Genomic DNA, 144,179 nt, shown 5'->3' with positions numbered 1-144,179 from the left:
ATAGTGATCATTTTATCTTGTCATTTCCAAGCTTTTTCCCTCCACATTCCTTCTCTTGCTTAATTGTACTAGCCAATATTTCTAGTACAATATTAAATAATAGTTAAGTAATAGTAGTGATAGGTATTTTTGCTATGTTTTTCTATATCAGGATGCCTCTGGTATTGTTCATCCACAAAGTATAATGCATATTGATATTTTAGGCTGTTACTCCACTTCATCCCTAGATAAAATAATATTAATAATTTTTAAATTACAGAACCATCCATGAATTCCTGGAGTAAACTCCAGTACTGACAAATATAAGAAGCATTATACCTGATAAAGTCATGGTATCATTTCTCAAGTAAGTGAACTAAGGAAGAAAGAATTTAATTCCATTTGCTTTTGAGATCTCAAAATAGAGAATTCATCACAGGAAACACTCATTATCCATCTCTGTATTCATTGCCCAAATGCACACCATAAGAAACATTTCCAAATGTCTGCCCATCTTTGTAACTAAGTCTTCTAGTAATAAAGCCAGATTAAACTAGAGTTCACCACCTCCTCAGACACTCTCCTTTACACTGGCATAGTACACTAGCTACCAGGACTCGTGGTAGTCAGTAGGTTTATAAACTCAGTGCTATTATTGTCTTTTTCCCTCAGTCAGATATCTCTGCCCATTTGTAATAAATCTCTTTCCAAACTAGTGACTTCCACAATAGAAATAGCAACATATATTCTTATTAAATGGCTTCGGAAGCTGGAAAGTGTCTATAAGCTGAGGATTATAGATAGAATGAGATACTTGAGACCCCTGAAGCAGGACTTCCTGACTCACCTCAATGTATGTAGGTTGGTAAGTGTTGGGGAATGGAAAAGGGAGATGAACTAAGAAGGAAGAAATGGCAGCAGGAAACGATACTCCCAAGGAGGTTTGCCAGTGAGGGCAAACGAAGATGTCAGTTCACCAGGTAATTCCATTATATTCTCTGACTTGGTTGTCTCAACATGTTAAAAGACATGTGAAGGTATTTTGAAGTGCATAAATACTAACACCTATTATTTAATGGTAAGATTAAGATTCCTGATTTTGTAATCTGACAGTTCATTGTGTGAGTCCTTGCTCTGTCGATTACTGGTTGTGTGATCCTGGACAAGTGTCTTCATTAAGCCTTCATGCCCTCATATGTAAAACAGGCATAATACACCAACATATTTTTTAAGCTTATGTGGATGAAATGAGATGATGTGTGTAGAGTACCTAACAGGGCCTGACATGTTGGAGGCTCAATAAGTTGTTACTGTTGTTCAGACGCTAAATCATGTCCAACTCTTTGTGACCCCATGAACTGCTGCACGCCAGCCTTCCCTGTCCTTTGCTATCTCCCTAAGTTTGCTCAAACTTGTGTCCATTGAGTCAGTGATGCCATAGTTACCGTGATTTCTTTTAGGTTTCCATAAACAATACAATGCTTTTATATTTCAAGCACTAAGGACTAAAAACAAAGCTATTAAGGCAAAGAGAGTGGGCTATTTTTTTTCCCCTCTATTTCTTAATGACATTCAGTACTATAATACAACTTCCCGTGAAATTTATTTTATCTCATAGCCAAAAGAAGTATGATTCAAAATGTTGAAAACCATGTGAGTGGCTCAGACTTGAATAAAGTCTAAGAGATCACAATTTCAGAGGAGCCATGAGTCCTTGAAATAGGTTACAAATACTGAGTTTACATATATATGAGATATATATATATATATAAACCAGCTATAACAAGGTCATATAAAACATTTGCTATGGGTAGACATAATATGCACATACTAATATGGACATTTAGGCTATCTTGGCCAGTCTTATATTCTATTTTAGACACATTAGTCAAAACGCAGAAGAGGGAATTCCTGTACGTAAAACATTTATTGTAATAGCAAGTGTAATATTTAGCGCACCATCTGACTCATCAAATACAGAGGTCAGCAAATTTTTTTCTATAAAGGGACAGACAGTAAATATTTTTGGTTTTGCAGGCCGTAGGGTCTCTGCTCCAACTACTCAACTCTGAAGGAAAGCAGCCACAGACACTGAAAATGAATGGACACGATTGGGTCCCAATAAGATTTTATTAACAAAAATATGTGGCAAGTCAGATGTGCTCTGAACTAAGCCATGTATCATATTCTAAATAACTTGACTTAACTAATCAGAAGCAAGCTTAAATTAACCTGATCTCTATACTAGTTAACAATCTGTGCACTGTTCACATATGAAAAAATAAAATTACACATTATATATATCTATATGTGTAAATATAAACATAACCAAGTTTTAAATGTCTTATAAAATTGTGAAAAAGCTTAAAACTGTATTTTATTTATTTTTATGTTCATATTTCAGTTGTTGACAGTTTTATTTTTTTAATTGAAGTATAGTTAATTTATAATGTGTGAGTTTCAGGTATATAGCAAAGTGATTCAGTTATATATATATATATATATAATTTCTTTTTCAGATTCTTTTCCACTGTAGTTATTATTAATACAAGATATTGAATATAGTTCCCTGGGCTTTACAGTAGGTCCTTGTTGTTTATGTTATACATAGTAGTGTGTCTATGTTAGTCGTTGACAGTTTTATATCGTGTACTTCTACAATGAAAAAATGCAAGTAATCTCGTCTGAATTGTGAAGTTCAGGAAATAGTAATATTTGTAATGTGGTTTGATGGCTTTAAAACACTCATCCCTCTCCCAATATTTCTTCTTTCCTTTTTGTACATTCTGTTTTTTTAATATGTAACTCAGTCCTGGACTTTTTCACCATTATACAAAATATTTATTGCCACCTTGAATCTAACTGAAAGTTTAAAATTTACATATATCAAAGCCCAAGTGCTGAATGGTAAACTATTAACATTTTAAAATCTAAGTAACGAGCTATAACTAAACCATGTGATTCAGAAACAGGCCTCTGTGCATCTTCTTTGTACAATCCAGATAACTGTCACTGGTAAAAACTTCAATCCTGAAATAAAAATATATAAATATATTTGCTAGCCTTTGACTATTACAGAAAATATTAGAAAGAAGCTGTCTACATTTGGAATACAAAAGCTTATGTTTATTAACAGGACAACTGTTAAGTCTTGTCATCCCTTTTCATAACTTTGTAATTTATACCAGTAGAGGTTTTTTATTTTTTTAACCATTGTAGTCAGAAATTCAGTTCTATAAATAAGCGCTTAGTTGCACTCAAGAAGTGAAACTGCTTCTTACTGAGTGTATCTATCAGCTTGACAACTGTACTTTATTGAAGGTAGATTGAGTCCATTTTACAGGAGCAAAAAAAAAAAAAAAAAATCAATGAAACTTTACAATTTAAACATCAGTGTGTTCTATTTATGTTTCAAAACACAAAATATACTGAAGCTTGTACTGCTCAGAAGTCACTCAGAGACTAATCAGTTCAGTTCAGTTCAGTCCCTCAGTCGTGTCTGACTCTTTGCGACCCCATGAATCGCAGCACGCCAGGCCTCCCTGTCCATCACAAACGCCTGGAGTTCACTCAGACTCACATCCATCAAGTCAGTGATGCCATCCAGCCATCTCATCCTCTGTCATCCCCTTCTCCTCCTGCCCCCAATCCCTCCCAGCACCAGAGTCTTTTCCAATGAGTCAGCTCTTCGCATGAGATGGCCAAAGTACTGGAGTTTCAGCTTTAGCATCATTCCTTCCAAAGAAATCCCAGGGCTGATCTCCTTCAGAATGGACTGGTTGGATCTCCTTGCAGTCCAAGGGACTCTCAACAGTCTTCTCCAACACCACAGTTCAAAAGCATGAATTCTTCGACACTCAGCCTTCACAGTCCAACTCTCACATCCATACATGATCACAGGAAAAACCATTGCCTTGACTAGACGGACATTTGTTGGCAAAGTAATGTCTCTGCTTTTGAATATGCTATCTAGATTGGTCATAACTTTCTTTCCAAGGAGTAAGCGTCTTTTAATTTCATGGCTGCAGTCACCATCTGCAGTGATTTTGGAGCCCAGAAAAATAAAGTCTGACACTGTTTCCACTGTTTCCCCTTCTATTTCCCATGAAGTGATGGGACCCGATGCCATGATCTTTGTTTTCTGAATGTTGAGCTTTAAGCCAACTTTTTCACTCTCCACTTTCACTTTCATCAAGAGGCTTTTGAGCTCCTCTTCACTTTCTGCCATAAGGGTGGTGTCATCTGCATATCTGAGGTTATTGATCTTTCTCCCGGCAATCTTGATTCCAGTTTGTGCTTCCTCCAGCCCAGCGTTTCTCATGATGTACTCTGCATAGAAGTTAAATAAGCAGGGTGACAATATACAGCTTTGACGTACTCCTTTTCCTATTTGGAACCAGTCTGTTGTTCCATGTCCAGTTCTGTTGCTTCCTGACCTGCATACAGATTTCTCAAGAGGCAGGTCAGGTGGTCTGGTATTCCCATCTCTTTCAGAATTTTCCAGTTTATTGTGATCCACACAGTTACAGGCTTTAGCATAGTCAATAAAGCAGAAATAGATGTTTTTCTGGAACTCTCTTACTTTTTCCATGATCCAGCAGATGTTGGCAATTTGATCTCTGGTTCCCCTGCCTTTTCTAAAACCAGCTTGAACATCAGGAAGTTCATGGTTCATGTATTGCTGAAGCCTGGCTTGGAGAATTTTGAGCATTACTTTAATAGTGTGAGATGAATGCAATTGTGTGGTAGTTTGAGCATTCTTTGGCATTGCCTTTCTTTGGGATTGGAATGAAAACTGACCTTTTCCAGTCCTGTGGCCACTGCTGAGTTTTCCAAATTTGCTGGCATATTGAGTGCAGCACTTTCACAGCATCATCTTTCAGGATTTGAAATAGCTCAACTGGAATTCCATTACCTCCACTAGCTTTGTTCATAGTGATGCTTTCTAAGGCCTACTTGACTTCACATTCCAGGATGTCTGGCTCTAGGTCAGTGATCACACCATCGTGATTATCTGGGTCGTGAAGATCTTTTTTGTACAGTTCTTCTGTGTATTCTTGCCACCTCTTCTTAATATCTTCTGCTTCTGTTAGGTCCATACCATTTCTGTCCTTTATCGAGCCCATCTTTGCATGAAATGTCCCCTTGGTATCTCTAATTTTCTTGAAGAGATCTCTAGTCTTTCCCATTCTGTTGTTTTCCTCTATTTCTTTGCATTGATCACTGAGGAAGGTTTTCTTATCTCTCCTTGCTATTCTTTGGAACTCTGCATTCAGATGCTTATATCTTTCCTTTTCTCCTTTGCTTTTCACTTCTCTTCTTTTCACAGCTATTTGTAAGGCCTCCCCAGACAGCCATTTTGCTTTTTTGCATTTCTTTACCATGGGGATGGTCTTGATCCCTGTCTCCCGTACAATGTCACGAACCTCATTCCATAGTTCATCAGGTACTCTGTCTATCAGATCTAGGCCTATTTCAGATCTATTTCTCACTTCCACTGTATAATCATAAGGGATTTGATTTAGGTCATACCTGAATGGTCTAGTGGTTTTCCCTACTTTCTTCAATTTCAGTCTGAATTTGCCAATAAGGAGTTCATGATCTGAGCCACAGTCAGCTCTTGGTCTTGTTTTTGTTGACCGTATAGAGCTTCTCCATCTTTGGCTGCAAAGAATATAATCAATCTGATTTCCGTGTTGACCATCTAGGGATGTCCATGTGTAGAGTCTTCTCTTGTGTTGTTGGAAGAGGGTGTTTGTTATGACCAGTGCATTCTCTTGGCAAAACTCTATTAGTCTTTGCCCTGCTTCATTCCGTATTCCAAGGCCAAATTTGCCTGTTACTCCAGGTGTTTTTTGACTTCCTACTTTTGCATTCCAGTCCCCTATAATGAAAAGGACATTTTTGGGGGGTGTTAGTTCTAAAAGGTCTTGTAGGTCTTCATAGAACTGTTCAACTTCAGCTTCTTCAGTGTTACTGGTTGGGGCATAGACTTGGATTACTGTGATATTGAATGGTTTGCCTTGGAAACGAACAGAGATCATTCTGTTGTTTTTGAGATTTGCATCCAAGTACTGCATTTCGGACTCTTTTGTTGACCATGATGGCTACTCCATTTCTTCTGAGGGATTCCTAGAACATCATTAGCATATTTGGGCTGCAATGTTCTCAGTGCCCTGAAAGTAGCTCAAGAATTTAAAGCTGAGCAAGATCTAGATACTTACTGATTTTTTAAAAAAGAGTATCTTGTTTCAAGGCCAAAAACCTAATTTAAAAAAAAAATGGAATGGCAATTAATTTTTTACAAGCAAATTTGAAGGGCATTTAATTAGTAGCTAAGTTTGACTGAGTTCATAGATGTATAACCTTATAAATCAATAGAGAACTCGCTAAAGTTTGTTGAGAGATAGATGCAAAGTGCTTAGAACAGTACCTGATCTAACAAATTCTCAGTACAATTAGCTATTTTATCACGATCAACGTTTCTTGGAATGAACTCTATATCATGAGGTAACAGAATGACCACAGGCTTGGAAGCCCACCAGCCTTGGTTCATATCCAGCAAAACTAAATTGCTTAACTTCTCTTGGATAGTTTCACCATGATGGACAAGATGGTCATATTCCAGATTCTACAGAAGAACACTTGCAAAACTTGTCTTTACATTTCCTATTTCTGTCTTTCTCTCATTAGAAGAACTTAGAAGAAGTCTGTGTATAGGCAGAGTTACAAGTATAGTCAGATTTTAAAGGAATTTGATTAGAGATTTTTCATTTTAGAGAGGAATGATGTTTTGAGCACTTCAAGTAGGTATATGATTTCATCTTTTGAAAAAAATTTTATTGGAGTATCAGATCAGATCAGATCAGTCGCTCAGTCGTGTCCGTCTCTTTGCGACCCCATGAATTGCAGCACACCAGGCCTCCCTGTCCATCACCAACTCCTGGAGTTCACTCAGACTCACATCCATCGAGTCAGTGATACCATCCAGCCATCTCATCCTCTGTCGTCCCCTTCTCCTCCTGCCTCCAATCCCTCCCAGCCTCAGAGTCTTTTCCAATGAGTCAACTCTTCACATGAGATGGCCAAAGTACTGGAGTTTCAGCTTTAGCATCATTCCTTCCAAAGAAATCCCAGGGCTGATCTCCTTCAGAATGGACTGGTTGGATCTCCTTGCAGTCCAAGGGACTCTCAAGAGTCTTCTCCAACACCACAGTTCAAAAGCATCAATTCTTCGGCACTCAGCCTTCTTCACAGTCCAACTCTCATATCCATACATGACCACAGGAAAAACCATTGGAGTATAGTTGCTTTATAATATTGTGTTGGTTTCTGTTATTCAGCAAAGTGAATCAGTGATCAGTTCAGTTCAGTCACTCCGATGTGTCCAACTCTTTGTGACCCCATGGACTGCAGCATGCCAGGGCCTCTCTGTCCATCACCAATGCCTGGAGTTTACTCAAACTTTAGTCCATTGAGTTGGTGATGCCATCCAACCATCTCATCCTCTGTCATCCCCTTCGCCTCTCACCTTCAGTCTTTCCCAGTATCAGGGTCTTTTCAAATGAGTCAGTTCTTCGCATCAGGTGGCCAAAGTATTGGAACCAGTTTCATATTCAGCATCAGTCCTTTCAATGAATATTCAGAACTGATCTCCTTTAGGATGGATTGGTTGGATATCCTTGCAGTCCAAGGGACTTTCAAGAGTCTTCTCCAGCACCACAGTTTAAAAGCATCAATTCTTCGGTGATCAGTTTTCTTTATAGTCCAACTCTCACATCCATACATGACTACTGGAAAAACCATAGCTTTGACTAGATGGACCTTTGTTGGCAAAATAATGTCTCTGCTTTTTAATATGCGTCTGCTGCTGCTGCTAAGTTGCTTCAGTTGTGTCCGACTCTGTGCAACCCCATAGACGGCAGCCCACCAGGCTCCTCTGTCCCTGGGACTCTCCAGGCAAGAACACTGGAGTGGCTTGCCATTTCCTTCTCCAATGCATGAAAGTGAAGTTGCTCAGTAGTGTCCAACTCTTCATGACCCCATGGACTGCAGCCCACCAGGGTCCTCCATCCATGAGATTTTCCAGGCAAGAGTACTGGAGTGGGATGCCATGTGTCTAGGTTGGTCATAACTTTTCTTCCAAGGAGCAAGTGTCTTTTAATTTCATGTCTGCAGTCACCATCTGCGATGATTTTGAACCCCCCAAAATAAAGTCTCTCACTGTTTCCATTGTTTTCCCATCTATTTTCCATGAAGTGATGGGACCAGATGCCATGATCTGAGTTCTCTGAATGTTGAGTTTTAAGCCAGCTTTTTCACTCTCCTTTCACTTTCATCAAGAGGCTGTTTAGTTCTTCTTCGCTTTCTGCCATAAGGGTGGTATCATCTGCATATCTGAGGTTATTGATATTTCTCCCAGCAATCTTGATTCCAGCTTGTGCTTCATCCAGTCCAGCATTTCTCATGATGTACTCTGCATAGAAGTTAAATAAGCAGGGTGACAATATACAGCCTTGACGTACTCCTTTCCCGATTTGGTACCAGTCTGTTGTTCCATGTCCTATTCTAACTGTTGCTTCTTGACCTGCATACAGATTTCTCAGGTGGCAGATAAGGTGGTCTGGTATTCCTATCTCTTGAATAATTTTCCACAGGTTGTTGCAGTTCACACAGTCAAAGGCTTTGGCATAGTCAATAAAGTAGACGTAGATGTTTTTCTGGAACTCTCTTGCTTTTTCCATGATCCAGCAGATGTTGGCAATTTGATCTCTGGTTCCTCTGCCTTTTCTAAAATCAGCTTAAACATCTGGAAGCTCACGGTTCATGTATTGTTGAATCCTGGCTTGGAGAATTTTAAGCATTACTTTGCTAGCCTGTGAGATGAGTACAATTGTGCGATCAGCTATACTTATACATATATCCCCTATTTTTCGGACTTCCTTCTCATTTAGGTTGCCACAGAGCACTGAGTGGAGTTCCTTCTGCTATACAATAGGTTCTCATTAGTTATCTATTCCCTACATGAAAATGAAAGTCACTCACTTGTATTGGACTCTGTGACCCCATGGACTATACAGTCCATGGAATTTCAGGAATTCCAATACACAGTCCTGGAACTCCAGGCCAAAATACTGGAGTGGGTAGCCTTTCCCTTTTCCAGAGGATCTTCCCAACCCAGGGATTGAACCTAGGTCTCCCACAATGCAGGTGGAGTCTTTACCAGCTGAGCCTCAAGGGAAGCCCATTCTATACCTAGTAGTGTATTATGTCAGTCTCAGGCTCCCAATTTATCTCACACACTTCCTTCTCTTAGTATCTGTAAGTTTATTCTCTACCTCTGGGTCTCTATTTCTGCTTTGCAAATAAGTTCATCTGACAAGAAGAAAAAAAAAGGATCATCATTTTATGTATCAAAATCAAATGTGAAGCTTAATAAAAAATGTGGACTGACAGATGGACTCATTCACAGAACAATGGAGAGATAATTTATTAAAACAAACTGTTCTCAGTTTTAAAAGTACATAGGAATTAGTGAATATTTCTTTCTACTAAGTAGACAGAAACTGTTTCCTACTCAATAGGAATACCTATCCCTAAAGATATATTAAAGGATTAAAAGTACACTTTGAATGAAATTGTAAAATTATGTATGTGTGTGTGGGTATTTAAATTAATGTAACAAACTACAAAACATGCTTTAAAAAAAAAGAAAAAAAAAACTCTCCTTCTGAGAAGTTCTATTTATAAAAATTTCAGTAAGAATTTCCACAAGACAATTTCACAGAAGTAAACTTGTTCCAAAGAGTTGTAATGATTTTAATAGGCAGATATTGGTAATTAACCTCAGAAAAGTTACACCAACCAAACACAGGTGCCCTGAATCCCAAGGCTTTTGTCAACTCACTTAACCCACTTTTCAGATACATCAAATCCATAGCACAGTGAGAGCTATCATATTAAATGCTTTACATGCCCCTCTTAATCTGATCAACTAATACATGGACTGTAACATTCATCCTGTCTGATTAAAACTGAATAGCTTTTTTTAAATTTATTTTTTAATTGAAGGATAATTGCCTTACAGAATTTTGTTGTTTTCTGTCAAACCTCAACATGAATCAGTGAATAGTTTTATTTTAGGTAAAAATTGCCATTCTTCTCATTTACAGTTTACTCCCAGACTTAACCCACAGTCCATGTGTTTTCAAACTAGTTCCCTGAGCTTCTTCAAACCCTGACCCTTTTTGCTAAGTCTTCCCTGAAAAATTCCCAGCTGGAAAATTCCAGCTCTTTGCTCACACTCCTTTTTATTGCTGAAAAACATCAAACAACTCTGGCTTTGAACTTCAGCTTCAGAACCCTGAGCACAGCATGCTCTGTTGCCAGGTCCTTCTTCCACATTTTGGGGACAGCAATCTGCAGACAGGAGCCCATCAGAATGACTTAACAGTTACCACCTCATCTGATCTTCCTTCTTACCTGAGACTATGGAGCTTCCCTGGGCTTCCAGTGCAGTGCTCTCTTATTTTGATTTCCCAGGTCCTTTTCCATGTGTATAGAATACCTTAAGGGACCTGATGCATTTCAGTTGACTATTGTTCAGTTGCTAAGTCATGGCCAGCTCTTTGTGATCCCATGTACTGCAGCACACCAGTCTTCCTTGTTCTTCACTATTTCCCAGAGTTTGCTCAAACTCATGTCCATTGTGTCAATGATGCCCTTAGGCACCAAAGTGCTTTCTTTAGTTCTAAGGGAAAAAAACTACAGAGTAATGGATAAGAGAGGGCTTCCCTGGTGGCTCAGTTGGTAAAGAATCTGCCCACAATGTGGGAGACCTGGATTCGATTCCTGGCTTGGAAGAGCCCCTGGAGTGGGGCATGGCAACCCACTCCTATATTCTTGCCTGGAGAATCCCCATGGACAGAGAAGCCTGGTGGGCTATATAGTCCATGGGGTTGCAAGGAGTCAGACATGACTAAGCAACTAAGCACACCACAGCACAATGGATAAGAGTGCAGTCTCTGAAGCCCAGTGTTTGGGTTTAGCTCAGTTCTGCCCCTTTGCAGAGGGCAAGGTGATCTAGCTGTCCCTCAGTGTCTTCATCTGTCAAAAGGAATCATAACTGTGTCTATGGCAATGTGTGGCCTAAATGATCTAATCATGAAAAGTGCTTAGAATTATCTAGTATATTGTAAGTACTTAGAAAGTGACATTTTTCTTTCCTTCATGTGAGGGTATATCAAGAAAACGGCATTATGGAAACCAGGAAGAAGGTTCTCTGCTGCTGCTGCTGCTGCTAAGTCCCTTCCGTCATGTCCGACTCTGTGTAACCCCATAGACGGCAGCCCAACAGCCTCCCCCGTCCCTGGGATTCTCCAGGCAAGAATATGGAGTGGGTTGCCATTTCCTTCTCCAATGCATGAAAGTGAAAAGTGAAAGTGAAGTCGCTCAGTCATGTCCAACTCTTAGCGATCCCATGGACTGCAGCCTACCAGGCTCCTCTATCCATGGGATTTTCCAGGCAAGAGTAATGGAGTGGGGTGCCATTGCCTTCTCCAAAGAAGGTTCTCACCAGACATCAAATCTGCCAACATTCTCATATTGGACTTCCCAGCTTCAACAATCATGAGATAGAAATGTCTGCCTTTTAAACTGGAAAAAAAAAAAAAAAAGGCATTTACTATTATTCATAATTGGGAACCCTAGGTAATGGAATAGTGAAATAAACACATATATAAGAATCAGACTGGGTTTTCACATTCTGATTGAACAATTTAGTAGGGGCATGATATAGGGGATCTTATGAAACTGTTCTTGGCCTGCTGGACTATGAGTTTACTGGGGTTAATTCTACCGTTTTTTTAATATTTCAGAGTTGTTATATGAAATAAAATCAATGGAATTAAGCACCTAGCACAATATGGAGAATAGAGCAAGTAGGAAATTGCTGTTTTTTTTGTCACCATCCTTTTGGACACCGTGATTATTGATACTATTTTATCATTGATGCTAGCTTTTATTATTGATGCTAGATTGTAGATCAATATAAAATAGAATTTAGTTCTACTAGTAACCCACTCCAGTACTCTTGCCTGGAAAATCCCATGGACAAAGGAGCCTGGTAGGCTGCAGTCCATGGGGTCGCTAAGAGTCAGACACGATTGAGTGACTTCACTTTCACTTTTCACTTTCATGCACTGGAGAAGGAAATGGCAACCCACTCCAGTGTTCTTGAGAGGAGAATCCCAGGGACGGGGGAGCCTGGTGGACTGCTGTCTATGGGGTTGCACAGACTATGCGGACACAACTGAAGCGACTTAGCAGCAGTAGCAGTGTATAAAACTGCAGTTAACAGTGGAGACATTTCTATCAGCATGTATGAACTCTGAAACTAAATAAATTATAAGGAAAAACAGTGAATAAATTGGTATAATGAAATAAAAATATACATTCAGTTCAGTTCAGTTGCTCAGTCGTGTCCGACTCTTTGCGACACCATGAATTGCAGCACGCCAGGCCTCCCTGTCCATCACCAGCTACCGGAGTTCACCCAGACTCATGTCCATTGAGTCAGTGATGCCATCTCATCCTCTGCCGTCCCCTTCTCCTCCTGCCCCCAATCTCTCCCAGCATCAGAGTCTTTTCCAATGAGTCAACTCTTCACATGAGGTGGCCAAAGTACTGGAGTTTCAGCTTTAGCATCATTCCCTCCAAAGAAATCCCAGGGCTGGTCTCCTTCAGAATGGACTGGTTGGATCTCCTTGCAGTCCAAGGGACTCTCAAGAGTCTTCTCCAACACCTCAGTTCAAAAGCATCAATTCTTCAGCACTCAGCCTTCTTCACAGTCCAACTCTCACATCCATACATGACCACAGGAAAAACCATAGCCTTGACTAGACGGACCTTTGTTGGCAAAGTAATGTCTCTGCTTTTGAATATGCTATCTAGGTGGGTCATAACTTTCCTTTCAAGGAGTAAGCGTCTTTTAATTTCATGGCTGCAGTCACCATCTGCAGTGATTTTGGAGCCCGAAAAATAAAGTCTGACGCTGTTTCCACTGTTTCCCCATCTATTTCCCATGAAGTGATGGGACCGGATGCCATGATCTTCGTTTTCTGAACGTTGAGCTTTAAGCCAACTCTTTCACTCTCCACTTTCATTTTCATCAAGAGGCTTTTTAGTTCTTCACTTTCTGCCACAAGGGTGGTGTCATCTGCATATCTGAGGTTATTGTTATTTCTCCCGGCAATCTTGATTCCAGCTTGTGTTTCTTCCTGTCCAGCATTTCTCATGATGTACTCTGCATAGAAGTTAAATAAGCAGGGTGACAATATACAGCCTTGACGTACTTCTTTTCCTATTTGGAACCAGTCTGTTGTTCCATGTCCAGTTCTAACTGTTGCTTCCTGACCTGCATACAGATTTCTCAAGAGGCAGGTCAGGTGGTCTGGTATTCCCATCTCTTTCAGAATTTTCCACAGTTTATTGTGATCCACACAGTCAAAGGCTTTGGCAGAGTCAATAAAGCAGAAATAGATGTTTTTCTGGAACTCTCTTGCTTTTTCCATGATCCAGCAGATGTTGGCAATTTGATCTCTGGTGCCTCTGCCTTTTCTAAAACCACCTTGAACATCAGGAAGTTCACGGTTCACATATTGCTGAAGCCTGGCTTGGAGAATTTTGAGCATTACTTTACTAGCTTGTGAGATGAGTGCAATTGTGCGGTAGTTTGAGCATTCTTTGGCATTGCCTTTCTTTGGGATTGGAATGAAAACTGACCTTTTCCAGTCCTGTGGCCACTGCTGAGTTTTCCAAATTTGCTGGCATATTGAGTGCAGCACTTTCACAGCATCATCTTTCAGGATTTGGAATAGCTCAACTGGAATTCCATCACCTCCACTAGCTTTGTTCGTAGTGATGCTTTCTAAGGACCATTTGACTTCACATTCCAGGATGTCTGGCTCTAGGTCAGTGATCACACCATCGTGATTATCTGGGTCATGAAGATCTTTTTTGTACAGTTCTTCTGTGTATTCTTGCCATCTCTTCTTAATATCTTCTGCTTCTGTTAGGTCCATACCATTTCTGTCCTTTATCGAGCCCATCTTTGCATGAAATGTTCCCTTGGTATCTCTAATTTTCTTGAAGAGATCTCTAGTGTTTCCCATTCTGTTGTTTTCCTCTATTTTCTTTGCATTGATTGCTGAAGAAGGCTTTCTTATCTCTTCTTGCTATTCTTTGGAACTCTGCATTCAGATACTTATATCTTTCCTTTTCTCCTTTGCTTTTCACTTCTCTTCTTTTCACAGCTATTTGTAAGGCCTCCCCAGACAGCCATTTTGCTTTTTTGCATTTCTTTTCCATGGGGATGGTCTTGATCCCTGTCTCCCGTACAATGTCACGAACCTCATTCCATAGTTCATCAGGCACTCTATCTATCAAATCTAGGCCCTTAAATCTATTTCTCAGTTCCACTGTATAATCATAAGGGATTTGATTTAGGTCATACCTGAATGGTCTAATGGTTTTCCCTACTTTCTTCAATTTAAGTCTGAATTTGCCAATAAGGAGTTCATGATCTGAGCCACAGTCAGCTCTTGGTCTTGTTTTTGTTGACCGTATAGAGCTTCTCCATCTTTGGCTGCAAAGAATATAATCAATCTGATTTCCGTGTTGACCATCTGGTGATGTCCATGTATAGAGTCTTCTCTTGTGTTGCTGGAAGAGGGTGTTTGCTATGACCAGTGCATTCTCTTGGCAAAACTCTATTAGTCTTTGCCCTGCTGCATTCCATATTCCAAGGCCAAATTTGCCCATTACTCCAGGTATTTTTTGACTTCCTACTTTTGCATTCCAGTCCCCCATAATGAAAAGGACATCTTTTTTGGGTGTTAGTTCTAAAAGGTCTTGTAGGTCTTCATAGAACCATTCAACTTCAGCTTCTTCATCGTTAACTGGTTGGGGCATAGACTTGGATTATTGTGATATTGAATGGTTTGCCTTGGAAACGAACAGAGATCATTCTGTCATTTTTGAGATTGCATCCAAGTACTGCATTTCGGACTCTTTTGTTGACCATGATGGCTACTCCATTTCTTCTGAGGGATTCCGGCCCGCAGTAGTAGATATAATGGTCATCTGAGTTAAATTCACCCATTCCAGTCCATTTGAGTTCGCTGATTCCTAGAATGTCTACGTTCAATCTTGCCATCTCCTGTTTGACCACTTCCAATTTGCCTTGATTCATGGACCTGACATTCCAGGTTCCTATGCAATATTGCTCTTTACAGCATTGGACCTTGCTTCTGTCACCAGTCACATCCACAGCTGGGTATTGTTTTTGCTTTGGCTCCATCCCTTCATTCTTTCTGGAGTTATTTCTCCACTGATCTCCAGTAGCATATTGGACACCTATTGACCTGGGGAGTTCCTCTTTCAGTATCCTATCATTTTGCCTTTTCATACTGTTCATGGGGTTCTCAAGGCAAGAATACTGAAGTGGTTTGCCATTCCCTTCTCCAGTGGACCACGTCCGGGAGGACCAAAATATACATATATGTGCATAATGAGCATAAATCAGACCACAGGCAAATGCATATTAAAAAATAACATCTAGTGATTTCATAAGTCTAATTTGGCCCTTTTTTTTTTGGAGCAGTTAGACCAATATACCTAACTATGAAACTGGATAGGTCCTGGATAATTCTCACTTTACACAACACATCCCTTACTTGGTATTGATTCATGGCAGAATTTCCCATCTGTTATAAAACATATTAGATAAATTAGTTTACTGGTATCCTTGTAGTTGAATTTGTAATATTTGATTAATACATTATCAATGCATATTTGTACAAACCATCAAGATATATTTTACATATACAGAATAAAGTGGTTTTCCAAATTATCTGTTTTCCTAATATCATGTATTGCTGCTGATTCAAGTCATTTAGTGGAAACTAAACTACTTTAGGAGAAGGCGATGGCACCCCACTCCAGTACTTTTGCCTAGAAAATCCCATGGACAGAGGAGCCTGGTAGGGTGCAGTCCATGGGGTCGCTAGGAGTCGGACACGACTGAGCGACTTCACTTTCACTTTTCACTTTCATGCATTGGAGAAGGAAATGGCAACCCACTCCAATGTTCTTGCCTGGAGAATCCCAGGGACGGGGGAGGCTGGTGGGCTGCCGTCTATGGGGTCGCACAGAGTCGGACACGACTGAAGTGACTTAGCAGCAGTAGCAGCAGCAAACTAATGACATTCTCTATTGATAGTATGCTAAAGTCTTTATCATAAATAAGTATTAAAGTTATCAAATGCTTTTGTGCTTTTAAACATCTTCAAATCCAGCTTCTAAATATAATGGTTCTTTAGGTCAACACCAATAGAACTTTCTGCCATAATAGAAATGTACAAAATCTTCATGGTCAAATATGGTAACCACCAGACACATGTGGCTATTAAGCACTTGAAATGTGGCTATTATAACTGAGGAACTAAAATTTTAATTTTATATAATTTTAATGAATTTCATTTTAAGTAGCCATATGTGGCTTCTGGTTACTGTATTGACAACTCAGATCTAGATGGGCAGCAGAAGACATTTCCAGTTAGAGCTCATGATTGTTTTCAACAAGTTTCCTAAAATTGTGGACATGACTCTCCTAATTATTCACTGCAGAATTTTAGATATGGGTAATAAAACGAAGATCACGGCATCCGGTCCCATCACTTCACGGGAAATAGATGGGGAAACAGTGGAAACAGTGTCACACTTTATTTTTCTGGGCTCCAAAATCACTGCAGATGGTGACTGCAGCCATGAAATTAAAAGACACTTACTCCTTGGAAGGAAAGTTATGACCAACCTAGATAGCATATTCAAAAGCAGAGACATTACTTTGCCAACAAAGGTCCGTCTAGTCAAGGCTATGGTTTTTCCAGTGGTCATGTATGGATGTGAGAGTTGGACTCTGAAGAAAGCTGAGCGCCAAAGAATTGATGCTTTTGAACTGTGGTGTTGGAGAAGACTCTTGAGAGTCCCTTGGACTGCAAGGAGATCCAACCAGTCCATCCTGAAGGAGATCAGCCCTGGGATTTCTTTGGAGGGAATGATGCTAAAGCTGAAACTCCAGTACTTTGGCCACCTCATGCAAAGAGTTGACTCATTGGAAAAGACTCTGATGCTGGGAGGGATTGGGGGCAAGAGGAGAAGGGGATGACAGAGGATGAGATGGCAGGATGGCATCACTGACTCGATGGACGTGAGTCTGAGTGAACTCCAGGGGTTTGTGATGGACAGGGAGGCCTGGTGTGCTGCTATTCATGGGGTCAAAAAGCGTCGGACACGACTGAGCGACTGATCTGATCTGATCTGAATAACAGTATTTTAGGAACAAGTCATACTATGTTAGTTTCAATATATAATGTTCTTTCTATTCTCAGACTGTATACAGAGAAATTCCCTATTCATTCCTTAAAAAAGCCATATTTAACAATTCTGGCTTTTCCAAATGTGAAAAAAAGAACCGAGAGCCAATTTCTAATAATATTAGGTGGTAAGATCTGCAAGGACAGGAAGTGTTTTTTAGTTTCTGTTTTGTTTCTATGATCTGGTTTAGTGGATAGATGATTCATGGTAAGTTGTCATTAAATGCTTGTTGAATTAAGTGACAAAGAAATACAATGTACCCTAAAGCTTTCTATAATAAAATATACAAAAATCTACAAACATAGAAATACAACAGCACCATCACATTTATGTTGCCAGTAGGCCAGGAACCTGGGAACCAGGAACAATGATCCTGTCCTATGACAGCTCACAGGACATGAGCTGTCAGGCAAGGTCTCTGCCAGTTGTCTCAAAGCATGTTCGGAAGCAGCCCGGCCAGGTAATGAGGTTTATTTGCTCCTTGCTGATCCTGCAAACAGGGCTGTGTCTAAGTAGAAGATTAGACTTAACTCAAGGCCTTAACAATCTTTAGTTCAGTGTTAGAACGTGCTTTGCTGCTGCTGCTGCTGCTGCATCGCTTCAGTCGTGTCCGACTCTAGCGACCCCATGGACTGCAGCCTACCAGGCTCCTTCGTCCATGGGATTTTCCAGGCAACAGTATTGGAGTGGGGTTTTACTAATTATTTAAACCACATCCTCTGTCCCAAGAGATTATTTCCCCATTCAAACTATGCTTAAAAGGTGGTCATCTAGTTTTTGTATTGGATGTGTCCCCCACATCTTCATTTTAGATCTATTCCAGCTGTATTACTTCTTTGTAATACTTCCTTGTATTACTTGTATTACTTCCTTGTATTACTGAGCAGACACCTGTCACCTATAAATCCCAGCCATGGTCACATGTCTCCCTACAGGAGCAAACAAGCATTCTGATTGTCATCTCTTTCCTCTTCCACTGTCTGAGCATAACTGTCATGTTCCCAGCTCTCCTCTTTTCCAGGCTATGTGCCTCCCGGTCTTCAACCATTTATCATGTGACCAGTTTCTAGATTCTGACTATTCTCTACCTTATCCAACTCCGGTCTCACCTTTTCCAACTCCACATTCCTAATAGGTCACTAAAATCAATTACAGTTCCTCAGTTCCTTGAACAAGTCTTTAGTGTTCCCTCTCCGCTGCCAACAGGTATGTCGGTGGTTTTATACATTTATACATTGAATTATGACACATTATACTTCAAATATTATCTGACTGGCGAGGACTTCAGAGTGAGTCCAAGGAAGTCAGATAACAATGAGGAAACCCTGCGAAGCTCTGGTCACATTCTTTTATGGGGAGCCTTCTGTCAGATAATAGCTTAGCCCAAGCAAGATTACCGGCTTTAAACATTTCTCTTTGATGAACTTCCCTGGTGGTCCGGCACGTAAGACTCCATCTGCCAATGCAGGGGACGTGGATTTGATTCCTATTTGGGGAAGAGTCCACATGCTGCAGGGCAACTGAACCCATGCGCCTCCACTACCTGAGCCCACGTGCTGCAACCACTGAGCCTGCGCACCTAAAGCCCGTGCTCTGCAACAAGAGGAGCCACTGCAGTGAGAAGCCTGCACACCGCAACTAGAGAGTGGCTCTCCTTGCTACAACCAGAGAAAGCTGGAGCACAGCAACAAAGACCCAACATGGCCAAAAACAAATACATTTTAAAAACTTCCTTTTGAAATTAAACTTAGCTTAAGGAGAGCGACATAGTAAGGAAACAAAAGGCTTATTCAATGAATAACCAAAAGAAGATGCGATTAACACCACTCACTCAACTCTCACATGCTAGGAAAATTTTTGTCTTTATTATGAAAAATCTTTACAGGATCCCAAATAATTTAAGGCTTGCTCTAGATTGGGTCTTAATTTCTGGGGGTAGCTAGAACTTTGTTTTTACAAAGATAGTTAAAACAACATTCAGTTAAATATTTAGGCTCACATCTCCAGAATGTCCCTGAACAGCGACTCAAAGTATTTGTTGACAATCTGCCTGTAAACCCCAGTGCTGCATGGAAGTCATTTCTGACTTTAAATTCAAAGACTTTATTTATAAGAGTAAAATTTCTATAATATGTAGAACTCACGTGGTTCAATGGTAAAGAATCCGCCTGCCAATGCAGGAGATGTAAGACATATGGATTCAATTCCTGGGTCAGGAAGATCCCCTGGAGAAGGAAATGGCAACTCACTCCATTATTCTTGCCTGGAAAATCCGATAGATAGAGGAGCTGGCATACTGTAGCCTGGCTACAGTCAATGGGGTCACAAAGAGTCAGATATGACTAAGCACACATTCTTTCAGCTTTCCACATGTTATTCAATACATCAGTTCAATTCAGTTCAGTTGCTCAGTCGTGTCCGACTCTTCGAGACCCCATGAATCGCAGCACGCCAGGCCTCCCTGTCCATCACCAACTCCCAGAGTTCACTCAGACGCATGTCCATCGAGTCAGTGATGCCATCCTGCCATCTCATCCTCTCTTGTCCCCTTCTCCTCTTGGCCCCAATCCCTCCCAGCATCAGAGTCTTTTCCAATGAGTCAACTCTTTGCATGAGGTGGCCAAAGTACTGGAGTTTCAGCTTGAGCATCATTCCTTCCAAAGAAATCCCAGGGCTGATCTCCTTCAGAATGGACTGCTTGGATCTCCTTGCAGTCCAAGGGACTCTCAAGAGTCTTCTCCAACACCTCAGTTCAAAAGCATCAATTCTTCCCCATTCAGCCTTCTTCACAGTCCAACTCTCACATCCATACATGACCACAGGAAAAACTGTAGCCTTGACTAGATGAACCTTTGTTGGCAAAATAATGTCTCTGCTTTTGAATATGCTATCTAGGTTGGTCATAACTTTCCTTCCAAGGAGTAAGCATCTTTTAATTTCATGGCTGCATTCACCATCTGCAGTGATTTTGGAGCCCAGAAAAATAAAGACAGCCACTGTTTCCACTGTTTCCCCATCTATTTCCCATGAAGTGATGGGACCTGATGCCATGATCTTCGTTTTCTGAATGTTGAGCTTTAAGCCAACTTTTTCACTCTCCACTTTCACCTTCATCAAGAGGCTTTTGAGTTCCTCTTCACTTTCTGCCATAAGGGTGGTGTCATCTGCATATCTGAGGTTATTGATATTTCTCCCAGCAATCTTGATTCCAGCTTGTGCTTCCTCCAGCCCAGCATTTCTCATGATGTACTCTGCATAGAAGTTAAATAAACTGGGTGACAATATACAGCCTTGACGTACTCCTTTTCCTATTTGGAACCAGTCTGTTGTTCCATGTCCAGTTCTAACTGTTGCTTCCTGACCTGCATACAGATTTCTCAAGAGGCAGATCAGGTGGTCTGGTATTCCCATCTCTTTCAGAATTTTCCACAGTTTATTGTGATCCACACAGTCAAAGGCTTTGGCAGAGTCAATAAAGCAGAAATAGATGTTTTTCTGGAACTCTCTTGCTTTTTCTATGATCCAGCGGATGTTGGCAATTTGATCTCTGGTGCCTCTGCCTTTTCTAAAACCAGCTTGAACATCAGGAAGTTCACGGTTCACATATTGCTGAAGCCTGGCTTGGAGAATTTTGAGCATTACTTTACTAGCGTGTGAGATGAGTGCAATTGTGCGGCAGTTTGAGCATTCTTTGGCATTCCCTTCCTTTGGGATTAGAATGAAAACTGACCTTTTCCAGTCCTTGTGGCCACTGCTGAGTTTTCCAAATTTGCTGGCATATTGAGTGCAGCACTTTCACAGCATCATTTTTCAGGATTTGGAATAGCTCAACTGGAATTCCATCACCTCCACTAGCTGTGTTCGTAGTGATGCTTTCTAAGGCCCACTTGACTTCACATTCCAGGATGTCTGGCTCTAGGTCAGTGATCACACCATCGTGATTATCTGGGTCGTGAAGATCTTTTTTGTACAGTTCTTCTGTGTATTCTTGCCATCTCTTCTTAATATCTTCTGCTTCTGTTACTGCTACTGCTAAGTCACTTCAGTCGTGTCCGATTCTGGTGACCCCATAAACAGCAGCCCACCAGGCTCCCCCGTCCCTGGGATTCTCCAGGCAAAATTCTGGAGTGGGTTGCCATTTCCTTCTCCAGTGCATGAAAATGAGAAGTGAAAGTGAAGTCGTTCAGTCGTGTCCGACTCTTCGAGACCCCATGGACTGCAGCCCACCAGGCTCCTCTGTCCATGGGATTTTCCAGGCAAGAGTACTGGAGTGGAGTGCCATTGCCTTCTCCATCCTGCTTCTGTTAGGTCCATACCATTTCTGTCCTTTATCGAGCCCATCTTTGCATGAAATGTTCTTTTGGTATCTCTGATTTTCTTGAAGAGATCTCTAGTCTTTCCCATTCTGTTGTTTTCCTCTATTTCTTTGCATTGATCGCTGAAGAAGGCTTTCTTATCTCTTCTTGCTATTCTTTGGAACTCTGCATTCAGATGTTTATATCTTTCCTTTCTCCTTTGCTTTTCGCTTCTCTTCTTTTCACAGCTATTTGTAAGGCCTCCCCAGACAGCCATTTTGCTTTTTGCATTTCTTTTCCATGGGGATGGTCTTGATCCCTGTCTCCTGTGCAATGTCACGAACCTCATTCCATAGTTCATCAGGCACTCTATCTATCAAATCTAGGCCCTTAAACCTATTTCTCAGTTCCACTGTATAATCATAAAGGATTTGATTTAGGTCATACCTGAATGGTCTAGTGGTTTTCCCTTCTTTCTTCAATTTAAGTCTGAATTTGGTAATAAGGAGTTCATGATCTGAGCCACAGTCAGCTCCTGGTCTTGTTTTTGCTGACTGTATAGAGCTTCTCCATCTTTGGCTGCAAAGAATATAATCAATCTGATTTCCGTGTTGACCATCTGGTGATGTCCATGTGTAGAGTCTTCTCTTGTGTTGTTGGAAGAGGGTGTTTGCTATGACCAGTGCATTCTCTTGGCAAAACTCTATTAGTCTTTGCCCTGCTTCATTCCATATTCCAAGGTCAAGTTTGCCTGTTACTCCAGGTGTTTCTTGACTTCCAACTTTTGCATTCCAATCCCCTATAATGTAAAGGACATCTTTTTTGGGTGTTAGTTCTAAAAGGTCTTGTAGGTCTTCATAGAACCGTTCAACTTCAGCTTCTTCAGTGTTACTGGTTGGGGCATAGACTTGGATTACTGTGATATTGAATGGTTTGCCTTGGAAATGAACAGAGATCATTCTGTCATTTTTGAGATTGCATCCAAGTACTGCATTTCAGACTCTTTTGTTGACCATGATGGCTACTCCATTTCTTCTGAGGGATTCCTGCCCACAGTAGTAGATATAATGATCATCTGAGTTAAATTCACCCATTCCAGTCCATTTGAGTTCGCTGATTCCTAGAATGTCGACATTCACTCTTGCCATCTCTTGTTTGACCACTTCAATACATAGAACACTAAAAAAAAAAAAAAAAACGCCTGGGATTTTGAGGCAGGTTAAATCCTATAGCATGTCTCTGGTAGTGTCAAGATTCTAGGAGGAAGCAGCATAACCAGGAAGAATAGGACTGGAGCAGTCTTTGGTGGAAGAGTAGAGGAGAAAAAAAAAAATGTCCCAGTAAGAATCCCACGGGTTCATGTACCACCTCTTCTCTGCTAGCTGTATATTCCATGGCAAGTTATCCCCTCTGAAGACACTAAGGGCAGGTTCAAAACACCTGCTCTGCTTCTCTGGGAATCATGACACTATCTTAAGTATCTTAAGGCATATTTGTCAAAAATTAACACAAATAAAGAAGACTGGGTTGGATGTACAGACTAGTTGGGTGAGAACTCCAAATGAAGAACTCCAGTCTTCATAATATTGAATTTTCCAGTTCATGAAAATGGCATATCCCCCTGTTTAGTTCTTCTTTAAATTGTATCAAATATATTTGTGTATGTATATATATCAATGTTTATGTATATGTATATACCTATACATACAAATGTATATGTATCAATTATTTCAATGTATAAGCATCTCTACATATCCCATGGTAGATTTCCTAGCTCATTGATGTTTTGACTTTAAATTCCATTTTCTATTTGGTGTTTATATATGAATATTAATGACTTTTGAGTACTGACCTGATAAGAAGGTTGTTAAATTGACTTACTAATTCTAATAGTTGGTAAATTCCTTTGGATTTTCCGTGTACGTAATTAGATATCATCTGTAAACAAATGGTTATTTTATTTCTTCCTTTTCTATCTTTATGCCCTTCGTTTCTCTTTTCCCCCTTTATTTCACGGCTAGAATCTCTAGAACAATGTTGAATAGAAGTAGTAATGGCAGGTAGTCTATCTCAGGGGTAAAACTTTCAGTGTTTTACCACTAAATAGATCTGTATTTCTATCAGTTTAGGGAATTTTTATGCATAGTTTAGGGCTTCACAGGTGGCTCAGTGAAAAGAATCTGCCTGCAATGCAGGAGACATGGGTTTGATCCCTGGGTCGGAAAGATCCCCTGGAGAAGGAAATGGCTAACACTCAGTATTTTTACCTGGGAAATCCCATGGACAAAGTAGCCTGGTGGGCTAGTCCATGGAGTCACAAGAGTTGGACACGACTTAGTGACTCAACAACAATTCATAGTTTGCTATTAATTTTTATCATAAATGTTGAAATTCATCAAATCCTTTTTTCAATTTGCATCTGAGATAACTGTGTTTTTCTCCCTTTAAGAAATCAAGGTGGAAAATTACATTGATGTTTCAAATGTAAATTACATTTGCATACAGGGAGAGTTAACCTCACTTGCTTATCCTCTTTATGTACAGCAAGTTCTTTTTCTGTGTATTTGATGTCCTTGACAGATTGTGATATCATGGTTAGATGGACTTAGAAAGTTTGGAAATGTTCCCTTTTTCTATTCACTGGAAGAATGTATATAAAATTGGAATAATTTCTTCCTTAAATGTTTGAAAGAAATCACTAGTAAGGCTTTTAATAAAGCCTCATTCAATTCCCATTAAGAGAGGAAACTCTCCAGATTTTTCTGTCAGTTTAATTTTTTTGAGAAATTTGTCCTTATTCAAATTTTGTTGTTCACTATAAGTTGTTCATTATGGCATTACAGCTTTTAGTGTTTGCAGTGTCTTTAATGATATTCTTGATTTCATTCCTAATGTTACTTTGCTTTCTCTTTTACTGATGTCTTACTGGGAATATATCAAACTTTTCAAAGAACCAGCTTTTTACTTTACTTTGTTTTCTATTTCACTTATTTCTAATCATTTTTCCTTTTTCTACACTCTTTAGATTTATTTTTGTCTCTTGAGATGAAGTTTAATTGATTTTAACCTCTCAACCTTCATAGTAAATGTAGTTAAAGGCCATGAATTTCTAAGCTTTGCTTCAGTTGTAGCCTACAATTTTTGATATGGTACATCTTCCTTATCATTTGGCTTAAAATATTTCTTAATGTCTGCTCCTTCTTTGATCCATGGGTTATTTAGAAATGTGTTCTATTTCATTTCCAGGCACTTGAGGATCTTCTAGCTTTTATTACTGATTTCTGGCATAATTTCCCTGAGGTCAGAGAGCATAGTTTGAATTATTTCAATGCTCTGAAATATTTTGGAGCTTTCTTATATGGACCGCTTATTATCAGTCTGGATAAATTTTAAATATGGGCCTAACCAAAATATGAATTCTGTCATTGTTGGCAGCGTTCCCTGCATGTCAATTAGGTCAAGGTTGTTAACTGTTCTTCAGATCTACCTTTTTACTGCTCTTTTTGTCTGTTCAGAAGTGTGTTAAAGTAACCCTATGGTTGTGAATTTCTCCGCTTTTCCTTTTACTTGTCTATTTTTGCCTTACATATTTGAAGCAATGTTCTTAAAATTTTTAAATTTTCTTGGTAGATTGACTTCTTTATCATTACAGAATACCCTCTTTATCTCTAGTAATGCTTCTTGATTTAAATCTGTTTTATCTCACATTAGTATAGCTTTATCTGTTTTTTCATTAGTAGTTGCATGGTTTATCATTTTCCATCCTTGTACTTTCTGTGCATCTTAAGGTTATGTCTCTTGTAAACAGGATATATTAATGCATTGGTTTTATTTTCTTCTGTAGTCTGATAACATTAGCTTATTACTTGGGATATTTAGTCTATTTTCATTTGACATAACCACTGATTTAAGTGCTTTCATATCTACCATCAATTTGTTTTCCATTTGAGGCACTCTTTCATTTGCTTTCTTCTGTCTTCTTTTGGATTACTCAAATACTAATACTTCACTTTTCTCTCCCTTTATTTTACCATTCTTTTTAATGTTACAACACACATCTGAATTGCATTTATTACAAATTAGTACATTTGCCCCTGATAATGCTGGAAATTTATACTTCCATTTTTTTACTTTTCCATTATTGTTGCCATATATTTTAACTCTATATAAATTTTATACTCTATATTACTATCATTTTTATTAAGTCAATATTCATTTATATTCAACCTTTCTAGAGGTCCTCATTCTTTCCTGCATTTCTGTATTTCCATATGGGATCAGCTTCCTTCTGACTAAAGACCTCTCTATAGAATTTTGATTAACACAGGCATGCTGGTGACCAGCTCTCCTTTTTGTTCGCCAAAAACATCTATATTTCATCTTTGTATCTGAAAGGTATTTTAAACTCTATATAGAACTTTTAGTTAACATTTTTTCCCCTAGCACTTTAAGGATGTCCTGTAGGTCAGTCAGTTCAGTTCAGTCGTGTCCGACTCTTTGTGACCCCATGGACTGCAGCACACCAGGCGTCTCTGTCCATCACCAACTCCCGGAGTTTCCTCAAACTCATGACCATTGAGTTGGTGATGCCATCCAATCATCTCATCCTCTGTCATCCCCTTCTCCTGCCTTCAATCTTTCCCAGCATCAGGGTCTTTTCAAATGAATCATCTCTTTGCATCAGGTGGCCAAAGTATTGGGTTTTCAAGTTCAACATCAGTCCTTCCAATGAATACTCAGGAATGATCTCCTTGCTGTCCAAGGGACTCTCAAGAGTATTCTCCAACATCACAGTTCAAAAGCATCAATTCTTCAGCACTCAGCTTTCTTTATAAAACCACAGCCTTGATTAGATGGACCTTTGTTGGCAAAATGATGCCTCTGCTTTTTAATACACTGTCTAGGTTGGTCATAGCTTTTCTTCCAAGGAGCAAATGTCTTTTAATTTCATGGCTGCAGTGATTTTGGAGCCCCTCAAAATAAAGTCTGCCACTGTTTCCCCATCTATTTGTCATGAAGTGATGGGACCAGATGCCATGATCTTAATTTTCTGAATGTTGAGCTTTAAGCCAACTTTTTAACTCTCCTCTTCCACTTTCATCAAGAGGCTCTTTAGTTCTTCACTTTCTGTCCTGTAGGTAATGAGGTTTAAATGCTTGCTTGCTGACATCAAAAACAGTGGCATACTGAAAACACTGAAATCGCTTAATACAGTGATTTTAGGATTTGCAGCACCAATAAACATCTCCTTCAGTTTAAATTCAAGGTCACAAAATCATGATCAGAGTTTGAAAAGACTACAGATCATCTAGCCCAATTTCCTCCCTAGTAACAAAGGAGGCTATATTGTTTTTGCCTTGAACTTTTCCAGTTTGGGCAAGCTCAGCAAATCACAAGTTAACACATTCCATTCAAAAACTGGAGCCTATTATACAGAGTGAAGTAAGACAGAAAGAAAAACACCAATACAGTATACTAACACATATATATGGAATTTAGAAAGATGGTAACGATAACCCTGTATGCGAGACAGTAAAAGAGACACAGATGTATAGAATAGTCTTTTGGACTCTGTGGGAGAGGGCAAGGGCAGGATGATGTGGGAAAATGGCATTGAAACATGTAAATTATCATATGTGAAATGGATCGCCAGTCCAGGTTTAATGCATCCCAGAGGGATGGGATGGGGAAGGTGGTGGGAGAGGGATTCAGGATGGGGAACACATGTACACCCATGGCGGATTCATGTCAATGTATGACAAAACCAATACAATATTGTAAAGTAAAAAATAATAATAATAAAATTAAATTAAAAAAAAAAAAACAAAAAATTCTAATGATAAATGACTTCCTTGGAGTGTACTGAAATGAAATTTGCCTCTGTTTAACTCCCAGTGATGGAAACTTATCCTTCTAAAGGAGCAAGCAAGATATTTAACTTAAATTGTTTTCACTTAGGATAATGAAGAGAGGTATTATGTTCTGGCTTCCAGGTTAAGTACGTCTTTCTCCACCCAGCCCAAGTCCATCCTCAACCTTTACCAACTCCACATTCATGATGGGTCCCTAATCCCTGTCAGTTATGTTCCTAAAAATAAATTGGAATTTAGGTCATCATCCCCATAGCCAGTGGCTTAATTTAGGACCCATTTCTCACCTGTACTGCTGACACCTTCCCCCATTACAAGCAGATGGTAAGAGATCTCAGGCAAACCCTATTCTCTCTATGTAAAGAATCCTCAGCAGCTCTCCATTACAGAATTGTTTTCCAAACTACTTTTTTGAGAGAGAGTGTGGAGGGGTAAAACTGTTTATTTATTGTTATCTGCTCTTTTGTTCTCTCATTATCAGCAAAATTTACCTACAAAACTCACTATAACCCAGGAAAATTTCAGCAATTTTAGACCCGTTTTAATCAAATAAATAAAATACACACATACACATACACACACAAAAGACCTTGACGTTGGATGGATAACCCTAACTTCAATATCCTAGCAATTATAAAGAAAAAGATAAAAGCCTGAAAGTACACAATATGTCACAGCTTTTGGCTGAAAAAATGAAGATGAAATAATTTAGAAATGACAGAATTTGTAATCTGAGCCACCAGGTAAGTTCAAGAATACTGGGGTGGGTAGCCTACCCCTTCTCCAGGGGAACCTCCCAACCCAGGAATTGAACTGGGGTCTCCTGCATTGCAGGCAGATTCTTTACCAGCTGAGCTACCCGGGAAGCCTGAAATAAAGACACCTGGGCTCAAGTCTTATTACCCTTTCTTATTAGGTGTATGACCAGTAATAAGTTTTTTAATCTCTTTGAAGTCTATTTGTTCATCTGAAAAAAGGCAGTTAAGAATACCTGCTATGGTAATGGTTAAATGATATAATGACAAAACAGATTTTTTTTTAAGTGAAATAAAAAAAAAGTAAAGACTAAGTTTTCAATGCAGCATTGTTCATAGTGATGAAAAATCAGAAGCAAATGAAATATCTATCGGTGGTTAGATGAATACTAAATCGTATGTATTTTCCACAGGAACACTTCAGTTTTTAAAAAAAACAGGAAAAATGTTTGCAGCTACAAACATCTACATGAATTAATCCCCAAAACATGTTGAATGTAAGCAAGCCAGCCACAAAAGAATCAATGATGATTCTACTTGTAAAAGCTTCAAAAACAGGCAAAATTAAATAATACACAGATTAGTAATTTTTTTAAAAAGTCAGATAATGATTAACAATTCAAGATGGCGGTTACACCTGGGCGGGGAGAGGCAGTGACTGTCACATGATCAGGGAGTGGGCTCTGGTGGCTTCTTAACATTCTATTAAAGGGGATTGAGGGTTAACAGGAGTTCATTCTACAATTATTCTTTATATGTGACATACACCTATATACATACTTATGCATTTGAGTCAAAACAAAAAATCATTTAAAATTCTGATTCTGAATTATTAAGTATGTATCTAAACTTGTAGATGGAAGATTCACTGCTTTCTCCTGTGTTTAATCACTACATGTTTTGACTGGCAATTGACTAGTCACTACTTGGAAGAAAATAGTTGGATATTAAAAAATTTTATTTTCTTGGATCTCAAAAAGCAAACTTCTGATGTGAAATGAAGTAAGATATAGAAAATTGGTTTAGAAGACAGCAACTATTATACTCCAGGCTCTGTGCCTACTAGAGTAAATAAGATCTTACCACACTTAGTCTCTTAAATTTTTAAATTTTAGAGCCATATTCACTTATTAATCAGCACTCCTTAGACAATGAAAAGCTCACTGATCTATTCACAGTGCTATACCATCCCTTCAATTCTTTCAACACTATAAGGAAGGCTTGATATTGCGTAGTGAGTGGGCAGGACCATTAAGCCAGGTTTCCATGTGATGTGTGAATATTATTTATTTGGTGTTTACCTAAAAGCTGACAAAGAATCCAAATAAAACATATAACAGAAACATGGACAATTAGTTGCTTTTACTCTATCTTCTGAAAAGTATGCTAATTTAATGTATGCAGAGTAATTAAACTGATTTTAAGAAATAGCATAATATATGATATGGTTTAGTTATACAGGAAATACTAAAACTTTAAAATTATTTCCAACTATTTTGTGACAAAATTCTGAAGGAGATCAGCCCTGGGATTTCTTTGGAAGGAATGATGCTTAAGCTGAAACTCCAGTACTTTGGCCACCTCATGCGAAGAGCTGACTCACTGGAAAAGACTGATGCTGGGAGGGATTGGGGGCAGGAGGAGAAGGGGACTACAGAGGATGAGATGGCTGGATGGCATCACTGACTCTATGGACGTGAGTCTGAGTGAACTCCGGGAGTTGGTGATGGACAGGGAGGCCTGGTGTGCTGTGATTAATGGGGTCGCAAAGAGTCGGACACGACTGAGCGACTGATGTGATTTTGAGACAAAAAGCAAAATCATAATTTAAAACTTTATATGTAGTTCATAAATCCATGTTTAGATGTTTCTGATAAGTATGTATAACAACTCATTTTTAAACTTTTCCTAGTAAATTCAATAAACAAATATTTAATAGCTATTGTTCAGCTGCTAAGTTGTGTCTGACTTTGAGATCCCATAGACTATAGCATGCCAGGCTCCCCTATTCTCCACTATCTCCCAGAGTTTGCTCAAATTCCTGTCCATTGAGTTGGTGATGCCATCTAACCATCTCATCCTCTGCCACTCTCTTCTCCTTTTGCCCTCAATTTTTCCTAGCATTGGGGTCCTTTCCACCTTTCCAGTGAGTCAGCTCTTTGCATCAGGTGGCCAAAGTATTGGAACTTCACCTTCAGCATCAGTCCTTCCAATCCTGACTATTCAAGATTGATTCCCTTTAGGAATGACTGATTTGATCTCCTTGTAGTCCAAAGGACTCTCAAGAGTCTTCTCCAGCACAATTCAAAAGCACCAATTCTTCAGCGCTCAGCCTTTTTTATGGTCCAGCTTTTACATCCATACATGACTACTGGCTATCTTTGACTATACAGATCTTTGTCAGCAGAGTGATGTCTCTGCTTTTTAATATGCTGTCTAGGTTTGTCATAGCTTTCCTTCCGAGAAGCAAGTGTCTTTTAATTTCATATCTGCAGTCACTGTACGCAGCGATTTTGGAGGCCAAGAAAATAAAATCTGGCACTGTTTCCACTTTTTTCCCATCTATTTGCCATAAAGTGATGGGACTGGATGGCATGATTTTTAGTTTTTTGAATGTTGAATTTCAAGCCAGCTTTTCACTCTTTTTCACCCTTATCAAGAGGTTCTTTAGTTCCTCTTCACTTTCTGCCATTAGAGTGATATCATTGCATATCTGAGGTTGTTGGTGTTTCTCCTAGCAATCTTGATTCCAGCTTGATATTTATGCAGCCCAGTATTTTGCATGATGTACTCTGCATATAAATAAGCAGAGTGATAGTATACAGCCTTTAATAGCTGCTCTTTATCAAAAGATCATCAATTTGTCCCTTCCTTCCTTTCAGGTTGGGGTCAATTCAGCCAGATGACCAAGATCTGGAATTAAAATGTCATGGTTAGGGTTGACATCACTGGAGTCAAGGATTCAGCTGGCCTGGTCTTCCTTGTAGTTGAAGCTAGGGCTCTGAGTGGCATGTTAGTGAGCAGTGTGGTCAGGATCAGTGCAGCAGTGGCTGAGGACTTACTTGACGTATCTGGGGCTAGTGAATCAATGCTGCAGCTGGTGCTGGCAGGAGGTTGGAACATGAAGAGTAAGCAAATGATGTATTCAGGACTATGGGAGTCAGGTTTTTCACTATGAGAGAAAGAGTTACAAGTATAGAAAGGAAAAGACTAGATTAAACCCTGACATACTGAATTAGAAATGAGGGTATCAATGTGAAGTCAAGGATTTCAATTTATGTGATAGAAATATATAGTGTATACATGCATGTATCTTTTTAATCTGTCCATCAATTACGCTTAAAACCAATGACTTGTGAGTAGCAATAAGTACTTCTCAGCTCTTGGTTTCCATATACTACTCTCTAAAGGAATCAGAGGTCCTTGGAAGTTATGATTAAAGGCAGGAGGAAAAAAAAGTACTTTTAAGCTTGGGACACCTTGATGCGCCAAAAATAAAAGCTCAAAAAGTCAAAAGGACAGAGATGTGAACTTGAATTTCAATAGACCAAGTCTAGGGAAAGTTCAGTATCAAAATAAATGGCAGTAATGTATTGTAACTTACTGTATAAAGCAGGAATCTGAGTCCGCTAATAGAGATGGATAAACAAATGAGCAAACATCAGTCAAAACATAAGAAAGAATGAACTCAACATTTGACAACCAGAATAGTAATAACTGATTCAGGCAAGAAGTGTTATTGGACTCAAACTAATTGGGTGACAATCTGATGAGAAAAAGGACACTTACACAGTCTCAAACAATCTTCTCACAAAGTTCTTTTAACTTTTACAATGGAGAAACCTGATAGACACTATCCTAACCAAGTGATCAAAGTTAGTATTATTAGCAATGGGACAACTTGACGTGGTACACTACCTGACATGATATAGTGAAAAGAATACAATACCATTTCTGTGGTATTTCTGGGGGGGAAAATGCATATATCCTGAGTTTAATCATGAGGAAACATCAGATAAACTCAAACTGAGAGACATTTATACAAAGTACTTGGCCTATATTTTTCCAAATTGTCAAGGTCATGAAAGAAAAGACTGAAAAATTGCTTCATATTGAAGAGGAAAAAAGGACAACTAAAATGTACCATGAAATTCTGGACTGGGTGGGACGCTAGAGCAGAGAGGAACATTATTGGGGCAATCAGCAAAATCTGAGTGTGGTTTGTGGGTTAGAAGTCATGGTGATTTAGTTGCTAAGTCATGTCCATTATTGTGACCCCATGGACTGTAGCTTGCCAGGCTCCTCTGCCCATGGGATTTTCCAGGCAAGAATATTAGAGCTGTTTACCATTTCCATACATCAATGTTAATCTGATTTTGATGGTCATACTATGGTTAGTTATGCAGGAGTATTCTTGTTTTAAAAAAGTATCACTCAAGTAGTATTAATGGGGCATCATTATACAACTTTCAGATGGTTCAAAAATTATATTGGATGGGATCACAATGAATCTATAAATAAGGTAAATGAATATCTTTACAATATTGTGACTTCCAATCCATATATGTTATAAAATGTTATAATATTTAAGATCTCCTTCAATGCCTCTTGATGTAGTCTAAAATTTTTTCCCACAAACATCTTCTGTGTATTTTGTTACTTCTTCAAATTTTTAAAATCAAGAATGTATGATTCGATTTGCTTTTGAGACCTCTAGGCAACAAGTCCCTTTCAAGGATCATATCTTTATCTCTGTTGCCAAAAGTAATTTTAAATGTGCACTCAAAGGAATTTTAAATACACATAAATTCTAATTAAGTTCTCAGCATGTTCAGTTCAGTTTCTCAGTCATCTCTGCCTCTTTGTGACCCCATGGACTGCAGCACGCCAGGCCTCCCTGGCCATCACCAACTCCTGGAGTTTACTCAAAATCATGTCCATAGAGCCGGTGATGCCATCCAACCATCTCATCCTCTGTCATCCCCTTCTCCTCCTGCCTTCAATCTTTCCCAGCATCAGGGTCTTTTCCAATGAGTGTTTTTCGCATCAGGTGGCCAAAGTATTGGAGTTTCAGCTTCAGCATCAGTCCTTCCAATGAATATTCAGGATTAATTTCCTTTAGGAATGACTGCTTGGATCTCCTTGCAGTCGAAGGGACTCTCAAGAGTCTTCTCCAACACCACAGTTCAAAAGCATCAATTCTCTGGTGCTCAGCTTTCTTTATAGTCCAATTCTCACATCCATACATGACTACTGGAAAAACCACAGCCTTAACTAGATGGACCTTTGTTGGCAAAGTAATGTCCCTGCTTTTTAATATGCATCTAGGTTGGTCATAGCTTTTCTTCCAAGGAGCAAGTGTCTTCTAATTTCACGGCTGCAGTCACCACCTGCAGTGATTTTGGAGCTCAGAAAAATAAAGTCTCTCACTTTCCATTGTTTCCCCATCTATTTGCCACGAAATGATGGGACTAGATGCCATGATCTTAGTTCTCTGAATGTTAAGGTTTAAGCCAACTTTTTCACTCCCCACTTTCACCAAGAGGCTTTTGAGTTCCTCTTCACTTTCTGCCATAAGGGTGGTGTCATCTGCATATCTGAGGTTATTGATATTTCTCCCAGCAATCTTGATTTCAGCTTGTGCTTCATCCAGTCTGGCCTTTCTCATGATGTACTCTGCATATAAGTTAAATAGGCAGGGTGACAATATACAGCCTTGTTGTACTCCTTTCACAATTTTGAACCAGTCTGTTGTTCCATATCCAGTTCTAACTGTTGCTTCTTGACCTTACAGATTTCTCAGAAGGCAGGTAAGGTGGTCTGGTATTCCCATCTCTTGAAGAATTTTCCACAGTTTGTTGTAATCCACAGTCAATGGCTTTGGCATAGTCAATAAAGCAGATGTTTTTTCTGGAACTCTCTTGCTTTTTCTATGATCTAACAGATGTTGGCAATTTGATCTCTGGTTCCTCTTTGCCTTTACTAAATCCAGCTTGAACATCTGGAAGTTCATGGTTCATGTACTGTTGAAGCCTAGCTTGGAGAATTTTGAGCATTATTTTGCTAGTGTGTGAGATGAGTGCAATTGTGTGGTCGTTTGAACATTCTTTGGCATTGCCTTTCTTTGGGATTGGAATGAAAACTGACCTTTTCCAGTCCTGTGGCCACTGCTGAGTTTTCCAGATTTGCTGGCATATTGAGTGCAGCACTTTCACAGCGTCATCTTTTAGGATTTGAAATAGCTCGGCTGAAATTTCCGTTACCTCCACTAGCTTTGTTTGTAGTGATGCTTCCTGAGGCCCACCTGACTTTGCATTCCAGGATGTCTGGCTCTATGTGAGTGATCACACTATCGTAAAACAAGTCTATCTAGGGAAGTTATGATCAACCCTTCACAAATGACTTCTTGGAATCTTGAACAGTATGCTTTCCACAAGCTTTCTGGTGGTCTGGCAGCTCTTAAAGGACTCCCAACTCTTCCCTTTTCCCTAGGCTCACATTCTTCCCATGTGACATAAAACAACTTCTAATGAATGACTGCCACCACATTACTGGGTAGCAGAGCATAGTGGATGTTGTAGGTACTCTGGAAACAGCAACATCCCAAGAGATACTTGCTTAATGTCGTAGGAAACCACGAAACATCTACAGGCTGATAGCTTTAGCTGAACAAGATGCCAGAGAGCTCTCAAGGCAGACAGGAGCCAGAAGTGGAACTCGAACTTGTGAGGTTTAAAAATTGAGGGGAAACAGAGAGGCCACTTGTTGATGAAATACTCTTTGGCTTGTCTCAGTAGATTAAAAGAAAATTATGAGTTTATGCCAACAAAGGTCCATCTAGTCAAGGCTATGGTTTTTCCATTGGTCATGTATGGATGTGAGAGTTGGACTGTGAAGAAGGCTGAGTGCCGAAGAATTGATGCTTTTGAACTGTGGTGTTGGAGAAGACTCTTGAGAGTTCCTTGGACTGCAAGGAGATCCAAGCAGTCCGTTCTGAAGGAGATCAGCCCTGGGATTTCTTTGGAAGGAATGATGCTAAAGCTGAAACTCCAGTACTCTGGCTACCTCATGTGAAGAGCTGACTCATTGGAAAAGACTTTGATGCTGGGAGGGATGGGGGGCAGGAGAAGGGGACGACAGAGGATGAGATAGCTGGATAGCATCACTGACTCGATGGATGTTAGTGTGAGTGAACTCCGGGAGTTGGTGATGGACAGGGAGGCCTGGCATACTGCGATTCATGGAATCGCAGAGAGTCGGACACGACTGAGCAAATGAAATGAATGAATGAGTTTATGCAGTAATAAGGAATAAGCCTGCCAATGCAGGAGACGCAACAGACCGGGGTTCGATCCCTGGGCCAGGAAGTTCCCCTTGGAGGAGGAGATGGCAACCCACTCCAGTATTCTTGCCTGGAAAATCCAAGAACAGAGGAGCCGGGTGGACTACAGTCCACGGGGTCTCAAAGGGTCGGACACAACTGAGCAAGAATTTAAAAGTACATTTTCTACTGAGTGAAAGGTCACCAGCTGGTATTCCTTAAACAAATGTGGTGGAAGGCACAGGTTACTCATGATATTCCATTTCCAGAATTGGTATGCTGTATCTGCTTTGTGCTCCTTAGGAAAAAAGATAAAAGAGTTGAAAACCTGGATGCAATTTTCCTAGTAGTTTCTAGTAGGATTAGCCTAAGGGAGATCCCACCTGAGAACTTTATCCCGTGGTAGTGGTGTTGCCTAGGCACTAAGCTGTGTCTGACTCTTTTGTGATCCCATGGACTGTATCCCACCAGGCTCCTTTGCCAGTGGGCTTTTCCAGGAAAGAATACTGGAGCGGGTTGCCATTTCCTTTTCCAGGGCATCCTCCCAACCCAGGGATTGAACCTGCATCTCTTACACTGGCAGGTGGATTCTTTACCACTGAGCCACCAGGGAAGCAACCTGTGGTGTACACTACTCTTCTTTTTATCTGGTCCACAAAGGGAAAATAAAGAAGATAACTTAGTGTTGAGATGTGAATTAGGGGGGGTTATAGGCTAAAGGGAAAATTTTAAAAATAAACATAAAACTCTATGAACATTATGAAAAAATTATGAATAAAAAGTCTAAAAATTTTAAAAGCACATTTTCTAAGTCACAAAATGAAATGATGAGAAAATTCTAGACATGGACAGTGGTTATGGTTGCAGAACAACATGAGTGTACTTAATGCCACTGAACTGTACACTTAACACTTGGTAAAATGGTAAATTCTATGTTACGTAGGCTACTACTGCTGCTGCTAAGCTGTTTCAATCATGTCCGACTCTGTGCGACCCCATAGACGGCAGCCCATCAGGATCCCCCATCCCTGGGATTCTCCAGGCAAGAGTACTGGAGTGGGGTGCCATTGCCTTCTCTGAATATGTTGTACATATTCTACCACAATTCAAATTTTTCAAAGGTGCATTTTCTATTGTTAAACGCTACCTGATATTACTAAGTAATTATGCAGTTAAGAATGCCAATGTTACATCATGATCTGATTGCCCTGTGTTTGAGACCTGACTCCAACTTTTATGTCTGTAGAACCCAGAGTATATTTAAACATCAGTTTCATATCTGTAACATGGGAATAATAAAGTACTTACCTACCCATTATAAGCTGCTGTAAACTTGAAATAATTTACATGGAACTCAGCAGAGTTCATAGCACGCAGAAAGAACTCAACAAATATTGGCTCTTATGTTTTTTTAGGTTTTCATACCAACACAATTCTACATTTTTAAAACAATTAGGACTACAAACAAGGCTCCAGTACAAAAGGGTGGGTAATTCTTTATCCCTGGTCCTTAATGTTATATAAAACTATAAAACAACTTCCCATAAAATGCACTCCATGCTGCAGTCAAAGGACATATGAGTTCCAAGTGTTTACCACTAAGCCAATGGTTAATAAACCTCAAAGTCTCACACCCTAAGTGGGAACAATTTCACAGAAACCACAAGAACTTGAAATAACTTAACAGGTTAATATATATATTTTTATCAAGTATAACATGGTCATATAAAAGCATTTGTTACAAATATAATTCACACATACAAAAAGAGGCTATTTTATTTTTTATCCCTTTTATATCCTATTTTATGCAAAATGACAAAACCAAGAAACTAACAGAACTGAGCTAGTTCTAAAAAACTGGGAAATATAAATGAAATATATCCAATCATCTACACTCCCTCTCAAATTCCAAACAATGAGGCCTATTGAACTATACTCTTAGAATCAACTTTAAATCTCTGTATGATTCACCTGAATCATACATGGTCAATAGTTATAAATCCAGGTAGAAAAAGCACATAAAATTATTCACAAGTGAAAACACTTCAAACAAAAGAAATGTTTTAAAAAAAAATCCAGATAATATTAAAAGGAAATACACTGAATTTTAAAACATTGTTTTGGACTATTATATAAAATACCAAAAGGTTCAGAACTGTTGAACAAAAGTTTATGCAGAACAAAGTCAAAAAGTGAAAAATTATTAAATGTGTACTATCTAAAACCAAATAAGACATGACTGAACTATACAATTTAGAAACATGTTTAAATGCAGTTTCTTTGTACAGTTAAACTGGCTACCACATGCAAAATTTGGCAATTAATTAAAATGGAATTAAATACAGATTTGCAAGCCTTTTGGCCATGATGTAAATATGAAAAAGTTAAGTGAATCACCAATTGGAAAATAAAAGGTTACACACTTACCATAAAAGCATAAATGGTCAAAGATACACTATAAAATTGTGTGAAAAAAATAATCATACCAAATAAAGATCTTTCAAGCACTTGCACTCAGAAACATTCCTTTTATAAATAAGCACACAGTTTCAACTTCAAAAAAATAAAGCTGATTTCCCTCAATTGCACCTATTAGTTGAGAGCTATAGCATATATTAGGGATGCACTTAAATGGACCATTTTATGGGGAATCAACTGAACTTTAAAAAAATTTTAGAGTATATTTATTCACAACTTCAAAAATACATATAATTCCAGTGAGGCACAGGTGGGCCCTATCAAAACATTCTGCCATTCAACAAAATTGACACAGGATAACACAATACAATGACAAAAAGCTAACTCCACAATTTGGCAATCCTATACAAGAGAGGCCCTGGCAAAAATTTCTTTCAGAAGACAAATACGATACCACAAAACAAAACAACAAAAAGAGAAAAAACTGAACTCTGACAATCCTACACAAACTGTGGGATTTCATCTTCAAGGTCTTCAAACTGCTGCATTCGTTTCAGCCTTGGTCTCTGACACGCCGTGGGTACGTCAGGCTGGTCTCGTTCTTCAGCCTTCTCTTCAGGCCTACTAACTGGGTGCACAGGCCCAGCCGAGGCATTTTCAGACCCTGGAACTGATTTCAGCACGTGCTCCTGGGGAGCATGCGTTGTGCCAGGGGGCACGGCTACGGAGGGTGTCACCGGTTTCTCCTCATCCCCTCTCCCACTAGCAGCAGGAGCAGGTGGTTTATAAAATGTTGTCCAGTGCTGGGGCTGCAGTGTCCTGGGTGTTCTGACAGAAGCAGGAGGGCAGGAGTCAGAGGACCGTCTCTCCGACACCTGTCTTGTTGACCTGACAGGTTCTGTGTATGGCTTACTGGGCTGGGTGATGCTGACAGGGTGGTCCCCGCTGCTCCTGATGTTCAGTGCCACACCTCTTTCCTGGAATGCACTGGGCACAATCATTCCAGTCTTTGCAGTGTGGTCATTTTGTTCATACTGTTTCTCCCTAGTTTTTTGTAGAGTCTGCTGATCAAAGCCATCAAATTTAGAACAAACAACAGTTGGGGAGTCTTTTCTATTAACTCCTTCAAAGACAGGATTCTTGCAAAGCTTGTCTGAATTTACATTTCCCATATTTCTGCCATTTCTCTCAGTAGGAGAGCTAGCAAGAAGTAGTAGTCTGTCTATAGGCAAACTTACAGGCCTAATCCTGGTCCTTGGAAGATGCCTCTCAACACCATTTATTTCCCTATCGGACTTCAGAGTAGGCAGCTTGGAGGTTTTACAAGCATCTTCTGTCTTTCTTGATGCTGACTCAAGTTCTTGGTCTACAAGCAAACGCCCTTTGTTGTCTGTAAAAGAAGAGATTCATTTAAAAATCAAACTTTATGGTACACAGTTAACAAGAGTATCAAAACGAGTTAGAGATGAACACCCTCTCAAAACACGAGTCTTCATGTATTTTCTCCATGTTATTTTTTAGTTTTCTAGGCAGAGGAGTAAAATACTCATAAAATATTAAATGTACACTTTGATTTTAAAATGTTAGAAGTCTATATTTATTTAAATAAATATAATAAATAGCTACAAAATTCATTGCAGGTTGTGGGAAAAAACACCCTTGCTGATGTATAATAGCTTATGTGCTATGTATGAACAAGTAAGTGAAGTGAAATGAAAGTCACTCAGTTGTGTGTCTGACTCTTTGTGACTGCCAGAATACTGGAGTGGGGAGCCTTTCCCTTCTCCAGGGGATCTTTCCAACCCAGGGATTGAACCCAGGTCGTCTGCATTGCCAGGTGAATACTTTACCAGCTGAGCCACAAGGGAAGCCCATGATTAAGTAAGTGCTGGCTAAAAGGGTTGTCATGATTTCAACAGGCTGATATTGGTGTGTTACCCTCAGAAAAGTTACACCAATTTACATGCCAACCAAATATAAGTATACTCTGAATCCCAAGGCTTTTGCCAACTCCATCTGCTTTTCACAGTTATGCTCAACCCACAGTGAGAACGTATTATATTAAATGCCTTAGAGGCCCTTGTATGATCAATTAATAAATGGACTATAATATTCATCCTGATTAAAATTGAATAGTTTTAAGTGGAAAATGCCATTCTCCCTACTTACTGTTCACTTCCAGATGTACTTCTCTCTCTCTTTCTATCAAGTCTGGACCCATGGTCCATGTTTTCTCAAACTAGAATCCTGAACTTTTTCAAATCCTGTCGTTTTTTTGCAGCATCTCCCTTAAAACATCCCGGTTTCTGGTAAATTCCAGCCCTCTGTTCATGCTCCTCTTCTGAGGAGTGGTTTGTAGACAGGAGCCCATCAGAATGACTTAACAATTATCACCTCATCTGACCTTCCTCCATAGCTCCTTACTGTGAACCTCTCTTCCCTGGGCTTCCAGGGCAATGGTCTCTCATTTTGATTTCCCAGGTCCTCCCCCCAGGTATATAGAACATCCTAAAGGACATTTTGCAAACCACCGCAGGCACCAAAGTGTATTCTTAAGTTCTAAGGGAAAAAACTACAGTGTAATGGATAAGAGTGCAGACTCTGAAGCCCAGCATCTGGATTTAGCTCAGCTCTCCCCCTTTTGCACTGGGCAAGGCAATCTTGCTGTCCCTCAGTGTCTTCACCTGTCAAAAGGAATCATACTTGTATCTTTGATGGTATGTGGCCTAAATGATCTAATCATGAAAAGTGTTCATTTATCTAGTATATAAATGAAGTGGTACAGGCACTAAAAACAATGACATTCCTAACTGGGAGCCCTAGATAATGGAATAGTGAAATTATCATGAACATAGGTTCAAATACTGAACAATCAATTAGGGGCATGACCTCTGGCACTATTTAACCTCTCTCAGATTATTAGGTTATGGGTTGAAAGGGGTTAATACTATCTATATTATAACACAGAACTGTTTCTGAGATCAAATTGGATAAACAGAATCAAACAATAAGAACAGTGCCTAGCACAGAGCAGGCTCCCTTGCTTTTCAGATCTTGTCAGGCTATGATCATTAATATTTAATTACAGATCAAATTTAACATATATGACTACATTTAAAAACCCTGCAAGTTCGCTTTAGTGATGTACAGAATTACAGTAATAAATGAAAGCCTTTCCACAAATGGATGCCACCAATCACTACAACTAAAATTATATACAGTGAATGACTACAGACAAGGAAATAAAAAAAATATCATGTGTGCTCAATGTGTTAATGACAGGTGATATGAAAAGGCATTTGAAAAAATTTTTTCTGAGTTTTTTGAGTCTAAAATTTTTGAATTTGAGGAGTCTAAGTGATTCCTTACAAGTCGTAAGATCAATACAATGATCTATGGTTACAAAAGATGCTAATGAATCATCATACTACTCAAAACATTTCTGCGTTCTTGACATACATTAATGGCAAAAAAAAAAAAAAAATTTTTCAGAAAGAGCACAAAACACACCTGTGAACTCTAAGATGTCTTTTTATAAGGATTACTGAAAAGAATGGCATTCATATAGACACAAGGTACACTAAAAGGCATTCTTAATGTCTGGGAAAGATGCACTACTAAAGAACTTTCTCCCTCTGACTTCTTTCAACTTCACTCACCTTGGCTTTTAATCATGGTTTACTGGGACAGTTTTAAGTCAGTAAGCATGCATTTTACATGGCCACTCACCAATGAGATATGCATCACATTTTTCTAATGCATTTTGCTTTCGCTCTGATTCCTCAAATGATGGAGTGGATTCAAAACTTTTGCATTCACTATCCGTAGTTTGGATATCCTGTTGATAGAAGAAAGTTTTTAAACTTGAAGAAGCAAAACACACTTCAAAATAAACAGTTCAAAGATTTTCAACTTATAACGTTACACTTTACAAAGTTCCAACATAATTCCATATAAGCAAAACTCACTTCTTTTGAAGAGAAAAACAATGACTTCATAGAACGTTCTGGATCTCTTTCTTCTGGTGATAACAGAGACTTTGGAAGATAGCCTGGGTCAACCTGAGGTGCGATGCCACCTGCACTACCTACAGCCGAATCCTGTGGCTGCAGGGACCCATCAAAGATCTTCTGTGAGTAGGTAATGAGGAACTCTACCAACCGTGCTTGATTTGAATAGTCAGCAAGAGAGGAGATGGTGATCGGAGCCGTTGTGGGCCTCGGCCTAAGGAGACTTGGTCCGAATATCACACCCAAGTTTCTGGAGTTCATTTTGTTTTCTTCTGAATGATCTACAACTCTGCGACGCAGAACACATAAGGCTGTATTAGATTTCCTTGATGGCAGTGTATTATGGGATGGGAAAGGTGGAGGAAAAATGGGTTGAAATCTAGGAAAAGGATCTATTTATTTGCTTAAATATTGACCACACAGCAAGTTGGGTTTCACGGTATTAGGGTTAAATATAAATAAGTAGAAGGAATCAGTATAGTTTTACCAGCAGAAAAAAAAAAAAATACCCCTAAATGTTGCTCCTATCTTAGTAAATATGTATGACATCCTCCCAGGTACCTATGGTGGAAACTCTACCTCACTGCCCACAGCTAGTCCTCAAGCCTAGCTGATCCTAAAGATCTCTCTGCTGCTCCACTGCCATTCCCACTGCTCTGGCCTTACTTCAAGTTCTCATCACCTTTTATTTCTCTGACTATTCAAGGAGATCTGAATTGAAGTAATTAAGTACCTCCCCTCCAAGCCATTCTCGATACAGCTGCTAGGAAGACCTAACAGGCAAACTTGACCATGTTAAATTCCTGGCCCCAAATCCTTCAGTGAGTACAGAAAGAAGACAGTCAATTAATCTGCCAGGCATGTATGACTTTACCAGGACTCCACCTTGCTCACTTTGTGCTACTGCTTGCTAGACTGCGGCCGAACTGAACTTCTTTTATGTCCCCTAAAGCAAAGCGTTCTCCTGTGTCTCTGCCTGGACTGCCCTTTTGCACATCAGCAAACCGTTCTTCAAGTCTGGCTCAGGGTTACCGTCTCTGATTCACGACCCCCTCCCCCATGCTCCTCTGCATGCTAAGCGAAGTACCCTCCGAATGAGAATGACACTGCAGTGCACTTCTGTGCAGGTCTGCCACTCAAGCTCACAGCAGGACACATGAAAGAAACCTGACATCTGCATCCTTATTTCCCCAGCCAGAGCCTGGCACAGAACAGGCATCTGACAGAAAGATGTTGGCTCCAAGAACATATATTAAGTGTCTCCCTTTCCCTCATACATATTAGAAATGAAATATTCAGTCAAAAAACAATACCACAAGAATGTGAAATGTACTTACTACTGAGCTGTACACTTAAAAATGGCTAAAAGGGTAAATTTTTGTTATGTGTATTTTACCACAATTAAAAAAATAAACCATAAAAGCAAAACCAAAAAAACTGACCCATTATCCACCCATTAACGCCTGTCTTATTCAAAGTTCTTACCGCTTAAGATGAACTATGAGGTAATGAAGGCTGTTAAAATTTGATGCTGGCAATTGTCTTAGAAGGTCCTTGCTTTTTAGGAGGATTCGGCTTATTTCTATAGATGAACTTGGCCATTTTTTGTCCTCAGGGTTATCCTTTTTCATCTCCTGTTCTTCATTTACATGTTGGATTTCTATTGCAAGGTCTATAAATTCCTTGTACAATCGAAATAAAATAAATGGTTCTGGCAGCTAAAGAGATAAAATTATATTAGAAATATCATTCTTTTCATGTTTTTCACTGTTAATAATTTACTGAATAGCTACTGAGTGGTTTAGCACATCCTTTTTAGGTAACAGGACTTAAGGTCAATCCACAGTTAGAAATGTACGTAATGTCTCATCACAAGGAAAAATACTTTTTTCTATTTCTTTAACCTTGTATCTATATATGATGGATTTCACTAAACTTATTGTGATAATCGTCTCATGATGTATGTCAGTCAAACTGTTATGCTGTACAGCTTAAACTTATACAGTGCTGTATGTCAGTTATATCTCAATACAACCAGAAGAAAAAAAATTAAACTCTAGAACAAGAAAAAAAGAAATGTATGTATGTTTGCTAGGTGTGATCTATAAAGTGAATCTGACATCACCGTAAGTATATCCATATTAAAAATGAGTTAACTAGTAATCAAGTAAAACTCTAAACCTAAAGCTGCATTATGGGATTTTAAAACTGATACTCTATACCAATTACATTCAAGACTGCCCCAAAGTCAGCATGATCTTCAGCTATCTTATTGAAAAAAATCCAGGATAATGTACAATATATATCAAATTAAATAGAAAAAACTTATTTTCTGTTTGTATGGGAGACAGAACAAAATGCTATAAGGCCCTTGTGTTTTACCTGGACCTGACTGAAGATTAGCAAAAGACAATATGACTTAACAAGAAGACACTGCCAACATTTTATCTAATTTTTAAATACCACTTTAATTGCCAATAAGCAGATCAAAAGAAGTTCCTCTCTCAAACTGTCCATAGGCATACCACCTTTATCCGTCTACTGGCATAACTGATTTCAAGGATTGCACTGCGTGGTGATAAAATATACAACATCTCTCTTGCTAGGTGATGTCTTACACTATCTGTGGTGAGGTTGGCACCTACTTCTCCAGCTTCCCCTGCTGGTCCCAAAGAGGGCATCAAGATCAATTTCTACCTCTACCATTTTGGGATCTGAAGAAGGTCATTCTTGGAGCTTCAGATTTCCCACATAGTACTGAGTAAAATAAAGGCTATTCTCTTAATACTGTAAGAACTGACCATGGCTTTCCACACTAAAGCTCTGGTCCCATAGTATTCCTAGCACAGAACTAGAGCTGGTATGTTGTTGCTGTTTAGCTGCCAAGTCACGTCCAACTCTTTACAACCCCCATGGACTGTAGCCTGCCAGGCTCTTCTGTCCATGGGGTTTCCCAGGCAAGAATATTGCAGTGGGTTGCCATTTCCTTCTCTAGGGGATCTTTTTGACTCAGGGATTGAATCCTTATCTCTGGCATCTTCTGCACTGGCAAATGGATTCTTTACCACTGAGCCACCCAGGAAGACCAAAAGCTGGTAGTATTTGACCCCATTTATTTCCTCTCCCTGACTGACTAGAAGAAATAAAGGATGATTCATTGTGAGATTAAGTTATTTGAAAATACTGTCTCCATTTCTCAGTTGAGAATCATATAAAATGTGGTTAAAGATATATCAATAGTTTCCTGGGCTAACATGGTACATTCAACATTTGTACCTAATTTCTTTCCTTTCTACAATCCCACTGACATACAGTTAAGCCCACAGGACTGGGAGAACAGGGATGGAGACAAAAAACATTTCGCAAGCTGAAGAGGACATAAACATGTGCTGACTTAGCACTCCTAAGAAAGCTAAAATTCTAAACGGAGAATCAACATGATTTACCGGATCCTAAGGAGACTCTGCCTCTTGAGAAATCTGTATGCAGGTCAGGAAGCAACAGTTAGAACTGGACATGGAACAACAGACTGGTTCCAAATCAGGAAAGGAATATATCAAGGCTGTATATTGTCACCCTGCTTATTTGACTTATATACAGAGTACATCATGAGAAACGCTGGGCTGGATGAAGCACAAGATGGAATCAAGATTGTTGGGAGAAATATCAATAACCTCAGATGTGCAGATGACACCACCCTTATGGCAGAAAGCGAAGAACTAAAGAGCCTCTTGATGAAAGTGAAAGTGGAGAGTGAAAAAGTTGGCCTAAAATTCAGAAAACTAAGATCATGGCATCTGATCTCATCACTTCATTGCAAATAGTTGGGAAAACAGTGGAAACATTGTCAGACTATTTTTTTGGGCTCCAAAATCACTGCAGATGGTGACTGCAGCCATGAAATTAAAAGACACTTGCTCCTTGGAAGAAAAGCTATGACCAACCTAGACAGTGTATTAAAAAGCAGGGACATTACTTTGCCAACAAAGGTCCGTCTAGTTGAAGCTTTGGTTTTTCCAGTAGTCATGTATGGATGTGAAAGTTGGACTATAAAGAAAGCTGAATGCCAAAGAATTGATGCTTTTGAACTGTGGTGTTGGAGAAGACTCTTGAGAGTCCCTTGGACTGCAAGGAGATTCAACCAGTACATCCTAAAAGAAATCAGTCCTGACTATTCCTTGGAAGGACTGATGCTGAAGTTGACACTCCAATACTTTGGCCACCTGATGTGAAGAGCTGACTCATGTGAAAAGACCCTGATGCTGGGAAAGATTGAAGACGGGAGAAGAAGGGGATGACAGAGGATGAGACGGTTGGATGGCATCACCGACCCTGTGGACATGATTCTGAGTAAACTTCGGGAGTTGGTGATGGACAGGGAGGCCTGGCGTGCTGCAGTCATTGGGGTCGCAAAGAGTCAGAGATGACTGAGCTGAACTGAAGGAGATTCAGGGATTGTTAGACTAGGTCCTCTAATTTGGGGGAAGTGTGAGCTATCCAAAAAGCATTAGAATTCTAGATCTTTATCCCTAGTCCATGCTCCTGAGCAACCTCAGAAGTCTGGAAATTTCTTCTCTGGGCAGTGTAAAACAGAGGGTCTCTGGAAGGGTAATGCCAAGCATAAGGAACAGGTGGGTAACTATCTTAAATAAGGATTTAGTGACTGTATGCCTGCTGAACCCTTCTTACCTAACTAGGATCCCAGAGTTATGGAATCATACCTGTAGGCAGGGAAAGACTCTTCTCTGTGCTATTAGATTAGCCCACAAGCAGAGACCTAGACATACGAATGTCAGGTGTTTCCCAAACAGTCCTCTTAGATAACGCTACACTCACTACAGTAAAGTTCAAAATCTTCAAGTCTTCATGTATTCAAGAGTTTCCAGACAGTAGCACAGGGAACCATATCCAATATTCTGGGATAAACCATAATGGAAAAAAATATTAAAAGAATATATATATATATATATAAAAAAAATATATATGTAAAAAATATGTAAAAAAGGAATCACTTTGCAGAAATTAATACAACACTGTACATCAATGATAGTTCAATAAAATCTTAAAAATAGTTTACAATTAAAAAAGCTTCCAGAGAGATTTCAGTTCCCAAAGCTTTCATTTTAAGGAGAAAACTACAGAAGACAGAAATGAAAATAGGAAAAAACCAACTCGAAGGCCTACAACTCTGCCGTCAATATTGTGGCTGCTAGTCATATATGGCTACTGAGCAGTGGACATGTGGCTGTTCCAAACTGACATGTGCTCTAAGTGAAAAATACACACCAGATTTCAAAGACCCAGTAAACCCCAGAAAAGGTAAATATTTCATTAATTATTTAAAATTACTGATTAGATGCTCAGATGCTTTCCATTTGTTAAATGAAATATTAAAATTTAACTTCACTGTTTCTTTTTATGTGGCTACTAGGAAATTAAATATTATATACAAAGCTCACATTATATTTCTATAGGACAGGGCTAGAAGCTGAGACAAGAAAAAATTCTTTAAAAAAATATGAATATTTCAGGTAGAAGAAATACAGCATTCAATAAAATAAAAAGAATGTTATAAAAGGGACAGAAAACTAGAATTCTTGGAAATTAAAACATGATCTCAGAAATGAAATAGTTTACAGTAAGAATGGAAGATAAAGCTGAGGGAATTTTTTAGACAGAATTAAAAGAAAACAAAAACGAAAGAACAGGGAAAAGGGAAGGAAGCTAGAGAACCAATACAAGTTGCATCCAAATGTAAGTTCCAGAAAAAAACACAGAGAAAACAGAGGGGAGCAACAGAGCAAGGAAATTAAAGTTCCACGAACTAAAGGACAAGTAAGCAGAATGACAGAAACTGTGGAGTGCCTGAAAGAGTGGATGAAAATACACCCACATCAAGGCTGTGGAATTTGAAGATAGTAGATAGCAAAAGATTCTACAAGTTTTCAGAGAGAAAACAACAGGCTACATATAAATAAATAGTCAGGAATGAGAAGGATTTTAGGCTTCAAAGAAAACAATAAAAAAAAAATGCCTTCAAATTTCCAAAGAAAAATAATTTCCAGCCTAGAATATTATAACCTTCCTTACCTCCCACTCTTCCATTCTTATTCAAGGAAGCAAAGTAAAGACATTTACAGATAAAACAGTTTCAAATGTTTAGTTAGTCCACCTTGCTCCAGATGGCCCTGACCAAAACAGGAGAATAAAAAACAAGAAGACATGACACAGAAGACAGGTGTTCTCACAGAAGAGAGTGGAGAAGAGAGACCCCAGGATGACAGCTCTTCCCATATGAAAAAGGACCCAGAAGAACAGAGCTCCTGAGATGGACACGTAGAGGACCAACATTACTATGCTCTCTGCAATTGTCTTCATTTTCACTCAAGGACAGAGCTTTACCCAAGGACAGAATGCAGCTGGCCCTGGCCCAGATCTTTTGAACTTGGCTTATCATGACAAAGTGCTGATTGTTCCCGCAACCCTTCCATGAGCTGCTGCCTGAGACATTATGGCCACTTAATCCACCCACAGCAGCATTTTCTTCAGACCTACTCCTAAAACATGCGAGTACAAGAGTGAGCACAGAAAAAGAAAATATAAAGCACTTCACTGCTGACCACATTCCTGCTGAACTTGCAGTACTAAGCTTATAGGAGAGCCCTGACTGATGCCCCAACCATAGTGAACTTCATCTTCCCTGAATGCATTCACACCTTGATCACTAACCTCCCCCAACAGCTATTCTAAAATACCAATGAAACTAAAGCCAAACCACTACTGAATCCTTCATATAACAGTGTGAATAGTAAACTTTCCTTAAACAGCTAGATTTATGCTTTCTACTCAGTTTTCAAGAACTTGATACATTCTGTTGTATGTATATTGTGAGGCTTCCCTTGTGGCTCAGTTGGTAAAGAATCTGCCTTCAATGCAGGAGACCTGGGTTTGATCCCTGGATTGGGAAGATGCCCCTTGGAGAAGGAAATGGCAACCCACTCCAGTATTCTTGCTTGGGAAATTCCACGGGCAGAGCAGCCTGGAGGGCTACAGTCCATGGGGTTGCAAGAGTTGGACACAACTTAGTGGCTAAACCACTATTCTTAAATATATGAACAATATTTAGGAATACACAACAGGTACTAAAACAATTAAGAAAAGACAGGGAGGTATTAACACTGTTATGAAACATCACTGGGTAGAGCTGTGGGCTGCAACTGTGGAGTGGCATATAGGGGCCTTCAACAAAGTATAAGAATGTTCTATTATAAGGACCTAAGTGATAGAAAATGAAGATTTTTATTATTATGGGTCTTTAAACTGTACATACATTTTATACACTCTTTGATCTGTACTTTAATAATTGGAAAAATATTGATATGGTTTATATCAATGAAAAATGTGTGCAGCAAACATTATCAGCAAATTGCAAATTATATTTTTGCTCTATTTAATGGTAAGTTTCAATGGTAAAAACTTTACCTGTCGAAGGTATAATTTTAAGACATCACAGATATCATGTGAGCTAAATTCTGAAATGTCTACCAAGTGCATTCCATTTTCCAAGGCTTGACACAGTTTTTCAGTTTTGATTTTGTTCCCACATACACGATAAATTCCCTTGAGAAAAGAGAAAAAATTTTGCAAAAAATTCTGCTTCAGTACAAATGGTTAAATGCATATAGCTAAATATACTTTGATTCTTACTAATATTTTAGGAAAAAAACTAGGACCAAATGAGGTAATATTTTTCAAATAAATCTGAATAAATTCAGTTACTTAGTAAAAACTGAGAGCATTGTTCTCCTTTAGTGTATCCTTATGATTAGAACAAATCACATTTATGCTTTAAAAGTATTAACTTTAAAAATTATAATGTACCTGTAGACTCAAGGCTCTATTTTCGATCTCTGAGGCACACATTTTGAGTACAAAAGGGATGCCATCTGGTTCCTTTTTTGCAACTTGTGTGAACTCTGCTCCAAATAAGTGGATTTTCCCCATAAGTTTCTGATGACCACAAATGATGACTAAATTTTCCAAACACTTTCGGTGACAAACAAGGAGACACTACAAGAAAATGACAGTTTAAAATGGTGAACTCACCTTAAATCTGTTCACAAAAGGACAAACTACAGGTAGAGTGATAAATAACAAAAATGAGTTTAAAAGGTATTACTTGGGTTTGAAATACATTTGATAGCAAAATAAAATATAAAATTATAGAAGGAACACTGTGGTTCAATTTTTTTAAAATACATTTGCAAAAGATCTTAATTGCAAAATTAATAACAAAAAAGTATAAAGCAAAAAGGATAAAAGGGCTAATATAATTCCAGAAAGATCTTACCTCTTCACATTCAACACCATGGAATACCACAATGCCTTCACAATCCCTGCACTTGGTGGGGGATCTCAGTTTGCGAAATTTGTGAGTGAGAGCTGCCTTTGACATCAACGTTTTCTTAAATGTTCCAAGAGAATTGGGTCCTTCCAACAGAAGCAGGGTTGTATACAAGAATGGTTAGCAGGACAGAAAAAATTATACCACATGATACTACACTTTAAAAGATTTTTAAATAAGATTACAAAAAGTTATGACTTTTAGTCTGTAACATCAAAATAAGCATCCAATGTACAGATCCCTTATCAGGTACACATTCATCAAACATTTAAGCTATGAGTAAAAATCATCATCAAACCAATAACATACTTCTAAAATATCATGGCACAAGGTTTCCAGAATTATAAAATTTACAGTTTAACATGATCTTCATTTCACAGGAGCCATTACATTCTTGGAGAAGGACCTTATAAAGTTTGGAAGAAAACTAGCTCTACGAGTTTAGTGTGTCAGGATTATTTGCATTAAAGATAACGCTATTCTTGATTTATTACAAAATTACAGGTGACGGAATTCCAGTTGAGCTATTCCAAATCCTGAAAGATGATGCTGTGAAAGTGCTGCACTCAATGTGCCAGCAAATTTGGAAAACTCAGCAGTGGCCACAGGACTGGAAAAGGTCAGTTTTCATTCCAATCCCAAAGAAAGGCAATGCCAAAGAATGCTCAAACTGCCGCACAATTGCACTCATCTCACATGCTAGTAAAGTAATGCTCAAAATTCTCCAAGCCAGGCTTCAGCAGTATGTGAACCATGAACTTCCTGATGTTCAAGCTGGTTTTAGAAAATGCAGAGGCACCAGAGATCAAATTGCCAACATCCGCTGGATCATGGAAAAAGCAAGAGAGTTCCAGAAAAACATCTATTTCTGCTTTATTGACTATGCCAAAGCCTTTGACTGTGTGGATCACAATAAACTGTGGAAAATTCTGAAAGAGATGGGAATACCAGACCACCTGATCTGCCTCTTGAGAAATCTGTATGCAGGTCAGGAAGCAACAGTTAGAACTGGACATGGAACAATAGACTGGTTCCAAATAGGAAAAGGAGTTTGTCAAGGCTGTATATTGTCACCCAGTTTATTTAACTTATATGCAGAGTACATCATGAGAAACGCTGGACTGTAAGAAACACAAACTGGAATCAAGATTGCCGGGAGAAATATCAATAACCTCAGATATGCAGATGACACCACCCTTACGGCAGAAAAGTGAAGAGGAACTCAAAAGCCTCTTGATGAAAGTGAAAGAGGAGAGTGAAAAAGTTGGCTTAAAGCTCAACATTCAGAAAACGAAGGTCATGGCATCCGGTCCCATCACTTCATGGGAAATAGATGGGGAAACAGTGGAAACAGTGTCAGACTTTATTTTTCTGGGCTCCAAAATCACTGCAGATGGTGACTGCAGCCATGAAATTAAAAGACGCTTACTCCTTGGAAGGAAAGTTATGACCAATCTAGATAGCATATTCAAAAGCAGAAACATTACTTTGCCAACAAAGGTTCGTCTAGTCAAGGCTATGGTTTTTCCTGTGGTCATGTATGGATGTGAGAGTTGGACTGTGAAGAAGGGTGAGCGCTGAAGAATTGATGCTTTTGAACTGTGGTGTTGGAGAAGACTCTTGAGAGTCCCTTGGACTGCAAGGAGATCCAACCAGTCCATTCTGAAGGAGATCAGCCCTGGGATTTCTTTGGAAGGAATGATGCTAAAGCTGAAACTCCAGTACTTTGGCCACCTCATGGGAAGAGTTGACTCACTGGAAAAGACTCTGATGCTGGGAGGGACTGGGGGCAGGAGGAGAAGGGGACGACAGAGGATGAGATGGCTGGATGGCATCACTGACTCGATGGATGTGAGTCTGAGTGAACTCCGGGAGTTGGTGCTGGACAGGGAGGCCTGGCGTGCTGCGATTCATGGGGTCGCAAAGAGTTGGACATGACTGAGTGACTGATCTGATCCGATAAATATCCTACCAGAGGTCAGATATTCTATATTGCTTTAGAAAATGATGCCAAAACAAGTATCTGGAGGTCTCAAGTGAAGCCATTAATGTAACTGACTGATCTTTTATGTCCTTCAGTATCCATAGTCTTCCCTGCCCTCAAGAAGTACATGTATTTTATTTACTTTTCCTGCCTAGCTTCTTACACTTTCTTTTGAAGAGGATTTTCTCACATAGAAATTCTCAGAAACAGAATTTCTTCTGTACACTCTGAACAATTAAGTCACTATAAAGTTTCTGAAAGATAAAAATATCTAGCCTATTGGACTTCTCTGGTGGTCCAATGATTAAGAATCTGTGTTCCAATGCAGGGGACGCAGGTTTGATCCTTGGTTGGGAGAACTAAGATCCCACATGCTGTGGGGCAACTACCAAGCCCACGTACCACAACTAAGACCCAATGCAGCCAAAAATAAATAAATATATATTTAAAAAAATATCTAGCCTATTTGAGCATCACAACAATACATTTTAGCTCTAGTAGTTTTCCTTATTCTTATATTTTTATTTGTAACATTTGATTAATACACTATGAACCCATACTTATAAATAATTGGTTGGGATATATCTAGTCAATATAATGCCTTTTGTTTAATACACAGTAAAGTAATTCTTTAAACCATACTATTTCTTCCTAATATCATGCAGTGTTACTGATTCAGCTAGTTTAGTGGAAATGTGATTCAGGTGAGAGTAATACCAGCTTCTGAAGGGGAGGGTGGCTCTCTTTCATCCAGATCGTCTGCAGAAGACATGGTGCCACTGGATGGAGTTCGTGGAAGTTTTCGATGAAAGTCTCCTAAAAGAAAATTCATTGAGAGTTTAAGAAATGGGTAATGACAGCATTTTTTGAATAACACAAGTCATGCTATTTTATTAGTTACAATATCAACATTGCTTCCATTCAGACTGTGGATACACAGGATCCTAATACTTACTACTGGGAACAAAAGAGAATGAGCCAAATCTGACTTTTCCAAATAAATCTAAAATAAACTGAGGATCACACATTCCAATGAGACCTCAACTGTCAACTTCTGATAGTGTTAGAGATTATGAACTCTACAAGAATAAAGAGTATTTTCTACTCAAGCCTTATATCTAATATCTGATGGAATAGCTGGCAGAACAGTAAAGCTGTCATTACTTGCTTGTTGAATTAAGTGATAAAGAAATAAGTGTACCCTAAAGCTTTCTATAATAAAATATACAAAAATCTACAAACACAGCAATGTAACAGTACCATCACATTTATGTTGCTAGTAAGACAGGAGCCTGGGAACCAGGAGCAACGATCCTGGCCAGGAGCTAAGAGTTCATGACATAAGTTGTCAGCCAAGGACTCTGTCAGTTGTCTCAAAGCATGTGTGGAAGCAGCCCAACCAGGTAATGAGGTTTATTTGCTCTGTGCTGATCCTACAAACAGGGCTGTCTCTAAGTGGAAGTTTACATTTAACTCAAGGCTTTAAGAGAGTCTTCAGTTCAGAGTTAGAAAGTACTTCACTAATTATTTAAACCACTTCCTCTCTCTCAAAAGATTCCTTCCCCTCTTCAAACTATGCTTAAAAGGTGGTCATCTAGTTTTTGTTTTGAATGTGTCCCCAAATGACTAAGAGATCATGAAGCCGTATGTTCATTTAAAAACTATTATAACTGTAAAACAAGGGCTTCCAAGGTGGCTCAGTGGTAAAGAATCCCCCTGCCAAGCAGGAGATAGAGTTTTGATGCCTGGATCGGGAAGATACCCTGAAGTAGGGAATGGCAACCCACTTCAGTATTCTTGCCTGATAAATCCCATGGACAGAGGAACCTGGTGGGAAACACACAATTCATGGGATGGCAAAGACTCCGACATGACTTAGTAACTAAGCAGCAGCAGCAACAATTGTAAAATGACTTCCTTTCATTACTGAGCAGAAACCTACCACTTATAAATCCCAGCCCCAGTCACATGTCTTCTTACAAAGCACTCTGACTCTCATCCCTTTCCACTACCAGTGTCTGAGGATGGCTGTCACAAGGCTATGCATCCTTGGGTCTTTACCCATTTATCATGTGACCAGGTTCTAAGTTTTCATCTTTATCACATGAAGTCTTACAGGATTCCAAATAATTTAGGAATAATTTTGCTCTAGACTGAGTCTAAATTTATGGGAATTGCTAGAACCTGTTTTTATAAAGCTAATTATAAATATTCAGTTAAATAGGCTCACATCTCCAAAGTGTTCCTGAACAGCAATAACTTTAAAGTAGGCCTCAAGCTAGTTGGCAACAACCTGCCTGTAAACCTCAGTGCTGCATGGAAGTCATTTCTAACTTTAAAGTCAAAGATATATTTACAGGAATAAAATTTCTGAATTGTGTAGAACACGAAAAGAAAAGTCATTAGTCTTTGATTTTGAGGAAGGTTAAATCCTATAACATATCTCCTGGAATGCCAAGATCCTAGGAGAAAGAAACTTAGCCAGGAAGAACAGGATTGGAGCAGTCTTTGGTAGAAGAGTGAAGGAGAAAGAACATGGAAAGAAATAATCTCAAGGGTTCAAATGACCCATTCTTCTCTTGCTAGCTGTATTACAAGTCATTCTCTTTGAAGCCATTAAGGGAGAATTCAAAACATCTACTCTGCCTCTCTAAAGAGGATGAGATTCTCTTTATCAAAGTACCTTACAGCACATTTATAAAAAATGAGTAAGTTATCACAGGCACAAGAATTGGTATTCATTTTATGGCTCGTTACCCAGTGAATAACTACAAAACAACCCAAAAGATATATAATAAATTATGTCCACAGAATGGAAAACTATACAGCATATAGCATAAAGTAAAAGACAGTTTCTCACACATCAATAGGAATCTCAAAATTCATAAAAGAGGTCACAAAAGAACAATATGATTTCGTCTGCCTAAGATTCCAAAGAGGGCAAAGCTCAACTACATGAGTACTAAAATATTTAAAGTAGCCAGGGAAAGATAAACAAAATTCAGGATGATGGTTCATCTGGTGAGTGACAAGGCAAGGTTATCAAGGAAGTACACACAGGGGCCTTCTAATATAATGTTTTGTTAGGCTAGGTGTTGAATATATATGGGTTTGTTCTATGATTTTTATTTAAACTGTACATATACATGTACATACTTCTCTCTATGAGACAATTCATTATAAAAATAAGATAGTTATAAATAAGAGTTTACTGTATAGCACAATGAACTATATTCAGTATCTTGTAATAAACTATAATGGAAAGGAATCCAAAAAGTATATAGATATACACCTAAATATATGTATAACCTATTAACTTTGCTGGACATTTAAAACTAATACAATATTGCAAATTAACTATACTTCAATTAAAAAAAAGAAAAAGGAAAATAAAGTAGCTAAGATATCCCCCAAAAGGAATATTTTCATCTTTCATTGAATTTTCACTCTAGACTTAATACTTATATACCTGGACTTATAGATTCAGAATCCAGAGATCTGGATTCACTGCTTCCTCCAGTGCTCTCAGAATCACTAAACATTCCAAATGTCCATGACCTTAGAAAAGATGGACCTTTAAGAAAAGAATATTTACAGTCAAACTTGGCTACAGATGAATTTCATAAGGCAAAATACTGACATTATTTAAAATGAGACAAGTCAAACTTCTCTAACAGTGTGACAGCTGACAGGCGCAGTGCTCACAACTATGAATAAAGCTTCATAAGGTTATATCTCAAGGCCTGATTTTTAACTTCCAGACCTGCAACTCATTTAATGATCACATTTAAACAATTTTAGCTGTCATGAATTAGTTCTCTTTTTAGTGTGAAAAACTACCTGTTATGTCTGCACTGTTAGAGCATCTGTCCTCTTCAATCTTGTTAGAGCTGTCAGGAAGGCGTACAACGTCTTCTAAAGAGTCAGAAGGTCCGTATCCAGAAATGGGAGGACTGCTTAATTGTTTATTTACATTCCTAAGAAAACCCAAATACAACTCTTCATACAGAAAAATGACAAATAATCAGCCCACTTTATTTTCAGAAATATTTGTTAATTTAATGAACAGAGTAATTAAACTAAATATTAAGAAACATATAGTTGAACTTCTTAAAAGATATGTGAATAAAACTTATTAATCATTTTTATTTATTACAGTTGAAACTTGAAAAAGAGGAGCAAAAATATAGTGAATTATTCATAGCATGGTTAAACTTTTCAAGTATAGTGGATTTCTAAATCTCAAATAACTGAGCTCTGTGTCAAAATGGAAAGCTTTACTCTAAGTCAATTACATCTTAAATATTTTAAAAATTCAGAAAGTTTTACAGTCAATGCTGTCAGTGTTAGAAACGACACCACCTGACACAAGATAGAAAACTCGGCAATAAAGATTTTATATCTAGAAATAATTTCTTCTATATGTTCTCACCCATCAACTTTCTCCTCTTCAGCTGAATTTGTGGCCCTGACAAACTCACTGTACTCTTGGCCTGGGTCATAGAGTTTGGCACTATCACAGAGAGATTGTAAGTTGCTTGAGAGGGAGGCAGCCTGCAGCTGCTGCATCTGGAAGAGGTTAACTGTTACCTATGGTCACAAACAAAACAAAACAAAAAGGTAAAAGAGTCATGCTACAGAGAATGCTATGTACATACACATTTATTTCAAGTAACAGTACCAAGAAAAAGGCCACACAGTGAAGAATTCGACAGTGAATATCATCGTGAGCACACTATGTCACCTGACTTTGTACAAGGACTAAATTGGGGGAGGGGCATGGAAAGTAGTTTTAATGAAGTATCTAGGAGCAATCACTTCCAGCAAAGCTGGCTTTAATCTGAAAGGTTTAAAAACACAACCCATGTCCCTACAGGTTCACAATTTTAGGAGATGGATGTGTTTCTGATGATCCCAGCTCTGTACTCTGATGGTCTGACCGTAACTGTCTACACTGAAAAACATGGAGGAAAAATTCCAATCAGAGCACTATTATTTTCAGTTTCACTTCTTCAATCCTATAAAAATAGAAATACTTTATACTTATAATGTGTCCTACAGCACTCAGTTTTTATAATTAGGTACTATCTTGAATCTATTCAAAATAATTATTCCATTGAATTTCTACAAATGCCTAACATGCCTACTGTCACTACTGCCACTTACAGGAACAACAACAAAAATAAGCAGACAGAGTGTTTACAATATGCCAGGTCCATCCCGAGAACTGTACATGAATTAACTACTCTCAAGTTCATAAAAATCCAAGTTTTGGGTATATTACAGCAAATAAATAGATGAAATCCCAGTCCTCATATGAGTTTGCATTTTCCTGAGGGTGGGGGTTGAAGACAGAGGACAAATTAAGTAGGATAATTTCTGGTACTGAAAACTGCTACAAACATGATATAACATTGTCAGGTTATAGAATATGACCAGGTATGTGTTTGCAAAAGGGTACTTTTGATATGACAGTTTGGTGAAGGGACTCTCTGAGGAGGTAATGTCTGAACTGAGACCTGATATAACAAAGAACCAGTGAGAAGTTCCAGGGAGAAAACCAATACAAACAGAAGAGATAGTGCAAAGACCCTAGGGCAAAAGTGAGTAAGAAAGAACCTGTCATGCGCAAGAAACAGATGAAAGGTCAGTGTGGCGTTTCAGTTTGAGATAAAGCCAAACAGGGAAGACGCCATCTAAACCAAGGTAAGGTACAACAGGAAGCGAGTGGAGGGTTCCCTGGTGACTCGGTCAGTAAAGAATCTATGCAGTGTGGGAGACCTGGGTTTGATCCCTGGGTTGGGAAGATCCCCTGGAGGAGGGTATGGCAAGCCACTCCAGTATTCTTGCCTGGAGAATCCCCAAGGTCAGAGGAGCCTGGAAGGCTGCAGTCCATGGGGTTGCAAAGAGTCAGACACGACTGAGCGACTAAGTACAACATACAGCACAGCACAGGATTTGTAACATGATCTGACTTTTCTAAATGCCACTCCCACTTCTGTGTGGGAAATGTGAATGAATGCCAAATTTTGATCAGCTTAATGTTATTTCAAAGACTGCCATGTTTCCTCTTCATCTCTTTTGATTACCAGATGATATGTTGAACTTTTGATTAGCCTAAGTCCTTTCCAAGGTAGATAGGCATTCTCCAAGGATAACTAAGAGTCAGCATAAATAGTATTTGAAAAGTGCACATAATAGAATCACTTGTTCCTCCTTCAAGTAACACAGGAAATTCAAATTGTGGATGGTAAAGTTTAAGTCCAACAATTAGCTATAATTGGGAATTCTCTGGTTAATGGTAAACTGAACTGAACTCTCTTGATCCTAAAGGTAATTGTATGTCCACTTTTAATACTTTTTAATAAACTTTATGAATCTAGTTAGAAACACTAATTAAAAAGTCAAATGAATACACAGGCATAATCAATCAACTCATCCGCTTAATGTTTGTCTATGCTGCTGCTGCTGCTGCTAAGTCGCTTCAGTCATGTCCGACTCTGTGCGACCCCATAGACGGCAGCCCACCAGGCTCCGCCATCCCTGGGATTCTCTAGGCAAGAACACTGGGGTGGGTTGCCATTTCCTTCTCCAATGCATCAAAGTGAAAAGTGAAAGTGAAGTCGCTCAGTCATGTCGGACTCTTAGCGACCCCATGGACTATACAGCCTACCAGGCTCCTCCATCCATGGGATTTTCCAGGCAAGAGTACTGGAATGGGTTGCCATTGCCTTCTCCAATGTTTGTCTACAGGTACTTATAAATAAAGCCTTATATGTACTGGAAGTCCAATCTTAAAATATCTTTCCCCTAAATTATTCAGTCTTCTCCCTCACCTAACAGAAATGCTGAAGATTGAGGTCCCCATGGGGTAGATCCTGCAGGACTTGCTGGGAATCTTTACTGGGGTGGCTCATAGGTACTTCAAAAATCATCATGTCCCTAAGATCTTTTTGTCCCCCAATCCCGTCCTGGGTCTGGGACTTCATCCTTTTCTTCTAGGTCCCTAATGAATAATAGCACAGTGGCCTAAGTGCTTCATAAAGGGTAAATGACCAAATGAATAGTAGTAGCAAGTGTTATCAGTCAAGGTCATATTGAAATCCTGCATGTTTTCTGTTACTGCTCACTCAAGAACAGAGGATTTTCAACTCTATGCCCAGCTTTCATCATCTATATTTAATCTTTACTTACTCCACTGGCACACAGATTAGCACAAATTTTTCTGACAGTTGCTGAAATAGAGTATTTCATAATTTCCAATCAATGGGAAAAGTTTCTCTCATATACATTAGCAATAATCTAAAAATTTTTGTTCAATATTTCTGTCCTACATTTTTTAAAAAGATAAATTTTTCATGAATGTCCTTTCAAAGGAAAGGAAAACCTCTTGTGCTAATGTTTCCCATCCTTCAAAGTCTGTTAATTTAATTAGGCCTTTGGTAATTGGTTTGGTCATTTCTCCTTGTTCTCACTCAGTAATGCAATTTTTTTGGGCCGAGATACATGCATTCCAGGATCTTAGTTCCTAGACCAGGGATTGAACTCACTTCCCTCCTTGGTGAAAGCACGAAGTCCTAGCCACTCGACCTCCTGGAAATGCCCTAGTAATGTAATTATGATCTTCATCCCATATCCTTCAATACTTCCTAATTCAATACAGAATAATTCTTGATGTTTATGATGTAACTTATAATTTTGCTGGGACTGATTTATGTATCTTCCTTAAGATAGTGAGTGAATATAACCGAGTGTCCAGCATCTTTATATTTCAGATGACTTTGTTTTCTTTTCAATGATAGACGTAATAATAACAGATCCTAGAGTGAGAACAAAATTCTTTTGAAAACAATTTGCGAGATGGTGATACAAAATAGTCACCAAAAATCCCCCAATTCTTCTTTGATAGAGAAGAAAACAAAGAAATCTGAGAAAATTATGGCTCTTACCTTGGGGGAAAAGCACCTACATTCAAGAACTGAATGCTGGATTTGCTATCTGCTTAGATCTGCATGTGAATAATGTCACTTCCTCAAAGTGAAGGAGTAAAACTGATTAAACTGGTTCAAAAGAACTCCAGCTAATAAGAAATTCTGCTCACAAATATCTATAGGGAGAAACTTCCCATAAACAGACTATACATTATACGCTGTAGTGATTTTCAAGAGTTGTGTATTTGTTCAAGTTTGGGGAACTTGTACCTCAAAGTCTACTTCATACGCAGATAAGTACTGCTCTATAATTTTTCAGATGTATTAATTCTCTCTCCCTAGATAAATGCTAAAACTCCTTGAGAGAGGGTATCTGTTGTATATTTCTTTTAAATAAACAGTAGGCAATAACAGTAGTGGTATCATCATGCATATGATAGGACTCTAATGGCACAAAGTGAAGAGGAACTAAAGAGCTTCTTGATGAGGGTGAAAGAGGAAAGTGAAAAAGCTGGCTTGAAAGTCAACATTTAGAAAACTAAGAGCATGGCATTTGGTCCCAACACTTGATGGCAAATAGAAGGGAAAAAAAGTGGAAACAGTGACAGATTTTACTTTTCTTAGGCTCCAAAATCACTGCAGATGGTGACTGCAGGCATGAAATTAAAAGACGCTTGCTCCTTGGAAGAAAAGCTATGAGAAACCTAGACAGCATATTAAAAAGCAGAGACATCACTATGCTGACAAAGGTCCATATAGTCAAAGCTATGGTTTTTCCAGTAGTCAAGTATGGATGTTGAGAGTAGGACAATAAAGAAAAAAGGCTGAGTGCTGAAGAACTGATACTTTCCAAGTGTGGTGCTGGAGAAGAGACCCTACTGAGTGAGTCCCTTGGACTCCAAGGAGATCAAACCAGTCAATCCTAAAGGAAATCAACTCTGAATATTCATTGGAAGGACTGATGCTGAAGCTGAAGCTCCAAAATTCTGGCCACCTAACGCAAAGAGGTGGCTCACTGGAAAAGACCCTGATGCTGAGAAAGATTAAAGGTGAAAGAGAAGGGTGCAACAGAGGATGAGATGGTTAGACAGCATCACCGATTCAATGGACATGAATTTGAGCAAACTCCAAGAGATACTGGAGGACAGAAGAGGCTGGCATTTACAGTCAATGGGGTCACAAAGAGCTGGGCATAACTTAGCAACTGAACAACAGGCATTAACAAATACAAATGTTATATACAAAATTGTGTGCTTAGTTGCTCAGTCATGTCCAACTCTCACAACCCCATGGATTGCAGCCTGCCAGGCTCCATGGGATTCTCCAGGCAAGAACACTGGAATGGGTTGCCATTTCCTTCTCCAACAAAATTAGGTAACTTCTTGTTTATATCACATCAAATTAAAAGAAATAATAATTGTTGGATCACCAAACAGCATCACTTTTTTAGATGGAGGCAGACAAACAAGATTAAGCTCATGAGAGAACTCTGTTATATGAAGTAGTCAGATTTCAGCAGTCTGAAAAAAAATCCAGGGAGAGATATTTAAAGTACTATCTTGTGGAAGAGGGATTATATCAATATAGCACAACTTGAAAGGTCTACAATAAAACAGATTTTTTTAAAAGCTCAATATACACGTCATACTAATTCTGGAGTTGTTCAAATCCAGGCTGGGTAATCATTCACAGCAAGATAGCACAGTATTTAGAAGCACCAGCTCTGAAGTCATTCTTCAAGTCTGGCTTTCCAACGTATAGCTGGGTGACTTTGATATTAAGTTGTTTATAACTACATTAAACATTTGTTTCCAAAAAAGTTAATGTGCAATAAATCTTGTAGGGGATCCTGTTCAAAATACAGATTCTGATATCAAAAGTTTAGGCTGAAACCCAAAATTCTGCATTCCTTATAGACTTCCAAAGTAACAAGAATGTGACTGGTATAAGGAATACACTTGGAGAAGAAAGATTTTCTAAACTTTACTCCATCAGTAAAATGGAGCTTAAAACAATTATAGTTACCCAACATGATTTTGTGAAAATTAAATGAGTTAATGAAGACAAACAGCTTCATTCACAATACACTGGCAAACACACAATCTTAATTATCATTAGCTATTGTTTGAGGTAAAAGGACTTGTAAAAGGTAAAAAGTTGGCTTAAATAACTTACACAGGAATTTTGAATCTTGGGATTTTGTAATTCTTTTCAATATTTTTATTAAAATTGACTGTAAATTAACCACATATTAATTAATCAGAATTTGATAAATAAATGAGATACAATTTTAAACACCCAGAAATATTTTAAGGAAGGTTTGTGATTCAAATGGAATAAGCTCACTTCCAAAGTCTCTCACTCAATTTCCCTAAAAACCCTGGACAGAATGCACGGATTAGCTATCTGAAGGCTCTGAAAAGTAAATGGTAGCAAGTAGATTGTGGAAATAAACTACAAATTAAGTTATGACCAATCCGTGGCATGCTTCCTGTTATTTTTTTCCTGCTCATATTTCCCAGTCAGTACACTACTCCTACTCAAATATATGTGACTGAAAGAGTTGGGGAAATTCTCTTGTTTCTTTTGTATGTTTGTTTTCTCTCTTGCCCCAAGCCCTAAGATGAAGTCCTCTGGCAGTGTGAGTGATGGCAGTAGCAGCAGAACACACGTCTAAAACTGAGGGGAATTCTTTTCTATAACTGTAGTCTGAGGAATGAGGAGTCTGAAATTCCTGTTGTTTCTTTCTCTTTATCCTTCCCCAACTCAGCTCTCAAAGCAGCAGACTAGGTTAACTTCAGTTTCCCAGCCAGAAGGCCTAGAAGGGAGTCCTTAGTTGAAGAGTGAACCTAGCTGGATCAAAAGCCTGCTAAATTTTTAAAGAATCAACATCCAATACAGGTTATAAAGAAAACCCAGAGTCATATAAGGTAATACTGAAAATGCCTAAGATATCATCCAAAATTACTTGTCACACAAAGAACTGGGACAATCTCAACAACTCATAAGAAAAAAGACAAACAGATACCAACACCGAGATGACTCAGCTATTTGAATTATCATAGACTTTAAAGCAGATATTATTAGATTTCAAGAAATAAGGGCCAACAATATTAAAATGTGGAAAGACTGAAGTCTCAGCAGAGAATTTGAAGATATAAAAAAGAAACAAAAGGAGATTTTACTACTAAAAAAATATCCAAAACAAAAAAATCAGTGGATTGACTGTACGGAAAATGGAGATAACAACAAAAAAAGTCAGTGAGCTTGAAAAAAGATCAGTAGAACAACATAAACAATCAGGAGAAAAAAAGATTGGGGGAAAAAAAGTCCTACATTCTTGTGGAATAATAACAAAAGATCTGTCATTTGAGTCTTTAGGGTCTTAGAGGAAGATGAGGGACTGTTACAAAAAAAAAAATCTGAAGGAAAAATAGCCAAATACTTCTTACACATTGAAAGAGTTAAATCTGTAGATCCAAGAACAGGAGAAACTCAACAAAAGTTACATCCAAATACACTGTAATCAAACTGCTGAAGCCCAAAGACCAAGAAAAATTTTTGCAAGCAGCCAAAGAAAAACAACACGCTTCATATTAGGGAAACAATGATTCAAATGACTATGCATAGAAACTCTGGATGCCAGAGGCAGTGGAATAACATTTTTATAAATAAAGTGTTAAAAGAACTGAATTCTAAATTCAGTGAAAATATCCTTCATGCATGAAGATGAAATAGACATTCTAAGATGAAAGACAACCAAGAGAATTCATCACCAGTAGACCAACTATAAAAGAAATGGTAAAAGAAGTTCTTTGGACAAAAGAAATTATATGGGAGAGAAGATGGAAACTCAGAGTGAAAGAATAATAACAGAAATGGTAAATATCTGGGTACATTTAAAGACTAGTTTTATTCTCTTAAACTCTCTAAAATATGAGACTTTCGAAAACCAAAATTGTAAGTTTGTCTGGTGAAGTTTTCAATGTATGCAGATGTAAGATACATATCAACTACAACTAAAAATGAATAAAGGAACTTATATGGTGGTATAGTTCTCACATTCCATTTGAACTTGGTAAAATATTAGTTCAAAGTAAACTGAAAAATGCAGCCATTATAGTCTTAGTGCAGCCATTTAAAGAAAAAACACTATACAAATGAACAGACATAATCAAAGACCCAATAGATATATTAAAATATATATAATAAATTAAACTTTAGACAAATCATTTTAGATAAACTAAAATATAATTCTAATATATAAATAAAACATTAAGTCTTTAATAAATTAAATAGATCAATTAAAATGTAATTCTAAAAAATTATCGATTTATACAAAAAAGGCATCAAAAGAGAAACAGATGAAGGGAAACATAAGGTACAAACAGAAAACAAAAAGTAGTAGGCCTAAATTTGCACATATATTTACATTAAATATAAATGGTCTAACCATTCCACTCAAAAGATGGAGATTATCAAAATAGATTTTAAAAAAATCAACACTGAACACTATGCTATATAATAACTTCACTTAAAATACATGATTAAGTTAAAAGTAAAAGAATGGAAAAAGATATACCATGCTAAAAATGCTCAAAAGAAACCTTAACTACTTCTATCAATATTAAATAATGTAGAGTAAAAGGCAAGGAAAATTACCAGGATAAAAAGACACATTTCATAAAGATAAAAGGATCAATTCACCAAGAATATATAATAATCATTAATGTATATAAGCAATTGAGACATTCAAAATATATAAAGGAAAAACTGACAGAATTAAAAATATATAGTATGCTAAAAACGTCAAAATTGCTTTCTCAGTAATTGACAGAAACAAAAAGTAAATCGTCAAGGATATGGAAGAAATAAATATCATAAACCAAGAGGAACTAGTCTACATTTATAGGTTACTCCAGCCAACCACAGCAGAATATACATTCTTTCAAGTGAACACATGAACAGTACCAAGATAAACCATATCCTGAGTCATAAAGCAAATCATAACAAATATAGGAAAATTAAAATCATATAAAGTATTTGTTTCACTATAACAGAATTAAACTAGAAATCAGTATCAGGAAAATGTCCAGAAAATCCTCAAATAATTAGAAATTAAACAAGCTTCTACAATATCCACAGGTAAAATCAAAGTGTTGAGGAAAATTAGAAAATATTTTGAATTGTATAAAAATGAAAATCCAAATTCAAAATTTGTGGGATGTAGATAAGCAGTGCTTAGAGAGAAATTAAAATCATCAACTATTCATATTAAAAAAGTAGAGAGGTCTTGATGAACAATCTAAGTTTCTACCTTTAAGAAACTAAAAGGAAAAGCAAAATAAACCTAAAGTAAGCAGAAAGGAACAATAAAAAGCAGAAAAAAAATTTAAAAAGAAAAGTAGAGAAAAACCAATGAAATCAAAAGCTGTCTCTCAGAAAAGATCAACAAAATTTATAAACCTCTAGCCAGACTAACCAAAGAGAAAGGAAGTGAAAGAGAAGGCACAAATTACCAACATCAGGGAGGAAAGAGAGGATATCACTACAGCTCAATGAGACACTGAGAGGTTAAGAGTTATAAACAACACTATGCACATAAACACAATAACTTAGATGAAAGGGTGGAACTAATTCCGCAAACTACCAAAGTTCACATGAAAAGAACTAATTCAAACAGGCCTATATCAAAAGAAACTGAATACACAGGGAAAGATTTTCCAAAAAAATGAAAACTCCAAGCCAACTGCTTTCACCAGGAAATGCCACAAAACATTTAAAGAAACAATACCAATTCTATACAATCTCTTCCAGAAAATAAAATAGGAAGCAACACTTCCCAACTTATTTTACAAGGTCAGAATTACCCTGATTCCAAAATCAGATAAAGGCAGTATAAGAACATGAAAAGTAAACAAAAACATAATACCAATATCTTTCATAAACAGAGAAGAAAAAAATATTCAACAAAATATCAGCAAATTGAATCCAGCAATTTATAAAAGGAACAATGTGTCACAAACAAGAGTGGCTTATCCCAAGAATGCAAGGGTGGATCAACACTTAAATATCAATGTTAGTATTATGAAGCAACTCATCATATTAACAGACTGAAGAAGAAAAACTCTATTATCACATCTAGTGATGCAAAAAAACAAAAATCATATGACAAAAACCCAATATTTTTATGACAAAATTCTCAACAATTAGAAAAAACTAGAAATTCTTTAACATGATAAAATGTATCTTCAAAAAATAACAAACCTTACAGGGACTTCTCTGGTGGCCCAGTGGCTAAGACTCTGCATTGCCAATGCAGGGGGCCTGGGTCTGCTCCCTGGTCGGGGAACCATTTCCCACCTGCCGCAACTAAGAGTTCACATGCCACAGCTAAAGATACCTCATGACTGAAGGCATAAGGAGAAGAGGGCGGCAGAAGATGAGATGGTTAGACAGCCTCACTGACTTAATGGACATGAATTTGAACAAACTGTGGGAGACAGTGAAAGACAGGGAAGCCTGGCGTGCTGCAGTCCATGGGGTCACAGTCAGACATGACTTAGCAACTGAACAACACCACACCACAACAAAGACTGAGGATCCCTCATGCTGCAACTAGGACCCTGCGCAGCCAAATAAATTAATTAAAAACAAATATTTTTAAAAACCCTACAGCTATCATGTTTAATGGTGAGAGACTAAGTGCTTTCTTCCTAAGATTAAGACAAAGATGTCTTATCTCACCACTTCTATTCAACAATCAATTTTAATATCTAGCCAGTGTAATAAGAAAAAAAAAAAAGGAACAGAGTTTGGAAAGAAAGAAAACTGTCCCTATTTGCAGAAAATGTGATTTTTTATGTAAGAAAACCCTATGATTCTGCTAAAAAAAAAAGCTCCTAAAAGTAATAAGTGAGTTTAGCATGGTTGCAAAATACAAGATCAAGATATGAAAATAACTCGTATTTTTCAACATTAACAATGAACTTAATTTGAAATTAAATAAGCATGTGTGTATGCATAGATACATATACACATGTACACAAATATCGTGTATGTATTTATTTGTATCAGATTCACAATGAACCCCCCAAATAAATACATACATACATACAGAGGTTTAAATTTAACAAAACATGGGAAAGAAATGTTAAAAACTACAAAGTGCTGATTAAAAGTAACATAGCCCTAAATAAATGAAGACACATACTGTGTTCATGGATTGGAGAACTCTATTTATAGTTAGGATGATACCTACATAGTCAATTCTCCCTAAGCTGAATTTAATGTAATTCCAATTCAAATGTTAGCAAGATTTTTTTTTTGTAGACACAGACACACTGATTCTAACATTTTTATAAATGTTAAAGGATCTTAAATACTCAAAACAATTCTGAAAAGAATAAAATTGGAAGACTTATAGTACCTGATTTTAAGACTTTGCTAGACAATACCAGTAATCAATATAGTAGTGTTCTGACAAAAGGATAGATACATATGTATTATATATCCACAGAACAAGATAAAAAATCTAGAAATAGAACTATAAAAATATGGTCAATTGAGTTTTGACAAAGATGCAAAGGCAATTCAATGGTGATGATTCAATGGTGATGCTACAATGTCTTCAACAAATGGTATCAGAACAAGCAAACAAGTATTAATCACCCTTTTTTATTTTCTGTATTTTATGATGATTTAATATCTTTAAAAACTTGCTGACTGGGGACTTCTATTCCTCTGAATGCTAGCCAATTCTTAGCTGGGGGACACACATGTCTTTTACATGCAACTCCAACCATCTCTAACTCTCACACATCAAGCCAGTATTTTCCCCTGCCCTAAAATCATCCCAGGTCAGGTACCAATTCCTATTCCCTGTTTCAGGCCATCCTTATTCCCCAAAGCCCAAACTAGACAATCCTATATTGCTTATCCTGTCCTACCTAGATTTTCCCTCAGAAACCCCAATAAAGGTTTCATATTTGCCTCTCCTCTCCCTCGTGCTTCTGCTTCACCAATCCTGGTACCTTCTCTCAGGAAATCTAGGTAATTCATTTTTCAATGACACTGACCTCTCCATGCCAACATTCAGTCACCACTATAACATAAAGTTCCATGAGTATAATTTTCACGTAACATCCATATGCAAAAAATGAACTTCAAGTTATACTTCACTTTATAAAAAATTAACTCAAAATCGATCATTTCTCAATATCAAACTATAAATTTTTTATAGAAAACCAAAGAAGTCTTTGAGATCTTGGGTTAGATGAAGCACTCTTAGGTATCATCCAAGAGCATGACTCATAAAGCAGAAATTGTTAAGTAAGATTCCATCAAAATTAAAACTTTTGTTCCCTGACTCTGCTAAAAGAATAAAGAGAAGCTTCAAACTGGTAAACAATATATGCAAGCTCAACAATAAGAAAATATCTCAATCCAAAAGAACAGGCAAAACGGAGATTGCAAACTTACCCTTTAAAAGATGCTCTATATCATAAGTCATTCTCAAAACAAAATCACTACCACTACATACCTAAGAACAGCTAAAATATAAAAACCAACAACTGACAAGTGTTGTGAAGGATGCAGAACAACTGGAACTCTCACACATTGCTAATAACAATGAAAAAACTCTAAAAAACTGTTTGGCAATTTCTTACAAAATTAAACATCTACCATACCACCCAGTAATCTCACTCCTAGGCGTTTACCCCAGAAATGTAAAACTTATATTCACACAAAAACTGTAAATGAATATTCATAGTAACTCTATTCTTTATTACCCCAAACTGCAATTGTCCAAGTAGTGAATGGATAAACACTGTGGTATATTCACACAGTGGAATACTAATCAGCAATACAAAGAAATGAATTATTGATACATGCATAACATTGATGAATCGCAAAAGCATTATGCTGAGTAAAAGAAGCCAGTCTTCAAAACATACATATTATAATTCAATTTATGTGACACTGTGGAAAAGATCAAACTACAGAGATGGAGTACAGATCAATACTTGCCAGGGATAAGGGATAGGTGGAGAGTGTGACTATAAATGGGTACCATGAGGAAATTTTATTGGAGTGATACAATTATTTCGAGTCCTAACTGTGATGGTAGTGATTACAGAAATTTATATATGCTTTAAAATTTGTGAAACGTATGCCAAAAACAAGTGCAGTCATCCCTCAGTATCTAAGAGAACTGTTTCCAGGACCACTCATGGATACCAAAAACCCATGGATGCATAAGTCCTTTATATAAAATGGCACTGTATTTGCATGTAAATTAGGCATAACCTTCTATAGACTTTAAATCATCTCTCGATTATTTATAATACCTAATGCTATGTAAACAGCTATTAAATATAATTAAACGCTATGTAAATAGTTACCAATGCAGACAAATTCAAGTTTTGCTTTTTTGGAAGTTTCTGGAAATCTTTTTTCCCCTGAATACTCTCAAGCCACAGTTGGTTGAATCCACTAATGTAGAACCCGTGAATATGGAAAGTTCACTGTATTTTGCACATAAATTTTTAATAAAAACCATTTTAAAGAGATACATGAATGCCTTGTCTTCAAATAAACCATTGGGTTCAATTTCAATATTTAGTTTTCTCAAATTCTGGAGAACAGATCTCATTGTACTGATAGAAGTTTCAGGGATTAAATCCATTTTGTTAGTCAACCCAAGAAAGAGTGGCTTAGAGGCAATTTCAAACACTCACCCTTCAATTTTAACCAAACAAATCATCAATCCATGGAGAAGAGAATAGATAAAAAGCTCAAATCACATACTAGAATTAAAAACTGAGAGTCAACTTTCAAACTCTGCTGCTGCTGCTAAGTCGCTTCAGTCATGTCCAACTCTGTGCAATCTCACAGACTGCAGCCCACTAGGCTCCCCAATCCCTGGGATTCTCCAGGCAAGAATACCGGAGTGGGCTGCCATTTCCTTTTCCAATTTTCAAACTCTAAACTTTCCTATAATCTCAGAAATTAAATCCTGTAAGAATTGCAACTCATCAAGCATTCTAGAGGTTATACAGTCTGTATATCTACAGATGTACAGACTTTTTCTCTTTAAAATACTGAAGAAATTACTTACAGCTTTAAGGGTAAGATCACACTGGAAAACAAGTTTACGGAGTTGTGTTAAAATTTCTCTTTTGGTATTTTCTAGATCATTTCGTCTTTCTTCAACATTTGTCACACACACTTTGTAGAGTTCATTTGCTTCTTCTACCTTTAGGAGTTATCAGAGAAAAAAGTGATGCTGGTTCACTGAATCTATATTTTAAAATAAATATACTTATTCTAGTAAAGCTCAGTTTAAATGATTGAAATGGCTTATGCATGAAAGTTCTGAAACATTCTATGTTTTAGATAGAATATTCCTAAAGATAAATATTGTTTTGGTCAGCAATTCAAGGACACCTGACTTCTATGAGTAGTTAAGTATAATTTACAATTAGTACATTGTCTATAAAATAAATGTCCATTAATAGACTTTTCTATTTATATTTACCATTTCCTATAATCTTCTTACAGAATTTATCAATTATATTTCATAAATATTAATAATACAAAGCTTCTGCCTAGTCTTGCTAGCAGGTACTAGAATAAGTACACATATACACCCAGTTGCCTAAATGGTGAACCTCCTGAACAATCAAGCAGAAAATATTAAACGATTGACCTAAGATACTTCCTTCACAAATAAACCCCAAAATTCAAAATATAAGCAAAAATCTCTTAGCACAATGGTTCTCAAAGTGTGGATCCCCAGCAGCAACAGCAGCAGCAGTCCTGGGCACTTGTTTGAGATCCAAGTTGTCTGGGGCCAACTCCAGACCTTACTAAATCAGAAATTCTGAGGATACAGCCCAGCAGTTTGTTTTGACAAGCCTTCCAGGTGGTCCTGATGCAGGTTAAAATAAGAGAACTGAAGCCTTAGCAGATTATTGCTAATTCAATAGTAATAAATAACAAAAAAGATGATTACTTTTTGAAGAGCCTCCTCTTCCAGCCTTCGCTTCTTTTCTAGCTGCCTATTGAGATTTTTTACTAATCCACTACTTGAGCTCAGATGTTCTTCTTCTGCACGAAACATGGAAGATTTTGCTTTTTCATATTCATCTTGACGTTGCATACACAACAATTTTGCCTTTTTAAGAGCAGTCTCTGTTTCAAGCTACACAGAATAAAAAGAGTATGAAATACAAAATAAGAAAAATCCTAATGTACAAATCTCTTTAGCATATTCAGCAAGACGGTTATGACTGCATTTTAGATAAACTATAGGATAAGATATGCATCTTTCCAGGGTATATATGCCAACAGATTGCTCATGATTTTTAGATGTTCACAAATAGATGAAACTATTATAATACTAACCATTTTATTTTGCTCCTGCTTCCAAAGTTCTTTTATTTCTTTCCTTTGTTTTTCCATTTCATTTTTCCTCCCAAGTAGAGGCTGCCAAGGGCATTTTAAAACAACAACAACAAACAAAAAAAACAGAAAAGAGAGAAAAAAGCTGTTTTCTAAAGGTACACTGCTGTTTAAAAAAATAAAAAGTATAGTGTATATATAAATTTTTACCTGCACAAATTTGTTGGCTTGGAGAGCTGCAATTGTTTGCTGTAAAAGGTGACTACTCTCTATATCATTAAGAAGGGCATTGGTAAATAAAGACTGCAGTGGCATAAACTCCTAGAATTTAAAATTGAAAAGAAAATTTTCCAATAGAAATGTACTAGAGTTCTAGATAACCCCCCCATTATTTTTCTTCAAAAAAAGAAATTTTTAAGTTTAAATTTTTTTCAGAAAAATGACTATTCATAAGTATGACCATATGAAAAAATACTGAAGAACATTAATAAGTAATTCTTAAACTAGTCAGCAAAATTAGTAGCTAACAAGATAATTAATATTCATATATATAAAAAACTGTAAATTTCCTAGCTTCTTCATAATGAATATCTTTGTAAGTTTAAAAAGATCTTATCTTGTCAATAAAAAGGTTATTTAGCATTCAAGTTCTTTCCTATATTAAGTACAAAATTTTCTGATTTTACATGGTATTATCAGGAGCTGAGTAATCACTTGGCATAGAACCCTAGCAGTTCACTGACCACTTACCTGTAATCCAATGTTAGTTCTAGTTGCCTCTGCCAACTTAACAATATTTCTAGTGGACTCCAATTCTGAAAAGGTCAAAGAAGGCATCAGAAGGTAAGTCCAACTTACTTTTTCTCCTCCATACTCTAGAATTATCTGTAATCCCCCAATTAAAAAGTGATCACAAATACTAGCCTGCATCATGGTATGAAGCTATGATTCTTAATTGAAATTACTCATCAAAATCAACTGGGAAACTTTCAAAATACACTTGCATAGATCTCACCTCTTTAGGGGACTGGGACCTAGGAGTGATTATTATCTGTTTCTAAGGCCTTATTTAGGTGAATCTGATGGGCATCCCATATTAAAGGCAAATAATGTAATAGAAAGAGCACAAGTTTTGGGTAAATTCTGTATTTTGCCAGTTACTAATATGATCTTAGGCAAATCTGCTGACCTTAGGCAAATTCCCTGTCTCATTCACCTCCTCTGTTAAACAGGAATAAGAATTTTGTCTTGCCTACTTCCCAGGGTTTTGGTAAGGATTAAATCAGAAAATGGATGTGAAAGCACTTTGTTAACTGTAAAACACTGGGAAAATATTAGCTATCAAGAAGTTCCTTATATATGTTTCCATTGTCTTCTGATCTGATAGCTAGATTTTATCTGATAGTTGTTTTTTATCTCCTTTAACTATATTAGCTGATTGCATTTCTTTTCGCTCATTAGAGTATAACTTTTTTTAAAGGCAAAGACCACTGTCGTGGTGTCCCCAGATCTAATGATAGGTCCACAGTTCAATGTTCAATAAGTGTATTTATTTTAAGGAGAGCCTTCCCTATTTCAAGAAGAGAAAATGGACAATGATTTTATTTACTACAATGAAAGCACTACTAATGTGAAATCATTATTTACAGTCTGTAGAAAATGAATCACAAAGAATTTAGTTCTTATGTTCCAGAGTTAATCAGATGCCCCAAAGGGCAACTCACCCAAGTTCAGCTTCTTTTCAACCCATGAGACTATGTTCTTGGTATATTTTGACCATGTTTTAGCATATGACAAAGCCAGTTCTACAGAATTAGTGTTTTTTAACAGCATGCTGTCTAATTCTATAGGAGAAAAACTTCCTGAAAATAAAAAAATGTCAAGGTAAGTACACATTAAATATGAGCTCATAACATGAAACCTTTAAAGAAGCATTAAAATCCTAAGATGTTTTTCAATGAAAACTGGTTGAAAAAAATGTGACAAATTCAAAAACAAAGGGTCATGGCTTGAGTTGAAAATAATTTCAAATTACATTTTAAAATCTTAATACATATTTCTATCATTCATCAAGTTACAAACCCTATATAATTGTTGATCAGTCTCTATCATCACACTATCTACTCTAGTAGGTTTTTTTCCCTTAAGTTTTATATGTAAAACTTTACATATTATTCATCTTATGTCTAAAATAAATACTTTCGGTTACTAAGCAAGGAGATTAAGTAATCCAAAACATTTATCAAAAGTAACTGCAAAATGTCTGATTAAAGTTTTAAGTACCTCAAGCATTACCTTTTTCATTGGATGAGTCCACTGATTCCACAGAAACGCTTTCAAAAGACTTTAAAAAAGGAAGAAAGCAAATTTAAGATTACAGCAGAAGATAACAGATCTTTGCTTCAAAATTTTTCACTCTAACTTGTTACTCTGAGATAATTCCTACTAAAGAATTTCAAGCATTTAGAACTCAAAGAGCCTGAGAAGCCTGTTTAAATGCCAGAACATTTAATAAGAACTATATAGCTTTTTACAACAGCAGTTCTCAAGGTCCAAAATGAATAAACCTCTTTGTTTACTAACAGCATTAATGAATCCATTCAAAATTTTAAATCCTAAAGATCTCAAAAATATTAGTCAGCAAGTTTTGGAAGCAATCTAAATAGACTTCTATCTAAACAGAAGACAAAGACACTCTCAGCCATCCTTTACCATTTTATTATATGATAAGCATGTTGTGCAAAGTCCTTTGGACAGCTTAGTGTGGAATTTTCTATGATGATGGAAATGTTCCACAGCTGCACTGTCCAATAAGGTAGCTACTAGCTACCTTTGAAAAGTGGCATTTGAAAAGTGGCTAATGTAAATGAGAATTAAAATTTTAATTTAATGCACTGCATGTGACATGCAGCTACCTTAATAGACAGTGCAGGAAAATGTTATCTACCAAAATTGTGAGAGCTGATTATTCAATGTAAAAGGAATCATGTAAAACCTACATTTGAAGTCAAGCTCTATCACTTAGTAGTTATACGACACTGAGCTACATATTTATACTCACTTAAGTTTTCTTGCCCCTTCATAAAATGAGGATAAGAACACCACTTCATAAGTCTATTTTAAAGATTAAGATGATGTAGGTTTGGGGCTTCCTTGGTGGCTCAGTGGTAAATAATCCACCTGCCAATGCAGAAGACATGGGTTCGATTCCTAATCCAGGAGGATCCCACACGCCATGTGGAACAAATAAGCCTGTGTACCACAGCTACTGTAGCCTGCATGCCCTAGAGCCTGTGCTCTGAAGTAAGAGAAGCCAATGCAATGAGACACTCACGCACAGCAACATGGGCCACAACAGGAGCACATGAATAGGACATATGATTCACACCTAAAATTTAAATTGTTTAGATCCCTGTTACACTGATAGAGTGTTTTATTACACTTCCTAAATTAGCAGCAAGCTTGAAACATATAATTGAGGAAAAATCATAAATAACAGCATAATATTTTAAAGATCTAGAAATACTTCATAATTCTGATATGGTTTCTACACTGTCCTCCAGTCATCAAATGGATGACTTCAGAATGTCACATTTTTTTTTCTAAATACTGTAGTACATATAACAAATGGCCTTTAAGTAGTCATTCACATTTTGTATTATTTAAGAAAGACCTGTAGTTCTTATGTTATTTTGACATAATAACAAGTACTTGACACATTTCCAAATATGTGTTGAAATCCTTTTGGATCTGAATTCCAATACTTTTTGGAAATCCTTAACAGGAAATGATCAACATATGTCCCTAATGCAGTCTGTTTAAATATCTTGCATTTGGTGAAAAAATATTACTCAAATGAAAATATTACTACTACAATTACTATAAATCTTTAAAGCAATATTCTGAGTACATTCCTAATGTTTTATTATTTTATAGGTGTTTTTCTTCAACTAGGAATCAGAACTCTAATTCTCTGACATACTTATAAGGATGCTCTTAGGGAGAATTAAGACCTACAGTTTTGTTAATTAGGTGTTTCATGGTAACAAACAAACTATAGAGCATGTGAAAAGATTAACACCTTCTTCACTTCTTGTATCATTTTTCTAAGTTCCCACCAGTCTTCAAGACCTGCGGCACCATCAGGAAGGAAAAACGGCTAAGAACTACCGATTAAAATTTTGGATCATACGACATATAGATTCATTACATAAGACACTATAAAATTATCAGATATGTTCTTTTAAAATGATAGTTCCATTTAAAAAGTACAACTAAATTTCCAGCCCCAAAACTGGCCATAAATTATCATACTTCAAATGAACCGAGCTATTTTTCTCGCTACACTAAAAAACTATCAAAGACTAATGCTGAGATTAAGATTAAGATATTATTAAAACAGGAAGTTAAAAATATTAAAGTCTTTGCTTTCATACAAACTTGGCCTACCTTACTTTCCTGAGAAACAGGCAGTCGCAATAATGAATCATTGCCTACATCTCCCATAAGGAAGTTTGTCAAGCTATCCAGGGGAAGTTTAAAAAAAAAGAAATAGAAATTAAAAACACAAAGACAAAACACAAGTCATTACATTGCTGTGTCACAAGCTGTACATTCAACATGTCATCTAGATTAAAAGAGCCTTAGATATAAACTCCTAAGAATCTATCCACATAAACTAAGTGGTCACTCACAAATGGATGCTGCTTCTGAACGGCTATGCCGCTGCTGCTGCTGCTAAGTCGCTTTAGTGGTGTCCAACTCTGTGCAACCCCATAGACGGCAGCCCACCAGGCTCCCCAGTCCCTGGGATTCTCCAGGCAAGAACACTGGAGTGGGTTGCCATTTCCTTCTCCAGTGCATGAAAGTGAAAAGTGAAAGTGAAGTCGCTCAGTTATGTTCGACTCTTCGTGACCCCATGGACTGCAGCTCACCAGGCTCCTCCGTCCATGGGATTTTCCAGGCAAGAGTGCTGGAGTGGGGTGCCATTGCCTTCTCTGTCTGAATGGCTATAAACACCTCCAAATACAGCAATAAAGCAACATAGGATATAGCTTTTCCAAAGCTGTGATAATATTTTATGTTGGTTAATACTTTACTTTGCTTTACATACTGAATTATCATGACACATACTCTCATTGAGACTTAGGCCCTAAATTCTTGAAATGACAGTCCTCTACTTACATATTTCCAAAGGTAAAGGCCAAGGTTTCAATAGAAGAAAACACTTCTCTGAAGAGATCATTTTTGTTTTCTTCATTTACTTCTGTGAAGTTCACAGCTGAGGGAAAAGGGATTACAATAAATGAGGGGGAAAATAAACTAGATTTATACAAAAAAATTTAATCCCATAGAAATCCACCATTACTTTCTAGAAGCATTAGAAAATTCAGAAACTAAAAAACCTAATACACAAAATAATATGATGTTCAAGTCCTTCATTAAAGAAATCACACAAAAGAATCACCTTGCATAAAAGTAGCTGGCATTCCAAACTGACTCCTCCACACACACTGCATTATTTGGCACATCCAAAAAGTGACTCAATGTGAAATCAATCGATCTTGAGTCATAGAGACCACGTTACATCAGCCCTCTCTCAGTTAAGAGAGCTCTGTGCTATTTTCTCTTGCTTATTGCTTCATGGCATTTTTAAAGAACAATTAAATGCACTGTGGCCCACCTAAGTCAATATGAAGTACATTTTCCACTACAAATAACCAATATCTAAAGTCATATATACATCTAACGTAGCATAAAACCTATACATGAAGCATATCATATTAACAACACCCAATACTTAAAAAACTTTTAATTCCTAATTTCTGCCTTTTTAAAGCCTTATTTCTTGTAAGGTCCTTAGGCGCTGAGGTCCATTTAAATTGATACATAGCTGTCTTTTACCATCGTGATTTTTTAACATTTTGCATTTTGTTAAAGAAACTTATGAAATATAATTGGAAAAAGTTTCTTATTATAACTTTATCTTTACACACCTTTGTTAAAAGCCCAGATACAGTTTACAGAGACAAAAAAACGTGAGGGTTGAATAAATTGTTCCAAGCATCACGTTCTACTCAGACTGAGTTTAAGGAGCAACTGGCTCCTTGTATCCCACCCTCCCTAGGATCCCTGCCAATAACTGGAAGAAGAGAAACCAAGTGGAGAGGAAGCTATACTTTGTTTTAAAACGGAGTTGTTCTTAAGCTTGGTTGTACATCAGACTTACTTTAGGAGCTTTAAAAACAAAATCTGAGGCCCACCACCCAAGATTCAGATTTTAAAAGCCTGAAGCACAGATACTTGTTCAAAATTTCTCCCAGGTGAATCTAATGTGCAATAAGAATTGAAAATGCTTTCTAGAAAGCCAGGATTCCTAAGAAGGGATGAATTAAAACCTCAAACCTGGAAGCCTCAGGAAATTACAACCAAAATTTTATAGATACGAGGGGCTAAGGTCCACAACTTTCATCATATTCCTCTAAATATTCCTGATACAAAGATGAAGAAAAACTTAAGAACCACCACAAATAATTTTTTAAATATCTCAAAATTTAGGTTGTAGCTTATATAACCTAGACAGCTGAAAGAAATCCATACAAAATATATGAAACAACAGTTTTCAAGACACTAGCTATCAAGCAACAAAGAACAAGAATCCTAACATACAAGAAACAAACGTGGTAAGCTCTACAACTGTCCTAAACTTACTGTCTCATAACACACACAGATTTCTGAGCAAAGGAAACTAACAGAGATAAAGAAGGCCATTTTATAATGATGGAGTCAGTTCATCAGGAGGACATAATTTTATACATTTATGTACCTAATTAACAGCTTCAAAATGTATGAAACAAAAACTAACAGAATTGAAATGAGAAATAGACAAATTCACAACTATAGTCAGAAATTTCAAAAATCCTATCTCAGTAATTGACAGAACCCGTAGACAGAAAATCAGTAGAGGATATGAAAGCCTTCAACCATACTATCAGCCACATGGATGAGACGGACATTTAAGGAACCTCTACCCAATGACAGCAAAACACACATTCTTTTCAAGCATACATTGTAAATTTATGAAGATGGACTATATTATGGGCCATAAAACCAGTCTCTGGGTTTAAAAGGATTCAAGTCAAGCAAAATATGTTCTGTGGCTAGATGGGATTAAACAATAAAAATCTCTGTAAAAATCCTCAAATATTAGGAAACTAACACACTTCTAAATAACCCCATGGATCAAAGAAGAAAAAGGGAAATTAGATTAGAAAGTATTTTGAACACAATGAAAATACACTGTATCAATCTTGGTGCACATGGGGGCAAAGAGGTGCAAAATGGAGGGATTACCAAGGGGCATGCATCACCTGGACTGTGATGGTTTCACAAGAGTATGAATATCAAAATTGATCAGATTGTACCCTTAATTTAAATATGTGCAGTTTATTATAAGTCAATTATACCTCAATAATGCTGTCTTAAAAACTGCACTAAAAAGTAGACTTCAAACATAATTTAAAATGGAATACCAGAAAAAAATGTAAAGCCTACTTCTATTTCCTAATTTTAACATGTTAGACTTTAAAGAAAAGAAAAAAAATGCTTTATAACACTTGGCAGAATTCTGTAATTGTCCTTCCTTTCCTATAAATATATTTTTCAAAGCACTAAACAGGACTGGGGAACTTCAAAAAATAATTGTAAGTAGTGAAAAGACAATTATTTGAACCATCTTCAGTCCTTAACTTCATCCCTACTCAAATGAGGTTATAGCCATCTATTGTAAATTCCTCTTACTGCCTTTGCCTCCACTTCAAAACAGCTCTATATCTCTAATATCCTTTCACTTCTTTTGCTCCTGCCCAGGGTTTCAAAGAATAATCTTCAGCTCCTTTCCAATAATAAGTCTTCCCATTCCCTCCTGCATTCTCCAAAACCCTGTACCACCACCGCTTGCGCTTGTGCTCAGTCATGTCTGACTCTCTGCAACCCCATGGACCGTCGTCCACCAGGGTCCTCTGCCCTCCTCTGCTCCCCTAGGTCCCACTAGCTGACATTTCTTATGATACTAACAACATACCCAAATCTTTCCTATGGTAAAAAATTAAATTTACCGTATTTCTCCTTAAAGCTATCATCCTAATTTAGCATTTCTTTACTGCCAAACCTCTATAAATACATAATGACTGAATTCACTAGGATTTGACTTTTCATCCAGTTTAATGGTTAGCAGGGGTTGGAAAACTTTTTCTGTAAGGGGCTAGATAGTAAATATTTTAGACTTTTCAGGTCATACAATCTGTTACAACTATATTCAACTCTGTATAAAGGAGTCAAACATAAATTAAAAAAAAATGTCTCTAAAGTTTTTTCCTTCCATCCCATTCCCATTGACACTGACTTAGTTCAAAGACGACATTTTACTTCTAGTCTGGACTATTTAACAACCTGCTAATTAATTAGCCTGTCTCCACTCTCTCCTCTCTATTAGCTGACCTTCAAAATCAAATTTAAAAAATTTTGCGCAAAGTTTAAATATCTCCCTTGGGTTCCCTATTAAGTCACAACAATGAGCACTAAAACACATTTAATATCTCTTTAAGAAAACACGTGAATAGTTTTCATACATGTACTCTACAAGAACAGCAACTTTCAAACAATTTTACAATAACCAATCTTTGGTAAGAGAAGAGGGATGGTATGAGGGAGGTTCAGGATGGGGAACACGTGTACACCCGTGGCGGATGCATGTTGATGTATGGCAAAACCAATACAATATTGTAAAGTAAAAAAAATAATAACAATAAAAAAATTTAAAAAAAGAAATACACATCACATCATGACCAAGTATACCATAAACATATAATAGATAACTATATATACAGTTATATAACATCTTTAAAGTTTCTGAAACATCCTTAAGTCTTAAACTTCTTTTCTATTCACTTTCATATTTTAAAAATGCTGGCTACAATTCATTAATGTGATGTCATAAATCAGAGGCCAAAGTTTGAAAACTGCTGAATTAAAAGATACAATGGAAGAAAATTTTCACTATATGCATGGGGAAAATTGCAAAAACACAAACCAAAAGCTTTAGGATTTATAAAATGAAAACTTCACATTGCTTCTGAGAAACAAAAAAGACAACCTGAAGAACTTACATGCATCCTATATTCTCAGAAATGCTGAATATACAAATTGCTCCTTAATTTAATTTATAAACTTAATTATAAATTAACTATAATCTATGTTTATAGATTTAATTATAAATTAATTTAAATTTAATTCAAATCACCTTCAAAATACTAGCACATATTTTTTGGAACTAGGAAAAATCAATTGAAAAGTGCTTATGGAAAAATAAAATCCTGAACAAAAAGAATATTGGAAAGAGGAGCTATCCCTATCAGACATTAAAACACTATAAAACAATGGAGACAATAAGGTATTGACACATAACTAAACAAATCAAGGGGAGAGAATAACCTCTGATGCTGCTGCTGCTAAGTCGCTTCAGTCGTGTCTGACTCTCTGCGACCCCACAGACGGCAGCCCACCAGACTCCCCCATCCCTGGGATTCTCCAGGCAAGAACACTGGAGTGGGTTGCCATTTCCTTCCCCAATCCATGAAAGTGAAAAGTGAAAGTGATGTCGCTCAGTCGTGTCCGACCCTCAGCAACCCCATGGACTGCAGCCTACCAGGCTCCTCCGTCCATGGGATTTTCCAGCCAAGAGTACTGGAGTGGGGTGCCATTGCCTTCTCCTGAATAAACTCTAGAAACAGATATTAAATATGTGACAATGTAGTATATTTATGATAAAGATGGCATCTTAAACCAATGGGGAAAATAGGAATTATTCAATAAACTAGCCAGAAACATAGATACTCTAGAATGTACCAAAGATTTAAATTTAATAAATAACACCATGAAAACATTAGAAGAAAAAACAATGGCGAATGCTATTATAATCTCCAAGCAGGGAAATCCTTCCCTTATACTCAAAAAACATACAAAAGATTGAGATATAGATGCAAAATAAAATAAAATAAGCAACTCAAAAGATAAAAACAAACTAAAGAAAACCTGCAACTTATATCAAAGATTAAGGACTAATTTCACTTATACAGAGTTTCTATAAATCAGTACTAAAAAAAGACCATCAAGAAAAAAATTTGAATCAACAGTCAAGTCACATAAAATGATGTGCAAATGGCTCTGAAACATATGAAAAGATACTCAACTATACCCAAAATGAGGGAAATGCAAATCAAATCTATACTGAGATACCATTTTTTTGCTACCAGACTGGATAACGAAGTCTGGTCACCAGCTCTGTTGGCAAAGGTGTATGAAATGAGCTTCTTCAGCAAGACGATCAGAAGGACAGAAAAGCTATGGAGGATGTTAGCAATATAGAAAACATAGATGTACGTGTGCTCTGTTCTAGTAACTACCCACCTAGGAATATACACAAGATATTCATTGAAGCATTGTTTGTAATAAAAAAATTAGAAACAATCCAAACATCTATTAGTAGTGAACTAGTTAAATTAATTATAGTACATCAATATAACAGAATATCACGCAGCTTTGAAAAAACAAATAACAGCAAAAGAAGACCTTTTATATACAGTTAACTCAGAACAATGAGCAAAGAGCAGACTGTTAACCTTTGCATAAGAAAGAGAACGTATTGTTATTTGCTTTTGTATATGTAATGTCTCCAGAAAGATACATAAAAAACCAGTAATAGTTGTTGCTTATCTAGGGAAAGGAATGGGTAGCTAAGGTCTGATTGAATACCTTTTTATACTGTTTGCACTATGAATCATGTGAATGAACTGCCTATTAAAAAATTAAGTTTCAATACAAAGAAAACATGTGAGGCTTCTACAATTTTGGATACTTATTTTTCTTGTTTGCCAATTTTTAAATATAGGGCAAAATACAGATCATGAAAAACCTTAAAAATGGTCCTTTTATATTACAAATGAGGTTTACCAAAATGCTTGTAAATGATGAAAACACAACTACTACATACACAATAAATTACTGAGTGCTATGGTGTCTTCATCTACTTCACAAATAAGCTGTATCTCTCTTACCATACTGCAAATATTTTGTCAGACTGAGCTTCCGGCTTGGAAACAAGACACAGGAAATACAAATCACTATTAGAATGAATGGGGAAAAGCTAAGGATTTTTCTTGTAAGGTTATTAAAAGGTAAATCCCACATTTAAAATAAAAAAATAAGAGAAGTTAAAAGGATTTCAATTTTATTCCAATGCAACTGTTAGGACTATGCATAGGAAGTGCATAGATTTCATGCATTCACACCCTGAGCAGCACAAACAAAATTATACCTCCCTGATCTAACTGTCTTTAGGGCTTCCCAGGTGGCTCAAACGTAAAGAATCCTTAGGAGACTGAGGTTCTATCCCTGGATCAGGAAGATCCCCTGGAGGAGGAAATGGCAACCTACTCCAGTATTCTTGCCTGGGAAATTCCATGAACAGAGGAGCCTGGCATACTACAGTTGATGGGGTCACAAAGAAGTCAGATACCACTGAACAACTAAACAACAACGATATTCAAAAATGGTTTCTACACTTCAAATCCTGGCCTTTCCATGGTTTGAAAACTAAATTAAGATTAAATGAAAGAATTAAATAAGCTCTAATTTGACATCAGTTTTCTAGGTTACTGAATATTTTTCATTTGAGGTATCAATAACATTTTTAGATGGCCTCAACAATAAGATAAGGGGGGTCATTTAGAAACTTAAAACTTACACCAAAGAAAACATAATTTTTAGTTTTCTAGCGTCATGGAGTCCTACTGAAACAGAGCAAGTGGAGTCCTACTGAAACAATAAATTCCCCAACAACAAAGTAATCTTCTAAATTTCATCCAACACAAAAGTAAGACTGTAACAATAATTCCAAAGGTAAAGACACTCTTAGTGGGAAATAATACTCAAAAAATTGCTTTACCTCAAAGAAAAAAGATCTGTAAAGCAGTGGAGAGGTCACTTTCTTGCAGTCTGTTTCTGGAATGTGGACATCAACCATACACAGACACCCTCCTTCCCCAGGACATCCTGACTACACACAATAGCTACTGACAACAATTGAATGAACCGTGGTCCTTATTTGCAAGCATGGAAATTTTACTATCTATAGACACTAATTACTCTAACTTACATTAAATTGCGCTTATAGACAATCTATTTTAAAACAAATTTGGTTACTAAGCATTTTTAAGAGTCACAACAGAAGCTATCCACTTTGAAACCATCTATATTTTTCTAGTGCTTGAAATACAGAAAAAAAGAGAACCACGCAAACAGGATAAATCTACATAAAAAGGGAAGGCAGTTCTTAAGTACATGGACTATATTGTATTGACAAGGTTTTTATTTTCCCTTCCTGCCTAATTCCTTGACACTTGCCCTTTGCCCTCTCTATATCAATCACATCATGTTCTTCACATCCAGAGTTCGACAAGCATCCAGAATTGCAGTTCCAATCCCTGCCCTAGCCCAGTTAATGTTCACCTGACCTTTGAGACTCTGGACAGGTAATCCCTCTCCCCAAAAAAGCCTCTCATTTCATTACTCAAGCCATGGTGACTCACTTTTAGTGAGTTAAACTATTGTTAAACTAAATTGTTAAACTATTTGAATTCACATTACCTATCAGGTTAACATTTAACACTGACAATCACTTCTTAGAACCTAACATTTTTAAAATTCCATAACATCTTTCTCCAGATAATCTACCTACTTTCGTGTTTCTCACCTTCTCTCTGTCCCTGGGAGCTCACACTCAGTCCTCTAATCAGTCTGCACACTCTGAGTTGGTGTCATCCTCTTCCATTAACACTCACAGGTCAACAATAATCCAAGTCCACTACATCTTCAACTTCAAACATCAGCTTAATCCCTAACACTCAACCTGTCCTACGTTCCATCAAATCAACAGCCATCTCCTCTTCTGTAATAGCCACACTCTACTCCTACCATACCCCAGCTTCTGTCTTAGCTCAGACATTCAACCCTCATCTAGCCCATTATTTCCAATAATCTCCTAACTGAACTCCTTTGTCTCTAGTCTCATTTTTCTCAATCTTTATATAATGCAGCCTAGAATAATAGATTTTAACAATTTTTGGTTCAAATTATTTCATCAAAGGATAATGTCCTAATTCTTATTTCTTTTAGCACATGTAATATATATACACATTTATATACACATATATGATAAACTTATTCTACAATTTTAGTTTCATTTATCCACATTTTAAAATAAGGTACCAATTAAGTCTAATTTTTCCATTTGTTTCCCCCCTTTAAGTGGAGTCACTACAAATGGCCATTTTCCAGTATCAATTGTCCTCAGATAACAAAGACTTTTTGTGCGCCAGTAACTTATTTCAAAAGAGCATACATACTTTCAAAAAACTCAAAAATTTTAAACGTCAGTTGTTTAGTTAATTTCACTTAGTATTTTTAGAGTGTTTCCTGACAAATAAAGTTTAATTTTTAAGACAAAGAGACTTTTAGGTGTGACTTAGTGTGTTAGTTGCTTAGACATGTCCGACTCTTTGCAACTCCATGGACTGTAGCCCACCAGGCTCCTCTGTCCATGGAATTCTCCAGGCAAGAATACTGGAGTGGATTGCCATTCCCTTCTCCAGGGTGACTTAGGAATATTTAAATATCAAAGTGTGTATGACTCCTACTGATACACATCATACATGCGCCATGAGAGATGGCTCCACAGACATTATGAACCAAAATATATCACGTGGATCCTTTTTGCTCATGCCAACCCATGGTTAATAGTGTCTTTCTTACCTTTCACTTTTGCGATAAGCATTTCTGCAGCATTTTGAAGATCGACAGAATTGAGGTTCTGATGTTTATTCATTACAGACTTTAAAACACGAAGAAGTTCATCAAGACGTATATGAATGACTTCTTTAAAACACTCTTAAAGGAAAAAAAATTTTTTTAATTTGTTTCCCAAACCACGTTACAAGAGTCTAAATAAACCATGAAAGATCATTTGGGAGCACATTTTAAACAGAAGCAGTGGCTCCAAAATTTTTGCCTACAGTATGTTCACTTTTATTTTCACCACTGCAATTACATGTAACTCATTTAGCCTTCAAAAAATCCATAATCATTTTAATTCACTAAAGATTTCAAAAGCACTCATAGAGTCAACTTAGGCACTAACCTTTTGCAGTTTTCTCAGTCTAAATGTGCTTTCCAGATTTCCCTTGAGGCAACTTTATAAGTTTTTCCTGTCTTTCAGTTTTTATTAATATACTTTTAAATACATATTGTATCAGTTAAAGCCCTATAAATGTCTGAAATATTAACTCATATGAAATGGCACTTACATGTTAAGTTACCACGTAAGAATTGACTCTTCATTAAGCTACTATCAGATATCAGAAATGAGCAACTCACAGGCATATATGTAAGTACCTCCATTTCACCTATATATTTTAAAAACTGATATAATTTAAATACAATAAAATGCATAGATCTTTATATGGTTCAATGAAATTTTACACTTTTAGAAAAATTGAGTTAACTGCCAATGATGAAAAACTGGGGGATCATTACAAGAACTCCAGATTTATGCCTACTCTTGAAAAATCAAAATGTGGTTATACCAGGCCCATATCCTCCTTGGCCATAAGCAGCTGAAACAGAGCAGCACTGTGCTCTTTTAGGCATGCTTCCTTCCCAGTGCACACCTGCCTGCTTAGACATTTATACTTCAGTTCAGTTCAGTCGCTCAGTCATGTCTGACTCTTTGCGACCCCATGAATTGCAGCACGCCAGGCCTCCCTGTCCATCACCAACTCCTGGAGTTCACTGAGACTCACGTTCATTGAGTCAGTGATGCCATCCAGCCATCTCATCCTCTGTCGTCCCCTTCTCCTCCCGCCCCCAATCCCTCCCAGCATCAGAGTCTTTTCCAATGAGTCAACTCTTCGCATGAGGTGGCCAAAATACTGGAGTTTCAGCCTTAGTATCATTCCTTCCAAAGAAATCCCAGGGCTGATCTCCTTCAGAATGGACTGGTTGGATCTCCTTGCAGTCCAAGGGACTCTTAAGAGTCTTCTCCAACACCACAGTTCAAAAGCATCAATTCTTCGGCGCTCAGCCTTCTTCACAGTCCAACTCTCACATCCATACATGACCACAGGAAAAACCATAGCCTGGACTAGATGAACCTTTGTTGGCAAAATAATGTCTCTGCTTTTGAATATGCTATCTAGGTAGGTCATAACTTTCCTTCCAAGGAGTAAGCGTCTTTTAATTTCATGGCTGCAGTCACCATCTGTAGTGATTTTGGAGCCCAGAAAAATAAAGTCTGACACTGTTTCCACTGTTTCCCCATCTATTTCCCATGAAGTGATGGGACCGGATGCCATGATCTTCGTTTTCTGAATGTTGAGCTTTAAGCCAACTTTTTCACTCTCCACTTTCACTTTCATCAAGAGGCTTTTGAGTTCCTCTTCACTTTCTGCCATAAGGGTGGTGTCATCTGCATATCTGAGGTTATTGATATTTCTCCCGGCAATCTTGATTCCAGCTTGTGCTTCTTCCAGTCCAGCATTTCTCATGATGTACTCTGCATAGAAGTTAAATAAGCAGGGTGACAATATACAGCCTTGACGTACTCCTTTTCCTATTTGGAACCAGTCTGTTGTTCCATGTCCAGTTCTAACTGTTGCTTCCTGACCTGCATACAGATTTCTCAAGAGGCAGATCAGGTGGTCTGGTATTCCCATCTCTTTCAGAATTTTCCACAGTTTATTGTGATCCACAGAGTCAAAGGCTTTGGCATAGTCAATAAAGCAGAAATAGATGTTTTTCTGGAACTCTCTTGCTTTTTCCATGATCCAGCGGATGTTGGCAATTTGATCTCTGGTTCCTCTGCCTTTTCTAAAACCAGCTTGAACATCAGGAAGTTCACGGTTCACATATTGCTGAAGCCTGGCTTGGAGAATTTTGAGCATTATAGTATCCCTGGTCAAAGACACACAGACAATCTTTTATAACCCCTGGAAATAAGGTGACCATATAATTTATCTTTCAAACCAAAATACTCTAGTAAGTGAAAAGGGGGGCACTTCCCACTAAACAGGCATGTTTCTGGATCACCATGCCTGGCAAACCAGAAAGTATAGTCACTTTAACCTTTAAAATCCCTTAAGTAATCCTCAAAACTTTGAAAAGACAACCACCTGAAATACAATACTCTGATGTAATGTTCATTTCTATAACCTTATATATAGCACTGGTGTTTAATAATGGCACATTTGTTAAATGCTTCCTTATGTGCTGCTGCTGCTGCTAAGTCGCTTCAGTTGTGTCCGACTCTGTGCGACCCCACAGATGGTAGCCCACCAGGCTCCCCATCCCTGGGATTCTCCAGGCAAGAACACTGGAGTGGGTTGCCATTTCGTTATGTGCTAGGCACTGTTAAAAGCACTTAAAGCCTATCACCTCATTTAGTTTTCATATCAATTCTATTAGGTAGATAATTTAAAAAATTTCCATTGTATATATGAGAGAACTGAGGCACATCTAGGTTCACCAAGTCAGAATGTGAACCCGGGTTTGTATAATTCTAAAAGCTAAGCTCTTAACATTATACTGTCTCCCTACTGAAATATTAAAAGCTTTAAAAAACACTTTTAAAGACGTGTTTTATAATTATGCAACTATTTAAAGAAATATTAAAAGACAGCCACTAGAAAGAAAATCTACAGGATGAAAAAACAAAAGAAAATTCTACTATTATCTGTCAAACAATCTGTTCATTAACAGTATTATCAAGAGCAAGAAATAACGAGTATAAAAGGAGCAGGCAAGGTGGGGAGCTGGGTATATTAGGGCAAAAAGTATCCCAGGTAGAGGTAAAGAAGAATAGTTCAGGTAGTGATGGGAGGAGAGAGAATAGAGTGCCTTCAGTAAAAATTCTACTCATTCATCCAAAAATTTTAATAGATAAACCCAAGAGATTAGGTGTGGCTTAAGTAGCTTTGGAAATGAGTGGAGAGTATAACGTTAAAGGCAAAGGAAATGCACATAAGCACTGGACTCCAGTTGATAAAGTTTTCAGTGACACTTCAGGTTAACAATGCTGATATTGCTCTACACGTACCCTGAAAGTGAACAACTGCATAACTGGATGGTGGATGGTGGGAGCCAGCATGGCACTCCCCCGACCCCAGAAAAAAAGAGAGAAAGGAAAGCCAGTCATTTCTATCCCCTACTGTGCTGTTTCAGATTAATTTCTACAGATATTAACATACTTAGGAAACAGTAGGTAAAAATAATTTGTCTTATTTTGAGGTCTCAGGAAAAAGAGCTTGATCTTTGTGGGTCAGCAAGAATCCTCTGTTCAAGCTGGTTTTAGAAAAGGCAGAGGAACCAGAGATCAAATTGCCAACATCTGCTTGATCATGGAAAAAGCAAGAGAGTTCCAGAAAAACATCTATTTCTGCTTTATTGACTATGCCAAAGCCTTTGACTCTGTGGATCACAATAAACTGTGGAAAATTCTGAAAGAGATGGGAATACCAGACCACCTGATCTGCCTCTTGAGAAATCTGTATGCAGGTCAGGAAGCAACAGTTAGAACTGGACATGGAACAACAGACTGGTTCCAAATAGGAAAAGGAGTACGTCAAGGCTGTATATTGTCACCCTGCTTATTTAACTTCTATGCAGAGTACATCATGAGAAATGCTGGACTGGAAGAAGCACAAGCTGGAATCAAGATTGCCGGGAGAAATATCAATAACCTCAGATATGCAGATGACACCACCCTTATGGCAGAAAGTGAAGAGGAACTCAAAAGCCTCTTGATGAAAGTGAAAGTGGAGAGTGAAAAAGTTGGCTTAAAGCTCAACATTCAGAAAACGAAGATCATGGCATCCGGTCCCACCACTTCATGGGAAATAGATGGAGAAACAGTGGAAACAGTGTCAGACTTTATTTTTCTGGGCTCCAAAATCACTACAGATGGTGACTGCAGCCATGAAATTAAAAGATGCTTACTCCTTGGAAGGAAAGTTATGATCTACCTAGATAGCATATTCAAAAGCAGAGACATTACTTTGCCAACAAAGGTTCATCTAGTCCAGGCTATGGTTTTTCCTGTGGTCATGTATGGATGTGAGAGTTGGACTGTGAAGAAGGCTGAGCGCCGAAGAATTGATGCTTTTGAACTGTGGTGTTGGAGAAGACTCTTAAGAGTCCCTTGGACTGCAAGGAGATCCAAGCAGTCCATTCTGAAGGAGATCAGCCCTGGGATTTCTTTGGAAGGAATGATGCTAAAGCTGAAACTCCAGTACTTTGGCCACCTCATGCGAAGAGCTGACTTACTGGAAAAGACTCTGATGCTGGGAGGGATTGGGGGCAGGAAGAGAAGGGGACGACAGAGGATGAGATGGCTGGATGGCATCACTGACTCGATGAACATGAGTCTCAGTGAACTCCAGGAGTTGGTGATGGACAGGGAGGCCTGGCGTGCTGCAATTCATGGGGTCGCAAAGAGTCAGACACGACTGCACGACTGATCTGATCTGATCTGAAGAATGGTCAATATTCAAAATGAATATTGGATATTAAACAAGAAGGTTTCCCAGGTGACGCTAGTGGTAAAGAACTTGCTCCAAATGCAGGAGATCCGAATTCAGTCCCTAAGTCAGGAAGATCCTCAGAGAAGGAAATGGCAACCCACTCCAGTATTCTTGCTAGGAAAGTCCATGGACAGAGGAGCCTGGTGGGCTACAGTCCATAGGGTCACAAAGAGTCGGATACAACTGAGGCGACTTAGCACGTATGCACATAATACTAATGGTTTAAATGCCTAAATAAACCAAGGTAATAAATTCTGGCTTTCTCAGAGTCAAGGAAATTAACTATGTGGAAATAAATATATTTCAAAATTATTATGTTTATTAATATATTTAAAAATTATTATTAGTGTTTCATATGTTTTAAAAACATATTATTATATATTTTTCAATGTTCTTAGTTTACAGTATATAGTAACAGATACAGCCCACAGAAACAAAAACTCTTCAGGATTCTTAATAATTTTTAACAGCATAGAGGGGCCTGAGAATGACTACTATAATTTTTCTTAAAAACCAGTGCAGAACATTCCTATAAGTGTCAACATAGATGTTCTACCAATTTGAAATCCCTTTTTTCCTACATGGAAGCCCTTATAAACATATACTGAAGTTGTTTTAAAGCAAAATACTGAAAGACAGTAACTGAGTTATTCAGTATTCATTTCCTTCTCTTTAACAAGTGGTGCTGGGAAATCTGGTCAACCACTTGTAAAAGAATGAAACTAGAACACTTTCTAACACCATATACAAAAATAAACTCAAAAATGGATTAAAGATCTCAACGTAAGACCAGAAACTATAAAACTCCTAGAGGAGAACATAGGCAAAACACTCTCTGACATACATCACAGCAGGATCCTCTATGACCCACCTCCCAGAATATTGGAAATAAAAGCAAAAATAAACAAATGGGACCTAATTAAACTTAAAAGCTTCTGCACATCAAAGGAAACTATTAGCAAGGTGAAAAGACAGCCTTCAGAATGGGAGAAAATAATAGCAAATGAAGCAACCGACAAACAACTAATCTCAAAAATATACAAGCAACTCCTACAGCTCAACTCCAGAAAAATAAATGACCCAATCAAAAAATGGGCCAAAGATCTAAATAGACATTTCTCCAAAGAAGACAGATGGCTAACAAACACATGAAAAGATGCTCAACATCACTCATTATCAGAGAAATGCAAATCAAAACCACTATGAGGTACCATTTCACACCAGTCAGAATGGCTGCAATCCAAAAGTCTACAAATAATAAATACTGTAGAGGGTGTGGAGAAAAGGGAACCCTCTTACACTGTTGGTGGGAATGCAAACTAGTACAGCCACTATGGAGAACAGTGTGGAGATTCCTTAAAAAACTGGAAATAGAACTGCCTTATGATCCAGCAATCCCACTGCTGGGCATACACACTGAGGAAACCAGAAGGGAAAGAGACACGTGTACCCCAATGTTCATCGCAGCACTGTTTATAATAGCCAGGACATGGAAGCAACCTAGATGTCCATCAGCAGATGAATGGATAAGAAAGCTGTGGTACATATACACAATGGAGTATTACTCAGCCATTAAAAAGAATACATTTGAATCAGTTCTAATGAGGTGGATGAAACTGGAGCCTATTATACAGAGTGAAGTAAGCCAGAAGGAAAAACACCAATACAGTATACTAACGCATATATATGGAATTTAGAAAGATGGTAACGATAACCCTGTATACGAGATAGCAAAAGAGACACTGACGTATAGAACAGTCTTATGGACTCTGTGGGAGAGGGAGAGGGTGGGAAGATTTGGGAGAATGGCATTGAAACATGTAAAATATCATGTATGAAACGAGATGCCAGTCCAGCTTCAATGCACGATACTGGATGCTTGGGGCTGGTGCACTGGGACGACCCAGAGGGATGGTATGGGGAGGGAGGAGGGAGGAGGGTTCAGGATGGGGAACACATGTATACCTGTGGTGGATTCATTTTGATATTTGGCAAAACTAATACAATTATGTAAAGTTTAAAAATAAAATAAAATTAATTTAAAAAAAAAAAATTTCAGAAATATCTCAAATTACTCTATAAATAATTCCTATTTTCTGTGACTGAACACATCTCTGAAGTATAATAATCAATGGAAATGAACATGATAATTTAAAAAGCCTTACGTACAAAGATTCATAAACTCCCCTATGTATTTGAGTAGATGAGTTTAACTATAACTACTAGGACATGAGAATATTCTGATAATATTTCAGCTGGAACGTTATAAAATAGCAAGCCCTTAATTATGTTTTATAATTTTAAAAAATGTTCCAATGTTCTTTTTCATTATAGGAGAATAAAGCTATCTCAAGTTATTTTTATGAAGCAAAAGCTTCTTGAACTTTTATTTTTTCAGAAAGTTTTACGTTTAGGCAGCTCCTTCACCAACACTAAATATCTCCAAACCATCAAAAGCAGTAATAATGAGCTAAGCAAAAAAAGACAGTAACTGTTCTTCCCCAGTGGCTTCCCTGGTGGCTCAGACGGTAAAGAATCTGCCTGCAATGCGGGAGACCTGAGTTCGATCTCTGGGTTGGGAGGATTCCCCTGGAGAGGGGAATAGCAACCAACTCCAGTATTTTTGCCTGGAGAATTTCATCGACAGAAGAGCCTGGCAGACTACAGTCCAGGGGTAGTCCATGGCAAAGAGCTGGACACAGCTGAACTACTTTTACTTTTTTTTCAATACAGAAGAAAGGTATGCGGCTGATTGGTGTGGTAGAAAACAATAGATTTAAATCAAACTTCCATTACAATGCTTAATCTGCCACTTCCCTGAAATGACCATATACAAAACTCAGTTTCTCTAACCTCAGATTCATCATTATTTCATTCAAGTTACCTTATAAGTTTGTTGTGAATATCAAATAAATTGACAGAAACAAAAGTGTTTTATAGTCTTAATATATGCAAACTATCATTACTATTAAATCTGAAAGCCATTCAAACTAAATACCTTTGAAAACAGATTTGTCCCACACAGAATTACACTCAGTAACAAATTATAGTATGGTTCCACAATATTTTAATGAAAAAGAGATATTACAGTTAAATTTTAATTTAATTTTATATGTAAAATCTAAATTAGCAAACCACTTAGAAATAAAATAATTAAGAATATATTTTATAAAAGTATTTCTATACCTACCAAGTAAATTACAGTATTTAATTTAGTCATATAAGATAATTTTTAAGTTTTATAGTGGCCATATTATAAATGTAATAACATTTAAATTATAGTACAAAGGTATTAAATATGCAAATATTATAAGGTTCAATCAGTTTTAATACCAGCTATATAAGAGAGTAAAACTCCTATATCCCAGCATTTGCTTATCTACCATCCCTATATGGTAACATGAATTTTAATTTATTGTTTCTTTCATTTGTGCCGTTTATTTTCTGCTTCACTCCGCTTATCAAGTGAGAACAGATTAGCCAGTCCCACTTTTTGGTTCTCATGCATTAACACAATAGCACAGTGTTTATAATGCAAACACTTCATGGAAATACTTAGGTAAATAAATAAGTGAAAAGGCCATGGTGTTTTCCTTGATTTAAAAAAATAAAAACTGACAATAATTTTTTAACTCAGTCTTATTAATTCAGTTTAACCTCTCTGGGAAAGCAATGAAAACAAGGAGGAGGGGAAAAGTTTTCAGAACTTATCACAAGGAAACTCACTTTTGTGTTTTCTGAAATGACTTCTGAATTTACAGGATAAAAGTGAAGCCTTAACAGCAACTTTCATTATCCAATCACTTGGGGATTGTAAAAATAGTTACAGTTGACATTTTAAAAGACTTATTCTATGAGCCTTACATATATGAAGTATGAACTCATTTAATTTTCACAATGACCCAATAATGTAGTTACTACTATCTTATTTTAGGAGATGTGAAACTGAGGAAGAGAATACTGGTAACTTGCCCAGGGTTATATACAAATAGTGGCAGAATGAGAATTCCACCTCAGGGCTCTGGCTCTAGAATTTATGTTCTTAGTCACCACGACAATCAACATGGTTAAAAAAGTTATAGCTTAATGACAGGTATACTCTGCAATCTGATTTAACAGGCTTCAACTTCCAGTTGAATATGCCAGTTACTATTATAAATGAGGTTCAATTATGTAAGCCATACTAGGTAAGTGCAGAAGAGGAAAGCAATCTCCTAAAGCTGGCACATGTGTAATAAATGAGCTACCTGTATTTCATACTTCATTCCCCAAAGATTCATTTTGTACCTTCTAGACACTAAGCCTGAACCTATTAACATCCGTATTAGCTTTTCCTAAACGATAACGATTAGAAATCACTTCTAGAGAGGTTTACTTCTGACAAACACAATAGGAGGACTAGCAACTTATGTTTCCACTATTTCACAAAATTTCTTGCACACTATAAAGGTTGAAAGTAAAATACTAGCCAACAATGGTAAAATTAATACTCACTGTAAGTTGCCTAAATAAATTTACACACCCTCCTGTGTAAAAAATGGGGTAATCCACAAGATTTCAATTCAGATTTTGAAAGTTTATACAGAACTTCCCTCTCACAACAGAACATAGTATTTAATGACATTAAAATTTTTACTTAATTCCTTCTTTCAGTAAGGTTTGCTTTAGAATGTTCACATACCACTTCTGACTACAGTTCTGTTAAATTTGGGACTCAGAATTCATCAAAAGCTGTCACTTATGAGACCAGTTATATTTTTACAAATTAAAAGTGATAAAAACAGTCTTAACTAGAAATCATTTTTAACAATTAGAGAACTTCATCTGAAACTGATGATGAAGTTTTATCTTCCTTCCTAACCTATTTAAAAAACAGACAGAAAAACAGGGCACCATTGTCACAATAGTAAAATTTTATTAAAATCCATTTTTTAAAGTTACATAATGAAAAAATCTATAACTATTAGATTAACTGCCCATTTTTTTCTTCAAATGTATGTTATAATGGCAATGGACACTTCCAAGCACCGAGTACTAGACAAAGTAAGCAATGTGCACTATTCTTTCTAGCCCAATTAAAAGCCTTGTGCTTCTTCAAATTTCCAAATTTCGAACTTCCACACATGGTGCTCACTTGGGAATGGAGAAGGTGTATCACAAAGGGAGAGTTTAAGGTTACTGTATAAACTAGAAGAGCATTTATCTTTGGAATTCAGAATACACTATTTCTCAGTGGGGCAACATAAACCTCAATTGGTACTGCACATACATTAATCTGCAGTGCTATATTTAAACACAGGGGATATACGTATAACAGCGTGCCTTCAGCATTTTAACATAAGATGCAAATTTTGTCCTGTAATTATTCATAATGTACCATAATGACACTGGAGAGAGATCTAAAACTTCAAATTTCACATCTGCTATTTACATAAGACTAAGGGGGCTTCCCTGATGGCTCAGTGGTAAAGAATTTGCCTGCCAATGCAGGAAACATGGGTTCGATCCCTGATCCAGGGAGATCCCACATACATGGAGCAACTAAGCCCCTGTGCCACAACCATTGAGCCTGTGCTCTAGAGCCCGCGAGCCACAACTTCTGAAGCCTGAGCACCCTAAAGCCCACGCTCTGCAACGAGAAGCCACAGCAATGAGAAGCCTGTGCACCACAACTAGAGAGTAGCCTCCACTCGCGTCAACTAGATGAAAGCTTGTGTAGCAACAAAGATCCTGCACAGCCCCCCACGCCCCAAAAAAAAAACTCACAGGATAACCTCCTCTAGGAAATACGTAGTGGACAGAGGACCAATAATCTATCACTTACCCTATATCAAAAGCAACTGTGTTCACAGTCCTATGATCTCCCACATTAAGCTCTCTGCTTTCGTTTGTAAATAAAAACAGTAGAGACAAAGTGCACACACATCTTAACTCTGTTAGGGGGCAAAGAGTCCTTTGGCAGACATTACATGAACTTGGTCAAACTCCAAGAAATGGTGAGGGACAGGGAAGCCTAGTGTACTGCAGTCCACGAGGCTATGAAGAGGCAGACACAACCTGGCGACTGAACAACAACAATTTTCTGTAATCAGTTCAACACCTACTGCAATATGAGCGTAACATCCTCACTTGGGAAATTTTCATTAACATCACATTTAAGAAAGTTATCATAAAATTCACATTAAAAAACCCAATAAATTGGTGGGAGCCAGATGTCCTCTAAAATGTGTTATATAGTTTGAATACAAATACTTAGCTGTCTTCTTCAGCTCTGAACTGTCAATATTCTGAACAATGTAGAATTTCCAACTCCAATCAATTTTTAAATCAGAATTATAATATCAATAGCATCTGGTGTAAGCACCTCATTTTTAACAAAGTATTAGATGACTTAAGCCATATTCCAAAACTAGTCAATAGCAGAACTGGGTCTAGAACCTAGATTGTGTGATTCTCTTTCCTGAGCTCTTTCTGCCATCCCTTATTACGAATCGCACCAACTTGTATAAACTGCTTAGAAAGTGATCTGCTGGTTCAAATCAAATAACTGCATGAAAGCTACACATCCCAAAGGCAATTTAAGGAAGGGGAATTCAAATGAATTCCAAGAATTCCTATTTCTAGGTAAAATTTTGCTAAAATAACAACTTCTTCTAGGTTTTCTTTTTAGGCTATAAAAATATAAAATACTTATAGCTCAAAAATTCATCTCAATATTCCAGAGATTGATGAAAACCAAATGTCAATACCATCACTGTCTGACAGAAATCTCTGTGAAGAAGAAGTGAAGAAGTGAAGTTGCTCAGTCATGTCCGACACTTTGCGACCCCATGGACTGTAGCCCACCAAGCTCCTCCGTCCATGGGATTCTCCAGGCAAGAGTACTGGAGTGGGTTGCCATTTCCTTCTCCAGGGGATCTTCCCGACCCAGGGATCGAACCCAGGTCTCCCGCATTGCAGGCAGACACTTTTAACGTCTGAGCCACCAGAGAAATCTCTGTAATGATGGTAATTTTTATATCTTCACCATTCAAAATGGTAGCAACTAAGCAGAGATGGGTAATAAGCACTTGAAGCAGTTACTGCAACTGAGGAGCTGAATTTTAAATTCTAATTAAATTTAAACAGCCATATGTCTAGAGGCTACCATACTGGGTAAGTCAATATAAATACCACATGAAATAGAATGAAATGAAAACTGAGCAGTGTCTTTATAGCATCATGCTGCTGCTGCTGCTGCTGCTAAGTCGTCTCAGTCGTGTCCAACCCTGTGCGACCCCACAGACGGCAGCCCACCAGGCTCCCCTGTCCCTGGGATTCTCAAGGCAAGAACACTGGAGTGGGTTGCCATTTCCTTCTACAATGCGTGAAAGTGAAGTCACTCAGTCGTGTCTGACTCTTAGCGACCCATGGACTGCAGCCTACCAGGCTCCTCCATCCATGGAATTCTCCAGGCAAGAGTACTGGAGTGGGGTGCCATTGCCTTCTCGTTATAGTATCATACTGCCATGTAAAACAGCTAATAAAGCATGAGCAAAGGTCACACCATTCTACATTCATGACCTCTAGGTTCCAAATGAAATAGTAGTTATTTATCAGCAATCAGAGGTTGATGAAATCACATAATTTAAATTATACATACAACTCATCTATGAAACGGGCTAAACCCTGCCTTTGTGGGGACTGTGTGATTACTGTTTGCATGTGAAACTACTCTGTAAAATGTAAAGCATCATATACAATTATAATAATCTCTATAACTAGTTCAAGGAAAGGGAAATGTAGATACAAAACCTATCACAAAGCTATTACTTTACACCTAGCCTTAACAATGACTGAACACCTGAAGCAGTAGTTACATGATTTTGTACACCACTGCTTCATGACAGGTAAAGTACATAAAGAAAATGGTATGCAGATAACACCAAAGGTGATTTGCATACCCACAGCTACATTCTTAAAAGACAACTTTTTAGCTTTTTCATAGCCAACCAACATGAACTGAAAGGTAATAAACAATATCAAAAATCTGGTATCCCTCCTCTTGAGGAGGCAAAAGACAAAACAGTGGCAAAGCCACCAATCAAATACTGACAATGGTCTCTTCACTCCAAAAGAAAAATATGAAACAGCTCTTTGCTGTCTGGCCAGTTTACAACTATACAGAACAGCAGGAGTCCAGGGAAATTTCTCAATGCTCAGAGACAAAAGCATGACCTATGCCTATGTCCTCTAACATATGTATATTAAACCACCTTAGACAGCTACAGAATTTAAACTTTTTACCTGCTTTCCTGAAGATTATATCTCATGTGATTTTTGCAATAATTCTATTAAATAAATAGCATGACATTCTAACAAGCTGAAAATCATGATCAAAATTAAACATTTTATTACATGGCATTTGTCATTTATAATGAGGTTGATTTATACTGTTTATACATACTCCTTTAAGGAAAACAACAAACAAAAAGGTTCTATCAATTCAAATAAACTAAAGAATATATTTCCAGATTTTGATAACAACAACACAAAGACAGAGAAAATAAATTCTTGCTAAATCCAAAATTTATTTTGAGAGGGCATACATAAATCCTTTTAACTCTGACTAAAGAATCAAGCATTAAAATCAATCCAAAGATAAACTAATGGAAATTCTCTGGCCACTGCTCACTAATGAGAGCTGGTTACCCAAAAGATGGTATTTTGCATTAATTTACCAACCATAAATGGAAAACTTTTTTACTATTAGCAATACACTCAAGTTCTAAATTTTGAAGTACTAGTTTTCTTATTTAAAGAACATCCTTACAGATTTTTAACATTACATTTATGTAAAAAATATATTTCCGTATACATCTTTTTACCTCAAAAGGTAGTTTCCTTTTCCTATCTTATTACCAATTTCCTCTTTTCTTCTTACTTAGGATCAACTTTCAATCCTCTTCCTTTCTAATGAACTGTCTATTCACAAATTTAAAACTCATTAAAAAAAGTATGGATATAAGGAGTGGGTCCAACTTGTTTTAAATTACCATCATTTAAAATCTGTGAAACAAGGGATAAACATGTGAGATAAAGATTCCAAATGATGTAAAATTTCCTACAGAAAACAAAAACAAATAGATACTCTAACTAAAACTCTTATTTATATTAGTGAAACCTATTTTAATTGATACATTAAATAAAATCAGATTTTACCTTAAATGATTTGCCAATTAATATAAATTTTGAGTTAAAAGTTAACCCAGTTACATCAAAAAGATAAAATTTTACTATATGTAAATTTTTTAAAAACCCAGTTAAGAACAAACCTTTATTACATAGCTATGCTTTTTTAAATAAATGGCAGATGTGTCATTTTAATAATGAATCTGTTACTGGTATAATGCTTAATGTATTTAGAATATCTTTCCACAATAACAAAGTAACTTTATTATCATTTAATTATCCAAAGTTAGACTTCAAAATCAAGCTATTTTTTTTCAAAATCAAGCTATTAAAATGAACAGAAATGTAGGTAAATTCTTTTCTAAAAACATATATTTAGTCTCAAAAGAATGACTTACATGATTGTCATTTAAGGGTAAGTCCAATACTAAAATTTTGAGGCTACAATTCAAGTCTAGGTATTTGGGGCATTTCAAATGGAAAATTACAGGTAGGTTAGAAATAAACTCTTAAAAGCAGTATTTATGACAAAAGGCATGGTTTTTTAGTTTCTATTTTTCAGAATGCATATCAGAAAATGAGTATCTAACTTATATTCACAGAAAATATTTACTGAAATCTTATGTCTATGAAACCCCAGAAGGTGTCATATAAATAACCAGGAAACTTCATTTTCTACATCCAGACATACCTTTATGAATATGGACTGAACTGCTATTTATTACAAAAGAATATCAGTTGTATGATTATTAATTGCCATCAAAATTAGATATAAAAGAGGCACAGAAAGTTGAAAGACAAGTACTAAGATCAAGTCAGGGAGTACAGATGTATATAGCTCTTTCTTTCAGGACAATCAAGTCTCAGGCTCTAGTATCCATTTCTAACTAGACAAAAAGTAAATTCTGTGACTCTCTTTTGAGGAAGAGAACAGCAAAACAGAATTAAGTTTGACTTCTGAGGAAAAAATTCACTCAAATCAGTGATTTTAGACTGTTTCAAGAACAATATAGAAAACTGAATCTGCTGAGTCGCTTCAGTCGTGTCCAACTCTGTGTGACCCCATAGACGGCAGCCCACCATGCTCCCCCATCCCTAGGATTCTCCAGGCAAGAACACTGGAGTGGGTTGCCATTTCCTTCTACAATGCATGGAAGTGAAAAGTGAAAGTGAAGTTGCTCAGTCGTGTCCGACTCTAGCGACCCCATGGACTGCAGCCTACCAGGCTCCTCTGTCCATGGGATTTTCCAGGCAAGAGTACTGGAGTAGGGTGCCATTGCCTTCTCCGAACTGAATCTAGGCAGATGTATTAACAATGTAAATTAAAAATATTAGTGTGCTTATTACAGACCAAACAGTGCATTGCTACCATTAACAAGAGGGTTAAAATTCCAAATATCTAAAAATCTCCCATATCAAATGGGTCTTGTTCCCTCACTTCCCAAGCTTTCTACTACGTATTGCACTGTATCTGATTATAATATAGTTTACACTGGAAACATCAAACATTTGGCAAAACATATATAAAACAGCTAAAGCAGAATACTCTGCTTCTACTACTGTGTACATTCTTATATGCAAGCGAGGCTGGCATTTACGATATTACAAACCATCCAGTAAGAAGGCTAAGGGAAAGAGAGTCAACAAACCTGAAAGAATAGCTTCCTTCAAATACAGTAACATATGGGAGAACTTCCTGATGTCATTCACCAACTCCTTGATGTAATCAGGATCCAAAATGGCGTTGGAATTTATGGACTTGAGCCCCATCTCAGAAGTTGTAACATCAGTTGAGAGCTGGCCTGTTGACAAAACACGTTTTTTCTTTGTCTTTTTCTGTTTGTAAGCAATCATCCTTTCATATAACAGTCAAAAAAATGGAATTCCTTAAGTGGGAGAGAAAAAAAGAGAGAAATGCAAATATTTCATTAACCAAGGTACCAGGTTTTCACGAATAGCTCAAAGCCCACCTCAATATTCTACTTAAAAAAAAAACAACAAACTCTGTATTACTAATATAGCAACTTCCATTTATTAAGTGCCAATAATCTTGACAAGTCTATGATATGCCGATTCTCAATTCCCAAGTTAGGAAAGTGATTTGGAGGTTAAATGATTTGTCTAAGCTCTCAGCTGATAAATGATGAATTGGTACTTAAAACTACATCTGCCTTGTGACCAAAATCTATGCTCTTAATAAACTTCCTCTTAATTCCTAGGGCACAGAATTTTTTAAGCTATAAAAGTTGTTCTGAAATGTCACTTAGTAGAAGAACATATTCTCCCACTATGACCTCACCTTCAAAAATAAAGGTGAAATATGAGCTTTGAAAATAGAAAGGCCGTTTTCAAAGTCTCCCTTCCATCATTCCTATGTTTGACCTGACAAACCGTTAATCATCTCTTCTGGGCTTCCCTAGTGGCTCAGATGGTAAAGCATCTGTCTGCAGTGCAGGAGACCCAGGTTCAATCCCTGGGTTGGGAAGATCTCCTGGAGAAGGAAATGGCAGCCCACTGCAGGACTCTTGCCTGGAAAATCCCATGGATGCAGAAGCCTGGTAGGCTACAGTCCATGGGGTCGCAAAGAGTCAGACACAACTGACAACTTTGGTGAAGTGCTAGTCGCTCAAGCATGTCTGACTCTTTGTGACCCCATGAACTAAACAACAATACACACACACTGGATTATCACTTTTCATCAAGAATACTTCTCTGTTGAAATTAAGTTCTAAGCATGTCCACAAATCTGACACACTGTTGTTATTCAGTCACTCAGTCGTGTCCGCCTCTTTGCTACCCCATGGACTGTAGCACACAGGCTCCCCTGTCCTTTACCATCTCCCAGAGCTTATTCAAACTCATGTCCTTTGAGTCAATGACGACACACTTGGACTGAACAAATAAATATATGATCACTGGAGCAATATTTTTGGTAATTTCATGGTGATATAATAAAAACACAATCTTTGTTATGACAAAGACTGAGATTTGAATCCTAGCTGAATACTTAGTAACCTGCACAATTTGGTTATAGGCTGTGTGAAGATTAAAAGGGAACATAAAAATTAAAATACTTCATTTAAAACACCTAAACCGGGTACACAGTTGGAACTCAAGGAAAACCTTACTATGTTTCTGCTTCATCCTTACATTTTATCTTCCTGGAATTAAAAGTCCTAACTTTGTTTATATCTCTTGAAATCAAAAGAGAAATGACTCGAGGAATTAAATTAGCTCAAGCATTATCATTGAAATATTTACCAAATGTTTTGTCTTGGATATTTGGATACTTTGAAAATGGTAGAGTGACTAAGGACTTCTGTGAAATTTACAGTAGAAAGTTTTATGGAATATTCATTTCTGGGTTACATGTAAGATATAAAATTGTATCATTTACTCTTTACTATACATTGCCCAACTCCATAGATTACCGCACCCCACCCCCGCCCCAGCCATCCACAGTTTTTTACTCTCTAATTCTATCTCTACTACCACACTAGCTGAATAACCATGATTTCTTGTCTGAGCTACTGCTACTAATTTCCTAATGATTTCTCCACATTCATTCTTGTTCATTCCATAGGTAGTGTCTCATTACAAAGGCATTCATTTTCAAAACATGAATCTCATCATGTTATTTCTCTGTTCAAAACTCTTCCAAAGGACAATGAGAAGCTATCGTGCATCACAAGGTTCAACATGAGATCTGCCTCCTATCTATTTCTGCAATGTCATCTGAAGTCAAATTCCTACTCAACACTCTCAGCACTCTGGCCACCCACACACCTCTTTCTCATTTTTTCAATAATATTTGTTTACCATGACTTGTAGAGAAAATAATTTTATATCAGGAGCTAGTATACATATTAAGTATGTTTGTGTGTGGTGTATGCATGCAGGAATGCATAAACATAAAACAGATACTGGCTAAGGAGCCAGGTGATGTTTTCTTACTCAGATGTTTTCTTTCCTGTTCCATTTCGTTTTTTAAAATGCCAGTTGTAACCCATCAAATTGCTCTGAGACTTACTATGGATTTTGTCCCTACAACCTGAAAAACACCAACTGTTGGACTCAACAGGGTCTTGTCTATATACAGTTCTATTTGCCTGGACTATTCTTCCTCTTTGTTTACTCATTCTGATCTCAGTTCAAAGAAGCCTTCCTGGACCTCCCCTGCCTCATAACCACCACCGCCACCAACAGAATTTCCTGTTGGATGCTTTATAGCATCTTATCCTTTCCATCACTGCACTTATCCAAGTTCCCATAGATGATTCATGTTTCCCTATCCAGACTATAATCTCAAGGCAATCATGATCAATGTTTGCTAACCATGTGTTTGTTCTCTGCTTATAGCAGAATGAGGGATGAAAAACTCAAAACTGTCTGAATAAGTAATGATTTTCCAGGATGAATAATGAACAATAATGAATAAGCAATTTATAATGAATTTATAAACTTTATAATTTTACAAAATTTTAATTAATTTTTATAGAAATAAAATGGTTAACTCTGGTTTGTTTCAGTGTCTTGAATGGAAAATAGAAATTGTTTTTAAAAATCTGTCTCTAAAATAGTATCTTTCAAAAAAAGAAAGGCATATAAAGTTGAGTAAAGGCAAGGGTATATAAGACTGAAATCAAAGGTGGATTTCTATTACTGTTCCTCTACTTCCGATTATTAAATAAGGTGTCCTGACACTTCTTTAATAACATTTAAAAGTCCTTTATTCAATATTGTTATCCTCAAATCATTTCTGGAAATGCAATTTCTACATTTACTCTAGTTTCAAACCTATCTAACATTAATTCTTAAACGTGTAAATAACTTCTAAAATGAACTTAGGACAATTTAGGGGGCACTATTATACCTAAGTCTCCCCTCCAACAAAAACAAAACAACACTCAAGTGTCTTGTTTGGGCAGCTCTTTTACAAACCATTAATTTAGAAGACTATTTGCCTAAGTTATCACTTTTTCAGCTTACTTAGTAAAGCCACTGTGATTAATTTTGATGGCTTTTAGTTTAGTAAATTAGAAAACTGGTCATTGTCACTGGTAAAAAGATGGTTATAAGTTTTAAAGCGTATATCACAAGCTTCAAATAAAACAAATCACCCACCTCAGTAAAACTATTTTACTTCAATTGTCAAATTAGTAACTCAAAGTTATCGAGTGTTTCAAAAATGCTTGAACATTTTTAGTCAAGACTATCTGTAAACAAACAAAAATGATGGGGATGTGAGGAGTCAGCATTATGGTGAGTAATGTACTACACTTTATTTTTACTATATACACTTTACTACTTTTCATATTTCAAACTAAAAAAAGGAAACAATACAGTTGAAAAAATGTTAACATAAAGTTAATCCATACTTTCACAAAACTGAACTATGATGAAGCGACTTAGCAAGCAAGCAAGCAGTGAGAAAGTTTGGAGGATATACACTTTCCAAGATCACCCACATTACTTTCTCATGTCCCAAAATGAACCTCTAGCTGGTGGGAACATAAAATGTAGTTACCAGATACTGTAACTGTAAATTTAATTACATGAGATAATAATACGGAAAGCACACTTAGCACAACACTTGGTTCATCATGAAGGTGCAATAACTATTAGCCATTATCATTAGCAGTGCTTTACTGCAGGAGACTGTAGACATACGTAAGTAATGAACAACATGTGGCTTCATTACAATATATCTGTAAATTGTGACCATGAAATATAGGACTGGAAACAATTCCAGAAACGTCACTGACTTTGTGGAAGCCTACTAAATATGACTTCCAAGTGAAGTTTGAACTGTGCAAACAGATTGTTGAGCAAAATATTTGTGAAACTCTTCTAATTCTCTTGCATTTCTTCCAACTCCAAGTCATCAATATAAAAAAAACACATATTATCCACTTCACAAAGAGCTGTGTAGCAAAGAGAAAACTACTGTGCAAAACTATTTTCTCTGTATGTTCCAAATTCTAAGTAATATGTGCATCAGAAATGTGAACACTAACTTCTGGTACCCTGGAATGTGTCTTTTCCAAGACTTCAGTAGACTGCGTTTATCAAATGTTCTTGCCTCACGTTCCTCCACCCCAAATGTCTCCTTACAAAAGTATTTTCATTTTAGGCACCGGGCTGCCTAACTGAAAACTGAAACAACCTCAAATATCTGTATTTAATTCCCAATCTTACCATTTCTACCTCAGGAAAAATTGCTATACATTTTAGAAATCTGCTATTTCGACACAATTTCTGATTGGTAAGAATCTTAGAGATGTTTAAAAAAAAATCAGGAAAATTCACCCTGGAGGTCTTTTTAAATGCACTTCTCACTAAAAGAGAAGAGGGGAATGTTGAAAACTTATATCAGTAATATGCAAATAATTAATTTCTAAAGGAAGGCATGCAATACTCATACACTTCATTCCAGTGCAGTCAAAACTCAGCACGTTTAAAGAAGATGAAGCTGCCCAACCTCCCACGCCTCCAGAATGTCTAGCATTCCTGACGGGCAGGGCTCTCCCTTGACCAGCCAAAACTACCCAAAGCCAAAGACCACGTTCCCCATTTCAGCGTTTAAACAGAGTGGGAAAATGGAGCAACCAAAAAGTGTGTCCGGCTTTGATAGCGATGGACAAGAGATACCGCCTAGGAGACGCCTGGAGAAGGTGCACTCAGCTCCCGCCTTTAGCAACTAACAATCCTGCTCTCCGAAAAGTTGTAAGCCCAATTCCGTCTTGAGGAAGACAGTCAAGAAAGATGAACATGGAGACAAGAGGTTCGTGAGTTACTAACAGCTGCAGTATGAAACGTCTCAGGCTTGAAAATTCAGCCGTCAAAAAGGAAAAAAAAAAAAAAAAAAGTCCAGCCCTTAAAACGTCCACAGCAGACCTGGGAAAGACCATTGAGGCTTACGCGGCCTCGGAACGAAAAACCCCTCACTCAGCCCAAAAGACAGAGACGAAAACAACGCAACCACGGAAATCCTAAAATCGGGAATGAGACCCAGCTGAAGAGACGACTGCTGTCAGGGCAGGTGGGGTAGGACGGGGTCAGATCAACTCTGTAGCGATAGAGAGCACAGATTCTGGAGCAAACCTGCCTGAGTTGAAGTCACACTGCCAATTACTAGCCTGTGTGTTCTGACACGTTTTTCCCATCTGAAAAATTAGTTAAATAATCGTGGAACTCTCAGGAGGTTAAAATGTGTAGCGCACTTAGGAAACAGCATGCCGAACGTGGGACACGCTAAGTGTTTGCTTTTATTATCTTCTTCATCCGCTCAGGGCCACCGCTCGTGCCCTCCCGGCTCCCCCTCCGCTGCCGCGCCCCTCGTCCCGTCCGACCCCTCCCGGAGGACCAGGAGTCCTGGGCACACCGAACCGGCCCACCGTCGCCGGTCATCAGCGCACCCGCAGTGGCCTCCACTTCCCGCCGCCGCCTGGGCCGCCCGGACCCTAGACGTCAACTCGCCGGTGACCCCAATGCCCTGCCTCGGCCGCGGCAGCTGCAGCGAGCGCCGCCATCCGACACTCACCGCGGCGCTCCATCCCGCGTCCCGGGCGCGGACGCCCGCCCGACACTCACGGCCGTCACGGCCGCCGCCGCCGGCCCCATCCCCCACGGCTTTCGGACGCCCGGCCAAAGCCGCCGCCGCCGCTGCGGCCCCTGCAGCTACCGCCACGACCGCGCCAACCCCGGCCGCCCCGCCCCCGGCCTCGCGCCTCCCGCCCCCCGGAGCCCAGCCCATTGGTCCGCGCGCCCGGGTGGGGGCGGCCTCTGGTTCACGCGCCTGGGGTTCCGACGGTCAGCTGCACCTTGGCCGGCTGGCGGTCCTGAGCGCTGCAGGACGTGTTAGCAGCCCCGTGTGGCTTGTGGCAGAACGGGCGGAGGAACCTTAGGAATAGGTCACCTGATGACTACATCTGACAAACGAAAATTTCTTGGATGAACAATCTACATTTTTTTATGAGGTACTTCTTTTGACGACCTCGTCCCTCTCTCTCCAACTCTTAAGAAAACAAAAACACGATCCAAAGCAGGTAAAAGTGTAACACAAGCCTGACTCCTTTTCAGAAAAATAAACTTCCTCAAAACCAACTAATTACTCTACCCTCTGTACAGGGTCCTATTTCCCACTTAGACCTATATATTACTTCAGTTGCACTTGCAAACTCGCTCGGAATGAGAAAAAATGTCTGAGAAAGATGGAATAACTAAAGAAAGCAGCAGGGGCCGAAAGCACATAGGTTTCCACATCATTCTACTCAGGAAAACAAGCCTTATCAGTTATCTTCATGCTGGAACATTCAGAAAGAACTGAAGAACTGATGGAGAAACAGGGCTCATGGGGAGGGTAGGGTGGCTAAGCCTAGTGTTGGAGGCAGAGGAAAAAAATGGTCACACGGGGAGAATGCAGAAAAAGACAAGTGTGAGGAAGAAGAGTAAGCGGAAACTGCGGAGAGAGGCAAAACCAAGGAAGACAGAAACAAGTGAGGGCAGAAAGAAGATAACGAGAAAAAAAAAGAGAAAAGAGCAGCCACCTACTTCCAGAAACAGAAAAAGGAAGTGAGCACGATAGAGCCAACAAATGAGGTAGCAAGACAGGGAGAAAATACTCACTGGCAAAGAGAAGAGGAACACCTCTCGTATCTTTGAACTCTTTTACTAAAAACAATGTTGGGGAAATAAAGCAAATTTGGCCCTTCAGGTGCTACTTTATAAAAGATAAATCTGAAAACGCTCAGCTCCTTGGTTACTTTAGCTCCACATTGGAATTTTCAGATTCAACTTACACAAATTTACCCTTCAAACTTCAAAAACAACAGTATCAAGGACATGCCATAGATACTAAGGAAACCCTAAATCCAAACTCTCCTAACCACACTTAAAAAGAACAACGCGCCATGGACTCTCACCATGGAAACTGATGATGCCCTGAACTGAAACAAACTAATGAGAGGTCAAGGATCCCAGTCCAAAAGGGAGCTGGAGCACTGCAACCCTAATTAAATCCTAAGAAAAGGTTTGGGGAAGAAATATAAGAAAGTTACTCAATCTCAAACACTCTTTTATATCTATTTTAAAATACCTGTATATTAGCATAGAGAAGGAAATGGCAACCCACTCCAATATTCTTACCTGGGAAAGGCTAGAGTCTGGAGGGCTAGTCTATGGAGTCACAAAAAGTCAGACACAACTTAGGGACTAAACAATAATACATGGTTGCAAAATATGGATCATACTTAATATAATGCTTTTTACTTAATAAAATACCTGTATATTAATAATTTTGTACTCTTACTCCATTAATCACCACTCCCTTAATAAAGAGGATTGTGTTCCTTATTACAGTTAAACTGACAATGTTGTGCACGAGGTCCTCATGTGTGAGGTAGAAGCGGTGGTGTGAAAAGACAGAAAGGAGCACATGGGAGGGAGGGAGAGGAAAAACACCATGAGAGATGTGGGAGGGTGAGAAACAATCCTGGAGAGGAGAGAAAGAAGACCAAGAAAGATTCAGGGACAAGTTAAGGCAGAGAAAATAAGATGGAGACAGAACAGGGAAGACAGAAAGAGAAAGAGAAATAGGAGGACTACCCACTAACAAGAAAAGGAAGACAGACACTTCTCACACCCAAACAATTCTGGGCAAGTGATCCTAATTAAGCCCCTAGGTTGTTACTGGAAAAGAAAAATATGAGAACCTCAGGCTCCTCAACTACTTGGGCTCTACTATCATTTTGCAGATTTAATTTTTGAAAACTTACCCATTAAACTTTAAACATAACTGTGTCAAGATAAAAAGAACTAACAATGCTAGGGACATCTAACAATCAAATGCTCCTTCAAATCCTACTGGAAGAGAATGATGCACCAGAGACACTCATCATGGAAACCACTGAGGACTAAACTGAAAGACACCAATGGGGAAGAGAGGAAAGCATTCTAAAGCCATGGAAGGTAGAGGCAGGGTAACCCTCAGAGCTCAACAGAGGGAAGTCCGCCCGCTGGATCTGCTCTGGGTTAACCTCAAGACCCTTCCCACTGATCTACCTTTAAACCATATCAAAACAGCCAACTATTGTGCACAGAACCAACAGAGTGGCTCCTTGAAGAATACTGGACGATTAACTTATAAGTACTGTTATCTGAGGGAAATTTTGAGAAGTCTCTCAATCCCAATCCTCCTCTTAAATCTTTTTTAAAAATGTATTATCTGTCATCTTTTCTACTCTTTTTCCTTAGTAAGGAGGAACAGGGTATTTGGAAACAGTGAAAACTATAGTTCACTTTTAAATTAAAGGGTTATTTTATTAATTCTCCCTAATTTACATTTTGTTTAAAGAAATTTTACATCACACAAGTGAGTTTCTAGTATGAAAAAGTACACTATTAAAACAAAACCTTTCTGCAACTCTAAAATTTTTGGTTTATAATTAAATCATAAACCATTTTAAAAAAAGAAAAAGTAAAACCATCTGTATATCTATCAAAGAAGTCCAATATCTTAAAATTGTTTTTACCATTTTACATTATTATTGTCTCAAGTATTTTTCCCTTCTAAAACAGAAATTCTTATCCTCTGTGATGTTACTTTTCTGTCACTCTGAGAAACTTCAACTTCCATACTGTTAAAATCGTTTCCATGTGTTCTCTTCAGTGTTAACATTTATAATAAGTATTCCTATTTTTGCTGGGTAGGGATCTTCATATTCCTGAAATTGATTCTGTAGCTACCTAGCATACTTTTCATAATAGAACATTGTTCCAAAAACATTTTACAGTGTCTGTAGACACCTTTGGTTCTCACAGCTGGGAAGGAATCGTACTGACATCTAGTAAATAGAGGCCAAGGATGCCGCTACACATCCCACCTGCACAAGAGAGCACCCCTCAACCCTACGTCCACCCCAGCAGAGAACTACCTAGCCCCAAATGGCCAAAAACTGCCAAGATTGAGAAACTCTGCTCTAGATCCAATTACCACTTTATAAGTAATACAGAAGACAAGAGAATATGTTAAATTACATCACAGGATGCACTCAGTAAAGTCTAGACTGTGCACCATTTTATAGAGCAAACAACAGTTTCTTAAATAAACTGTACTAAAATGATGAAAAAAATTTCCAGATTTTAAAAAAGTCTTAAAATTTTGACTACATCAATGCAGGAATAACTGAGATTTGCCCTTCCACTATATTATTTTCATACATCAGACTATAAACAGCACAGGACCATGATCCTGGAGAGATGGAATCACAAACAAATGAGGTGATCCCTACAAGTCACCCCAACTTTCTGCCTGGAGGCACATTCTAGACCATGGAACAGAAGGAGGAAGCCAAACAGACTGTGGTGCTCTTGTTGAGGAAAGAGCAATCATAGCTCTGGGATCAGTACAACAGAGTACCAGAGAGGAAGAAGGTAGGCAGAGAAAGAGCTCCAGAAATCTGCATAGGCAACTCCTTAATTTTCTTGCTGAATTGAAAGCTGTATATGTATAGGGTGAATCCCCACAAGGATGGACAAAGAATTTCCAAGGAGCTGTAGCTGAACAATTTCCAGGGCTCTCACAAGGCTAGGAAACCTCTGAGTTTTCATGAGCCAGAGCAGAGAGATCTATGGAATACTTAAGGAGAGATCCCAGAAGGACATGTGTTAGTAGTACATGGAGACCAGCCCTAATAAAATAATATTCTAGACTCACCTCAAATGAAGCTTCAACACAAGCCTCATTTTGTAAATTTCTTTTAAAAAAAATACTGACATTTAAAACAAATATAATAGCAATCTGTGTGGCATTTACAACATATGTAGAATAGGAAAAAGTATCACAATAACAAAAACTAAGGAAGGAGGGAAATGCAAGTAAGGTTCTTACACTATATGTGAAATATCATATTATTATTTGAAAGCATATTATAATAAATTTAAAATGTATATTAAATCTTCAGAGGTACAGTTAATAAGCCAACAGTAGTTAGGAAATGGCAACCCACTCCAGTGTTCTTGCCTGGAGAATCCCAGGGACGGGGATCCTGGTGGGCTGCCGTCTATGGGGTCGCACAGAGTCAGATACGACTGAAGCGACTTAGCAGCAGTTATAAATAGAATTTCAAAAAATTGGTCAATCCAAAAGAAGGCAGAACAAGAGGAAAAGAAACAAAGAACAGATGAGAAAAATTAAAGACAAACAGCAAGACGATAGGCTTAAACCCAATCATATCAATAATTACATTAAATATAAATTATCTGAACACCCCTATAAAAAGGCAGCACTGGTCAAAATGGACAACTGGACAATCTCCAAAAAAGTTAGATTCAATTACATACTGATTTCCCAGGTGGCACTAGTGGGAAAGAACCTGCCTGAAAATGTAGGAGACATAACAGACATGGGTGAGGAAGATCCCTTGGAGAAGGGCATGGCAACCTGCCTGAAGAATACCAGAGAGGAGTCTGGCAGGCTACAATCCATAGGATTGCAAAGAGTCAGACATGACTGAAGTAACTTAGTACACATAATTACAAACTGCCTGTAAGAAAGAGACATAAAATATAAAAGACACAAGTAGGTTGAAAGTAAAACATCACAAAAAGATACACCAAGTAAATACTAATCTTAAGAAAGCAGAAGCAGTTTTTAATCTGACAAGGATAAAGAGTAACATTTTATAACAGTAAGAGTCAATTCATCTTAAAGACATGATCTTAAAGTGTATGCACCTAAAAATAGACCTTCAGAATATATAAGACAAAACTTGACAGAAATGTAAGGAAAAATAGATAAATCCCAATGATGGTTAAGATTTCAATTATCTTCTCTCATTAACTGATAGGATAATAAGAGAAAATCTGTAAGGATATAGAAAATTTAAACAATACTATCAATCAACTTGACTTGCCTGACACACATTTATAGAAAATTCTACCCAATGACAGAATACACAGTCTTTTCAAATACACACAAAATATTCACTAAGATATATGTAGGACCATACAGCAAGTCCCAATAAATTTAAGAGAACTGAAATCATACAGTGTATGTTCTCTGACCCAAACAAAATTAAACATAGACTAAATAACAGTAGGAAAATCACCAAATATTTGGAAATTATAAAATATATTTTTAAATAATCCATGGGTCACATTTTCCCAAGGCAAATTTGAAAATAGTTTGAACTGAATAAAAATGAAAACACAATATTTCAAAATGGGTAAGTTACACAGTAAAAGCAGTAGTTAGAGAAATACACTGTTTTAGATACCTTATTAAAAAGAAAGGAGGGTCCATATGCAGCAACATGGATGGATCTAGAGATTGTCAGACTGAGTAAAGTCAGACAGAGGAGAATTATCCTATGACATCCCCTACATGCAGAATCTAAAAAGAAATGATACAAATGAACTTATTTACAAAACAAAATCAGACTCACAGAGAACAAACTTATGGTTGCCAAGGGGGAAGGATGCGGGGGAAGAGATAGGGAGCTTGGGATCCACATGTGCACACTGCTATATTTAAAATGGATACCAACAAGGTCCTACTGTATAGCACATGGCACTCTGCTCAATGTTATGTGGCAGGCTAGGTGGGAGGAGAGTCTGGGGGAGAATGGATACATGTATTTGTATGCCTAAGTCTCTCTGCTGTCCACCTGAAACTATCACAACATTGTTAACTGGCTATATGACAATATAAAATAAAAAGATTTCTAAAAATAAATAAAATACTTGAACAATGAAAAAGAAAGGAGGATCTAAAATCAATGGTTTAAGCTTTTACTTCAAGCTATAAAGCAAAGAGCAAATTGAACAGCAAGTAAGTAAAATGAAGGAAATAATGGTAAGAGTAGAAATCAGTGATTTCTTTATTTTCTTACGCTCCAAAATCACTGTGGATGGCGACTGCAGCCATGAAATTAAAAGACGTTTGCTCCTTGGAAGAAAAGCAATGACAAACCTAGACAGCACATTAAAAAACAGAGACATTACTTTGCCAACAAAGGCCTGAACAGTCAAAGCTAGGCTCACAAAGAGTTGGACACAACAGAGCAACTGAACAACGACAACAAAGAAATCAGTGATATGGAAGACAGGTAACAGAGAAAAACCAATGTAACTGAAAGTCGGTTCTTTGAAAAGATAGATTAAATAGATATATATCTTGCTGAACTGATTAAAAAATAAAGTGAGAAAACACAAATTACTAATATCATGAATGAAATAAGGAGCATCAGTACAGACCCTACAGATGTTAAAAGGGAAACGAGACTATTATAAACTTTGCCAAGAAATTCAAATCTGATAAAATGGAAAAATTTCTTGAAAGACACAAATAACCAGATCTAACACACAAAATAGAAAATCTGGGGTAACTTTATATGTACTTAAAGAAATGGATTCATAATTTAAAATACCTCACAAAGAAAACTGCAGACCCAGATGGCCTCACTAATGAAATCTATTGAACTAGATAAAATAGTCCTACAGAAACTCTCAAAAAATATAAGAGTTGGGAAACCTCCCAACTCATTTTATAAGGTCAGTATTACTCTGATACTGAAAGCAGACAAATATATTACAAGAAAACTACAGATCAAATTTCCTAACACAGTATTAGCAAGTCAAACCCAACAATATTTAAAAGAAATAACACATTAGAACCAAGAAAGGTTTGTCTCAAGAATCAAGCTTAGTTTAATAGTCAATAGACGAAAAAAACATGTGATGATCTTAATAAATGCAGAAAGAGCATCTGACAAAATTTTGCAAACTTTCATAATTAAAGCAGTCAGCAAAGTAGGAATAGAAAGGAATTTTTTCAACCTTTTAAGAGGCATCTACAAAAAATCTACAGCTAACATCTTGGTCAATAATGAAAGACTACCTATGTTTTCCACTTTAAGATTAGGATCAATATTGTTACTGGGCTTCCCTGATGGCTCAGATGGTAAAGAATCTGAGTCTGCAATGCAGGAGACCTGGGTTCAATGTCTGGGTCAGGAAGATGCCCTGGAGATGGGAATGGCTACCCACTCCAGTGTTCTTGCCTGGAGAATTCCATGGACAAAGGAGCCTGGCAGGCTACAGTCCATGGAGTCGCAAAGGGTTGGACATGACTGAGGAACTAACACACACTATTGTTACTGATGGTCTTAGACAGTACAAGAGAACAAGAGAAAAAAATAAAACACATTCAGATTGAAAAGGAAGAAGTAAAACACTTCATTAAAAATTGACATGTTTGCATATCTCAAAAACTCTAAGAAACCTACAAATGAGTTACTGCAACTAATAAATGAATTTAGCAAGGCTACAGAATATAGGGTCAACATATTACAATTTTATTTCTAAATACTAGCAACAAACAATTGGACAGTGACATCTCAGAAACAAATACCAATTATAATAACATCAAAAAATCAGATATTTTTAGGAATAAATTTAACAAAATATGTCTAAGATCCTAAATTTAAAACTATAAAACTTTAGTGGCAAGAAATTAAAGAAGTAAATCAATCAGTAGATATGCCATGCTCATAGACTGGAAGACTCAAAACTGCTGAAGACTTTCGTTTCCCTCAAAGTGATGTGTCATTTCAAGCAATCCCAAACAAAATCTCTCCTAGGTTTTTGCAGAAATTGATAGGCTGACTCTGAAATGTATATAATATGTAAAAAATCTAAGCAGCCAAAAAATTTTTGAAAAAAGAACAGATTTGGAAGATCCATGTCTGATTTTAAGATTTACTATAGAGTTACAGTTGTCAAAACAATATGATATTATTATAGAGAGTGAAACAGATCAACAGAATAGTCTACAAATAGACCTACATATTTTCAAAAGGTGCTAAAGTAATTCAATAGGGGGAAAGGTGTTCTTTTCAATAAATGGTACTGAAATAACTTGATAGCCATATGAGAAAAAAATGATCCTTACTTCAGAGAATACCCTAAAGTTAACTCAACATGTATCATAGACCTAAATGTATTATCTAAAACTATCAATCTTTTAAATACTGGAGCTGGAAGAGGCAACTGCATATTTTTATTTAAAAAAATTATGGGGGGACACAGCCATGCCCAGCTGTTTATGTACAGTCATTAGCTTCTTTTGCCCTACAACAGCAAAGTTGAGTGGTTGAGGTACTGTAGCCTGTAAGCCTAAAATATTTATGATCTGGTCCTTTAAGAATATGTTTGAGGATCTCTATTCTAAGAAAACTTGGATAGAAAACCTAGGGAACAATTTCTTAGACACAAAAAGCAAGAACCATTAAACAAACAAACAAACAACTGGTTAACTAAACTTCATTGAAATGTAAAGCTTCTGCTATTTGAAAGACAACTGTTAAGCCCACAAATCGGGAGGAAATACATGACAAAGGACTTGTATCCAAATTACATCAAGAACTCTTAGCTCAATAATAAAACAAACAGCACAAGAAATTAATTAGTAAAAGATCTGAACAGATACTTCAAAAAAGAAGATACACAACTGGGCAGTAAGCACATGAAATAGTGCTCAACATCATTAGTATCAGGGAAACACAAATTTAAGCCACAATGAGATACCACCAGATGTCTACTGGAATTCTCAATTTCAGCTAGAGTGAAATCTGGGATAGGAAGGATGTACAGCAACTAAAACTCCCACACACTGGTGCTATACAAGGTACACACCACTTTGGAAAACAGCCTGGCAGTTCCTTATACACATGAACATACATTTACCATAAAAGCCAGCAACTCTACTCCCTTATCTAACTCCCCAAAATGAAAAATACATTCATCCAAAAACTATACACAAATGTACGCAGCAACTTTTTTCATGATAGTCAAAAACTGGAAACAATCCGAGTGCCAACAGATAAATGCCAACAGCCTTACAAGGGAATACTACTCAACAATAAAATATCTATAACAGCAAAAAACCATGGGTGAATCTCAAAAACATCGTGCTAAATGAAAGTCAGGCACAAAGAAAAGATGAACCAAATTCTTAGTAACAAAAAAGCAGGAATGGCTGCCTGGTGACTGGGCTTGTAGTGTGGAAAGTGGGGGGAGTTCTGCATGTGAGACTTTTTTGAAATAATGGAAATGTTCTATATCTTGATTATGGGGATTACATGAGTGTATACAATTGTCAAAACTCACTCATACTGTATAAAAATCTCTTATTATTTTAGTACTCAGGGAATATTAGGTAAATTAAAAGTAAAATTGTAAGGTTGCTATTCCCTCCTCCAGAGGATCTTCCTAACCCAGGGATGGAACCCACGTCTCTTACATCTTCTGCATTGGCAGGCATTCTTTTCCACTAGCGCCACCTGGGAAGCCCACAAAATTCCAGGAAGTTCTACTGAAATAATCCCTGAATTCAACTTTTTCTCTCCCTTAATATTTTTCAAAATATTTTCCATCTTCTTCCTTAGAAAGAAAGTCTATGGTATTTGAAAACTTTCTTAGGGATAAATACTGGAGCATTTTTTGAGAAAAAGAAAAAACCTTATCCCAGGGAGGCAGTATCATCAAAGGGCTCTTGCTTATCAGAGTAAAAGATAAAGACAAAGCAGAAAGTACAAACCGTCCACAAAAATCCTCATCATATCCAAACGTGTTGTTAACCCTCCTTTTAAACCTCCTTATTTCTTTACACAGGGATGTATCTTTCTGTGTTGTGGCTCATCATTATACTGGAGATAGGTGGGAAATCAAAAACAAAGTAGCCATCAAAGCAGAATCATAGAAGCTGACTGATGATACTCTTGTATGTGTGCATTACGATAACCAGCAACTCTGCAAAGAAGGATCATTTGGCCTTCTGTGCTTATTAAAATCATTCTCTTAATTGACTTCAATCTCACAAAAAAATCACTTCTTCCAAAAAGCCTTTTCATTTCCTCTACTGAAAATAAGTCATTCCTTTACTTTCCCATAGGACATTCAACATACTTTTCTCAGGTAACCCAAGATATTATGCCTTGGGCCCTATTTATTTGAAATTACCTGCTTCTACCCAATAGACTGAAAGTTTCTCTAACATAAAGTGGTGTCAAACTAAATTTTCTGAGTGAATGCTGAATCAATCACCAATGGTACAGGAATGAAAATCTTTCCACGGAACCTTTTGGTCATGAGCTTTGTTCAAGCAGTACTAACGACTGAGACCAACAGCAGTGGCTGAAGCAGCGCACATTCCTAGATCAAGGGCTTTTACCACTGGGAAGAGAAGGTGCTGATAATTTAGTGGATATTCTATTTTAGGGAGGTGGGTAGAGCAGGAATGACCAGCCACCATCGATTCCATGAACAGTGCTTTCTTCATCTCAGCCAGAGTTTTACTTCCTGCCAATTTAGGAACTGAAAAATTTTCAACTCAGACCTATCTTACTTCTCTTCAAATCCACTCTAGACTTTTTTCAGAATCAGGAGACTAAGGCTATTTGAACCATAAAGCTAATGAAGCTTAAGTGTCCGGGTTCCTCACTTGCTTAGTTCCTACAATCAGGAAGCATTTCCAAGTATACATTCCTGGCAAACTGCCTGAAGAAATCTCCGAAGAAAGGGATTTAAATCTCCAAGACCCATAATTTGTTGCGAATTCTTTACTCATTCTAAATATTCACTTTCGTACTTAATTATGAATTCTTTTTCTTGAACAGGAAACTACCCCCCCACACACACACTTCCTCAAACCGAACAAGGAGGCGAAGCTAATTCCCAAAAAGAAGAGAAAAGTAAAAGGTAAATGTCAAACAAATAGTTCTTTGGTTATTTTGGCTCCAGTGCCGTGTTGCAGCTTTCACCTCCTAACAGAGAGATCCACCATTAGAGGTGGATAGGGGATGTCAACGACCAAAAACAAAACAACAGTCCATGAGGGTAGCTGGTAAACAAACCTCACCCTCCCCTCTAAAGAGGAGTGGAGATGAAAAAGCGAGATGGACCCTGGAAATGTCAGAGGGGGCTCAAAGACAAGGAGACTCCCTGGTTACTTTGTTCAAGGCAAAGGAAGGCCTTCCCTCGGGCCAAGGTTTGGACTGTGGGACCTGGGACAGCCCGGGAAACAAGCTCACAGGGATACCCTCTCCTGCTCTCCTCCTGGGAGCTGCAATCCTCCGCCTGTCAATTTCTATTCTGCAAAGCACAGGGCTTACCCGAGGACCAGGCTGGGATAGCGGGTGCGTGTGTGCGCGTGCGAAGGAACAGCTACAGGGGTGTGACAGAAGGGTCGGAGTGGTGGGAGAGAGAGGGAGTGTGAAGACCGACAGAGACGCACCGGAGCGGGGCACTTGGGTAGAACCGGAACTGAGTGTTTTTCTACTTTTCATTACCGCTCCCCCGCCAAATAAATAAATAAACAAACAGTCGGGCCTAGGTGAGGCGAAATGTGATAAGAAAAGGAAGACAGGCAACATGGAATGTCTTGTTATTTCACCTCAGCTTTCGCATTTGTCAGACAAAAATTTGAGAAAATGGCACTAAACTTCCAAAAAGATCCCAAGTAAGGAACACCAAAGTGAAGACCCGGTTAAGGAAACCAAAAGCGGGGGCTGCGGCGGGGGGGTAAGAGTGCGGGGCAGGGAGGGTGAAGAAGCCCCTTCCAGAATTCCGCTTAAAGGCGGATGAGCGAACATGGTTAGAAAAGGGAGAGGGGCTGCAGGACACTCGAGGGGAACTGGAAAGGAAGGAAAGTCCACCCCGAGACTCTCTTCCCCAGATACCGGGACGGCGTCGCCTAACTGGGGGCACCGGGGTCCGCGGATACCTGCGACGCCCTCTCTAGCTCTCCCCGCTCTCCCTCCCCTGCCGCTCCCCTCATCCGCTAGGACCCCTCCCGGAGGACCAGGAGTCCTGGGGGCACCGGCCCGTCCAGCCGCCGACCCTCAGCGCAGCCCGCAGGCGCTTCCAGTTCTGGCCGCCTTCTGGGCCGCCCAGACCCTGGACGGCAATTCGCCGGTGACCCCAGACCCCTGCCTCAGCCGCCACGGTTGGTGCGAGCGCCGCCACCCGACACTCACCGCGGCGCTCCATCCCGCGTCCCGAACGCGGACGCCCGCCCAACATTCACGGCCGCCGCCGCCGCCGCCGAGGGCTGGAGCTCGCCGCCCCCATCCCCCACGGCCCGCGGACGCCCGGCCAAGCCGCCGCCGTCGCCGCCGCCGCCCCTGCAGCTACCGCAACGACCGCCCAGGCCCCGGCCGCCCCGCCCCGCCGCCCCGCCCCGGCCTCGCGCCTCCCCCGGGGCCCAGCCCATTGGCCTGCGCGCCCAGGGGGCGGGGCCGGACGCGGGCGGCAGGTGGGGGCGGCCTCTGGCTCTCGCGCACGGGGCTCCGACGGTCAGTTGCGCTTTGGCCTGCTGGCGGTCCTAATACCTGCAGGACGTGTTAGCAGCTCTGTGCGGCTTGTGGCAAGACGGACGGAGGAACCTCAGGGATCAGTCACCTTTTACACCCTCCAGCAGGGAGCAGGTCCTTGTTGGTTAAGTGCACATTTCTCAGGTGGACACACAGTCAGAAATTTGGTGTTCAATTTGTTTGATCCTACTCCTTGCCACATCCTCCTTACCCGTTTAGGAACAAAAATACATTTTATGTTTACCTTTAAAATTGCCACACTCTTTTCTTTGTTGACTGTCATTTTCAGAAAACTAAATTACACAAAACATCAACCATTATGTAGAATACCTGACTCGTGGGAGTTGCTCAATGAATGCTGCTGCTGCTAAGTCGCTTCAGTCGTTTCCGACTCTGTGCGACCCCATAGACGGCAGCCCACCAGGCTCCCTGAATGCATGATTCCCTAAGCATTCTATTTGGCTCTTACCATTAAATGCTCCTTTACTAATGGGACTCATCAACACTTGTAGGGAAAATGAACAACCAGAATTAAACCACTTATCTAGATTTGGATCACACACCATAATGAAAAAATACAGGGTTTCTATTGAATAGTTCAAGTACTTAGTAACACTTAACTACCAAGAATACCCTTCCTGTCATCTATGCCAAGACATAGCAGACATTCTGTGAATATTAACTGAATAAATAAGTAAAATTATGGGAAAAGAATTTGGAAAAGCTCCTCAAATCTTCTCCCATTAAATCTTTTTCAAAATACATTAACCATCTGCCATAATCTCCACTCTTCTTCGTTAGTTGGGAGTAATATATTCCAAAACATTCTCAGAGAATGGTAATTCACTTTCACAATAAAATAAATACAACCATTAACTGAGAAAGAATGAACATCAAAAATCTGTTATCTGCTGTAAATCAACTATATTTTCATAAATTTTTTAAAAAAGAAAAAATCTGTTATCTGGGATAAGTAGTTCATGTGTTTGGTAAAGAAAATAAGAAACAAATACCTCCACCAAATTTGATAACAGTATCCCAGCACTTTCTATTATAAAGCCAACCGGTTTTTACCTCTAAATGTTTCTTGGTTAAAGCGGCTCAGGGTCACGGCTTTGGACCATAAGGAGTCAGAGACAAACAAACACAAGTCAGAGGCATAATAGGATGCTGGATCAATAATGTAACATACATGACAGATGATGTAGTATTGCTATTTATAATTATAGTATTTATCAATAACACATGACTACTCTGCCAACTGAAGTGTTCTTCATTCTTTCTATGATACACAGGATACAACCTCTACTCTGAAGCTTTCCTGTTCTCACTCAAAATCAGTCATCTTATTTAACATAATATGGTGCATGGAACCCTATACTTAGGGCACTTGTGATTCTCATGCCCTCTTTTATTGGATACTAGTACCAATGTTTACTTATACTAATTAGATTGTAGAGGTCTCTAGTGTTATGTTACCTAAGTCTGTGTCCAGTACACAATGGGTCTGTACTAAGTATTTTCTGGAGGACTTGAGGGACTGACCGATGGGCCCCTAGAATAAAAATTCTAGGATCCATTGTTTGTTTGTTTGTTCTTACTGTAAATTCTATTCAACCTGATGTGACTAGTGAAATTAAGTGTAATGGCCACAAAAACCTCATGTCTAAAGCAAAGATGGTCCCAGTTACCCTGTGGCCAGAAGTGAAGGGGCTGACAATGAAAGCAGCTGTTCCAGGTACGGATAGAGATGGGAGCCCAGCCCAAAGGAGAGTCCAGTGCACAGGTGCTTTTCCTGCCAGTCATGCTTCAGTGACAGCCTGTTTAGGGGAGCACAACATCACCCACAGACAATACTTACTGAGTACTTCCACTGTGCTAGGCATTGTTCTAAGCACAGGGATTATTATGTTAGTGAACTTACAACCCACTTTCAGACTCTCCTCAATCATAGCTAAACGCCTGGGAGAGGGAAGGAGATAGTGGAAGCAGGCAGGGTGGCCCAAAGGCAGGCAGATTCCCAGTCACTGTGGCTGTCTTTGCCCCTCACTGCTGGGAGCCCTCAGAAAGAACCATGGAGAGCCCGCCAGGCCACGGTGAGTACAAAGGCCCCAGATTCCAAAGTGGACAAAACTCACCAAGCAGGTTATTAATCTTGATTCTGTGATGGTTGTAATTGAGAAACAAGGAATCAATTCAGACCACATGCTGGAGATGAATGTGAAAGACATTGCAAAGATCCAAGAATTCTGTGTTGTTGTGAGGAGAGGGAACTGAGTAAGAGTGCCTGAAAAAAAATAAAAATAAAAAAAACTTAAGTACATGAACATGGTACCATACTCGTTTTATGTCTAGATTAAGGTATTAAATTTCAAGCCCCAATTTGTTTATGTCATTTAAAGCTCTTTGTAAGACATTTGATGACATAAACCTCTGTGCTTGAGTCACCACGTACCATGACCCTACCTAATATCCTAATACAGGTAAGGAAACTCTCCAGATAATTAATGGTTGGTGCAAAATTATACTATTGGCCTAAAAAGTTGAATTATTGATATAGTTGTAGATAAGAGATAACGATGATGATAATAGTAATAAGTAGCTTTCCATGGTTCAGTGGTAGAGAATCTCCCTGCCAATGTCAGAGACACAGGAGATGTGGGTTTGACCCCTGGGTGGAGAAGATCCCCTGGAGTAGGAACTGGCAATCCCAATCCCCATGGGATTCCTGGAGAATCCCATGGACACAGGAGTCTGGTGGGCTACAGCCCATGGGATCACAAAGAGTCGGACACAACTTGGAGACTGAGCACGCAGGATTTACTCTGTGCTAGACAGTGTCTTAATTATTCTTTATATTTAGTAACTCATTTAGTCCTCACAACAATCATCCCTATTTTTCAAATTAAAAATTGAGGCACAGAACAAAAGAGATTACATAAAGGATTCGTATTGGATTTTATGAAAATTGATCTTAGGATGAAGATAAATTTGACCATACTTTTCTTAGAAAAAGATGGTGGGGAATCACTCCTCCTATTCTTCCTCTGACATTTTTGTTGTTCCCCTGATACCCCAAGCTCCTCTTGCCTCTGCGGTTCCCTTTGCCTGGAATGGCTCCCCTGCCCCATATACCTGACTTTTCGTCCTTTCAGTCTCCCCTCAAATGTTCCATGATATTGACATGTTCCCTGACCATTCCATAGAAAAAAGTATCCCCCTCTTTGACACTCCCTATCTTCCTTACCCTGCTTTATTTATTTACTTATTTATTACTACAATAGTTAACTTTATTTGTTCAGGGACTCACCTTGCAAGCATTAAACCAAGCATGGGCTGTAATTCTGGGAGCCAAGATTCACATGCTTCGGAAGATACAAGCAAACTGCGCTCCATGTACATGGATGAAAACTAAAGGTTCATGGTTAATCACACTGTAGTTTTTAAGTTTCTATAGCCTAGCAGCCAGAAGTCACAAGTCCTTCAGGTCCTTCTGGATGTTGCACAGGGTGTCTGTACCTCATCACTTACCCTGCTTTAAATGCTAGGAAATGCGATAGCACATCTCTACTGAGTTGGTAAATTTTATTAGCTTATTTGTATATTTTTCATTTCCTCTCACTAGTGTGGAAATGTCAGCACCATGATGAAAGGGACACTGTTTTGTTCACCATTGTATCCCCTGACCTTGGAAAAGTACTTGGAATTAATCAATAAATAAATAGTTTAAAGAACAGTACAGTCCATCGGGTCACAAAGAGTCAGACACGACTGAATGACTGAACTGAGCTGAACAGGGCAAACACTAGATTTATCTTTCAAAAAGGTAAGTTTAACATTTTGAAAGTTTTAATCAGGTAAGAAGACCTTATTACTTTGTTTGACAAAGATTTTACATTTGCTGCTTATATCCAACATACTAATACATGCCAAGTTTAATTACTTTACCTAGTCTTTGTCTGAAAGAACCATAAATAACTCTAGAATCTTAAATTATTTCCTTCCTTCTTTAAAGTGGAAAGGTGAACATTTTCTGCTGTTGTTTTTCTTTCATCTATTCCCCCAAATGCTTACTAGATAAGAAAACAAATACAGCTACTCCTCATCTACATATTCTACTCAATGGATGATGCTGTGCTTTGGAGTAATCATGTCATCCAATTCTCAAAAACCTTTATGAGATGGAAAAGATGAGATTTGTTTTCCCTGAAAGAATATTGCAATTTTCAGACCCAGAGGATGTTAGAGCTCTACTCCATTGTCCTTAATTTTATTTGTTTTTTTAAAAAAAGCTCGGCTCAGTTTTCCCAGAGATCACAGGGTTAGTCATTGGCCTGATTAGACTGGAACTAAGACCAGGACTCTTTCTACACTAATTGACAAATTAAGGTTTTAAAATGTCCATAAGTCTATGAAATTAGATCAGAGCCCCTACCTGAATCGTTCTTAGTTTATGTCTAAATATTTAAGCTATACTCACATGTTTAAATATTAAATTTGTTCTGCAAATTTACTCCTATTATTTTAGAGGTCTGACTTATTAAGTTACTAAAAAATTATGTCCCTTGAAAAAGTGGGTGGCTTAGCATGGAGCCAATGAGGAGCTCAGTTTGCTTTTGAAGTAGAAAGTTGTCCTGAGGCATTCTGAAACACATGCACAGATTACGCCTTTCTCCTGGAGAGAAGGCTGGCTGGCTGGCTTCAGGAAGGAGTAGAGCCCAGTGGAAACATTGCTAATCTCTTTCTTTATCTACACACTGAATAAATATTGCGGAACCCTGAGAAACAATGCAACCACTAGGGACTTTAATGAGTGTTTATCTTTCTAACTGCGTATTTATAGAGGGGTGACTGCCTGTGGCATGCTTGCCAGAGGATTAAGACGGGACTGCTTGTAAAAGCTGAAAACAGGTTAGTTACACTATCACATTCTATAGCATGGGAAGAATTATTATTATCCCATCATGTAGATACCTGGGTTTAAATTATTTTATTTTGAAACTATCTCAATAGCTGACAATGTAGGACTTAAATTAGAAGAAATAAAATATGAGAAAAATAGTACTATATGACTCACTAACCCTATAATATTTATATCTCGAAATGTCTGTAAACTTTTGTATCAAAAACCTTGAAAAACAGTGCTTGAGTATCACTGATGGATTGGCATCCTTTGCCACTGATAAATATGTCAAATAATAAGATTTGACATACTTATTATGCTCAATGACATATTCAGTTTAGGATGTTCATCAGTATAATTAAATTTTCCTAGGAGCTACATGGTATTAGACTACATGAGGTCATAAGCATAACATATATCCTACTAACCAAAAAGCTGATGAAATATCTGTTATGTAACATAACTGAAACCATTAGCTTAGCACACGCAGGGTGGAGAACAAATGGGATGACAAACAAGCATCAAGACAGCCAGTTGCCTTGCTTCAGAGTTAGCCCGAGCTGGGTTGCAAGGTGAAACATGGTTTGTATCTCTCTTATAAATAGATGAAGACAATCCTCTTGGTTGGAATGAACAATATCAAGCTGATGTCTAATATCTTCCATCTGGATTATAACTAAGAATCAGTGGGGGTTGGGGGGGGGGCGGGAAGAGTTCCATTATGGAAAAAAAGTTATTGAAAAGATAAAACAAGTTTACCAAGAGACCGGAATCTAAGGAAGTGAATAGACCAGTAGACAAGAGGTCTTGATATAAACCTTGGAGTTACTTGGGGAATTAGAAGCATAGAATGTGGATTCTAAGGAACAGTGGATTCTAGAAGGACTCTCTGAACGTGTTTCACAGAGAACTGGTATTTCAATTTACACAAGCTTTCTTGAGCACCAACAAATCTGTGAAATGGAGCTGCCAATGGCAATGGCAGTGTTGTATTGGTGACGCAATGTTTGAAGCACAGTGAAAACTCAAGGGGCTTTGCATTGTTTTGTAGGTGATAGCTGGCTCTGGTAGTGGGAGTGAGGCAGGACTATGCCAAGGAGGCAAAAATAAAGGACATAGAGATATTACTGGGGAAATTTCTTGAGAACAAAGTAGATCACTGATTTATCAGACAAAGTGTTGTAGGCTGAAGTTTATCCCCTCAAAATTCATATGTTGGAGTCCTAACCCCTAGTACTTCAGAAAGTGACTGTGTTGGGAGATAGGGTCTTCAAAGAGGTATTTAAATAACAATGAAGCCATTAGCCTAGGCCCTAATCCAATATGACTGCATCCTTATAAGAGATTAGAACACAGACCATGTGAAGACGAAGGGAGACCAGGTCTAGACCATGCAAAAACACAGAGAAGACGGTAATTTTCAAGTTGAGAGGCATGTCTAAAGAAACCAGTCATACCAACACCTTGCTCTCAGACTTTTAGTTTCCATAATTGTGAGAAAATATACTTCTGTTAAGCCACTCTGTCTGGGGTACTTGGTTATGGCAGCCACAACAAGCATGTGAGACAACACAAAGTTCTAGAAATTAATTAATTAACTAATTATTCCATTAATGAATTCTAGCTGGACTCAAGACCATTTCTTTCTTTTACTCCATAGAAATATCAAGTCCAAGTCTGGCTGAAAGTTGCCATTATCCGACTCTTTTAGTGGCCCATTTCTTCTTTGTAATATGTAAGAGATGCAATGAGTCCATATCACTCCTACGCTGGGGTGTAGACCAGGATGCAGCATCCTATCCATTGTAATATTATCATTAAAATCAGAAAGCAGGATGTTTACAAGCCCGGTGTTTTGTGAGTATTTTCAGTGGGAGGAGGCTGATTGGTTTCTGCTCAGAGTGGAAGGGTTGCCCTGGTCTCTTCATTTGTATACAGTAGGAAAAGATTTGAGAGTGACAATTTTAAGGATACTATTTCTGCCACTGTAGGTAGTGTTAGTGGCTAGTTAGTTAATACTAGTAATTTCATCACAGTGCTCGGTTCATAATAAGAGCTTGATCAGTGTTCATTTACTTTTCTATTGTTTTTGGTTCTACAGTATTTCACAGTGTACAAAGCTACATTATCTCAATTTATCTTCAAAATAAGTTGGTGAAATATGAGTTACTGTTGTCATTCTTATTCAGATTTCTCATAAAAAAGCTATATCTTAATAAAGTTAAGCTGTTTACCCAAAATTGCACAAGCTAAGAGCAGAGACTGAACTCAAAGCAAGGTCATCTGTCTCCTCAAGCAGGACTCTTTCCAATACCCCTACCAGCTCTAAATAGACCTATTCTACACTACAAGCTTCAAATGATCCACTTTGATTTTTAAAAATGACATATTCTATATTCATCAAGTGTTCTAGGTAATAAAGAGCTTTGATATTTCTTACACAAATTGTACCTCTCCTACAAATCTACATAACTAAATTACATGCCACATGTAAGTGGGCATAAGAGGAGACTGTCACCAAAACTTCCTATGTTACCTCTCACACCATTGGCCTTGATTCAGAATTTCTAAAGCATGAGCACTTTTTAAAAGAATATTTATTTATTTATTTTTTGGCTGTGTTCAGGTCTCACTTGTGGCACATGGGATATCCCTTGTGGCGGTGGGCTTAGTTGCCCTATGGCATGTGGGATCTTAATCCCAACCAGGGATTGAACCCATGTCCCCTGCATGAAAAGGTGGATTCTTAACCACTGGACCACCAGGGGAGTCCAAGAATAAATACTTTAAAAAAAGAAGATACTTTTTCTTATTTAATTACAGAGATCCAGCTACTAATACCCAGGGATGATTAGGGTACAGTACACAACTGAGTGACTAAGCACAGCACACAGCACTAATCTTCAGATATTCTATGGTCTATTTACTTTATAATACATATAGTATATTTTATTTTGGGCATGTATATGTGTGTGAGGGCTTCCCAGGTAGTGCTAGTGGTAAAGAACCTTCCTGTCAATGTAGGAGACATAAGAGACGTGGGTTCCATCCCTAGGTCTGGAAGATCCCCTGGAGAAGGGAATGGTAGCCCACTCCAGTATTCTTGCTTGGAGAATCCCAGGGACAGAGGAGCCTGGCGGGCTACAGTCTATAGTGTGACAAAGAGTCGGACATGACTGAAGTGACTTAGCACACACACATGCATATGTGTGTGAGGTGGGGGCAACAACATTGTTTCTATAGGATGTGCCTTTTGATTCTTTATGCTAGATGTACAAGCAAACTTTGGGAATGCAATCCATTCCTTAGATGGGAGCTCCTTGAAAGTTAAGAATTTCCTTATATGATTCAGAAGACATTTCAAGAATCTCACAATGTCTACAAATGATTATTGTGACACACGTGCCACACCCCAATGATAAACGCTCTATAGATGCAGAGAAGGACTGACTAATAAGACTTCCGATGATGGTAAGACATAAATGAGGTTACACAGATGTTGCTATGCTATTGGAAATTCTTTCAGAATCCATGATAGCATCTGAATGAAGTCCAGCGTATACAGTGACTGATGGCTCACTCCACACTCTTTCCTTCAAAGAGAAGGAAGATGATAGGAGCCCACGTCAGAGATATTGGACCAATTATTAGGTGTGATATACAAAGGTTAGTTAAAATAAAACTTTAAAACTCAAAGCCCTAGAAGTAGGGGCAACCGAGAGAGACAGATCCCCTACAGAGGCATTCACTCTTAGCTCCAGATCACTGAGGTCCTGCATGAGTAGGGTAACCAACCACATATTTTGATTTGCCTTGACGGTTTAGTGGCTAAGTCATGTCTGACTCTTGCAACCCCATGGGCTGTAGCCCACCAAGCTCCTTTGTCCATGGGATTTCCCAGGCAAGAATACTGGAATGGGTTGCCATTTTCTTCTCCAGGAGATCTTCCTGACCCAGGGATCAAACCCGGGTCTCCTGCAGGCAGTCTCCTGCACTGCAGGCAGATTCTTTACCAACTGAGCCACCAGGGATGCCTCAGGCAGATTCAATTAATATCTGTTATCCAGCTGTAATTATTAAAAGAGCCTCTTCTCACTCTCAGAAATGTGCCAATTCGTGCAATACAGTATATGGGCAGTCTGGTCATAGGAAAATTTAGGTAAAGTTTTGCCTGGTCTTCTGATTTTTCAAGCCAAAAATTTACGTTTTAAAGAACATCTTTGGATTTTTTTTTTTTTTAAGTGGCCAACAAATTCCACAAGTTTAAACACTTTGTTCAGACCAAAGAAAACTTAGGAGCAGAATCTGGCCTGGGAGCTGCCAGTTTGCAGCCTCTAGATTAAAACCTCGGACTGATATGACAGTGTTCTTTGGTTTGCCTGTTTGGAGAACATGTCTCTCTTGTAGCTGGTGACAAAGGGTCTTAGGTTGCTTCCCACAAGAGAGGGCCTTCTTGCTCTAGGAAGGGCCATAGAAATCAGTGTGGGATCAGGAAATCTGACACGAACACCTTAAATCCATTGTTCTAGGCCTTGCAATGATTGTAACTAGCATTTCCCCTGTACTACAGGCATTACATGCATGCTTAGTCGCTCAGTTGTGTTTGACGCTTTGTGACACCATGGACTTCAGCCCACCAGGTTCCTTTGTCCATGGGGATTCTCCAGGCCAGAATACTGGAGCAGGTTGCCATGCCCTACTCCAGGGGATCTTCCCAACCCAGGCAAAGAACTCAGGTTTCCCATATTGAAAGTGGCTTCTTTACCATTTGAGCCACCAGGGAAGCCCAAGAATACTGGAGTGGGTAGCCTATCCCTTCTCCAGGGGATCTTCCTGACCCAGGAATCAAACTGGGGTCTCCTGCATTGCAGGCAGATTCTTTGCCAACTGAGCTACCAAGGAAGCGTGGCATGCATTACTCATTTACTCTTTACTTTAAGTCTGTAAGGAAGATGCTACTATCTCCATTGTTCTAATGAAGAAACTGAGACTTAAGTGACTAATTAGTCTGAACGAGATCACTCAACTAGTAAGTGGTGAAACCAGGATCTGAACTTCTAACAAACTCCAAAGGCCATGCCTTTTTTCTGTGTCTGCTGCTTTCCCAAGGTGGAAAGATCAACTTTCTCTTTCCCTTGGGACATTTTTCATTTGAATAAATCCTTTTTGACCTCTTGTCACTATGGAAAATTATACTCTTGACTGGGTCTGTAGGAAGACAATTTCTTGCTTTTATTTAGTGCTTTAGGTCAGAGGTCCAATGGTTCAGTCAAAATCTCTGGGAATGGGGGACCCCAAGGGAGTTTAGAGCCAAAGTCCCACTTAGTCATAAGCACTGTTCATTTACCAGGTGGCCCTTCTACTCAGACCCTTCAAGAATCTATAGTGGTGCCAGGCAGCTGGTCAAAGATTTAAGGTTGCATAACCCCAGTCACAGAGAAGGCAATGGCACCCCACTCCAGTACTCTTGCCTGGAAAATCCCATGGACAGAGGAGCCTGGAAGGCTGCAGTCCATGGGGTCGCTGAGGGTCAGACACGACTGAGCGACTTCACTTTCACTTTTCACTTCCATGCATTGGAGAAGGAAATGGCAACCCACTCCAGTGTTCTTGCCTGGAGAATCCCAGGGACCGGGGAGCCTAGTGGGGTGCCGTCTATGGGGTCACACAGAGTCGGACACGACTGAAGCGACTTAGCAGCAACCCCAGTCATGTCTGTATTTGGTATCCATTTCAGACATATAAGTAACAAACAGATCTCATCTAATGGGGACTAAGAAAAGCATAGGATTTTCTTTCCATTATTAATTTGGCCAGAGGTTGGGAAATGTTTAATATGTTATATTGGGTTGAATAACCACCTCCCCCAAATTCGTTTCTGCTTGGAACTTCTGAAGTTCTGAAAGTCACATTCTGAATGTGACCTTATTTTGAAATAAGGTATTTGCAGATCTAATTAGTTAAAATGAGGTCATACTGGATTAGGGAGAACCCTGATCTGACGACTAGAATCCACATGAGAAGAGAAAGAGACACACAGACCAATACATAGTGAAGGTGGCCATATAAAGATAAGTAGAAATCAGAGCAATGCAGCTGTCAGCCATGGAACACCAAGGACTTCAGGCAATCATCAGACCCTGGAAAAGGCTAATAAGAATTTTTCTCTAGAGCTTTCAGAGGGAGCATGTTCCCACCAGTGCCTTGATTTTGGGCTTCTGGCCTCCACAGCTGTGAGAGAATACATTTCTATTGTTTTAAACCATCCAAGTTTGTGGTCATTTGTTAGAACAGCCACAGGAAACTAATACACATAAAGAAAACTATTTGAATACTGTAATTCCCTTTCAGGATGCAACAGAGCAATCTGTGTTGAATATTTAAATTCAGAGTTCATAAGTCAAAAGTTCAAGAAATATTTCATGACTCACTGTTAGTTAAAGAACAAACTATTCAGGGAGTAAAAGTTCTCTCCCTATATGATGCAAAAGCATCTGTGGAATTTCTACAGAGGACCAGAGGCATCCAGTATGTTGACTCAAAATGGCTCAATTCTGAGCTAATCCTGACCAAGACTAGCTGTAATAGGGAATCCCTTTACCAATCTGATACCATTAATCATACTGTGCTAGCCTGAAATCTGACATGGCTGAGGTGAGTCACAGGCATTGGCATGTGCATTATGTAGCAGTCTCTTCCCATTCTTTGCCACGTGTACCCTATTTATCTGATTGCTGTCTGACTCAGTTTCTCTCCTGGGATTCTGACATCACCAGCTTTCATTTCTCCAAGGGTAAATCCCTGCCTTACTCTAACCTCTGGCTGGAATCTGCCTCAAATTGGATGGACTCTCTGCATTGGGAAGAAATCTCTTATACTCTGAGTACTGAAATGTCCACTGCTCCCTTCAGAGGAAAGCTAGTCACAGCTCCTACATCCTGATCTCAGCTGATTCAGCCAAATGTGGATGTCTCATTCAAGACCAGCCCATCCACAGGTCTATCGGTGTTCTATTAAGCAATCTGGCAAGTGAGCTCTACCCAGTGAGGGAAAGGGTTAAGCAACAGCAGCAAGACCTGTATTGTATAGTTTCAATAGGAGGTCATTGTAGAGCCCCTGCTGTTGGTAGTATGGACAGAAGTTGAAAAGACACACAGAAAGCAGAAACCGTGAGGTAGCAGATGCCATTAGTGAGCAGAAACCAAGAGATAAAGAAAAGAGAACAGGAATGTGACAGGAGTAGTAAAAACAGAGACCGAGAGTAGCTGCATCACTGTAAAGCTTGCAGAGCATTAGAGTCAGGCTGAGAGATTTGCAGGCACACAGGATAACCCAAACTGCATTATATTCTAAAGTGGCTTTGAGTTCTTAGATGACGGTCTGGCCCCTGAAGCACAGCGGTGCAGCTGTTAAGAGTGTTCCCATTCTCACATTCTATAACCCTAGAAGACACCATCTTTATATCCCCACCCTCAGACTCCCCATTAACTAAAGTAAGTGGGTCTCTGTTCTCGAAACTTACGACTTTCTACTTCTGTTTACTTATTTCGTTTTTGCTTTTTCCACTTAAAATATTACAATATACACATTTTCCCATGCCATTTTGGATTCGTCAGAAGCATGATGTAGTGTGGCTACATAATAGTGTGTTTTCCAGAAGTTCTTTACTTTTGCCAGATAAGTTCTCTATCTTTGAACGTTTGTATTTCTTCCAATTTTCCTTGAGTATGAATGACACAATGGTGAACCTCCTTGCATGTAAAGCTGAGCCCACATCAGCTTTTCCTTGAATCCCCAGAAGTGGAGTTTTGGGTCAAAGGGTGGGCCTATTTTTATGAATCTTTCTACATATCATCAAATGGGCTTCAGAAAGAATATACCTGTTCATAATCTTGGCAGTAGCATATCAGAATTGCCATCTCACCACAGCAGCCCTTGAGTTCTTTCTCCCGTGTGTTACCATTAGTTGCTTTGAGCCTCAGGAATTCTTGCTGGCTCCTCTCTGAGTCTTTCTTTGTTAGGTTCTATCCTCATCCTCATCTCATCTCCACCATTTGTAATTGGTACCCAGACATCCAAAGCTACCCCTTCCATCCCGAGACTGAGAAGGCCCCATTTGGGAAGAACATTAATGGCCCTTGCTGGACTAGTCTGTGGAGGTCTGGAATGATCTTTGGCTTTCTGGCTGAAACATGAGATGCAGGGGTTTCAGGAGTTTGGGGAAGTGATTCTCCCTAATGTCCTTCTGTAGTTCCTTCCACTTGCTTCCCATGGGCTTTTGAGTTCATTCAAGGGAGTCCCACCCTGTCCCCACCATCAGGCTGGTATCCGCTCCTCCTACATTACATTTTGCCTGTCCCGTTTCCTGAGGCTGGGCCACTCACTCTTCTCTACCTCTATTGGATAGACTTCCCTAGAAGCTTTAGCTTTACATCTCACAATCCTCCATCCTAATCCTTTATCCCCACCCCCACGCCCACACCCAGCACACACACATACTCCTGATCTCAGCCAGGAGCCTGTAAGGCCATTCCCTTAAGCTGCTCTTCTGTGTTGGTTGGCCCTTTGACTTCGACTTCTAGGAAGCAGGGCAATATTTTCTATACTGTCTTGGCCTCTTATTGCCATCATCTTCTCTGAATTGCCACCTCTCCCCTACTTTTGCCCCTGACTCTGGCAACTTTCTATCACTGTGGCTCAGGGCTTCTTCTCTGTTTCCAGCAAGCTCTGGCCCTTGCACTACAAGTCTAGTGAGAAACTGACACTTCAAGGCCTTGCTCCAGAATATTAAGGGAGTGTACTAAACGTGCATTGAAGGGCTGTGGCAGTTTGCCAGTTTCATCTTAATAATCCCTATTTCACTCCCCAGGCTTATCCCCTCCCTGTTCAACTTCCATGTGGTCCTTCCTGCCTCCCATTTGTTAAGGGTCTGTCTCTGGCATCAGCATCTTGGTTAACCTTCCCTCTGGCCCCTGGCCCACCATAGGATATCCTTGTTCCCTCCTTGGCTCTCCCCTCCTGCCTTGGCATTACCGGCCTGGTCTGGCTTCCCCATGGGCTGTATTCACAAGGTGCCTGGGCAGGGCTGACCTGGCATTCTTGAGGGCCCTGCCTTCTTCCTGGCTCTGACCCTGCTCTAGAAGTTATGTAGATAGGCTATTTTAACCCCTTCAGTTTCCTCCCTAAAAGTTAAGGGCTAATACTTGACCATGGGCAGCTCAGGCTCAGACCAGCTTTTTATAGAAAACCCTTTCCAGGGACATGACTTGGAAAGGAATGTGGAAAACAGTGGCAGCCCCTCAGATCTAAAGAAATTCTAAGAAAGAAATCATCAGTAATTGTCTAGAATGCCCTGATCATCCTCCTGTGGGATAGTCTTACCCAAGTCCACATCATCAATTACTGGGAGCTACCACAGCACTTTCAGCATACAGCTGGCATCTCCTCTCCTTGCTGTTGCTGCCTGTTCCCCAAGTCCCAGTGACTTTTTCCTTAGACTTGTGGCTGACTGAGTTCCACTGCTTCAGGGGTAGAATGGCTGATGTCCTTAGTAAGTGCAACAAGGCTGGGGCTATTTCACCAGAGGTGATGGGGAACACCTCAACCAAGAGGTTGGGGTGATATCTCTTGGTTTGTGAAACCAAATCCAAATCCACGGGAGAGTCTGGATTGAGAGTCCTCTCTATCCATGCTAGCAGCTGTTACAGACTTGGCACTGAACCAGGAATGTGGATGTAGGGATTTTAGGGAGAATCAGTGTTCTTGTTTCTGGCCTATTTTATGAGCCACCAGCCTCAAGTCGTTAAAGAATCCACGTGCCATGTGGGAAACCTGGGTTCGATCCGTGGTTGGGAAGATCCCCTGGAGGAGGACATGGCAACCCACTCCAGTATTCTTGCCTGGAGAAGCCCCATGGACAAAGGAGCCTGGCGGGCTGCAGTCTGTGGGGTTGTAAAGAGTCGGACACGACTGATCTACCAAACACAGCACAGCCCAGGAAAGGTGCATGGTGGCATTCTCTCTGATCAAGCTGCTTTTGATGAAAAGAAACCAAGACCTACTCTGAGTTTAGGCAAATGGAATAAGAGGAGGGGTTGGCCCTTCTAAGGTGAACTAGCAGACCAGTGGGTTTCACGGGCAAATTAACTGACACATCCAGAGGAGCGAGTCAGCCAGGCTCAAAGGCCAGGCTAAATGGACACTGGTCATTGCCATTCTCCTCCTTCTCCAGCATGCTTATTCCTGGGCTCCCTCCTGCCCATACAGAGACGAGGAACTTCCGAAGCTCATGCTACTCTAGAAACTGCTCTCCACAGAGTCTATATTCTTTCCCCTCCAAACTATGGTGAGGAATTTTCAGAGCTTCAAATAGGATTCTGAGTCTCTCTCCCTTTCTGCTAGAGAGGGACTAAATTTTCCTGAATATTGTGCTTACTGTGCCCACCTAAGAGCTAATGACATCTCCTTGCCTCTCTTCTCTCTCTCCTCCACTTTTCTCTCCTCCACACTTCATGGACTGAGTGCCCTTCAGTGCTGTGGACTTTGCTTCTTTTCATCTACATTATGGTGGGGTTCAGGGTATAGAACCAACTCATTCCCATAAAATAAATCTGGTTCTAAAGAGGACTCTTGGAGTCAATGGAGTATCTGTTAGCCATTTAGTTACTAAGTTCATAATAACTTATTCTTAGTACTCATAACCTCCCATGCTGTGAAGTTTCCCATTCTAAGCTTTTTGAATCAAACTTTGTGGTTCCAGAGACACATGTACAAATAAATTATTTGTGACAGTCATTAGCTCTTGGAGGAAGTGCATTCATCAGCCTCCTTTAGGCTTTACAGCACTGGGCACCCAATGTATGAGGAAACCAAGGCTCATAAATGTGATGTGACATGCCCAAGGTTGCATGAGTTAATGGTAGAACTAGGACAAGAACTCAGATCTTCTGTCTTCAGTCCAGGAAATCTTTCCATTTCACTGTCATGCCTTCCTTAAAACTTTGTTCATCTTTGGCTGACACAACCCTCTCTTGAGCTGAAATTACTTCCATAGCTTAGAAATAGGTCAGTTGCCTGTTTAGCATTTTCTTTCTGGCTTTCTGCAATGGGGTCTCAAAATAAAGCCTGCTAAAGTCTGCAACTGGATCTTAGATCCTGAAAGGTTGTGCTAATAATCCCAAAACGGTCAAGTGTGTTTTGGTGTGTTCCCACTTATGCTGTAGCTCTACAGCCTTGGTTACCATGGCCGTCATGTCACAGTGCTTGAATGTGGACTATGGTTACAATGTACCTTGAGTAACCCTTTCTTAAATTCTTGGGCAAGGTAAAAGTACAGTATGATTATCAAATCCTGTGTACATTTCTTCTTCTTGTGAATATTTAACTCACCTACATTTTATCTCCCATCATAGACACGAATGTAACAGTAAAATGTAGAAGAGAGGCAGTTCAGCGTTGAAATGGTGGATTCTGAAGTCAAACAAATCTGGAATTATATCTTGACTTGGCCACTTGCTCAATGTGTGACCTTGGGTAAATTATATAATCTCTCCAGGATCTGATTTTCTTCTTCATAAAATAAGTGTTATTTGAAATAATTATAAAAATAATCCATGAAAAGGGATTAACCCTGGGTATGGCCAATAGCAAACGTATTCCTTCAAACTACCTCAATTCATGATATAATAAGAGCCTGAATAGTCAAGTTATTAGATAAAACCATTGCATATCTTTGGCATATTGGCAATGTTAATATTTGTCCTGTCACTTTGTCCCTCTTTCTCCAGCTCTTTTAATTATTTTTACACTGTATAAGCTTCAATAAAACATAGGCTTCTTCTGACAAATGGAAAAGAATGATTAGTAAACTTCACAAATTATAGTTTTGTTTAATACTTTGATTTTTTAATTAGTTATGTCTGTCAATTCAGATATTCATTTTGAATATAACATTCAAACTCTCAGTTTAATTAAAAATATTTGTATTAAATGGCAAGACCTGTAGGCAACATTTGATATGTTAATTTCAAAAATATCCACTTTACTAATTCCCCTCCCTTCTTTAAATTTTTGGTCAAATCTCACCTTATGAACAGGGCTTACTCTGATCATCCCATTTAATTCTGCAAGCTTTCACCTTCACTCAATCCTGCCACACACACACACCCACCTCCCACCAACACACACACTGGCTACCCCACACCACTTTATCTTGCTTGATTATTTTTCCGTAGCACTTATCATCTAACATACTACTTAACTATGTTTATTGTATGTTTCCCCACTCCAGTACTCTTGCCTGGAAAATCCCATGGACGGAGGAGCCTGGTGGGCCACAGTCCATGGGGTCTCGAAGAGTCGGACATGACTTAGCAACTTCATTTTCCCTTTTCACTTTCATGTATTGGAGAAGGAAATGGCAACCCACTCCAGTGTTCTTGCCTGGAGAATCCCAGGGATGGGGGAGCCTGGTGGGCTGCCGTCTCTGGGGTCCCACAGAGTCGGACACGACTGAAGCGACTTAGCAGCAGCAGCAGCAGCAGCATTGTATGTTTCCACATGGATAGAAGTTTCCCTCTTTCTCTCTCTGTCTTCATTAATATATCCCAAGTGCCTATAACAGTGCCTGGGATATAGTAAATGATCAGCAAATACAGGCAATATCAGTTGAATGTTTGTTAAATAAATATACTGGCATATTTAATTAAAGTAGGTCTACTTAAACTACCAAATGGTTTTCTTCTATAGTCGGAATATAGAAGAATCCCTGAGTCATTAACTTCTGTTTGTCTTTTCGTGTGCACGTGTGCTCAGTCATGCCCAGCTCATCGAGACCCCATGGGCTGTAGCCTGCCAGGCTCCTCTGTCCATGGGATTTTCCAGGCAAGAATACTGGAGTGGGTTGCTGGTTCCTACTCCAGGGGATCTTCCCAAGCCAGGGAAGCAGATTCTTTACCACTAGCGCCACCTGGGAAACCCATATATATATGCATGGGTGATACGCATAAATGCACACATATCCACATACACAAGAAGATAATTTTTGTTGCAGTAACTATTAAGTCTGTCAACAGAGTATATTTGTGTTTTTTTCTTTTTTTCTTTTTCTATTTTGAGACAATGTTTATTTCAAAAGACATAGATATTTCTTCAAATATCCTACAGAGCAATGAATACCCTGGGGTGAAAGTCCAGAAAAAGTTCCTTTTCAAAACTCCCAGGATTGAGTCCAGTTTTGGCCATGATCCGGTCAGACAACTGAATCGTTTACCATGTTGGTGCTTGAGTACGGAGCATCATTTTAGAGCAAAGCTCAGAAGGAATATATTTTTACCTAAATAAATCTGCTTCTTGCTGCTTAGTAAACTGACTTGATTCATTTATTCATGAACATTCATTTAATTAACTTATTCATTCTCGCCATTTGTCAAGCATTGTGCTAGCTCCTGGTTATATATGATGTAATACATGATAAAAGGAGAAAGTTCATTCCTTTAAGGAATATAATGTACGCAAAGTAATGGGCAAGTAAAAGGCAGTTATAATGAAGCATAAGTGCCTCTGTACAGCTGACAACAGAATGCTAAAGGAACACAAAAGTTAGGATACATTCACAGTCTCTAATAACCCAGATTGCTGCCCAGTCCACCTTTAGACAATCAAATTTTTGAGATTAGATCAGCCCTTTTGTCTGCTTGGAAATGGCAATTGCTTGTGGCCAGGACTAGAGGGGGGAAAACTTTATTATTATCATTATTACTATTACTAGTAATATTACATTTTTAATGATAATGATAATTATGTAGAAAAGGCAGTTTACAGAACAAGAAATAAAATCTTACTATAATTAAAGCAACACAAATTAAAATAATAATTCAATAGATTTAGTCAATTACTGAATACTTACTGTGTGTCAGGCATGTTAAAGTTGCTGCAGATACCGCAGAGACTAAAGCCTGCAAAGTCATGGCTCTCAAAGAGCTCATATTCTTTGCAGAATAAACAACAAGAGATACAACAGAGAAATAAACAAAGGAACAAATAATAGGTAGATAACTGTAATTAAAGTCCCAGCTGAAGCCCAGTTTACAGGGGGTCCGTTGGATCCATGGATCTAAGTGGGGTCATTTCTCTTGTCCTCAAGTGTATGATTGATGTTGACAAACACGGAAGCTGGAGATAAAGAAAGTCAAGGGGATGAACAATAATGTTACAGTTCTGCTCCAGCATTTTGTTAACTACCCTGCTTGTCATAATATGGTCTGAAAAAGAGAGCTGGACTTCTCTCAGTACATAATTACCTTGATAACATCATTTTGATCAGGCAAAAAAAAAAAAGCAACAAAGAGAGATGATTAGTATGCTGGAGATCTTGTTCAGATATATACACACCAGAGGGTGGGAAATAAAACCTACAAAGGTTCCGAAATCTGCCATATCAATAAAGTTTTCAAGGTCCAGTGGTCAAGAGTGTGCTAGAATGTGCCTCCAAAGTAAGAAACATTACTGCATCTTACATTCTCTACTACAAAGAAAGAAGCCTTTGGGGTTCTGGAAGCAACATATTCTCCACCTAGGAATATTGTGCCAAGCCATATACTGGTGTCAGAAAAGATTGCCAGCTTTGAATGTAAAGGGACTCTGCAGTAGGTCCACTGCAAGCAGCTTGGTCGCTTGGGCCATACGCTCCAGCAAACCCATGCTGGTCAAGTTGTCAGTGGTGAAAAAGGAGTTTATAGTTAAGTCCCAGTAAGAGAATCACAGTGCAGACCCCTGGAGTTCTGCAGATGGCCATGCCATCTGGAGCTACACATTATACACCTTTTGAAAATTGGAAAAATAGTTCTTGATATGTTGCTGAGCTCTGGTGGACAGAATGCTTGACCCTGGGTACCAGGTACCAGACTATCCATGAGTTGGGTTATTTGTTGTTGCTGTTGTTCAGTCACTCAGTTGTGTCTGACTCTTTGTGACCTGATGGACTGCGGCATGCCAGACTTCCCTGTCCTTCACCACTTCCCAGAGCTTGCTTAAACTCATGTCCGTTGAGTCAGTGATGCCATCCAACCAATTCGTCCTCTGTCATTCTCTTTCCTCCTGCCTTCAATCTTTCCCAGCATCAGGGTCTTTTCTGAGTCTGTTCTTTGCATCAGGTGGCCAAATTATTGGAGCTTCAGCTTCAGCATTAGTTCTTCCAGTGAATATTCAAGACTGATTTCCTTTCGGATTGACTGATTTGATCTTCTTGCAGTCCAAGGGACTCTCAAGAGTCTTCTCCAACACCACAGTTCAAAACATCAATTTTTCAACGTTCAGCATTCCTTATGGTCTAACTCTCACATTCATACATGACTACTGGAAAAATCATAGCTTTGACTATACCAACTTTATGACTTGGGACCCACCAAGTCACAAAGTCAGATAAAACTGGGAGTAGTCCATTAAAAGAAAGGGCTGGTTCATCCAGGATTAAGGCCAAGCAGGCCCACAAGACAAGTAAGCTTCCTGAGCGGATAGTCCAGAGTCCCATGTCACCAGCCACAGTTGTACTAGCGTCTCTTCCTCCAGGTGCTCCTACCTATGCCTTAAGAGGGGAGGGGGACCCTCTATGACTAGTTTAAATAGAGGGGAAATCTTGAGCTTGAGTTATGGATGAGTTCACTTTGCTGATGGAAGCAAGATGAAAATGGGCAGCAACTACGTTACAGCCACCCTCAGGAAGAGACTTGAAAGACAATGAAGAAAGAAAACCTTCCCAATAGGCAGAGTTGCAAACAACACACCTGAATTGTCTACTTTGTAAAGAAGAAATGGCCCAAGATAGGAAAGTGTATTTGTTATCTATTGCTACATTACAAATTACTTTAAAACTTAGCAACTTAAAACGTATCTCTCACAGTTTCTGTGGGTTAGAAATGGGATGTGGTTTGGCTGGATCCTCTGCCTTTGGGTCTCCCTCATGGTGCCAACCAACATTTCAGCCAAGCTGGAGTCTCTCCAAGCTCGACTGAGGAAGGATCTACAACCAAGATCACTCACGTGGTTGTTCAGAGGACTCAGTTTCTCACAGGATGTTAGACAGAGGGCCTCAAGTCCTGGTCACCTGTTGGCCAGAAGATTCCCTCAGTTCCTTGCCACATGGGCCTCTCTGCAAGATAACTAACAACACAGCAGCTGGCTTCTATAAGGGTGAGCAAGTGAGAGAGTAAGAGAAGGCTGCTGCTGCTAAGTTGCTTCAGTTGTGTCCGACTCTGTGAGACCCCATAGACAGCAGCCCACCAGGCTTCCCCGTCCCTGGGATTCTCCAGGCAAGAACACTGGAGTGAGTTGCCATTTCCTTCTCCAATGCATGAAAATGAAAAGTGAAAGTGAAGTCACTCAGTCATGTCCGACTCTTCGAGACCCCGTGGACTGCAGCCCACCAGGCTCCTTTGTCCATGGGATTTTCTAGGCAAAAGTACTGGAGTGGGGTGCCATTGCCTTCTCCGAAGAGAAGGCTAGCAACGTGGAAACTAGCATTTTTGAAATTTGTTTTAGAAATGATACCACATTTTTGCTGTGTTCTACGTGTTAAAAGCAAATCACTATGTCCTGGTGGTGGTGATTTAGTCGCTAAGTCGTGTCCAACTTTTGCAATCTCATGGACTGTAGCCCACCCACCAGGCTCCTCTGTCCATGAGATTTCCCTGGCAAGAATACTGGAGTGGGTTGCCATTTCCTTCTCTGTGGGATCTTCCCGACCCAAGGATAAAACCCAGGTCTTCTGCACTGCAGGCAGATTCTTTACTGACTGGGCTACCAGGGAAGCCCCACTATGTCCTACGCATACTATGTCCTACCCACACTCAAAAGAAGGAGATTATATAAGGGCATGAATACCACAGGTGGAGACATCAGGAACCTTCTTAGAAATTGCTTTCCACAACAGATTCCTGGACAACTACCCATTAGAGCATTAGAATGGCTTACAGATGGAGTGGAGTGCCTATTTGGTGTCAATACCCTACAGGAGGGAGTGCCATTCTTCAGGACACAGTAGCTTTTAGAGACCTCTTTATGAGATTATATCCCCTCTACAAAGAATACAAAGAGTAGAGGCAGGCATAGTCTCACTAACCATTACTCCCAAGGACTCATCCTAGTAATTCTAGGCTCTGTAGAGTTAGAAGTACTGGTCCTTAAAGGAAATGTTCTCTTGCCAGGGGACAGAGCAAAGAGTCCCATTGAATTACAAGCTATAAATCCCACCTGGACACTTAGAAACCCTTATAGCCAGAGACCAACAGACAAAAAGTAAAATCAGGAATAATTGACTCTGATCAGCAAGAAGATAGGGCTGCTTTTACACAAAGGGGGCAGGGATGAACAGATGTGGTAACTAACACTATGCACTTGGGCACCTCTTGGTAATCTGTTACCTGATATAATCTGCGAACAGTCACATAGAGCAGCCCTGGCACAGGAAGAATATGAACACCCCTCAAGGATGGGAATTTGGATTCAACCAATGCAATAGCCATCAGTACCAAGTGAAGGCTGAGGATGAGGGAGATTCAGAATGCATAGTAGAAATGGGAACGGATGGGTACCAGTTTTGACTCTAAGACTGACTTCAGAGATGGGACTACAGTTTGCCCCACTAGCCCCCTCTTCTAAGTTTTTCCTCAGAAAGAGAGGACTATGGGAACCATGGTGGAGCTATTCTTCAACCTGGTGTGGAGAAGTGTGTCTGTGAGGCATGAGGGTGACTGTGGTTACCATGGAAGTGGGTGGCTCAGACCTTCCTTCAAAAGAACCGGGTGCTTGGTGTGTAGTGCAGGCTGCAGCCTTTGGAAACACGCCAGTGTTCACTCTGAGGCCACAGTCCCCCACCAGTGACTGAGATGACAGGGCACTGGAGCTGGGCTGTTTCTTCCCAACATGAGACTCCTCCAACGAGCAGTCTCAGCTCTTGAGCTCTCCACTGGCCTGGCTGAGACTTCCTCAGAGTTGTGTTGCAGTTGGAGGTTCCTTCCACCCAATTCTCCTTCTTCTCTTCGCCTTACACCTATGTTAGACCTACATCCTGGTCTGGAGGCTCTTCCTGCCTATTCCTTCTTTCTTGCCCCTGGTATCCTTCATGGGCTTTGCCCTCAGGAGATTGTGAACATGACTGCTTCCCTCTCAGTGACTGTTTCTTCTACGTCCTCACCAGGACTGACACAAAGCAGTGATTTTATCCCTTGGTGTGAAAGTCACTCAGTCGCGTCCAACTCTTTGAGACCCCATGGAATTCTCCAGGCCAGAATACTGGAGTGGGTAGCCTTACCCTTCTCCAGAGGATCTTCCCAACCCAGGGATCGAACCCAGGTCTCCTGCATTGCAGGCAGATTCTTTACCAGCTGGACTACAAGGGAAACCCTTATCCCTTCGGGTTCTGGGTAAAATTCTAAAAAATAAGTTTCTTAATCTAGATAAGTTTTAATCCAATGAGTGAGTGTCCCAAATACAAGTCCAATTTTCAGAGCTTAGATTTGTACATTAACAAAAACTATAAAATTCCTATTGCTATGGGGGTTTAGACACAGTGCCCAAGCAGGTAACTCCTCAGACAGGTAGATGACTAGGTAACTCCTCAGACAGGTAGATGACTACCGACTGGAGTCAAGAGAGGAGTGTCCAGCTGTTGTCAGTTCCCGTAAAGCAGAGTTTTGGTCAATGCCAAGACTTTGGAAATCTTGAATGCTAACTGAAAAACTGAAATTCCATTCAAGCTTCATGATCAGAAAGAGAAACTAATAAATAAGTTGTTGGTTGAGTCAGAGAGCTGTCCTCCTTTGCATGAGCTATAATCCACTCTGCAGGACATCTGTCTGATTAAAGGACTTAAGCAATTTATTTTAACAAGAGTGGTCAGCAGGTTTTCCAGCAGTGATGGTTACAAGTTAAATAAAAGATGCCTTTGGGGATTCTTGGCTTGGTCTTTTATTTATCATTCTTGCAAACATTTCTTGCTGCAAAAGAAAAAAAAAACTTTCGTAATGTTTAGTGCTCATCCCCACCTCCACACTTTTTGATGAAATTTAATAGAAAGCCTGTGAGTGTTTGGTTTTAAAGGCAATGGAAAAATATGTTGGACAGATCCCAAATTAGGGAATAGACAAGACCCATCTCTGTCTATTATGTTTGAAAGTTATTCAAAACAAATCTCTCATATCAAAACATGTTTATTGAACAGCCAATGATTTTGCCTTGGA

General features: G+C 38.5%; 1 protein-coding gene across 4 annotated transcripts; it reads right to left on the bottom strand.

Moving 5' to 3' along the window:
• Positions 1 to 37,336: 37,336 nt before the first annotated feature.
• On the bottom strand, positions 37,337 to 119,861 carry ARHGAP29 (Rho GTPase activating protein 29). 4 transcript variants are annotated; one of them, XM_070367647.1, is made up of 23 exons: positions 119,706 to 119,861; positions 101,319 to 101,555; positions 85,679 to 85,813; positions 76,994 to 77,090; positions 76,259 to 76,331; positions 74,105 to 74,153; positions 73,534 to 73,671; positions 72,560 to 72,624; positions 72,020 to 72,130; positions 71,813 to 71,893; positions 71,421 to 71,609; positions 70,524 to 70,661; positions 56,905 to 57,062; positions 56,313 to 56,449; positions 55,942 to 56,046; positions 53,190 to 53,288; positions 50,435 to 50,574; positions 49,966 to 50,154; positions 49,567 to 49,704; positions 43,570 to 43,802; positions 42,043 to 42,373; positions 41,804 to 41,912; positions 37,337 to 39,464 (listed from the first exon to the last, which is right to left on the bottom strand). In XM_070367647.1, the coding sequence occupies exons 2-23, from the start codon at positions 101,521 to 101,523 to the stop codon at positions 38,575 to 38,577; spliced, it is 3,810 nt and encodes a 1,269-aa protein (XP_070223748.1). In that variant the 5' UTR covers positions 101,524 to 101,555; positions 119,706 to 119,861; the 3' UTR covers positions 37,337 to 38,574. The 4 variants fall into 4 exon arrangements, with proteins under 4 accessions (XP_070223748.1, XP_070223750.1, XP_070223751.1 ...); XM_070367649.1 differs by lacking the exon at positions 119,706 to 119,861 and adding an exon at positions 107,213 to 107,366; XM_070367650.1 differs by lacking the exon at positions 119,706 to 119,861 and adding an exon at positions 104,794 to 104,891.
• Positions 119,862 to 144,179: the final 24,318 nt, after the last annotated feature.

This window comes from Bos mutus, chromosome 3 (assembly GCF_027580195.1).
Source record: "Bos mutus isolate GX-2022 chromosome 3, NWIPB_WYAK_1.1, whole genome shotgun sequence".
NCBI lineage: Eukaryota > Metazoa > Chordata > Mammalia > Artiodactyla > Bovidae > Bos > Bos mutus.
Note: the sequence above shows the minus strand (reverse complement) of the source record. Positions and strands in the feature narration are given on the sequence as shown.

Excerpts from the sequence above, each read along its gene's own strand:
- ARHGAP29 (XM_070367647.1), bottom strand. The coding sequence starts at position 101,523 with ATGATTGCTTACAAACAGAAAAAGACAAAGAAAAAACGTGTTTTGTCA. Across the intron at positions 70,662-71,420 it reads AAGAGGAGGCTCTTCAAAAA|GTAGAAGAAGCAAATGAACT; the intron begins GTAATCATCTTT and ends TAACTCCTAAAG. Across the intron at positions 50,575-53,189 it reads ACCCTCCCCTTCAGAAGCTG|GACCCAATTCTCTTGGAACA; the intron begins GTATTACTCTCA and ends TTCTGTTGGAAG.